This window comes from Diabrotica virgifera, chromosome 3 (assembly GCF_917563875.1).
Source record: "Diabrotica virgifera virgifera chromosome 3, PGI_DIABVI_V3a".
Classification (NCBI taxonomy): domain Eukaryota; kingdom Metazoa; phylum Arthropoda; class Insecta; order Coleoptera; family Chrysomelidae; genus Diabrotica; species Diabrotica virgifera.
In genome coordinates this window covers 136672363-136816541 of record NC_065445.1, presented here as the reverse complement: position 1 = coordinate 136816541, position 144179 = coordinate 136672363, and the positions used below count along the sequence as shown (strand labels likewise).

Here is a 144179-nt window from a genome sequence, read left to right as displayed (position 1 = left end):
AAAATCTTTTAATATAGTTATTTAAATACATTGGAGTTCATTGGTCACACAATTTTAACATTAATGGTCAAGTAGAAAAATAAACTAAATATATTTCTTTTATAAACATTTTGTTATATTTTATTCTGCAAATACCTATATTGGATTTTTTATTAATGCATATTAATAATAATTGCTGTTCTCTTAATTGTCCCAGAGCTAATTAGATGATAACTGACATTTTTCAACTTTAATTAGACATACATTATATGGTATATAGACGGAGAATTTTAATATTGTTAAAATATCTTTTTTAAGCAAAAATATTTGCAGAATGTATATTTTAAAAAAAAATTAAATTATACAATATTTTCTTGAAAGGAATCTGCTTTTAAAATATTTACCATTAGTTAGTATAATAATAGTTATCCCTATATTTATTGCAGTTTCTTCGAAAATTTAAATACAAAATTCTATAAATCACATAATAATGTTATTAACATTTCCTCGAAAACTAAATTACCTGTTAATTCCAAATGACATTATCATGTATCAATTAGTTGTTGATTTCAAAAATTACATTATAATGTCATTAACGAGAGATGCAAGTTATTTGTTGATTTTAAATATTCGAAAACTAAATTAGTTGTTGATTTCAAAAATTACATTATAATGTCATTAACGAGAGATGCAAGTAATTTGTTGATTTTTAATCTTAAGGGAAATTTTAAGTAGGTACCTACCTATTATTGATTTGATTGGTTGGATTATTGAGGGTACAGCTATATAAACAGAGATCAGTTTAAGAGTTTATGTAGTGTCTTATAATATTTCATAGTAGTATTTATACGATATACAGACGAAGAATTTTTAAGCTATGGAACGAAAAATTTTATCGACCAGAGGAAGAGAGAAATTTACCACTGATGGTTTCATGTATGTTTTTGACGCTGTTAGTAAAAGCGATGAATCCCTAAAATTTTGGAGGTGTGAGAGGAAACAAACGTGCAAAGCAAGAATACATACAAGAGATGGTGAAGTCATCAAGAAAGTAAATGTTCACACTCACGACTCCTCGGCGATGGACGTGGAAGTAGCACAAGTTGTTACAAAAATGAAAAAGCCTGCTACAGAAACAAACGAAGGGACAATAGTGGTAATCAATGAGTGCCTGAGAAATACAAGTCAAGCTTGTCATGGTCGGCTCCCAAACACTGGCGCGATGAGAAAATTCATCAGACGAAAACGTAACGAAGTTCATGCAGCCCCATCAAATCCGACAACTGTTGAAGAGTTAGTAATTCCCGAGTCTTATCGTGTTTACACGTTACAAGATGGTGTAGAAGAAAATTTTTTATTAGCAGATGATGGAGAAGGATTGCAAAGAATTTTGATTTTCGGGAGAGAATCGTGGCTGCAACATCTACAGACCTCAGATGTGTGGTATGGTGACGGTACATTTGCTATAGCACCATCTCTATTTTTACAAGTATACACAGTTATGGCCACAAAATATAATGGAGTCCATCCAATATTTTATGCCATGCTGCCGAATAAAACAAGATCCACATATACCCGTATGTTTGAATTGATCAGACAAATTGTACCAAATTTGCAACCCAGAGCAATCCATTGCGATTTCGAACAGGCGGCATTTAAGGCAATGGAAGATTGTTTTCCAGGCGTCGACATCAATGGATGTTTTTTCCATTTGGCACAAAATATGAAGAAACAAGTGGCTGCTATGGGATATACGAGAGAGTATAATGCTGATCCACAATTCGCTTTAAATTGCAGAATGTTGACAGCATTAGCATTTGTTCCTATCGAACATTTAGATGATGCCTTTGCCGTTCTAGCGGAAGCTCTACCTGCTGAACACCAACCACTTGTAGACTGGTTTGAAGACTACTATATTGGACGTATGAACAGAAGAGGAAATGGCAGAAGACCAAGTTTATTTCCCCAAAGGATGTGGAACCTCTACCAGAGAACTCTGGATGGAGAAGACCGGACAAATAATCACGCTGAGGCCGCCCATAGAAGACTCAAGATGGAATTGGGAGCAGATCATCCAACCATATGGAAATTTATAGATGGCCTGCGTCAGGTGCAGAAAGGTCGAGATGTCTATTTCGAGCAACTTGTGGCAGGTAATCTCCCACCATTGAAATTAAGAAAATACAGAGACGCAGATGATCGCATTTCACGGCTTGTGGGAAATTTTGATGCAAACGGGGATGTTTTAGAATTTTTAAGAGGACTAGCACATAATTATAATATGTAAGTAGGTACTTTATTTTAATTAATATTTCGTGAATAAGTTTTGTAGGTTAAATATAAATGTCTTGTATGTAAGTATAAATGTTTCAGAATTTTTAATTGGACTAGCACATATCTAATTATAACATGTAAATACTTTATTTTAATTAATATTTCGTGAATAAGTTTTGTAGGTTAAATATAAATGTTTTGTATGTAAATATAAATGTTTCAGGATTTTTAATTGGACTAGCACATATCTAATTATAACATGTAAATAATAACTAAAATAAAATATTCATTTTTCCAAAATCTTGTTTATTCATTTATTTATATATAATATCTACAGCTAGAAGCCAATTACAGATATTACATTAACTATGAGCTAAATAACAAGCACACACACATAAGTATAAAATTGACATATACAAATCTACCATTAATATTAAAATTTTGTGATCAATGGACTCCAATGTATCTATTTAAATAACTATATTAAAAGATTTTTTTCAAAATAATGTCTTACTAATAGACTCCAATGTAGGTATTTAGTCAACTAAAATAAAATCTCTGACGCCGAAATGGCCGACGCCGAAACGGCCTACGCCGAAACGGCTCTACGCCCAAACGGCCACGCCGAAATAGCCACGCCGAAACGGCGACGCCGAAATGTCCTAGACCCTAAAAAAAGTAATGCAAAGTGATATATTATAAAAAATGGATAAGAACGCAAAACAAGCACTAGTACTAGTACATAATGAGGAAAAATAAATAGAAAATTCGTAAAAGAAACAGTAATCTATAATCTATTAAATAGGTAAAAATAAGTCAACTAAAAACAAATGAGGGATAGCACAAGAAAAGCTAAGTACCTATTGAAAAACTCAGTTTTTGATTTTGAAACTAAAAATATTTTTACTTTACTCGTAGCCTTTTTATCTTCAAATACTTCTTGTAGTATTTACCTACAGATAAAAACATAACAAGAATAAAAAACCGATTAACGCCGTAAAAATGAGTGGCGCACAAAATATTCCAGCTACAAAAAAGCTGATATGAATATTACGTGGTGCAAAAATATATTTTCATTTTGATAGAAAATAAAATTATAGTTGAATTTTCAAAATTTTTCCTTACTTTCTAAATTGGAAGTAAAACGCGCCACAAAAGAGTAACTTTGATAGTTTGTATTTTGAAGCTCTTTTGTGACGTATTTTACTCCCAATTTAACAAATATTATGGAAAAATCTTTCAAAATAAAACTATAATTTTATTTTCCATCAAAATTAAAATACATACGTTTTTGGGCCACGTAATATTCATATCAGCTGTTTTGTAGCTGCAATATTTTGTGCGCCACTCATTTTTACGGCGTTTAGCGGTATTTTATTCTTGTTTCTCGATTAATGTTTCTCGATTACACCTTAAGCGTTATAAATGGTCGCCTTTGTTACATTATCGTCCAAATAATTTAGTGGTTACAACACTAAACTTGTGATAGGGCAATCCGAGTTCATATCCCAGCCATCACAATACTTTTTTTTTCAATATACAAAGAGAGTGTAATTTGGAATAAATTCAATATCTCAAATACTAATAGTTTTTTGAAAAATGTTCAGACCCGTCGATTAGTATTTCAAATTGCCCTTTTTGACATACAATAATAATGTATACAGGGTGTCCCCATTTTGAGATATGACGTCATCGTTGATTTTCTTAAATGGCAACACTGTCATTTTGATAACTATTTTGATAGGGTGTGTAAAGTTATACACAAATGCAAAATATCAAATTTTTATTCTCTACCATTTATAAGATAATATAAAATAACGAAGTTATGTCTGTAATTTGGAATAAATTCAATAATTATAATACTAATTGTCTTTTTAAAAAATGCTCAGACCCATCGATAAGTATTTCAAATTATCATTTTTGACATACAATTATAATGTATACATGGTGTCCCAATTTACAGATATGACGTCATCGTTGATTTTCTTAAATGGCAACACTTTCATTTTGATAGCTTTTTTGATAGGGTGTGTAAAGTTATACACGACTGCAGAATTTCAAATATTTATTTCCTACCATTTACAAGATAATAAAAAATAAATATTTAAATAAAAAAAGAATTTAATTATTTCAAATAAGCAAATGCTCATAACGTTGCCCATTGACAATTTGACAATAATTGAGGGCAACGTTATGAGTATTTGCTTAATTGAAAAAATTAAGTTCAATTATTATTTGATTACTTGTTTTTCATAACATTGTTATTTTTTTAAATATTCAAGTATTCAAATATTCAAGTATTACACAATTATTCTTGTAAATGGTAGGGAATAAAAATTTGAAATTTTGTAGTTGTGGATAACTTTACACGCCCTATCAAAATAGTTATCAAAATGACAGTGTTGTCAGTTAAGAAAATCAACGATGACGTCATATCTTTAAATTGGGACACCCTGTATACATTATTATTGTATGTCAAAAATGACAATTAAAAATACTAATCGAAGGGTCTAAGCATTTTTCAAAAAACAATTACTATTTTAATTATTGAATTTATTCCAAATTACAGACATAAATTTGTAATTTTCTAGTTAAACTACTTCGCCTTGTTATTTTCTATTATCTTGTAAATGGTAGAGAATAAAAATGTGATATTTTGCAGTTGTGTATAACTTTACACACCATATCAAAATAGCTATCAAAATGAAAGTGTTACCATTTAAGAAAATCAACGATGACGTCATATCTCTACATTGGAACATCCTGTATACATTATTATTGTATATCAAAAAGGACAATTTGAAATACTAATCGACGGGTCTGAGCATTATTCAAAAAAACAATTAGTATTTGAGATATTGAATTTATTCCAAATTACAAACTCTCTCTGTATGTAATTCATTGTGTACATCGAATATACACTAATTTTTTTTCTATTCGAAATATATTGTGAAGGCTGTCAAATAAACTGATAATGGTTCAATGGATTATACTTTGGAGCTCGATAACTTCTATATGGCTTAACCGATTTTGATCACTAAACATGAGTTCGAAAGGAATCAACAAGTAGTGTCTGATGCATCTAAGGTAAAATATGATAACTGAAGGTATTATAGGATTTAGTGAGCTTGAAAAACTTTAAAAATTAAATTTTCCCAGATATGAGGTATACACCGTTAGACACGTCTTAAGTCCTCCTTCTAACTCTCAGTTACTGGCACAATTCGTAGGTGGAAATTTTGAGCAATTGCCGAAAAACCAAAATTTTTAAAGTTCAATTTTTTAGTTTTTCGGCTATACTCAGCAGTGTATACGTCCGATCTTGACCACTTAGACACCATCTGAAAACAACTCCAGCGCTATTAATTTGATGTATTTGCAGGTTTCCTGTCTCTCTTTGAACCTAAAATACATACCCCCAAAAAATATGCCGTGTTGTACTTACCCAGTCCTAGAGCTGGCTTATGGGTGATTAGAAATCATAAACTACACCGGTTCTGAATCGGCCCGACCCCCTCTTGAAAGACAGAAAAAAAAATTCAGATCGGTGTAACTTTTTCACACACATACCCACATATACATACCCACAAACATTTTTTCCTTTTTTAAATAGAAATTGAGTCAAATTTCTGAGCTCAGTAACTTTTGAATGGTATAACCGATTTTCACAATTAGACATGCATTGGAAAGGTAATGATCAGTACTATCAGAAGCCTCGAGGTCTGACTTAAATTTTTGCACTTTTTGGGAGTTTTAGGGACGAGAACGAAAAACGGACCCTAAATGGGAAGGGCCGTATAATCCACACCATTGGATCAAAATTGATGGTTGACATATTATGGATGTGCGAATCTTATTTTAACTTTAAGATAGGATTTGGTCAATTTGTTAATTCAGTCAGATTTAGAAAATCCAAAATTTTGTGTATATATAGTGTCGCATGTAGGGAGGTTGTGCGCCACTGGCAAGAACTACCGTTCTCTGGGATATCTGAGAGACAAAAGACGTATGTGAAAAGTATTATTGCAAAAAATATTGAAAACATACAAAATATCGAAAAAATACAACGAAAACGAAAGGAAAACTGTGTTGTCAATGTCAATGATTAATATACTTTAAAATAATTACTGTATGGTTTGTTTTATCCAACACGATCTAAAGATCGATTATTTAAAAGAAAGTTCATTGGATATATTTATTATGCTATGTGGGTGGTGTCAGCCCTGCTAAAGTTCCCAAAATCATGCCAGAATAGCTCCAAATCATTCACATTTATATCAGAGTAAAACGTGGTGACAGCTAAGCTATTTTTAGTATTTACTTAATATTCCTATTTAGATGTTACATGCTGCTACATTATAAATGGCCCATTATCCCCCACAACGTTTAACGCGTTTATTTCTATTTCTAGAGACAATCTTTTATAGATACTTGATACATAGGTTTAAAGGTCACAAAATCTACTAAAAGATGACTAGGCAAACTATTAAAAGTTTCTCTTAACATCTTGATGGAAATAACTGATGTTGATGTTGATGTAGACAAAAAAAAATAGCTAAATTAAAGATAAGGTTTTGATTAGTTATAAATTATGATGTAAGAATATCATGTACCAAAACAGATTGTAATTAATATAGATTTATTAGGTTAATAAAAATACTAGTCTAGTACATAAAATCTAACTATTTGTCAAAGGACTCTGCAAACATCTTATGGAAAATACCATGTCATTAAAATGCAATAAAATTTACATGAATACAATCATTTCATATCATTGCGCAAACTCTGAATTTTGAATAATAACGGCGTAAATTGTAATTAAAGTGTATCAAAATCACATTTTTGAAGTCCATAAAACTGTCATTCATAAATACTATTAGTCTAGTGGCTATTGAAAACAGCTTAACCCAGCGTGAGCTAAGCCGATTAGAGGAACTATATACTTTTGTACGACTGACCAAATTATACTTACTCTATTATTTATAAGATAAGAGTAAACCTGTGCCTTAATACCTTAAGAAAGATTTATGAACTGGCTATTCAGAAAATCTCTTTTCTCTCTTTAACTCACGTAGGTATATTACCATCTGTGATTTTAGATTTATTTATATCAATTTATGCCAATCAATTTTAATTTATTTATCAAAATACATACAGGAACTTTTTGATGATACTAGATCCGAACAACCTCCATCCTACATATGTGATGACCACTTACCAATCACATCAGGTGAAGTGGAAAGAGCAATATCACAACTAAAAGATGGCAAAGCTCCTGGACCTGACAATGCATATGATGAACTCATAAAACTATCTGACACCGACGGTACTCAACGCCTAACCAAAATATTTAACGACATATATTTAAGCGGAGTAATACCAAAAGCATGGTTGAAGTCGACGTTTGTTGCTTTACCAAAGAAAACAAAGTCCGTATCCTGCAGTGATTTCCGAACCATCAGCTTAATGAGCCATATTTTAAAGCTATTTCTAAAAATTATACATCAAAGGATATATAGACTGTGCGAAGAAAAAATCAGCCGAACACAGTTTGGTTTTCGAAATGCAGTGGGTACAAGAGAGGCTCTATTTAGTATACAAGTGCTATTTCAACGATGTAGAGACGTGAATTGCGATATTTATGCATGTTTCATTGATTATCATAAAGCGTTCGATACAGTAAAGCACGACAAGCTGATGGAGATATTAACCAATATTGGAATAAACACCTGTGATTTAAGGATTATCAGCAATCTGTACTGGAATCAAACATCATCTATCCGGACAGAGGCAGGAGAATCCGACGATATCAAAATCAAACGTGGGATCCGTCAGGTATGTATACTATCCCCACTGCTGTTTAACATCTACTCTGAGGAAATCTTTCAAGAAGCATTGGATGATGTTGAAGCCGAAATTAGAATTAACGGAGAATGTATCAATAACATAAGATACGCAGACGACACTGTGGTATTCGCTGACAGTTCTGAAGCCCTACAGGAGTTAATGAGCAGAATCGCGGAAGTCAGTCAGAGATACGGACTTTCACTAAACACTAAGAAAACCAAATGTATGATGATCTCTAAGAATGAACAGCAATTTGGACGAATCAGTGTGAATGGTCAACAAATAGAAAGAGTAAGGGCATACACCTACCTTGGTACGAACGTCAATGAAAATTGGGACCATTCTGTGGAAATCAAATGTAGGATAGAGAAAGCAAGATCTGCATTTCAAAGAATGGCAAAGTTCAAATGTCATGATTTGTCGATACCCATAAAAGTCAGATTACTATGATGTTATATATTTCCTATACTGTTGTACGGAGTTGAGTCGTGGACTCTCACAGACGCCACCTGCAAGAAAATTGAGGCTTTTGAGATGTGGCTTTATCGTCGAATCCTGAAGATATCTTATACCGACCACATTACGAATGAGGGTGTTTTGCTGAGAATGAAAAAAGAAAAAGAGCTGTTAATCAAAATAAAAACAGCCAAAATCGAATGCCTCGGTCACATCATGAGGAACAGTGAGAGATATGGACTGCTGCAACTGGTCTTGCAGGGAAAAGTAGAGGGAAAGCGAGGACCAGGAAGGCGAAGGATTTCCTGGCTGAGAAATCTACGAACGTGGTTCAACACAACCACTACAAATATTTTCAGAGCAGCAGTGTGCAAAGTACAGATTGCCATGATGGTCGCCAACATCCGAAACGGATAGGCACTACAAGAAGAAGAATTTACGCCGTTATTAATCAGAATTCAGAGTTGGCAAATGATATTAAATTATTGTAATTTCGAGAGGAATTTGTTCATGTAATTTTTTTTACATTTGAATGAGAATATATTTTCCATAAGATGTGTGCAGTGTCCTTTGCTTCACGAAGAACAATTATTTTATGGGACCTAGACCAGTGCTCCCAACCCTGTGGAGTGGGATTATTATGCCAGGGTCATAAAATTATAGTAAATTTGAAAAAAAAATATAGTAGATAAGAGAAAAAATCGCCAAATTCGATTTAATCGCATTAAATAATGGATATTGGTTAATTATTAATTGTTTTTATGAAACTATGACTGAAGTCTACAATTTCAACGACGCGACGTCGTTATTTCATTATTTTTTCTTTGGAATTTGAGTTCGCTTCTTGCGTTCAATCAACAGAATATAAAAAGTACTATACATACTTCATACTGTAAAATAGGACAATAAAAAAGAATATAGTTTTCTGACTACGATTACCTGGCAACGCTGATCTTACAGAAATATACCTATGAAACGAATTGGTTTGGTGGCCCAACCTCCTAATATAGCTATATCGTTTTAAATATGTTTCTCCCAGTTCCTGCCGTTAAAAACGCATACGTACGTTTAATTCTTTCCGTTACTGTATGCAAATACTAAAATCAAATGATACTAAATATACTAAACACTAAATTTTACGATTGTATTAAAACTTGGGACATAAATAGTTACAAGCTACTTCTTTAAATACCAGTTCAAATTGTTCAAATTAACCTGGCTAGCTAGTAATTGGTAAGATCAACGGAAACGGCTAAATGGAAGACTTAAAGCCATCGTTATTAAAGATCAAGTGCCTTTAAACTTATTAAGAGGATCGGAACGTATTTTCGGCTGCAATGCTATTCAAATGGGGATTCATTTTTTTCAAATCCTGAGAAAACTAATAAGTATTTTGGAAAAATTTAAACGCAGAATGAAAGATTACGTTATTAGCGAGGGCCGAAAGTCCCTGAGAACTTCTACAATGTTTATTTTAATAAGTTACAGGGGTGAAAAAACTAAGAGAAAATTTAGTGTGATTTTTAAATTCAAATATCTCATTCAAAATAAACTTTTTATTTATTCTCAGGGACTTTCGGCCCTCGGTAATAATTTAGTCTTTCATTCTGCGTTTAAATGTTTCAAAAATATTTATTGGTTTTTTCAGGATTTGAAAAAAATGAACACAATGCCGTGGTAATATTTTCCAAATCTGTCTTTGTCTTACAACGCACTCAACCGAATATAATATTGTCAGCATATATTGTCAGTCAGACACTGACAATCAGTGACAATTTTAAATATTTGACGTTGCATCGGGAATATTTTGAGAAATTGATTAAATATTATTGATATATAGTGTATTTGATAAATAATTGATTTAAGACGTGAACTTAATAAAAAGTTATTTATTGTGTATTATTTGTGAAAGATCCAAGCAGAGAATACATCAGATATATCCTGTGATCCAAGTATTTTGTTGTTAGAGATGTTCAAAATTGTAAGCGTTCCAAAATAACAACATATTATTAAAAAATCACTTTAACACTTTTCCTCTTTTCTCGATTGATTATTAGTTTTTGTTGTACAAATAAATTATTACAATCACTGAAAACATAGTTAGTGAAAAAATTATCACATTTATTAACTGAATTAATAATTTGCAATTATAAAAATAACAGTTATCCAAGAACATTCAAAAGCCATCTCTTTAAATTAATTATGACATTTTCAAGTAGAATGACATTCTAGTAATGTTTACATATCCACACCAGTGTGAATTTTACTACACGTAATTTGCCGTGTAAAGACAGAAAAAGTAGGGATACACGTAAAATATTTGCGAATTATGTACCCATAGCCTTAAACACAACCAGTTATCAGACTCGCGCATGTCGTACTAGCAGACGTAAAGAAATCTATGATGGAGTAAAATAGAAAACCCCTATTATTGCCTACTGTTCTTGCTTAATCAATTAATTTTAACGTTTTAAAGAAGGTGGACACAATTTAAACTTAATAATATATTTTGCATTACAGGCCACCATTTGAATACATTAAAGTTTGTCTAAAAATAGTCGGGCAGCAAACGACAGCTTAGCACAATTTTACGGCTTTTTGATTTGCTAAGACTAGTATCTATGTGATGAAAAGTTGATATTATACAGGGTGTAACAAAAATACAGGTCATAAATTTAATCACATATTCTGGGACCAAAAATAATTCGATTGAACCTAACTTACCTTAGTACAAATATGCACATAAAAAAAGTTACAGCCCTTTGAAGTTACAAAATTAAAATCGATTTTTTCCAATACATATATCGAAAACTGTTAGAGATTTTTTATTTAAAATGGACATGTGGTATTCTTATGGCAGTAGTATGTTAATAAAAAATTATAGTGCAATTTGGACACCCCATAAAAATTTTATGGGGGTTTTGTTCCCTTAAACCCCCCAAACTTTTGTGTACGTTCCAATTAAATTATTTTTTTGGTACCACTAGTTGAACTAAATATTTTTAAAACTTTTTTGTCTCCTATTATTTTTTCGATAAGGCGGTTTTTATCGAGTTGCAACTTATTTTTTAATATGTTTACATAAAAAAGTTATTCGGGTTTTGTTCCTTTAAACCCCCCAAATGTTTGTGTACGTTCCAATTAAACTATTGCTGCGATACCATTAGTTAAACACAGTGTTTTTAAAACTTTTTTGCCTCTTTGTATTTTTTTGATAAGGCATCTTTTATCGAGATGTGGATCCTTTTTAATATGGTTCAAAATATACCTAAAAATGTAAATCAAAAATAAATGTTCCATATTATTACCGTTTCCATAATCGTACTTAACCATATACAAATATGTGGTGGATTTGAAAAATATTCAAAATATCTCGATATAAACTGATTTTTCGAAAAAGTACTGAGAGGCAAAAAATTTTTTAAAACATTGTGTTTAACTAATGGTACTACAATATTAATTAAATTGGAACGTACACAAAAGTTTGGGGGGATTTAAAGAACAACACCCCCATAAAATTTTTATGGGGTGTCCAAATTTAACTATAATTTTTTCTTAAGATACTACTGCCATAAGAATACCACATGTCCATTTTCAATAAAAAATCTCTAATAGTTTTCGACATTTGGAAAAAATTGATTTTCATTTTGTAACTTCAAAGGGCTGTAACTTTTTTTAAGTGCATATTTGTACTAAGGTAAGTTAGGTTCAATTGAATTATTTTTGCTCCCAGAATATGTGATTAAATTTATGACCTGTATTTTTGTTACACCCTGTATAGTCAAGCCCTAATACTTTAGACAATTTGATGTAGATTAGTAAGATTCGTTCGCGATTGCAGATGGTTAATTATAAAATTAAAAAGCGAAACTGTGCTTTTTTATATTCGTGATGCTTTTCTTCAAAAGTATCACATATAAAGTATGTGCCCCCTAGTGGTGGAATGGGGCTAGTATTATTAAAAATACTGTTAGATAAAAACTAGTTCACGAAAAGGATGTCAAAAAGCATCGGAAAAGATTCTTTGGCTGTTTATTAAATGCAGAATTTGACAAAAACCCAGTTGAGCTAAGGGAGATCGTAACAGAAATGGTCATCAAAATAACAAAACAGAACCATCTGTTAACAGTAAAAATAGTGATTGAAAAGTCCAACGAATATCAAATCCCATTATACATGACATTCACAGACTCCCGAAAGGCGTTTGACAACATTGAATATTGCGCCATCAAAAATTCACTACAGGACGGCAGAATGCATTACAGATACACGGACTTAATAATAGGTCTGGATCCCGCGTATGAAAAAAAAGTTGATTAATAGCAAGCTGAAAATTTGTTAATAGCTTAAGGGTGTCTAGTCGGATAAACTTTGATATATGGGAACACTGTAACAGGGGCAGTTTTAATAATTGTGGAACAGGTTAAAAATTTGGAACGGTCAGAACACGAAAATGGCACATTTATTTTGTCCGACAGAACAGACATAAACTCTCCGAACAGAGATTAAACTCTCATGCAAAAATCAGACGGCTATTTATCACCTGTCATAATTCCTGTCATTTGACATATTCTACATGTTCCACTCATTAAAACGCCAAGTTGGTGATAAATAGCAGTCTGATTTTTGCATCAGAATTTAAGCTCTGTTCGGAGAGTTTAAGTCTGTTCTGTCGGACAAAATACATGTGCCGTTTTCGTGGTCTGACCGTTCCAAATTTTTAACCTGTTCCACAGTTAAAACTTCCCCTGTTCCAGTGTTCCCATATATCAATGTTTGTCAGACTAGACACCCTTAAGCTAATAACAAATTTTCAGCTTGCTATTAATCAACTTTTTTTTCATACGCGGGATCCAGTCCTATAGCAAACATACACAAAAACGCGAGTACCACAATAACATTGACGGACGAACAAGCTACAGAACCAATAAAATTGGAAAGGGGAGTCAGGGAAGGAGGCACAATATCGCTAAAATTGTTCAATCAGGCTATGTGGAAGACATATTATTTAAAAAATTATAATGGGAAACATATACAATAAATTAATAATATAAATGGAGTGCTCTTGAACCACTTGCAGAAGATATAGTCCTGATAACAGATAAGATGGAAGATTTACAGAAGATGGTTGAGGAACAAAATAAGGCAAAATTCTATTGGTGAAGAAAATATGGGAAGGCAGGATACAAAAGAAAAGAATAGAGGAAAACCTAGAGACGATTGGGATACAGTATTCGCGAAAATCATTCAAAGGAAGGAAAAAATAGCAGAAGTAAGCGGATTAACATATACAAGAAAGAATGGTCAATAAAAGTAAAAGGGACCCAAAAAATCATTCAAAGGAAGGGAAAAACAATAGCAGAAGCAAGCAGATTAACATATAAAAAAAAGAATGGTCAAGAAAAATAAAAGGGGCCTAAAAACTATATCGCACGTTTGCGGAAACACTGATGGAAGTGCACATTTTTCACAAATTAAGTTATCAACATTACGATATTCCTAATAGTCGTATTTGCCTGTCTGGGGAAACAAAGTCACAATTGGAACTCCTCCCAATTTCACTAGATGTCGTGTATGTCGTTCTTGAATTTCCGGTTTTTACCTGCTCTCTTGGTGCAACAAAGTGATATTGTCTGTTGTGCGTGATACAATATTAGTAGGTACAGGGTTATTCACTATATTTTGACCCCCCTGTAATCTGCTTTATTTACAGAATTAGAAAAAAATATTACATGCAAAAGTTATTCGATTTTTAAATTATGATTTTTTGACATATATATCATACTAGTGACGTCATCCATCTGGGCGTGATGACGTAATCGACTATTTTTTTAAATGAGAATAGGGGTCGTGTGGTAGCTCATTTGAAAGGGTATTAAATTCTCTGTTCAGTAATATAAACATTAAGTTAATTATTTATACAGGGTGTCAAAAAATTTTTTTTTTATTTAAATTAATTGACACAAAAAGAAGAACGTACCTATGTAATTTATTTATTTCAAAATATCTTCTAGTGCTGTTAGAAAACAGAAATAGTTTATTGCACAAATAAACATTGCTTTTTCTTAAATTCAATGTTTCAACTGCCAAGAGGCAGATGGGTGGCAGCTTGAACATTGAATTTAAGTGAAAAGTAATGTTTATTTGTTCAATTAACATTTATTTCTGTTTTCTAACAGCAGTAGAAGATATTTTGAAATAAATAAATTACATACATTCTTCTTTTTGTGTCAATAATTTTAATAAAAAAAATTTTTTTTGACACCCTGTATAAATAATTATTTTAATGTTTATATTACTGAATAGAGAATTGAATAACCTTTCAAATGAGCTAGCACACGACCCCCATTCTCATTTAAAAAAAATAGTCGATTACGTCATCACGCTCAGATGGAGGACGTCACTACTATGATATATATGTCAAAAAATCATAATTTAAAAATCGAATAACTTTTGTATTTAACATTTTTTTCTAATTCTGTAAATGAAGCAGTTTACAGGGGGTCAAAATATAGTGAATAACCCTGTACATAGTCAATGATAAAATTATGAAATTTTTTTGAGAAACAATGACATATTTGCTAATTTTTCTACCCTTTCAGGCGGCTTTAAGAGGGAATGTTTAAGAAAAATCCTAAAAAAATATATTATAGTAGGTATAGGATAATAATTAAAACCGTGGACAATAAATTTCTACTTTCTCTTGTAATTTGCATCTAATTTTTGGCCGTAGCTAAAAACTAACTTTTAAAACTTTAAATGCGTTTTCTCGACAATTAAAAAATTTGCACTTACGTCAATGTTTCCCCAGAGGTGCGATAATATATACTATCCACATTTATCTGTTACTTGTTTAAGAAAATCTATAGGTACAATAAAACATTAAAAAGTGCTATAATAATTGAAATGCGATATAAATACTTCCCACAGAAACTGCCTTCAGCTGCTGCACTATAAAACTTTCTGAAACTAACAGTGTAAAAAGAAGTTTAGAGCAGCTTATAATTGATTTTTCATTATATATCCTTCAGATTAGACATTAACAACATTTACACGGCGTGTTTTACAAAGGCTGGGTACACAGTAAGCCGTAAATTTATAAACTATTTATTGCCTTGCAGAAGGTCGTATCTACCTTTTAAGAAACTGACACCCATGCCAACAGTTTGTAAACTGTTCAGGTGTTGATTATCATGTGAGATATTTAATTAATTATCAGTAACCAGACGGGAGTCAGCAACGGGGAGGCGGAAATAGAGACAGAAATGCGAAAGCAATTTCCAGATAATAAAATAGAAATATGCTTTATTGTCACTGAAAATTTTTACAATTTTATGGACAAAGCTTACATAAAATCAAAAAATAATATCAATAACAAATAACAAATACAATTCACTAAAATTAGATAAATCGCCAATATACAGCATATTAAGATAAAAAAGCAAAGACGAAAACAATTTATTGCAAAATTTATAAAAATTGCAAAACGAACATACAACAAATAAAATACAACATTTAATTAGGAACCAATAAGTTTAAGCTGCTGCATATGAAACCCAATTTTCTTAGTTATTCATTAAGAAATTCTTCTATTCAATAATATGGTCTTTTTAGATAGGCTTTTGTCATTTTACAGAACTTTGGGAACGATGTTACACATTTAAGTTGTAAAGGGGGATGGTTGTATAGTTTTTTTTGTATTAGATGGTTGTATAGTTTAGTATAGAACGTATTACCGGTTCTGACATATGGAACTGAAACATATGCTTTTATCAATAGCATAATTCAAGAACTTCAAGTGATTCAGAGAGCTATGAAAGTAAAGGTTATGTCTTGAAGAGCTATGATTTACTATGGAAAAATAACACATACGATCCAGAAAATTGCTATGTTAAAATGGAACTGAGTAGGACACAAAGGAAGAATAATGTAAGTCAACCGTTGGACGAAGCGAATTTCAATGGGTACCAAGGGCAAGTAAGAGATGTAGAGGCACGCCTCAAACAAGATGGATTGATGACATCAAGCGAATGGCTGGCCACGATGGTGTGCAAAAACAGCAAATATAAATGAATGGACACACTTAAGGGAGGTTTACATACGACGATGGATAGAAGATGGAATAGCTGTTGATGAGGATGAAGAAAATTCTATTCGTTATTGACAGTATTGTTTATTGTGAGTAAATAGATAATAGATTCGTTTCCAGTGTTGGCGATCATCATAGACATTTGTATCTGGTTGACGGCTGCACGAAGTACATCCTTCGCAGGTCTGTTAAGCCATAGTATAGCTAGATCCTAACTCGGCGACAAAATACTTATAAAATACACTAAATTGTCTGGAAGATTGGCGCAAACTAAGTACATAATTTTGGTTAACGTAGAAATAAACATTCCAATTATGAACCGTTGGAAAGCTGATTAGAAGACCTTTCAAATGAGTTGTCATGTGACCTTATGAAAACTTACGTGTTTTAAAATTGTTTTCTAAACTAGTCTGTTTCTGAAACAATGAATTTAGTTCATACTTTTGCATCATATTGCATATTATATATACCTACGCCTGTTAAGTTAGTAAACCTTTAACAATTAAAAAATTATTACGGAAATCTAATATTCTGAACAAGTTTTTTATTAGTACATACTTGCTTTTCCATTAGTCCTTACTAATCATACGTAATCCTGAAAGCAGTTTAAATAAACAATTTAATTTATAGATTCTGCCGCATACAAATATCAAAGATTTTATCTGATAATATGTTCAGCCATTTCGCAGATTACTACAGTGGCTGTGGTCTGCGTCTCATATAAAGAAAGAACAGAATCCAATGCCGGCAATGCGTTTGTAGAAAGTACGCTGGCATTTAAATTAAATCTTAATTGTTTCTGGGTAGGTAATTCGAGAGACCAATCAAGTTTGTAAAGCCCTATCTCGTTTTCTGGATCTGTAGAAAAACTATATCATAAATTTCGAGATGGGAAGAATGCCGTTTGATGAGAATATTCTCGTCTCTCCGCATTATCTAAACGAGATACAGCAATGAGAAGTAAGTCGTCGCTTATGTTAATATATGTATATTTTGAAGAGGCAAATGGTCAAGGATGAGCTTCAGAGTCTTCGCTTTAACTTTTTCTTTTATATACCAGGTGTAAATCAGTAATGTTTGGTAACTTGTCTATGGAGCTTTCATATGTAATATACAGATTTTGGAGGATTTATTGGAGCTAATTATGAAGAATTTAACAAATATATTCAAACTTGTTTTTATGGATCTGAAATTGATTACTTTCTTAAAAACTTTGGTCTATTATACCCAATAATTAGTTATTTTACAGAAATGGGTAAAATTTCAACTCGTTCAAAGATCAACACGTTAGCTAGACAATCACTAAAAGAGTAATAAATATCTCTGGTCTAGAAAAAGATTATTGGCAAATATATCTACAAATAATAACCACTAAAATTACTGCATATACTTTTAAACGCTTTTTTCAGTGGCCCAAAGATGTAAAAATCGCAAGACGATAAATCGGGACTGTAGGGGGATATAGGTAAATTTTCTTTTACTACTTGGCCAACATGAACCACCCATTAGGAACCCAAGCATCGTGCAGAAGAATGACACCACGTAAGAGCTTCCCTGGATGTTTTCGTCTTATTGCTTGATGAAGCTTGTTCAAAGCTTCATTATATAGGTTTGTGTTGGTATAGTCGGTTCCCTAAGCTCAGACACAACTGGCTAGTGATTTTAGTAAGTAATTTTGTCAATTTGGTAAAATTGGCAAAAAAATAATTACTAAATAGTCAGTAATTTTGCCAATCTTCGTAAAATTGGCAAAAAACAAAAAAATTACCTACTAAAATCACTAGCCAGTTGTATCTGCGTTTAGCGAACCGACTATACCAGTGGCGGCTCGTGGCTTTAGGGACAGGGTCGGCAAGGTTTTGTCTCAGTTAGGTATGCCATCTAATTAAAAGGCTTCAATTTCATAGAAGATTTTTGGTTTATGTTTTTTTTATTTTTTTTTGTTTCTTTTTATTTTTTTATATTTTTGTTTTTTTTTTGTTTTTCCTATAAATTTAGAACCTAAACCTGTTTATAAATTAAGTCTATTTAGTCTATGTTGTTTCGAAGTATTGAAGTTATCAAATTGACTTGCTACAATTCAAACTTTTTTTTGTAAACGTAGTCAATAAATTTTTTGAATCTTTGAAAGCAGCAAAATGGGTTATAACGTCATTGTAAAATTTATTATTGCTTTGGGGAGATTTTAAAAGTTTTTTTTCTATTGACATTTGAAATTTGAGATAAGTTTGACATTCTCTCTTGTTTCATGGTGTTTCGACAATACGTTTTGACTCTTTTGAGACAACAGAGATCCCGTTCATTTGAGGCAGAATTTGCCCACATTTGAGCACAATTATTTATTAATTTCGGGAACAGTTTGTTGTACCTAATGAATTGCAGTATATAAAATTATACATATTTTGTAACTTATCCCACCTTCCGATAATATTTGGATCAGCATATAAACCTGTTAATCAATCCATTTTCTTATTTTATTTGATTAAAGAATGATGGATGATTTTTAATGAACTTGTTTGTCTAATAGATATTTTGAAAATTCTTTGGCGTAACTTTTAAATTTTGAATCGTCAAAAAAGTCAATGACTTATAACAGTGAGTAAATAATAGTTTTACCTGGTGCAATAGTTTTAACTTTTGCCTGGAGACCACACAGTTCACCGGACATCAAGGCAGCGCCGTCATAAATTTGCCTTACCAATTTATTTTTGATGTCAAAAAATTTTCATATGTCCTTTAAAACACCAAAAATATATTCTTTCTTATGGCTTCTACTCACGTCTGAAAACCTAAAAACCTCTCATAAATATTAGACGTGACGCGTATCGAAGAACAATTGATACTTGTGCATGACATGTTACCTATCAGTAGTCTCGTCTCCTTACCACCGAAAAGCATCAAAATGTAACTACTAATCGATTCTTTCATTCTGTGCTGTTTTAGGTACGCCGCTAAATGTCTTCGAGTCAGAAAGTAAATTAGAAAATTTGTCAAAACAATTTTATTTGTTCTCTATAATTAACTTGATGTAACGAATCCTCCGATTCATCCTGTCACCTTAATGGTAATTCCTAACAACTTAAAAAAATTAAAATATCAATCATTAAACGACGGAAAACTACCTACTTACCTATTTCATAATTTTATCCCGGACGCGATAGCAAGGTAAGTACGTGGCTGTACGTGCTTTGCTACAGTTTGCAGATCACCGCTCGGCAGATTGGTTTCTGCCGTACTTGCCATTAAAATAGTACGAGAAATGTATAGCCTATTGGCTAATATTCCATAGCTTCTCATTACAAGCAAATCTTCAATCTGGGGACGGCTTGCCGAGCCGGGCTTTATAATAAGAATTCACACAATCGCAATCGGGTGCATGGCTATAGGATCCTTTTTGAAAAGTCTCTTGCGCACAGCGCACAGGGATTACTTAACGTATGGGATCGATCGAATTCTTTTAAAAACAATTAATAAAATTTAGTCTGTATTATCTCACAGATATTTTTTTTATTTCACAGAAACGAATATCATCAACTCTGATTAAATTAAATATTTAAAAAAATCTATAATGTGTCCATAAATGTGTGGGTCGGCACTGCCGACCCTGACCAGCCGCCACTGGTTGGTACGCACTCCAGGTTCTGTTAACTCTAAGAGAAAGGGTCGTTCATGGCCAAAAGAAAAAATAATGTTAAAGACTTGGTCTCGGTCAAAAGAAAATGTTCACGACCTTAGCTGCAAAAGGTTGAACTTTAAACCTCTTTGTTGGCGGAGAATTTGCGTGTCTCCGCTATATCGATGACACCTTCCTGAAAGGTTCAAAAATAGATACACCAAGATTCGTCGCCAGCAAATATTGACGAAATAAATGCATCACCGTTTTTCCTAACTACTTTCACTTATAAAAATGATGCAAGCCGTCCCCGCAATTCGGAGTGCAGGTAGAGCCGTGAAAATGATACAAGCCGTCCCCTTGGCTTAGTGTGCATCGACAAAAAGATGCCATCGATAATATTATTATACCGTAATGCCTGTATTTCGTGAGATCTTGCAAAGATAAACCCGTTGGAAACCTTTTTTGATCCTGTGACAAAAAGCGAGGAATCCATTGCGCAAACTCTTTGCTGCAGCCCAGTTTGTGTAAGATACTATGAAGGGAGTCTATAGGTACTCACCAACAATTGCTCTGATTCTCTTCTTAAATTGTCGACATCATTCCTTGACAGTTAGATATGCAAAACCTGCGCTTTCATACGTGCGTCGCTTGCTTTGCGTATGCATTTGCAATGGTTTCAAACCTTCAGCACACAAAAATTGAATGACCACACGATGCCATATTTGACGGATTTTTAACAAGACACGTATTTTTTAAGTCACAATAGTTAAAATCGCAGTCAAATAGAAATGATGAGAATTGATCAGTGTGACGTTTACAAACATAACTAACATTGCAGAACGTCAGTTAACTGCTAACTGTTTTGATTTTGGGATGTTAGTTATGTTTGGCAAAAATTTTGTCACATACATATGTTATTAGGAGACATATAAGTTAGAATAAGCTTACCATTTAACTGACGAAGATGTGGGTTCACTTGTTGAATAAATCTGTAAAAAAATATTTCATTACTGTTTATTGTATGCAGTGCAATTTTTGGTCATAATTATTTTGATAATAAATAGTAGTGTTGCCCAAAATCAGTCTTGGTCTTGCAGTCTTGGTCTTGTTCTTGCGTTTTCGCAAGACCAAGACCAAGACCGCCTAATTTTAGCAAGACCAAGACCAAGACTTACCGTGCAAGACTTGAGCAAGAACAAGACTAAGTCTGCGAGACTCTTGCGACTTGCAGTTAGAACTGAGGGTCGTTTGATGGAGTATATAAGTTCGGCTATATTCTTAGATACTCTATGAGAAACAAACAAAAATTGTAACAACAATTTTGAAAATTTGACTTTACGAATAATACCATAAACATATATAGCGAATCAAAATATCTATTAAAAGAACACTCGACACATTTGACATGTACTCAAAGGTCATTATTATAATGTAAAAATAAAATTTTTTAGTACATGCTTTCTCAGCAGCCAACTTCTTTGCTCTGAAATTAATTGTCCTGGTTTTGAGAATAGTCGTCTTCTAATCATATTCATATAACACAACATTCCTGCGTTGCGACGCCTACTAGGTCTGGATCCCGCATATGAAAAAAAAGTTGATTAATAGCAAGCTGAAAATTTGTTAATAGCTTAAGGGTGTCTAGTCGGACAAACTTTGATATATAGGAACACTGGAACAGGGGAAGTTTTAATTGTGGAACAGGTTAAAAATTTGGAACGGTCAGACCACGAAAACGTCACATGCATTTTGTCCAACAGAACTTCCAATTGATTTGTTACCTTTTCGTTAAACTCTCATGCAAAAATCAGGCTGCTATTTATCACCAAATAGGAATTATAATGAGTTGAACACGTAGAATATGTCAAATGACAGGAATTATGACAGGTGATAAATAGCAGTCTCATTTTTGCATGAGAGTTTAATGAAAGGGTAACAAATCAATTGGAAATTCTGTCGGACAAAATACATGTGACGTTTTCGTGGTCTGACCGTTCCAAATTTTTAACCTGTTCCACAATTAAAACTTCCCCTGTTCCAGTGTTTCCATATATCAAAGTTTGTCCGACTAGACACCCTTAAGCTATTAACAAATTTTCAGCTTGCTATTAATCAATTTTTTTTTCATACGCGGGATCCAGACCTATACAGTAATATCGAATATCGTATCCAAATTTTTTAAAAATATGTCATATTAGCACTTACATCAATTTACATAAATAATTTTTTTCATTATTAGTTTTCTAGGAATCTAACCAGAAATCTTAGTCAGCACAGTCAGCAGAAACAATACATAATAGTCTTACTATAATAATGTATACTGGATGTGTCCTATGTTATGAGGTCACTCGGCTAAACAAAATTTGCCGAAACAGCGCGACTATTATTTGTAAGTATCATAGCCAGACAAAAGTATAGAGATAATGCCGGATATCGTGTAAACATAATACCGAAATATTATTTTAAAGATATAGGTACACTTCTCCAAGAAATTAACGCAACACCTTAAAAAACGGGCCATTTTAATGTCTCAAATTTTTTAAACCTGTTGTCCAATTTAAATGATTTTTTTTAATATATTGTCTTATTCTTTATAAATATCGCAGTAATATATAATAGCTATTGTTGCTAGACAGGTTAATTATTGTCAGTGTATACCGGGTGTACCAATCAAACTGTGTTTTTTCTCACTCTGTGGAATATTGTAGCATTATGCTAACATTCTAGCATGCAATAGCATACTGAAATGAAAGCTCAACTATAGCTTCATATTTTCTTAACATTATGTTTCTTTATTCATTCACTTACATTGGATAATACAAAAGCTAGGTACTTTTTTAACTAGCCATGTTTTTCATCAATACAGAATGTTTTTAAATAAGTATGGCAAACTTTAATGGGTAATTCTGCACGAAAAAGTAATGACAGTTTGCTTCATAAACGTTTACTTTATAAATGCTTTGTTTACCAAATAGGGGGGTTGAAGTTTTTCTTACAAACTGACGATTTATTTATTGCTCTAAAACCGGTTGAGATATGCAAATGAAATTTTGTGGGTTTTAAGACGGAGTTTTAACTTTAGTTAGTTAGAACATAGGCAGGGATCACTTAGATCGTGGGTTCAAACCCCACCCGGTGTCAGTTGTTTCGATATATATTAATTTGGCTATTCTTTACTATGGCTATGATATTCAATATCTTAAAATGTATCTCTTTGTTTCGTTGTTCTAAGATATGCAATAGGCTAATGGGCAACTGCGAGACTTGCAAGACTCTTGCTGCAAGACCAAGACCAAGACCAAGACCAAGACCGGGAGCGCAATATCAAGACCAAGACCAGGTGTACTGGAGCAAAACCAAGACCAAGACTGTCTAAGTCTCGTCTTGGTCTTGCATTTGGGCAACACTAATAAATAGTTTCAACAAAATTTTTTTCACTGATCCGCAATTAGTGATATTTCGTTAAGTTTTTTTTGTAAAACAGGAAATTTGTGTGTGCGTGACTTTATTCACCTAAGCATAAATTTTGATTTATTACTTCAATGATTAATTTTTTTTAAGTTTTTAAATGGGGGTTTAAAATATATCGTTTAAAATTTTGAAATTTTCGATTTTTTATTATTTTACATGAAATTACATAACTTCAGGAATACTCTCTGGAAATTTCAGGTTGATGGGGGCAAAATTACCGGAAATACAGCATGTTAAATATACCTACCTTCGACTCACTTTGTAGCAGCGCAGCGTCGCGCAGTAAGAAACGTTCAACAGCTGTTCCCCTTCTCTTTTGTAAATTACTCCGCGATTTAAAAACATATTCCGGTGCATTACTTTACGATTTAACAGACAAAAAGAAATTAAAAATAAAAGTTGCCAAAAAAACCAGTTTTGTCTGAAGCAGTCTGAAATTTTACACATATTTTCTGTCGACATTCGTGAGGTAACGCTGTCGAGATATTTTTTGTTTTAAGCTTATTTTTGGACCAATAAAAAATATTGACTTTTATCCTTTTTTCACAAAAAATTTCGTTATTTTCAACGACAAGTTCTGATATCCACCGCAAAAAATGTATATAGTGTCTGGAAAAATTTGTCACCGTTGGCTTATTTTTCAATATTTTGCCTGTCGATATTTTTCTACCATAGTTTCAAAAAAATTCACAAAAATGTGCTTGAGATGTTTATTTTAAACCATACCCCCCTCCATAATCTTAACCGTATGTGTGAACAGTGGCAGGATAGGTATATATTATTATCACACCGACTAAATGCAAGGATTGCACCATTGTTTTCACAGTTAAAATACACAATTATTAACACCGACGTGTCTTTTGATGTTACAACACTGACAAAATATATATGAAACTCTATTTCTTTTGACATATATGTATAGCTAGACCTTTTTATAAATTTCAGTCACACGTTTTTGTCGTGTCAACTGGAAGTCGTAGAGGAAAAGGCATGACATACAATAGTCATGTGTGTCACACGAGAAGTCGCGCGATTTAGCAATTTCTACATCGATATACATGAGACCAACAAACATGACCGTTGCGACACTTTCCGCACGATTTTCGTTACCGTTTGTAAACTTTGTAAAGACAGCCGGCATGAGCGTCGAGGTCGTGCTGATTCGGTATCAATATCTTGTGAAACATCAAAGAACAAATGCATACACGCTTTTACAATGAAATGTGCCCTTATTTACCATAACAATAATTGGACGAAAAAATATTAAATATAAGGCATAATTTAATATTTTTTGTTGTTTAGTAAATAAATAAACTGCGACAACTGCGTTGATATTTAACGAATAATAATAATATTTTGGGATAATAATTTGGGATTAGGATCATCTCACCGCGTACTTCATATTCTATATCATTCTCAAGGGCGTGGATTATTTTTAGGGGTGTAAACTACCCCATATTGTCAAAAATTATATAAAAACATTGCAAACATTAATATGGCTAAAATTTGGTTTTGGTTGGCTAAAAATAATGATTGTTTTATGCTTTAGGATAATATAATATCATAATATTTCAACCCTTAAAAACCACCCTTAAGAACATTACAATTTTTATAAGTAGATAATCTATAGATCTATACAGAGAAAAAAGTAGAATTAAAGAATTACAAAAACATTTATTTACACAAAAATACGAATTTACAAATATGTAGAAGTATAAATACAAATAGTTTTTAAGTCATCTTCCAGTATACGAACCAGTTCTGTGGTATTATACATGCATTGAAAATGTTCCATAAGCGGAATATTCGAATATTTCGAAAAAAAAAATTGTTTTATAAACATAGCTCCTTAATTTTCGGCGATAGAAATTTTTTTTCCAAAAAAGGTTTTGTAGGATTTTTGAAGAGCTATAAGACTGTGTAAATTAAATTTCGTAAGATCCCTTAGGTTTTAATTGGGGTGGGTTTAAAGGGCTCGAATAAGGGGGTGTTTGCTCGTAAATTGAGGTTTTAAACAGCTCTATCTCGCTAACTGTTCAATGTAATGAAAATCTATGAACAATTTAGTTATTAAAAAAGCTACAATTTACTGATCTATAATTTTTTTCGTATCTTCAGTAATTTCGGAGATATTTTGAAGTAAAAGGTGAAAAACAAGAAATTGCAAAAAATCAATTCCTTATTTGAAGTCCAATTTTTCTAAAACTAGGCCTTTTAAATAGGTCCAACTTCTTGGGTGTATCGACAATACAAATTTAAAAGGAATTACAGAAAGGTGAAGACCAAGTTTTAATTAGGAGGGTAGTTAGGGGGTTATATTCACTGATTTTTTCGTAGAGAAAAGCAGGTACCGACCTTTTTTTGATCATAAGTCGCTCTATTTTCATGCTAGAAATTTTTTATTATTATTCTTTGAAAGGTTTAATTTTAATTGTATGCTAGAAAAAAGATAATTGAAGTTTTCCTCAAAAAAATGCAAAATTTTCCCGTTATTTGGCATTGAATATTTCAAATTATGCATTTGACGAGAATAGCTAACCTTTAACATGCCGTATCTCGCTTTGTATTGGTCTTAAAAATATTATAGAAAAATAATTTGGTTTGTGTTACTAAATGATACAATTTTGTTATTTGCAGTTTTTTTGATTAAGTGCATATTATTCGAGGTATTCTGAAAAACCCTCTAAAAAGTCAATTTTTTCGCCGAAAAACTGTTACTTTCAAGCGCGAATAACTTGAGTTTTACGAAGAAAATATAAAAACATTTTTTTTATATGGCTAAAATGTAATTAAAAATTCCCACCCCCCGAGATGGGGTGGCAACCACCCCCAAGGTTTCAGCGTACAGCGGCATGATATAGAAAATGATCCTTGGACTATTCCCTACCTTCTGTGAAAATTTCCACCCCCAAGGTTTCAGCGTACAGCGGCATGATATAGAAAATGATCCTTGGACTATTCCCTACCTTCTGTGAAAATTTCAAGTAAATTCATGCTGGACGAAAAAATTGCGAGCCAAAATGCTTCATTTCCTCGACTATTATACCAATAAATAAAAAGTATTCATACCTATGCAACAAAATCATAAAAGGAGATTTTTTTCAGAAATGTATTTTTTAATGTTGTTCTGAAGCTATTTTCTTGTGGCATTTTTACAATTTTAACTATTTATAATGGGAAATAAGCCACAATATTATTAAAAAATGATTTTTTATTAACGTATTTTAATGTATTTTTTAATCTAATTTTGTTTTAGTGTTATCTTGTATTTTCATATACATTCTCTAATTATTTACACACAAATTATTTTGTTGAGTACATTAGATACTGCATTAAAAACTAGTATTTTTCTTATTCAATCCTCAGGATATCAATTCCTTCAAATTCTAATTTATTTCATGTTGTCACAATTTAAGTTCCACAGAGATTTAATTTTTTTTCCTTCTCCCAAGTCAAGCACCTTGGCCAACATGCTTGATATACTGACAGTTCTTTCAGAGACTGGTTTTTATTAAACATAGCAATAATTAAAAGCCAGTTGAGTTGGAAGACAGAATAAATCCACATATGGCTTTGCGGTATTAAACTGTTGACAAATCAAAGAATGCAAAAAGCAGACTTGAAGCGTATAAATGTTTAATAACAAGAAAAAAAAATGAAAATAGTTTTATGAATATTCTTTTCCACAAATTATCAATTTTAATAATTGATCAACTGTCAAACTTAATTCAGTATTTTCAAGGAACACAATAATTTTGTATTCTAACAATACAAAAGAACAAATTCTACCAAGTAAATTTTGTATCTATCAAGAACTATAATACAAAAAAAGTTAAAAAAGCTCCCCGGAAGCATAAAAGAAATCTATTTAATGGATAACTAATACAGTATTAAGACAAGAAAAAATAATATTTTTAAACGCGGAGTTTTTCAAATTTTATTCATGTTGGCTTTTTTTTTCTTAAGACATAAGTCATTTAAATGAGTGAAAAATAATTTCGACCACGTCCAAGTAATCTGTTAACCGAGATACACTAGTACCAAGCGGCGCCGATAGGAGAACACTCCAATAATGAATCGCAGATTACTTATATGAAACGTGGTGATTTTGTACTCTAAAACCGAGTAAGGTATGACAAAAAGAAAATAATCGTTTTGTTTTGATTCAATTCGAGTCTCTTGCCATAGTTGCCATCCTCTGACACAGGGCCGTCTTAACCCGGGGGTGCAAGGGGTGCGAGGCACCCGGGCGCCAAGTCCAAGGGGCGCAAGCTGAAAACTTGTTAGGCTCAAACTTGCGCTTTTTGTCCTTAAAAAAACTACAAATAACAAAAACATACAAGTGCACTTTCGATATTTTTTACAAAGGCTATTAATGCTTACTACACCTACGATATGGAAATGAAATATGAAACCCATTTAGATTATTCCGACAATAATTTCAAAAAGGTGACGCGTACACTATTTTGACCAATATTGAATGTCGAGTGACAATGAATCACCGTCTTGTAAGATTTGAAATGTTGAGGTAACATAATTATAATTTTTCTTTCATGGAAAGTATATTGTTTTGGAGAAACTCCGAAGAAAACCTAAAAAACAACACAATGTTTAAATTTACAAAAAAAAACTAGCGCTTGGAAGTAGATCTGATATAGATGGTGAAAATCTATTCCGTGAGTTAGAATAATTGTTACCAATATTTTAACTCATTATTTACTTTCCGTTTTCCCAAATATTTCTACATTCTAAGAATATATTTAACAATTCCAGATAAATAGCTGAAGGAGAAAGATTTTTTCTAAACTTAAATTGATCAAAAATAATTGGCTTTAATAAGTACCTATAAAAAAGCAAGTAAAAATAGATATCACCGAAGCAATAAAAACTTTTGCCAACTTAAAAGCTAGAAAAGTTGACTTTGGTATATGTACTTTGAAAAAATATGGTATAGTTTATAAGATTGAGCTTTTTTGAATACTGAAACGCTGAAACCATGTTTTTTAATATACAAGGTGGGGCAAAGAAAACAGTCCACCTCGATATTTGGCAGTGCAGTAGTTATTAGATTTTAAGGAAATGCAGAAACATTTCGATTTTTATTTTTATATTACAATTTTTTGGCATATACTTCATACTGGTGACTTCATCCATCTGAGCGTGATGACGTAATCGATCATTTTTTTTAATGGGAATAGAGGTTGTGCGTAGCTCATTTGAAAGAGTGTTCAATTCCCTATTCAGTAATATAAACATTAATATCATTATTTATACAGGGTGGCCAAAAAAATAATTTTTGAATTAAATTAATTGACGCAAAAAGAAGAATATATGGAATTTATTTAACTCAAAATACATGTCATACACTTATACTGCTGTCAAAAAAAAAATGTTTATTTCACAAAGAAACATTACTTTTCGCTTAAATGAAATCACAAACAGCTTCCCACATACCTTTTGGCAGTTTAAACATTTAATTTATGCAAAAAGCAATGTTTATTTTGCCAAATAAACATGATTTTCTATTTTCTGACAGCAATAGAATGTATTTCAAGTTAAATAAATTACATACATTCTTCTTTTTCTGCCAATTAATTTAATTCAAAAATTATTTTTTTGTCCAACCCTGTATAAATAAAGATATTAATGTTTTATTGCTGAATAGAGAATTGAACATCCTTTCAAATGAGCTACCACACATGACCCCTATTCCGATTTAAAAAATCATCGATTACGTCATCACGCCGAGATGGATGACGTCACTAGTATGAAATGTATATCAAAAAATTGTAATTTAAAAATAGAAATTGACCTATTTGGGCATTTCCTTAAAATCTAATAACTACTGTCAAATATCGAGGTGGACTGTTTTATTTGGCCCACCCTGTATAAATAAAGAAAGCAAACATAATTAGCTTTAATTTTAGCGTACCTATAACCTATAATATAACCTTCTGACAAAAGGGGGCGCAAAGATGAGTCTTGCACCCCGGCGCCGCGTATGGTTAAGACGGCCCTGCGTGACATCTGATGTTTCGGAATCTATTCCTTGTCAAAGAGGCTTTACAAGAAGACTAACTTGAACCATAACGAAACGAAGTGGAAGTGCAAATATTAAAATATTTGCACCGGAGCAAGGTTAGACTGTCCTCTAACGGGCAATGATGAAATTAGTGAAAATTAATTTCGACCACGTCCAAGTAATCTGTTATAACCCGGTCTATATAGACATTTCAAATAACAAAAATTGCCGGAGACCCCAATTTTGGTGGAGAGCTAGAGTATACCATAACAAATAAAGTTTAAAAAGTCCCCATCGATCCCATGTGTGCGTCAAAAGTTATTCGGGGTCAAAGGTCAAAATTTGAGATTTCTTGGATTTTTTTCGAAAACGGTAAGTTTTATCAAAAAAAAAAACCTTAAACCAAAGTTGTAGATCTTAAAATTCTCTACAAAAATGGTCTTACTATTTTTTTCCTAAGAGTTGCCATTCCTGAGATATCGCGATTCAAAGAGTCACATTATACATGATATGCACACGTTTCCACACCACCTACTGTGAGGTAGTGTACTCGGCGCGATTTTTTTACCGTGGTTTCCCCTGTAGGCCTACTCCACTAACTGTTTTGACAATTTTAGGATAATTTAAGGAAACAATATCGGTCAAGTTCTAGATATTACCTTATTATTGATATTGATTATTGATATTGCTATTGATTATTAGGTTAACTATTGTTTTGATTTCTTTAGATATTTTAATCAGATTCATATTCTTGAAAGTCTACTTCAACAGTCAAGTCTTCTTCGATTTCATCTTCTTCCTCTTCCTCTTGCTGGATGTTCAAAAATTGTTCAAATGTGACTGAGTCATTGGTCTCTTCATTAAAATCACAGGAGTCTTCCTCTGTTGTACTAAACTAGACATTTGAGCAAGACTGACCTTGGCAGTTGGTACACACTAGAGAACACAGCAACCCGACTTTTTTACATCCACATTTGGCACTACAACCTTTATTGCAATTGCAAAAAATAGTGTTAAGGAGTTTTTCTGGAGCAGGTGGGAGTAAGGTTTTAATCGGTTCCAGAGTATTATCTATTAATTTCCAACCCCAGTCTTCTGGACTCAGTTCATTGCCTAGCCCTGTTTGAACTTGATAATATACTCGATACAAATGTTGAAAAGCAGATGCTGATGTTGGAGGAAGACATGATAGTTGTACTTGTTTCTTGTTTTGCGTATTTTTTACAAAAGTTAAGTATCGGTATATATCAAGACAAATAATTTTTTTTGGAGCTCCATAAACCGCAAGAAGAAAGCGAATTCCTTCCGTAATTATTGTTTGCGGTGTAGAATCAAGTTCTGTAAAAACTTTACAGCAGTCAGTCAAATCTTTTTTTTTTTCGAATAATTTAAGTACTGACGTTTTGCCCCTTGGCAATAAAATGTACTTTAGGCATTTGGGATAAGCCGATAAACTATTCGAAGAATATATCTCTGTTCGCTGTTGAGCCCTTCCATGTTTCAGAAAATAAATAACTTTATCTACTGGAGTCCTTGCAGTAATCAGTACCAACAAATCAACATCTTCACCAACTACAATTGTTGTGTTTGTTGCCTTAAATTTTTCAATTGCTGTCTCAATTATAAGGACATCTGCGTCATTTTTAGCTTGTTTCACTTCAATATTCGCAGCTGTTAATTTGTCAGTTAACATGGAAATGAAACGAGATTTATTATTAATGTTGGCGAAAAATTGTTGTTGATTCGCTGGAACTGTGATATTGTCATCAAAGATAATCTCGGAACCCGATGATGTTTTTGTAGTTCCACGATCAACCACAACTGTTTTAGTTTCACTTAAAAGTTAATTGCAAATAAAGCAAAACTGAGACATTTTTAAAACTATAAAATTGTACAAATAACGGTAACGGTACTAAATGGTAGACGCTTGTAATAAGTACTTATATTCACTTGAACTGAACCTTTAGCACTAAAAGAAACAGATAATATTATGAACCAGACCTACGGACAATACTGTAGCCATTGCCTATAATAGACAATCTGTTCTTTTTTAAACAATGGTATAGCCAAATGTTTTTCAAGGCCACGTGGATAGAGGAAATTCAGTTTGGGACTGATTACCTTTTGAAGAAATATTTTCAGAATAGTATATACTATATAAAAGAGACACAAATAGGCATTTATACTTGTCTTAAGGGCCACATAATATGTATAATATACGTGGCTTATATGTGCATATAATGTATAAAGTAACTTTTAAAATCGCGATATCTCAGGAATGGTAACTCTTAGGAAAAAAACTGTAAGGACAATTTTTGTAGAGAATGTTAAGATCTACAACTTTGGTTTGAGGTTTTTTTTTGATAAAACTTACCGTTTTCGAAAAAATCCAAAAAATCTCAAATTTTGACCTTTGACCCCGAATAACTTTTGACGCACACATGGGATCGATGGGGACTTTTTACACTTTATTTGTTATGGTATACCCTAGCTCTCCGCCAAAATTTGGCTCTCCGGCAATTTTTGTTATTTGCCAAGCATTTTGATCTCTAAGTTGACCGGATTAGTTAACCGAGATGCACTAGTACCAAGCGGCGCTTGGTACAAAGTCATTTGTGTTAAATATTGTATTTATATGCGATTAAACCACAATTGATGGCAATGAAAACTACATGCATGCAGGATAAACGAACATAAATCATATATCAAAAACAGAGACTTTGATAGATCCCTGATATATAAACATGGTTGAACCTGTGAGCACGGAGTACATACAATGGAAAGATGCATCAATAGTCAAAAAAGAAACAGAACATAAAGAAAGAAAAAAACAAAGAAGTCCACATTTTGCTAAATGAAGAAAAACGTGCAGCAAATGTGTGCAGAAAAATGTGTAAAATGTAATTTACATTACAATAAATTGTGGTGTAATCTAATACAAATAAAAAAAGAATCCCATATTCTTTAGAAGTAATTTATATTATATTCAATATTCTGTTAATAGTTAATAATATAATACAATAAGAAAACATTAAAAAATTAAATATACCTAAGATACCAAACTGTTACCTCTAAAAAACAAACTGTCCGGAAATCAAATATTACATACTCGTACCTATATAAAAAGCTGTGAACCGATTACATTACCACACAATAATATCGTCAAATTGTGGTATATATAACATGTTGACACCTCATTTATCGATATTGGGGTGTATTTTGTTGATGTGTGTCGATTGCATGATGAACGATACATTTTGTATAAATTACCCACGAGCGCAACATTTGTTCTGTCTTTGAAACCAACTGTTTGTCCCTTACAGCTCTGTTGTAACGTATCATTTTAGATTTTGCTTTTCTTCCGACAACGCTGACATTTGAATATAAATATCTAAAATGTAAGTACATTGTAGTAAAATTACGGCAATCATTAGTGTCCAAACCAGTTTTACTTCAGTTCAAATGTCGTATCCCTTCCACAGCATTAGCCGTTCTGGGTCTTACAATGATATTTGGAAATTATTAGTGCTTTTAGCAGTAAAATGAAGCGCGAAAATAGGTCCCACGGTGAGTGTAGTGGATGGCCAGATTGAGCTGTAAAATATCGCGCAGGAACATTGCAAATTGTCGCTTGTCTGGACATAGCCTTAGCGTTAATCCTAATTTAAAAATTTTAAAATCAATAGGAAAATTTTTCTTTTTGCTGATGATACCAGTAGCACCTGGTCTGACTCTAATTTACTCTCTTTTAACGTAGATAAAACAGTAGCATTATCCTATAAAGGAGCTCTTCAACCTTTGCCTCTTAATAACAGCCAGATCAGTACCGTTGATTCTGTAAAACTTATCGTTATTTTTTTAGACAACAACCTCAAATGGTCCCTTCATATCGATTCGTTATGAAGGGACTCGTACCGGGAAACTCACCCCTAGGGCAAAAGCACACATCACTTTTTTTTGACATGTTAGCTATGCGTATGCTAAATTTCATGTCAATCCAAGCGGTTCTTTAAAATCTACAGCAAAAACCGTGAAAGAATGTACTATAAAGATCCAATAAGGTGGAAAGCTGGAAGTGGACAGTAAAATAATCTAGCACGAAAGAAGTAGCAGCTACCTGGGAGTATTAATGCACAGTTATGGAGATACAGAAGCGAAAGTTGCCCAACAAATAAACAAAGCCCACAGAATAGCAGGATAAATTAAAGACACTATCTGGCGCAACACATATCTACGGACAGAAACAAAGGCCAATATTTATAGAACAGTAGTTAGGTCAATTATGACTTACACTGCGAAAACAAGACCTGACACCATAAGGACAAAGACTGATGGAAACGCGTGAAATGAAAATAGTCAGAGATATCACAGGAAAATCATTATGGGACAGACAACGTAGCACATACCTCAGGCAAAGCTGTAATATAGAGAACATAAATGACTGGACACTGAAAAAGAAAAAAGTATAGTCATAAAAGCAGAATGGGAGAAGAAAGACTGGTAAATATAACACGAGACAGATCACCAAATGGCCAAAGGAGTATAAGAAGGCCAAGAAAGAGATATAGTGACAACCTGGATATCTGATGAGGAGGCGTCCGAAGATGGAACAGGCGCAAGCCTACTAATGAAGCAGGAAGAAGAAGAAGATTATAGAACATTGAAAGAGGCTGATGTACGTAATATGTTAATGAAGACCTAAACAATGCTACTATTTAGTAAATTGCAAAAATTATAGCTATAGATAATCGTAACATGGAACACGCTCATCGACACTTTACCAACATTGGATGCTAACAATCTGTATAGATGTCAGTAAACATCCATAAATTACGTCGTAAAAATCCCCCTTCGTCGTAAAGCATCGTTTACAGTCGAGACCCCTCATGAAGACATCATAATTCCAACTCTGGCCCCCTATTTCAGTTAGTTTTTAAAAAATTCAATATTATTTTTGGATTTCTATATAAAACTTGACTATCTAATCTTATAAAATCTTAATGCGACGAGTCACGCAGTGAGTCAGGTACGGTTTCGATATATGTAAACATTGAATGACGTTTAATAAACGCCATTTCATTTTGTTATATATCTTTTTTTAAAAGCTCCAGAATGACTGGATCGAATTAGCTAATTTCGATTTCAAAATCGAAATAATCTAATTTCTACGACGTAGTTTATGGACGTTTCCTAGTCCGCTCCTGAGCAATGTTGAAAAATCGTTGAACTGTTCATTTTATTTTTAAAGGAGCTAGATATTAACTACAATTCCAACTGTTAAACCGTTTTATTATTACGGGTAGATGATTAATAGCTAAATTAATTTTGTGTTTACACTTCAGATTACAACTACAATATAGAGTATAGAGTATTACAAATTGATGACTACCACTAATTGAAAATTATATCGGTATGTCGGTCGGGGCGTGAGCTAGAGCAATTATGGAATAAACTGCTTTAAAATAAAAAGTAGGGTGTCAGTGGCAGCTATATTTACCAAAATCGGAAATATGTTGCAGGAATAAAAATAATATGTATCTAAAAATTGGCGCGCAATGGTGAATACAAAATTCTTAATTGTATATCAAAAAATGCACAATAACTACCTCTTAAAACTCACCAAAACTCGCCGGTTGAGATGCATATCTCAACCGGATTTGGAGCAATAAATAAATCGTCACTTTGTAAGAAAAGTTTCAACCCGTATCTCGGAAACAAAGCATTTGCGGTCATAAGTTTATAAAGCAAACTGTCATTTATTTTTTATGTAGAATTACTCTATAAAATTTGTCGCACACCATGTATTGATGAAAAACATGGCTAGTTGTTTAAGTACCTAACTTTTTTTATTATCCAACATAAGCGATTTAATTATAAAACAGAATGTTAAGAAAATCTGAGGCTATAGTTGGGTTTTAATTTCAGTATTTTATAAATGCTAGAATAGTCCGAAGGGTGTGGTGAAGTTTGAGAAAAAAGACAGTTTGATTTGTACACCAGGTATACAATGACAATTTATTTGTCTAGCCAAAAGATTATTACAGTGATATTATTAAAGAATAAGGAATAAAAAATAATAACATATTAAAAAATAACTTTCGGAAGACAGGTTTAGGAAATTCGAGACATAAAAAAGACCCATTTTTAAGAGGGTGCATTAATTTCTTGGAATAGTGTATATACAGCTGCTAACCTCAAATAGTAGGTGAGAAAATGTTAATTATAGGATACTGAAATGGACTGACAAAAGCTATAATTTTAGTTAGTTTGAGTTAAATATTATTAGCCTCTAAAACCAGTTTTAAGTTATTCAAATTTCTTGAAAGGGCTGTTGAAAAATCGAAATACTTTGTGTTTTTTAATTCCAATGTACAATTCCTCTCATATAAGTTGACCAATAAAATTTAATTTGTGTCACAACCCAACCATTTTAATAAATAAACCACTACGTAACCTGTGTTTCTTTCTTCAGAACCATTTACAGTGACGTCAACTGTTTTTCTAGTCCATTAACATCAGTTAGTGTGTTCCTCGGCAGTAATAAACTTTTAAAAACCTAATAAAAATAGATCACGTTAACTGGTCTGGTACATTTGTAAAAAAAAACCGTTTTTATAATGTATTAAGTAACTTGTCAGACCTCTTGAAAATATAGTGGTAATTTATTGTATAATTAACTGTTGACCGTCGAGATGTTAATGTTGGCCGATGCAGCAACTTGCAACTCTTGCTGTTTTAATTTTGGAGCTGTTGGTTGTAGAATGTGTGTCATAAATTCGATAGAAATTTTATACTTAAGTTATGAATCAACTATTACCTATAAAGGATCGATCCATAACATCAATTCCTACAATACAACACTCATTGACAAAAATATGGAATATTTATGTTTTGATACCATACTCAACTTAAAATAAGTTCAAAATATCTTGCTAAACTTATTTCCAAAGATGATTCAGTTGTAACTTCATACAGAGCGTTAGCTTTGGTGTTAGTGGTATCATTCTATGAGGCGGTTTAGCTTGGGAAGAACATACCAAACTTCTGGAGCTGATTGGACGAATGACCGTTGACATGTACATTGAAGACGTTTTAGAAGATCATGTTCTGCCATTTGCCGACCATATTGAATGACAGAATCCTGCTAGGGAACGATAACGAACATCCTCATCTAGAATAGTGAATGCTTACTTTGATGAGGTTTAATTTGAAATATTTCTTTGGCCACCTTATAGCCCGGATTTAAATTCAATCGAGCATATGTGGGACACTTTAAAACGTCATATCCGGAAAAGAAAACCCGTTCTTATGACACTGGGAGAGCTAAGGATTGCAGCACAAGCAGAATGGAATGCAATTGGTCAAGCATGTAAGATTTAATTCAGAGTATTCCAAGACGGTTACAAGCAGTGGTCAAACTTCCAGGAGGGAAGATTCACTATTAATTTTATTGTTTTTCTAAACAAAACGCTTAAATATGACGTCTTAAATAATACTTAGTTTTTCGTCTTCTTCCTTCTTGTATGTAGGCTTTAAATTAAAGCCTGTTTCTTCTTCAATATTAGCCTCCTATCTTGTTAAGTTATCGTACCATCTTTTTCTTGGTCTGCCAATACTTCTTCGTCCATTTGGTGACTTATCTCGTGCTATTCGTACTATCCTATTCTCTGCCATTCTACTAATTTGTTCGTTCCACTCCTTTTTCCGTTTTGTCACCCATCCATTTATGTCTTCTACATGGCATGATCTTCTTATGTTTTCGCTTCTCTCCCTATCCAACAGACTTTTCCCTAATATTCCTCGGAGTATTTTCATCTTTGTTGTTTCTAGTAGTCGTCTCGTTTTAGATGTGTCAGGTCTTGTCTCCGCCGTGTATGTGACTATGTAAGCAGCTAATTGCTGCTTTATAGATTCTTGCCTTTGTGTCTTGTCTTAGGTGTTTGTTCTTTCAGATTGTGTTATTAAGAGATCCCGCCACTTTACTTGCTTTTAAGCTTTGTTGTCGTACTTCCTCTTCAACATCTCCGTAACTGGTTATATATATTCCCAGATATCTAAACCTTGCTTCCTGCTTTATTATTTTCCCAAATAATACTTAGTTTTCATGGCACAGTTTTAAGTGAATATTTAAAAAAAATTTAACATTGAAATTTCTAGGATGAAAACAAAAAATAGCTTAAAACTAATAATACTCATGAAAAAAAAACTACAACTGTAATAAAAAATATTTTATATTTGGTGTTTTGATTTATAACAAAGAAAAAATAGTTTTTTTTGTAAGTTTTAATTGTAATTGTAATTTGTAATTTTAAAAAATAGTTTTTCAAAATTAATTGTATTTTCAAAATAATTTGCAAATTGGAAAGTTATCATAACAATTGAAATTTAGACGTTGGAAATATAGTAGTAATACAAAATAACCACAAGAAAATAGTTTGAGAGTATTATTGCTGATTCCATGCAAACTGTCTTAAACATAGTAGGTACCTACCTACCTAACTATCTGGTGTTCCAAAGGACTTTCAGTAGATCTTAATAAAACTGCACATGCTTAGTTTACTACTAGGGTGATAAAATATTTCTTGACAACACATCCACCAACAATACTTAAATTATCTTTAAACATAAGATGGTTTTGAACAAATCACTATTTTCCTTACGGAGTTATACTGGTAACAGCAGTTATCCTGTATACTAATAATTATCTTGCATATTTCCTATGGTGAAAAAACCTGTTCCAATAAAAAGTCGCTGGTGAACATCCTTTAAAATTCATAATATATAAAACTGGTACCTATAATATAAAATTTATTAATCGGAAACATGTTAAGTCTGTATAACAGAATTGGTATATTTTTTTAATGTAGCTAGTTAAAATTTAATTTTTATATTTATACAGTGATGAGCGCTCTAATAACCTGCAAAATAATGCAAAAATAAAAACATAATACGTTGTGGAATAAAAAGATAAGAAACTAGTAGAGTTGGGAAATTTTCTATAGAAACCTATAAAAATCTACATTATTTTGATAGTTTCCCACCTTATAGGTATCGGAGGAGTTTGGGAACTGCCAGTATGACAGGAGAATTTTATAAAATTCTCCATACACTGTTTGACTCCGATACGTCTAAAGGTGGGAAACTCTCAATATAATGTAAATTTATAGGTTTCTATTGATAATTTTCCACCTCGACTAGTTTGATCTCTTTTTATTTCACAACGCATTATGTTTTCCGTCTTTTCCGGTTATTAGCGCACTCATCACTGTATACATAAACGAATAGTTTAGATGGAAAAGGGCATGGAAGGTTATAAGAAAGAATGGTGTTCCCTTAGGACACTATTTATACAGGGTATTTCATTCTTCTTCTTTACGTGCGAAAGAGTTCAGATGAGCTGCATCCAAACCATTCTCTGAGATTTCTCAGCCAGGACATTTTTCTCCTACCTATGCTGCACCTTCCTTGAATCTTTCTCTGCATAATTAATTTTAGGAGTTCATATCTGTCACCACGTGTTATATGACCCAAGTATTGAAGTTTTCTTATTTTTGTGTTTCATTAAGAATGTCCAATCTCTGAGTTGTAGATTCTAGACCTCAGAAATCAGATAAATAAAATGTGGCTCCTTACTAACTTAGGGTGTTTTATTTAAAAATTTAAAAATTATTTTTTCCCAGTACTTTAAAACTATTTGACATATCCTTATCATACTTGGCAGAGAGTGTGGCTACTATATACCCTACTAAATTATGATAAATAAACGTTTCTAGCTACTACCAGAGGCGTACGAAAGGGGGTAAGTGAATGGTTGATCCTTCTCAAATTCCTTGCCACTGGGGGAATTACTATTATAGCGTAATTTTTCGATTCTCTAATACTTTCTAAGTAAATAATATACTTTTCATTGGTAACGATAAAGTCATTGGTTTTCGAGATATTTGAAGTAAAAAATGAAACGGCCCAGTTGCCGCATCACTGTATTTATCATTTGTACGTGTTGCTGTCATAGACATAATTAGAGTAGACTAGATAAGGATAAGGTATGGGTCGCTCTGTGAATAAAGGTGTAACGCCAATAGCATCCCCTCATTGGCCAATATTCACTTTAAGTGGTCTAGCCATCTTTTTCTATCACATGCGCGGGATCGCTCGGTAAAAAGAGATAGATAGACCACCGAACCCAAGCGTTACAATATTTTGCTCAGTATGCCTTGTCTATTCTTATTATGTCTATGGTTGCTGTACGCTACAGCTATCCACGATGATTTGGTAAAACATACTTAATAAATGACAGCTTATTTGACAGATATTGCTTCAACAATATGGATGGTACCAACTGACAAACTTCGGAAGTCTTTCTGTTATAAATAAAAATGAAAATTTAAGTTGTCTCAGTTGTCTGCCTGCTTTGTTGTGAATGGTTGAAGCACAGTCCGTTTCATACTAGAGAAATATGCTTAAATCTTTGAAATGAAAATTTAATTGTTGTTTGTAATTGTGGTTATAATATCAAATAATGTTTTTTGTAGACTTTCTAAAAACAGTTGGTACCTATTACCTATATTAATACTATGCTTTGAACATTTTCAAGGAGATAAAAACAGATCTAAAAAGTGAGAAATAACTCCTCTCGTCAGGAATTAGTTTTGTTACTTGTATTTTCTATATAATCTGATAAAAATAATTTAGATTATAAGACCTTCTTAGTTCCCTTTTAAAAAGAATTATGTATTTCAAATAACACTTTATCTTTGTTTTTAAGAGCTAATCAACAAAGTAGATTAGAGCATAAAAAGTAATATGTATAACCGAAAGTCCCTAAAACTGGTACAATCACTTGTGAACATAGGTATATACTAATAACAACTCTCGATGAGCAAAAAAACTGGTCTGCAAAAAGATGAAGATATGTCTGTAACAGTTATACGTATCTGTTGTTGCCCTTGATATTAGAAATAACCGTAACCGTGGTACAAACTCCCTGGCTTTTTTTATAAGCAGAACACTTTTGTTATTATTGATGATTTAATTAAATAATTTCTAATATCTTTGGTGAAGTTAAACTTAGCCCAGTACTAGGATCAAAACTTTAAATGCAAGACGATAACATAACGTAAGTTTGTTGAGGATTGTATTTGAAAAATATGCTAATATGTATTTATAATAAGATGTTTACGAGACATTAAAAAATATATCACCAAATTGTAAATATTTTTTCTCTGAAAATCAGTTACAAATATGCAGTTAGATTTCTGCCTACAACAGGTCACACATATGTACATATAAGTAAAAGAAGATCGCGATTGTATGTGAAACATTTTTGATGTCCAAATAAAATTTTATTGGTTACAAGATTCTTCTTCTCCTAAGGTACTTCAAGGGTATTTTGCCATCTATTTTATACAGTAACAACTCAAGCTGTGATTAATATGATGGAGTTTTCATTATGGGGATTACTTCTGGAACATACTTCAATTTGGTTAGAAGGTTTTACCAAAAGACATATTTCTGGGTACCATTTTGTACAAAAATCTCTAGCATCTTAAATGAAACACATAATAAGCAAATGTTGAACAATTACCTAAATGCATATGAATTCTGGAATAACTTATGCACAAACGTATCTATGGATAAATGCTGATCTGATCCCATTTTGTGTATTGATTATACGAGTACCTTATTTGGATAAAAAAGGGTTTTATTTTGTTGTGCAAGTGTATTCAACGTTAGTGTCAAAATAGAAATGGATACAATTTTTGCATTTCTTCGTATATGGATAGGTACCGATGTTAAAATTTGCTTTTTGAATTATATAATTTGTAATATTTTACTAATATTTTTTGTTTTTATTTAATTTGACAACGTACTTACTATTAGCCTTAACCCTCCATAGTTGCGCGCGGACTCTCACTCAATGAAAAATTATTTTTATATTTTAATCGTTTCGTCCCAGATTAGTTAGTCTAAGTACCTTCTGGCATTGGTACTGTCTTGCTTTAGTGCCGTTATATAGTCCAAATTTTAAACTAAAAATTATTTAGGTAATATGGCAGATTAGTAAAGGGGACAAAAACTGCTTAGTCGGTTAATGGAAGAATGTTAGGCTGGTAGCCAAAATCTGGTGGCAGGTGGGATAAAACTTGGAATTGTTGAAGTTTTTTTGCATTAAGTCAGAAAATATTCCTCAAGTAAACCATAGGAATCCGTGGAAAATGTAGCAGGTGCGACGGAAAAAAATTTAAAACTAAAAAAAATTCAAAAAATGTCAAGTTTTATCTCGGAATTATAATAATATATTTTGATGATTGGAAAATTCCACAATAATTTGTAAAGTTGCTACGAAGATGGTTTAGTAGTGTAATAAAAAAACTTTTTTAAGTGTAACTAAATTTTCCTAAAAAGTTATTGTCTTATTATGTTAACGTGATTATTACTTTTAAGTTAAAAGGTAAGTAAGTAAGGTATGCTTTATTGTCATAAGATTTTACCAATTTGTGGACAAGGCTTATACAAAATAAAAAAATACAATAAAAAACAAAAAATAATAAAAACTACAAACAAAACAAAAACAGAAACAGACACCAAGTAAATGGCGTGAGTTATACTACTTAATATAATTTTACAGTTATTAAGTACACATTAAAAAATTAAAAATTTTGCAAACAATATGTATACAACGTCAGAGCAAAAAGAAGGCGAACAAGGAAAAGGGAAAGTAAATCAAAAGTTCTATGCCGCTGCAAATATGTACAAAAGTACTCGAAAGTAATAATCCTGCAAGTCAATTTGCTGAATTCAAATCGTTTATAAAAAAGTCATTCACTGTATAAAAAGCTCTCTCTAGCAAATAAGCTTTCAAGGCCTTGCGAAAAGCGGGAAATGCTGTAATAGATTTGATGTTAGATGGCAGGTGATTGTGCATTTTTCTCGAATTGTATAGTATAGAGCACTTAACCAGCTCAGACCGTGGTGTTGGCAGATAAAGATATGCTCCACGTTTCTAAGGGGATAGTTGTGAGTGGGTCTCTCTGGACCTTCTGATGCATGTTTGCGGATTAAACAAATGGATTCAAAAACAAACAAAGAAGGAAGAGTTAATATTTTAAATTTTTTAAAGAATTCTTGGCAATGAACTCTGCTATTGAGTCTCAGGGAGTAACGAAGAGCTCTCTTCTGTAGTTTAAAAATACGCTCAAATTGAGTCGCACAACACGTACCCCAGAATGGAAGGGCGTACCGAAGATGAGACTCAAAAAGGGCATAATAAACGGTCCTAGATGTTGACAAATTCATTTCCGTAGCAACTGATCTTAGCGCAAAACAAGCAGAACTTAATTTTTTGTGTAAGGCATCAATGTGCAAGTTCCATTTTAGAGACTTATCCACAATAAGCCCTAAGAACTTCACCGATTCAACTACCTCTAGACTGTTGTTATTAAGTACTAAAGGTTGCATCATACTGTTGTAAGGTAGGACTTTGGTTTTAGAAACGTTAAATAACAGGAGATTCGAATCGCACCACGATTTAATGGTGACTAGGTCTGTAGCTATGGTATTGCGAAGATCCATAATATCCGTGTTACTCCAAGTAATACTAGTATCATCTGCAAAGAGACATATTTTACCTTTAATGTTCAGACTAGAGATATCATTTATGTATATCAGAAACAAAAAAGGAATAATTGACTATCCGATTGGTGTCTGCTACATAAAACTGAGTAAGTTTGAAAAATAAATCATAAATATATTATATTTCTTGCGTTTTTTTTGCTATCTTCAATGATGTAGTGACTAGATAAATAGGAATACATTCCATGTCAATACGACTCTACATAACACTCAATAATTCATAAATTGCTTCACTGGTTATCGCAGTTTTTCTTACTAATAAATTACATTTAGAAAATATGTTCAGCTAGAAATTATTGTAAATTATGAAGAAGTATGTGTATATTCCCTACACACGTATTTCTGTTAAAGGATTCCGATAAAAAACTTGTTCGATCAATAATAATACCGCAGAAGTCCTCCCAGAAACGCCAAGGTGAATGCGGATACCAGAAATAAAAATCCTGAATCACAGAAAAAAAGGTAATTTGAAAAGAAAATGACATGATAAAATGAAGGAGTTGACACTGAATGGAAAAAAGGATATTGGTACGGAATAACTACAAGTTTTGGCGACATAAAGAAATATGAAGTAATAATCTTAAATTGGAGTGTTATGTTTGGTCGTAACTACTATATGGGGTAGGAGCTTGGACTCTGAAAGCATAATCCAAAAAAAAATTGGAGGCATTCCAAGTGGCCTGCTACACTCCATCATGTTAGGAAGAGCAGAGAGAATAAAAGACTTGGGAAGAAAGAAGAAATCTTGGCGGAGGAATATCAGAGATTGTACATTTTACCTCAGTATTGAACAGATATTTCCCGTTGCAAAAGATAGGAAAGCGTTTAAGAAGTGATCGCCAATCTTGGTTAGAATAGAATACGGCACAATAAGAAGAATCTTAAATTGGTCGCATAGGTGGCTCGGAGGGCTAGCACACTCACTTCCATGCTTGTAGTTTAGCGCGGACGTGGTTCAAGCCGCTCTGTAGCCGAAAAAATAAAAATTGAAACGTATTAGTATAAAATGCAAAATGTATCTACGCTTGTAAATTGAAAGTTTAATTTTTTTACTATCCGTTTCTTTAAATTGATTCACCTTTCCATTTTGATATTTAAGATCTTTCAAATTTTCTGTTTTTGATGTAATATCGTGATTCGTGGTTATTTACGCTAACATTTGCGATCTTGAAGTTTTACATAAAACATTGTGACAATAAAAGTTGTCACATTCACAAGGTAAAGATAATTTTGTTTGATCTTGTTCATTGCTGAATTTAGTTTTACTTAAAGTAGATCTCAGTGGTTGTTTTAGAACCATATATTTGAAGTAGAATTGGCGAGCTTATAGAGACATCCGATGCATGAGTAGTTGAGTACAAAGAAACAACAATATTAAAAATATTCCTTAAAAAAATTAGGATTTCACGATCGTGAACATAAAATTTATCCGAAAATATTTAACTTGCAGAAATCGCAAAAAAAAATAAATATTAAAATCATTAAAATTTTGGACATTTCAAAATATACCTATATAGTGTCCCCAGTGGCGCACCTATAATTTTCTTCTGGGGGGGTTTGGTTTCCTCTGGAGGGGGGTTTGGCTTGGGGTTTGCCCTGGGAGGGGTTTTAACCCCCAAACCCCCCGGGTGCGCCACTGAGTGTCCCTAGTGACATAAATATGAAAGTTAGGTACACGACTGCGACTGAATAGTTGTTAGGTACACGACTGTCGGATAAAAAAGAGGAACGACTAGGTAAGATCAAAAACAAAAGTCGAGGATATAACAACAAAAATTCCCATACTCAAATAGAGCTTCGCAGGCCATACTGCTAAACAAAAAGACCAACGTTGAAATGCCACAATACAAAACACAAGAGACCTTACAAATGTAAACGACCAAGAGGAAAACCATAGATGAGATGGGTAGATGACGTAAAAACGATAGCCGGAACAAATTGAAAATATGTTGTTCAGGATAGAGCTCGATGGAAAGAGTTGGGAGAGGAATTTGTCCAAACATGCACGAAAGAAGCAGTAAGCTCATATCGCCTGGTGAGAACAATAGTGACGAAACTTCAAAATAAACATTTAGAGATACATAATCGTATTTGAAGTTTTGATGAAACTGCTAAACAGTATAACTGACTAATAGGTAATCATTTTGCAGAATTTTTCTAATACATAATATGCTTCTAGTCTAGACATTTAAACCAATTAATAGAAGTAATTTTATTTGAGAAAAGATGGACATTGTATTTATTTTTGATTTTTTTTCTGCGTTACGCCATTATTGCATTATCGAGGATGTTTAATTTGATGTTTCGCCACTATACTTTACTACTACTATACTACAACAGTTTAGTTTCTGTTTTAAATAATTAAAAAATTTACTTTTAAAAATAAATTAAACGCATCAAATAAAATATTTTATTGTACACACCAGTTATTCGCAAAATGAAACTAAAGTACAATATAAAAATAATAAAATAAGATCTTAATTAATAATTATTAACATTATGTCTGTTAACAAGGAAACGATAAACATGATAAAAGATAAAAAGTAAGCAAAAGAACTATATGAATAGTAAAACTAAATTCATTATTTCACTCACGTATGTTTCGTATTTCAAACTACTAAAGAAATTATTGTGGGTAGAAGGAATTGATTTATTTTGTAAGACTTCTTTTTAGAAATGAATATTGGTTCTCGACAGTGTGGAATTAAACAATACTGATCCAAAGTGGATAGACGCTTTCTTGGTTTGCTATTTCTAAGTACATAAGTACGTTTGAAACTGAGTTTCTCTGTAAAGTTTTATAAAAAAAACACAAAAGCAAAAACGACCACACAGACGAAAGTGCTCATTCGCCACTATTGCACATTGTACTACACTATCTTTAATAAAATATCTAATATTTCAAATACATGCAGGCACGGCGTAATTACAGATTCGCCAGTGTTGATATACAGTTTGGTGTGCTTTCGTCGTTAATGCATCAAAATATTTGACAAATTCACAATACCATAAAGACTTATAGGCGCCCTCTAGTAATAAGGAAATTAAATAATTGTTAGCCGATATTGCACATAAAAGAGGGCATATTTAGATGTCAGTTGATGGACTTAACCCAAAAACGTTGATTTTCGTGTTTCGCCACTATTGTTCTCACTAAGCGATATCTTAGTTATCTAATACAAAACTATTAGACTAGAAATTGTAAGTGACAATATTTAGGCAACAGTCCAAAAAGTAGAATGAAACAAAAAAAATCAAAAACGGAAAATTGGGTTATTTATAACTCCAATGTACTGTACGTGTGCAACTCACATACTCTAAAAAGCATTGAGAGTAATGTATGCAAAGCTAAACGAAAAAAGTTTAATAATAAATACATATTAAAAATGTACCTATAGCATTCGCACTATTAACAATAACTATAACACTATTTACGACAAGTAAGAAAGAACTAAAAAGATTAATAAACAATATAGATAATAGAAGAGGCAAAAAAGAAAATAATCGTTTCGTTTTGATTCAATTCGAGTCTCTCGCCATCCTCTGACACCTGATGTTTCGGAATCTATTCCTTGTTAAAGAGGTTTTGCAAGTAGACTTATTATTTTTCACTCATTTCATAAAAAAAATTGTGCTTGTTTCAAAAAAGAAAAAAAATACATGATAATGGGAGATAAAGAAAAAGAAGACAATTTTTTCACATTGGAGATAGACTGAGAAAATACATGCATGTTCAAGAGTTTCAGAATTTACTTACCTGTGTGCAAAATTAGATGAAAAGGGACATAGGGGACGGGAGATAAAGGCAAGAATAGCAAAAGAAAACAAAAAGTATGGAGCATTGAGATCATGAATGAAATCAAATACAGTCGGAAAAATGAAAGAATATCCATGAACGATCACATCAATCACTTATTTTGTATTTGCTGTCTTTTTCTATAAATAACAAACGTTTGTTATAGAAAAAGACAGTAAAAACAAAATAAGTGATTGATGTGATCGTTCATGGGTATTTTTTCATTTTTCCGACTGTATGTCCCATAAATGTACAAAACAGTTATCAGTGCTACAGCTATATAAGCATGCGAAACATGGCTGCTTATAAAAAAATCAGAAATAGACCTTTTCGGAAACATAAGAGGCGAAAATATAAACAATATATGGAGGTGTGAAAATAAATGGTCAATTTTGTATAATACAGAACTTGAAAAACCATAATAGTGAACCAAAAATAACGACGACAATGTCGACAATCAAACCACAGAGAATACGATATTAAGGACGACAAATTGAAAGAATGGGAAAGGAAAGAATGCCGAAAATGGTACGAAAAATGGAGGGGCAGTGTATATGAACATTTACATAAAAAGTAATATTGAGAATTGAAAAGAAAAAGCATTGGACAGAAAACAATGGACGGAAGTGCTTAAGAAATGTATGGAAAGACTATAAGAAATAATATTAAATCTTTTTGTAAATGGAAATAGTAATAATTTTAGCTCTTTTCAGCCCTACGCCTTCAAGGCTTGTTGAGTTTTATAAATAAATAAACATTAAAATAAAAATCAAGTAAGGGATGTAGTGAAAAACAATTTTTTGAATCTCAACCGTTACTTATTTAGAACTCATCTCTCTTGAATCAAAGTTTTTCTAGAAACCTGTAGTAAAAAGTATTTTCAAGATGCTATTACAGAATTGATATCAACCAAATTAAGACAAATAAATTGTATTACTACACTACCTATTATGTTATTTATTTATTATGACAAGTCACATAAAATTTGGAAGTTATAATTAAAAATAAAAATTCAATATCGTAAAAAGTGTAAAAATATATTTTTCTATATCTTTTCTTGATAAAAACAGTATTTTTATAACTAAATTTGTTTAATTTACTTGTCTAAAGATTAGTATTATTTGTTGTCATGATATTGGGCTTTTTATTAACAAAAATAAACAGCATGCAATGTTTTGATAAATTTGCGGCAAAAAATCAACTCTGTTTTGAAAATTACATCACAGGCAAAATAGAATCAGTAACAGACAGAGAATGGTATTAATATTTTTTAATTACTTAGCTAATCTAAATTAAAAAAAACAACACCAATCAAAAGTGAATACTCACCAGTATATTTCACCAAACTGCTTAATCAGCAACATTATTAATTATTAAAACAGTCAATGTAAGCACAACTCAAGTTCACTACACTACACAGTTTATCGTTTATGCCACAAAGATAATCGCAGGAATATTGTGCAAGAGATAAGCATGTTGAAAAGTCCATTTTTCTCAAGTCTCGTGGTGCCAGGCGTTGCAGGAATTTGCTGGTTGGTTATCATCCAATATCTATGCTGCAAATGCACTGTGCGTCGAAGAGCTGACTCGAACTCGAGGATTCTTCTGTCCCTCCACTAGCAGCAGCGTTTGCGTGTTGTGGGTCGCGTTGGTTGAGTTGGAGGGGCGAAAAAACGTAGTCGTCGTCTTGCGTTGCGTTCACATGAGTTGCATTTGACTGGAAAGAAAAGTGTGTTAGGAAAAATTATAATAAAAATGTTATAAAACACACGCTACGTGAAATAACACTTCTATCAGTTTTCATATCGGAGAGGTACACAGTATTTAGTTTGTTAAAATACTTTTCTAGTTTTATGTTGGGATTGCTTTTATCGGGTTTATCTTTATTCATTAGCAGTATTTCTAGCAGGAAAATGTCCACGCAGTTGTTTATACATTTATACAGTTTGTGTTGCTAATAAATTTCCGTTAAATATGAAAATAATGTTGATTTCCATTCATGGAAATTTAATTTCATCTAATTTCATGATATTATGTATTTACAAATTTTTTGACGTTTCTGGCAAAATTGTACATTATGTTTTCTTTTGAGAAAAGTTTATTTTCTTGTTTGTTTTAATCCATTAAGCAAAATAATTTATGTATTGTTTTAGTTTTATCCCTACTTTTCCCTAAATTTGCAAAAAGGGCTTTATGATGTCACAAACAAAAACTAAAATTTTTATTCAAATTATTATTAAGAATAAGGTTAACTAACTTGTAGAAAAATAAAGTCTAAGGAAAAATACACAAGAGAAATTAGTAGGAAAGTAAATTTTTAAAATAAAAAAAAATGTTTAGATAAATGCACAGAAAAAAGTAATTCGAGATTTCGTAAAACAACAAATTTCACACGGAACCAACAAAAGCAATAGATACTTGCAAAATGGTGGACTATCCAAGACAAAATGTGTTTTGTGTGTGTTTTTGTGTGTTTTTTGTGTTTTTTTTTCAGAAAAATGGCCTTGGCATAGGCCATGTGTGGAAATTAAAAAAGTGTTTTTTGTTTTAATGCCTACTGATCATAATTTTCATCAAATAACCGTGAACGATTGAAAATGATAGTAAAAATATGATGAATTAAAGCGGTAAGTCGCATGAAATTATAATTTTCTAGTCAGGTAGGTAAGTACAATGACAAATTTTTTCCTGCAATATAGAATATAGACACTTCTACCGCTTGTTCCATAATTAGTTAGACAATATCTAACAGGTGATACGTGACATCGAAATAATAAAATGATTTAGTTAAACATTGTTGGTTTTCATTCTACAAGATGTTGCATTATATCGTCTTCTATAATTTTTACTCAAAAAAAAGGGATTATTTAAAATGAAAAAAATTCCACCATTACCGAAATAAAGTTAGGTATGTACCTACAGCGTATTTCAGACATGCGATTCAGTGTATGGAGGATAGGGCCAAGGCAAACTAACGCTTTGGCCACACGGGCGATTTTTTACGGCGCCCATTGGTTTGACTACCTCCTCCACCAATTTTAGATGAAATCATTTAATCTAAAATTGGTGGAGGAGTAGTCCAACCAATGGGCGCCGTAAATTATCGCGCCGCAAAAAATCGCCCATGTGGCAAAAGCCTTAATGAGAATTTTCTTGACAACGTTGTCGCTCTTCACGGCAGCGACCGTGAAAGGTATTATTAGGCTAAGCAGGTTATTGTAGAGGATTATCGCTGTTAACTGCTGTGGAGGTTTTACATATTTAATTTTGATAATTCACAGAATGACAAACCAGCTTGCAAAATACAACGATAATACTGATTCTAACACGTTTGAAACGCAGTGTAGGTGGGTACCAGAAAAGAGACTAAAGCTCAGGACGATAGACAGGATCATACACGATGCCGTGAAGATTGGTGCTGCTAACTAAAAAGTTCAAACACAAGAGAACAATAGTGCTCAGGAAACGTAAGAAAGTTGAAGTTATCGAAAAGTTGTACCACCGATGATAACTATTAGTCACGCAAAATCTTGAATATATTCATGTAAAAGCATCTAGCATATCATCATCAGTGTTCTATACAGTGCTATACGAATTTTTTGAGACATACAGTCCTATACTTTGATAAACCATTACAATACCTGTTTGCAATTGTGGTTCGCCTTTTTATATCCCCTGGTGTGTATTATTATAATAATAATAATACAAGGATGGGCAGCATACGGAGCTCTTAGGAACATTTTTAAGAGTGACATTCCAACTAACATGAAGAAAAAAGTTTTCGACCAATGCGTGCTACCGGTGATGACCTATGGTGCAGAAACATTATCGCTCACAAAGAAAAACGCACAAAAACTAAGAGTAGCGCAGAGAGAATGGAGCGATCAATGATAGGGGCCACTCTGCGAGGCAGGATTAGAAACGAAGATCTACGAGCTAAGACCAAAGTCATAGACGTCATTGAAAGAAGCAGTAACTTAAAGTGGAAATGGGCTGGACACGTTGCCAGAATGAAGGACGGAAGATGGACTCGCAAACTAGTTGAATGGTGACCAAGAGCCGATAAACGTAGCAGAGGACGACCACTAACACGATGGCAAGACGACTTACGAAAGACAACAAAAACTGGATGTAGAAAGCACAACATAAAACACTTTGGAGACAAACAGGGGAGGCCTATGTCCAGCAGTGGATTGAGAGAGGCTGATGATGATGTGTATTATTGGGGTTAACCGATGTACCTAGATATATGAACTCTTTGACGGCTTCGAATTTTTGGTCATTGACAATTAGATCTGTGTTCTCATTTCCAGCTCTCGTGTTTGTCTTAGTCTAGTTGTCATGAATTTGTTTTTATTTTGATTTATATGTAATCAAATTCATTCTGCTGCTACTACTAGTAGGGATGGACTCGAGCCGAGCCCAACCGAGCTTTTGACAAGCTTGAGCTCGGCTCAAAATTTCAAGCCGGGCTCGAGATAGAAGCTTCGATTCGAATTTATAACATACTTTACGGACACACTGTATATTATAAATACATATTTGTAACTTAAATTACTTATTCTTAAACAAAAGTATCTGTCGTAGAAGAAATAAGTGAATTAGAAAAAGTATTAGAGTATTGGCCAAAATATTGACAAGCTCTCTAAGGAAAGTTCGGCTCGTTTCGAAGTCAACTTTTCTCGGCTCGAAAAAAATTTGATTCTGCTCGCAAGAAACAAACCGGCTTGAGCTCGAAGCTCGAGCTTGAGACCATCCCTAACTAGCTCGGTTAGGATTTCCGTACTCTTCGCCCTGGTTCTTTGTTATAATGACCCAGCACATGCTAGAATTTGGACTAAACTAAGTATTCAATTAATATAGTTCCCATGATATCATAACAAGCGTCTCGTATGAATTTTTTAAGGCTATGTTCTGACACGTCAGCGCGCCTCCCTGCCTTAACTCCCTATGTATTTCAAATGGGGTTGACGAGCCATTCTGATTTTATACTGACTGCTAATAGCGTCTTAACTATTGTCACTTTTAACATGCATATGAGTTTTTTTTAATTCCGAACTCATTCACAGCGTTGTAAAGACTTCTTAGTCAGTCTTATGACAATGTGGTAGGTATATCATCATCCAGCCTTCTGCATGCAAAGTTGAACATGGGCCTCCCCTAATTTCTTCCAGTTTTGTCGGTCTTGGGCTTCCTGCAACCAATTCCCAGCAATCGTTTTGACGTCATCTGTCCAGCGTGTAGGTGGTCTACCTCTTCTTCTTCTCCGTGTTGGTCACCACACTGTAATTTTTTGGTCAATCTCCCATCCTTCATTCTAGCTACATGGCCCACCTAATTTCACTTTAGCCACGCTAATCGCTCTATGACATCTGTGACGGCTGTCGTTCTTCTGATTTCCTCGTTTCTAACATTGTCTCTGAGAGTCAGTCCAAGTATTGACCTTTCCATTCTTCTTTTGGGCAGTTTGGTAGGTACATATCTATATTAAACTCTTGCGCTATTTCGAGAATTTGTCGTAGTGTGAAGATCTGGTCAATATATGAACGTCCGGCAGCTATTAGTACGTATAAGTTAAAAATTTTTATCTAAACCCTTTTTTCTTTTGTCCTCTAGTAATTTCATATAAAAAAGTCAACATGCACAAATACGTCCATAAGACATTTGTCGAGTAGGTGCAGAAATAATTAACAAACTGTGTTGCAAGAATAAATTTTAGATTACCATTGGCCGTTGTTCCATTAACATTTCTATTTCCGTATCCTTAGGCGAATACAATAACAAACATTTCTAAATAAATATATAATAAATGACTCGAACAATAATCCTTTCACTACTTACAAACTTTGCTGAAAAAAACTGTATAACCATATTTTGCTCAGCTCTTAATTACAGTTGTGTTCTTGTAAACTTTTTTATCGTTGATAATGGTACAGACAGTTTTGATTAATGAAGCTGTAGTTGACGGATAACCATTAAATGCAGAACGATTAATCATTATCGATGGCCGTATTACAACCGAGTCGGTTATATAGGTGCCTAGATACACGGACAATCTGGAAAGACACAAATTTTGGCTTGACTATTATTAATATCCTTAAAAATTTTTACATTGTCAATAACTGTTATTTTATATTCATAAACAGTTATGAGTATGAAAAACACGAAGAAACGATAACGCTTCATGTGGAGATTGTAGAAGAAGGATGTAAGACAAAATCAGATAAGCTTAGGACTTTTTTTTGTAGACAGCACATCTCTATTGGTTATTCTGCATTTTAAAGAATAATGTAAAATCCATCGGAAGGTCACATGCCTATAGAATTTAGAGTTTCTGAAAGAATTAACTCTACATTATACTATTATAGTGCAGGAGAGCAACTAACGATCTAATATTGCTAAGTTGTACTTTAAGTATACTTTCTCATTTTCCATTCATAATGTTATCCTTTTTCTTCACCCCACTCATCCACGTAAGCATTCTTATTTCTGCTACATGCATTCATTGTTCCTCTTTCGAAGCAGGAGTCGGAAACATGGGGCTGAGCTTAGCTTGGGAATAAACTTAGTATCTTATACATTTGCATTTTTTATGTCATCAGATTGTTTACGACAGTTGCAACCCTATGAATCAATTGCAATTGTTCGCAAACTTAACTTTTTTAGGCCAGTTATGACTTACACGGCCGAAACAAGGCCAGATACAAGCAAAACACAAAGACATGTGGAGACCAACGAAGTGATGATCTTAAAAAGGATTGCTGGAAAAGGATTACAGGACAGGTTAAGAAGTGAGGAAATCAGACACATATGTGGGGTAGACAATATGTATATATATATATATATATATATATATATACACCTATGGGTAAAGAACAGAAAAGAAGAGTGGAAACAATATATAAGTAGGATGTCCGAATCAAGGATAGTAAGAATAGCCAGGGACAAGTCACCGTTAGGCAGAAGACGTATAGGACGCCCAAGGAAAAGATGGAATGACAACTTAGGGATAGAATTGAATACCCATTGAAGAAAAACAGGCAGTATTGCCTATATAAAAGAAAAAGAAGAAGAACTTTTTTAGAACGGACACTTCGATGACATCAGTATTTTCGTTTATATAAGGGCAATAAAGAATAATACCTACTCAGAATAAGTAACGCATGTTACTAATTTTACTGATGTTATTGATTCCTTACATATGGTTTCTGCAAGACACCTGTTACTTATTATGCAAGACAAAATCCGAGGAAAGCGAAATGTGGGAAGACGAAGAACATCCTGGCTTAAGAACTTAAGGGAATGGTTCGAATACAGTAGTGCAGTGCTATTTAGAGCGGCGGTCAACAGGGTCCGCATTGCTATGATGCTTTCCAACCTTCCATAGAAGATGGAACTTAAAGAAGATACCTGTTGATGTAGCAAGTTAGAACAAATGAACTTTCTCCTATAAATACAATTATACTTTTATACAATTATACAATAATACTTTTCTAATTATACGCATATCAACCTTTTTGACCATTGTATTTCGATTTTTTGGTTCAAACTATTAAAACACCTCGGTTTACAAATATAGCGAAGCTTAGTGTAGCTTACCATAAATTATTTTTACTATCAACATAATATGTACTAATCTTGTCATCGTGTATATTTGTTCAAAAACCACTGCAAAAATTTTATAATTGAGCAATTAGCAATTGACAGGATTAATTTATGATGTTTATACTTCGACTGGCAACGTCGCATTAGAAAAGTTAGCAGGTTGAGATATGGATGACAAATTAATACCAAAATAATTATTTTATGCATCTGGTATTTCTAGTATGAACATATGGGAAATTACCGCACAAAAAAGAAGAATTATGGTAAAAGTGTAAACGGAAAATTTTCCAGCACAAAAAATTAAATGAATATTAAGGTAGCCTAAGAGAACATATTAATCACATACAAAATGTGTTGTAGACATATAGGCCTGGATCCCGCGTACCAAAAAAAAGTTTATTAACAGCAAGCTGAAAATTTGTAAACAGCTTAACGGTGTCTAGTAGGACAAACTTTGATGTATGGAAACACTGGAACAGGGGTAGTTTAAATTGTGGAACGAGTTATCCTGACAAGTTTATGATTGTGAAAACTTTCAGGTTGTTTGTAAGTTTATTTAATAGCAAACTTTATAAATATAATATTATGAAAAAGTGTTTCAATCATCAAGGGTATCAAATCAATTGGAAGTTCTGTCCGACAGAATACATGACACGTTTTCGTAGCCTGACGTTCTAAACCTGTAATCTGTTCCACAATTAAAACTTCCCCTGTTCCAGTGTTCTCGTATATCAAAGCTATTAATAGGTTTGTTTTAGCATCAGTTTCAAACGGTTTGAAACCATCAGCGAATAGTGGATCAGCGCGAGTAGAGGGGATAGCACTGGTGACTGTATTATGTTCTCTCATTGACCAACTGTTTGCTGACGGTTTCTGACTAGTTTGACTGTTTGCTAGAACAAACCTAATAAACTTTTTTTTGATACGCGGGATCCAGGCCTAATACACATTTAACCATTTAAACGTAAATTATAAAGTTATGGTAACTAAATCAGGCGATTTATTTGAATACACCTTCGATCTTTATCCCAAAGTCGATAAATCATCCTGGATTAAAATGTTTTCTGAAACAGAATATATTTTACATATTTTAACATTTCCTTAGAAACGTTTAAAAAATACCTCGTACATTTCAAATCGATGGTTTAATGTTCACATCAGATTGTTCTACTCAGAGAAAGAAGCCTTCAACTTTACACATACGTTTATGGGAGTGGCAATTTAGTTTGTAAAAATAATTCAGTTAAACAGAGACGTAGTGAAGGGGAGAAGAAGTGTGTACGGACGAGAAGTTCCTGGATACTGGGTAGGTAACTAAATAAAATTTTAACTGAATGTGATAGGTGGTAAGTACTTCCAAACAAACACAATACAAGCTGCATATCAGTATAAGATTATTATGTGATCGCATGTGCTCCAAAATTAAATATCATCTTCACTTAAACTGTGCTATATAATATAATCAGTACAAATCAATCGTACTCTTGGCTTTGTCTTCAAAATGACCAAAGTAAAATGGAAAAATTCATAAAATTTGAGGAGGATTTAATTTCAGAAACAGAGTAATGCACACATAACGTAGCTAACACTATCGTAGCTAATTCTCATGCAGCAACCCTTCATTAGTTAATACGTAGGCAATTATTTAGTGATGATTTAGATTTTATGTATGCTTTAGATTAGATAACTTTGTTTTAACCTTTGATATAACAACAACAGCTTCTCTTCTTACGGAAACACTACACAACATCATAAAGTTTGTTTCTCTTTGGATATGATTTCTCTTAAGAACTGCAGAGCTACTCGATCCATCCTACAATTACCCCAGACCAATAATGACATTACGCGGCAGAAACAGGACCTGATACAGAGAGGACTAAAATATTGCTCGAAACAGCGGAGGTAAGCAATGGTAAGACACTATGAGACAGAGCTGGAAGTGCAGATATAGGATGGGGATGCAAGGTGGAGAACATTAAGATATGGGTAAGAAACACAAGTAGTACAGAAACAGAAGAATTATGGGAACGCAAAATCCTGAGAGTTATGGTCCTTGTAGGGACATTGTGACAAATGAATAGAGGAGCAGATACAACAATGAATTAGAGACTCTTTTCGGGCAGGGAAATATCGTGAGATAGTTACTGGTAGGTAGTACAGAAACAGAAGGATTATGGGAGCGCAAAATCCTGAGCGTTATATATGGTCCTTGTAGGGACAGTGTAGAGTTGCACAAGTTTGACTTGAATGTTTGAACTTGACTTGAGTTTGACTTAATTTCAAGTCAAACTCAAGTCAATCCTTCTGACAAATAATTCAAGTCAAGTCAAACTGGTCAATCGTACAGGTTTGAAAATTCAAACTGTTTGTCAAACTAGTTTGAAAGAGTTTGAAAAATAATTTATTTAGTAGATATACTTTTTTGTCGAGATAGGATATGTTAGTTGCCAATTAAGATAAGAAAATTAATAATACAATGAGTGCCATATCAAAGTAACGTGATACAAGAAGCGATTATAGTTTATCGAATTATCGAAAACTAGTTCTGTGATGTAGCCCTTTATAGGGATTTTAAAAAATATAGGTACCTTTTATAAAGGATTTTAGTCGTTTTTTTGTAATATATGGTATACAGCCAACTACAGGAAAATTTTTCATCGTGGATATGGTATATACTCGACTTATCAAGTTTATTTGAGCATTTATATAATTATATAGTAGCACTATGGTTATGGTTAAAATGTCTGGTTACTCGTGTGTGTTTCGCGGATGTTCATTTGCGACAGGAAGAGGAATAAGTTGATTTAGATTTCCTAAGAATAATAACAGGTAATTGTTATTGCTTTGTAATTGTTGCACATTAGCTATTAGGTATATAATAGTCTTAATTTGACTTAATTATTGACTTAATTAATATTATTGATAATTAATTATGACGAAAGTGATTCATTTCTTTGTATACATTACCCCTACATAATGCATAAAAAACTAAACATCGCTCTGCCAAGCAAGGGATATTTCAAAAATATTAAATTTGGTGTCAGTGTATGTATTTCATTAACAGACGCAAGTCTCGGAAGGGCCAGCCAGGTCAAAAAATCAACAGATGTTGTCCGGGTGTCATCGCACTCAAAGATATCCTATTTTTACGAAATTAAAATATGTAGGTAAAGAGTTATATTTATACACGAGAATTTCTGATTTAAACGACACAAACAAAATAATATTCAAATTAAAAATTGTTGGAGGTTACTAGATTAACAAAGAATTCGTTGGATGGTTTTTTTATCACACAAAATGTAATTATTTAATCTACTTTAACGAAAATTTATGAAGGAACAACAAAATATTATACCTATTTTGATAGAGTAGGTTTAATGAATTTTTTGCGACTTTGCAATGTCGTTTTAAAGAATTAGTTCACATTAGTTCAAATAAATCAGTATATTTATATTTCTTAATTAATTCTGCTTCGACTACAGATTTCTTTCTCTTACAGAGTACAGATTAGCAGAGTACAGATTCAGACCTATCCAAATAAGTCAAAACAAAAGTCGGTAATTGGAAATAAACACGTTGCGCAATATGATATTCAAACTTGAAACTGTTTGAAGAAGTTTGATTTTAAGTCAAACCTAAAGATATCGAAATCAAGTCAAGTCAAACTTGTTTACAAAAAAAGTTTGGTTTTCAACTCAAGTCAAGCTTGTTGAATAAAATCAAACTAGTTTGACTTGATGCATCTCTAGGACAGTGTGACAAACTGACAAATGAATGGAGGAGCAGATACAACAATGAATTAGAGACTCTCTTCGAGCAGGGAAACATCGTGAGATAGTTACTGGTAGGTAGTACAGAAACAGAAGGATTATGGGAGCGCAAAATCCTGAGCGTTATATATGGTCCTTGTAGGGACAGTGTGACAAATGAATGGAGGAGCAGATACAACAATGAATTAGAGACTCTCTTCGGGCAGGGAAACATCGTGAGATAGATAGAAGCAAATAGACTAAGATAAGTAGGCCACGTGGTACGTAGTGACGACGACAGACTGATTAGCAATGTGTTTCAGACCAGACGGTAGAAGACCGGCAGGACGGCCTAGAAAAAGGTGAAAAGATGCAGCCATAGAGGACCTGGAGAAGATGGAAGTGAGATCATGAGAAATAGCAGCACAGAACCGGAACCAAGACCACGAAAACGATAGAGCGACAACTTATTGGAGGCACATTGAAAAAACAGACAGAATCATGTCCACACAAAGAAAAGAAGACTCTTATAGTTATCCTTCGTGAAAACATACCACCAAGCATTAATCAAATCTCTGAAATATTCTGGATATATTGGATTATTTCCATTAATGAAAACACTGACAGATCTCAATAAATACGAATCAGAATCGAACAGGCCAGAAGCACATTTACAAGAATGGAGAGGCTTCTCTGCTGTTGGGACTTAAACCTTGAGTTTAAAATACGACTGCTGAAGTGCCATGTGCTATCCATATTATACTACCGGATGGAAGCGTGGACATTGAAGAAAATTGACGTGAGTAGACTGGAGGCATTCGAGATGTGGATGTAGCGAAGAGTACTGAAGATGTAATGGGTAGATAGAATAAGCAACATAGAGGCAATGAGAGGAATGCATAAAGAAAGTGAAGGACTTCTAACAATTAAGAGAAGAAAACTGAGATATATGGGACGTGTGATGAGAGGAGATAAATATCTAATAGGTACTCCAGGTCATTATGAAAGGAAAAATCCAGGGAAAAATATCCATAGGAAGGAGACGTAACTCATGGCCGAAGAACCTTAGGGAATGGTTTGGATGTAGTAACAACGAATTTTTTAGAGCTTCGATCTCAAAAGTAAAAATTGCTCTGATGATTGCCCACCTTCTAAGCGGAGATGGCATCTCGGAGATGGCGGAGAAGAAGGATTATTTCCATATTACAACACAGGCTTCGATTGGTCTTTCGTATATTTTTCTTCTTTCCCACAGAGGTGTAACCAGGATGATCCTAGGGGGGGGGGGCTTACATGTACTTGAAGGTCTCTGGGGGGTAAGGAATAATAATGGTGTTAAGCGTATAGAGCTCAAAGTACATCCAAAAGGGGGTTGTAATCCCCAAAAATACCCCTGGTTACGCCTATGTTTTATAGTAAGATTATTAACAATAACCCATAGAGATTACCGAAAAAAGGCTATAGATTTGACATAGTATTCAGTTAAATATATTTTTCATTTCAGTTAAGAAATAACAGCGAAAGAATAAAAGAAAATCAAGAGGCCGGAGAATAGATGTTCCCACGAAACAACAGCAGCCATATAAAGCTGCCATCTAAGCCTGCCATGTAAAGCCTACCTAAGCTGTGATCCCATGGAACGTGACATGGCACGCCAGAAAAATAGAAAATATGTTATATGAAAAGATAAAAACTAAAGACGGGAATCAACGCAATGTGAAATAGGGAGGTTAAATTCGAAGGAAATACAATGGGAAACATGGGACCTCGTCTTAAGAGATCTCGGATCCCGTTATTCACAGAATACGCCTCTGATAGGGAACACCTAGAATAAATTTGTTATAAAGTTGTTTTTGTAGTATTCATAATTTTTTACTCAATGTATACTTTATTTTTTCCAGTTACACCTAACTGTTTAATCACTACGTTAGACATTTCCCAGCCTGCGCCTCTGCTCTTAAAAAAACATGCTCCATCTTCACTGACTATTAGCGTTCGTGACGTTAAGTCTGTTACGAAATTCTGTTTATAACTGTTCAAAAGAAAGTTTTATTGACATCTTTAGAAGCCAGTCACATAAGTTACGCATATGTATATCATTAAGTTTATTTTTTTAATAGTTGGTAACAATATGCGTAGGTTTTAAATACAACAAAAAATTTGAGGCTATAAACATTTTAGTTTGCATGTCACTTCTTTTTATTACTATTAATTTCTATTTATTAACTAAAATAATTTTATATCCCTGAGAAGAGAAAATCTAGAATAAAAGACAGTGTTAATGTTCAGAGTTCCATGCATTACAATTACGAAAATAGAACTGATAAAGAAATTTAAATATCGGGCATTCGAAATAAAGATTACATGGGGCAATCACATAAAATTACAAAAAAATAATATTACTTGTAAGATATTGCTTACATAGGCCTGGGTCCCTTGCATGAGAGTTTAATGAAAGGCTAACAGATCAATTGGAAGTTCTGTCCGACAAAATACATGGGACGTTTTCGTAGTTTGACGTTCGAAACCTGTAACCTGTTCCACAATTAAAACTTCCCCTGTCCCAGTGTTCCCGTACATCAAGGTTTGTCTGACTAGACACCGTTAAGCTATTAACAAATTTTCAGCTTTCTATTAATGAACTTTTTTTGGTACGCGGGATCCAGGCCTACAAGATAACAGGAAAAACTATAGTCTCTTATCTCAACCTTTTAGAAATATTATGAATGTGTTTAAAACCAATCACCCTAAAATTTTTTATTTCGGTATCTTTGTTAAGTTTGGTCAATATACGAAAAAATGTGCTCTTTATCTACGTACATTCCACAGATTCTATAGGTGCCGGTGGGGGACGGCGTCTGTGCGCAGTATTATAATCGATGCATGAGAGAGAATGTATTTGAAACAATGAAATACTTAAAAAATAATATAAAATTAGTTATTTTATTATTTTAAATACTTTCTCTGTGTCATATACCGACTATAACACTGTGCATAGACGCCATCCCCCACCGGGACCTTTAGAATCTGCGCACTATAGCTGTAAGTAAAATTTATCTCCTAAAACTTAAGAACTTAAGTAGCGTTCAAGTATTTAAATTCTAAATGGCGCCAAGTAGGTTTAATTTTATTAGTTTTTATTTCAAAAATAAATAACCATTTTCAATTTCGTTGAAACACGAAACTACAGCCGCATCATTATTCCAGTTCAATCAGAGAGTGCAGCAAGCACCTCTACCGGTTTCGAAACTTAGTCTCTCATCAGGAGGCACATATGCTGCTCTCTCTGACCCAACTAGGACAAATCCCGGCGTGCAGTCACGGATTGCAACGAACGAACTTAGTCTTTAGTTTTTATTTTTTTATAGGTTCTTCATTTTGTTTTATTTACAAAACCAGCTCCGTAACCAGGATGATACTAAGGGGGAGTTACAACTACTGGATGGTGTCTGAGGGGTATGGAATACACATAGATAAGAGCGTAATAGAGCCCAAAGTACATTCTAATGGGGGGTTATAGCCCCTAAAACCCCCCTGGTTACGCCACTGTACAAAACGAAAGTAATCTTGTCATGAAGAAATAAATGCTTGCCAAGACTGGAGAAAAAAAAAGAAAATTTAACATCTATGAGATTATGGTCAAGAACAGTCCATTATATGGTAAACGTATTAGAATAGTAAGTAACAGAGAAAAACAAAAAAAAATGTGAAAGTAGTGAAGATGCAATAAAAAATACGAAGATCATTACAGATATACAAAAGGGATATAATAAGAAATAAAGATGGTAAAGCCACATGGGCATGCAATGAACAATTATGAACGATATAGAAAGAAAACAGTTGATCTGTAAAGTTGACACGTAAATTGAATGAATAAGAGGTTCCCAAAACAATGTCTGGATTGCGAACCTCCTGAACAAAGGAAGCGAGAAAGGCCGAAAGCTAGTTGGATGACCGGCATCCGCAAGGTGTTAAGCGCAAGAGACTTCACGATGACCTGCGGCAGAACGGGAAGAAATAAATAGAGTTTAAGAAAGAAAGAAGAAACACGAAAGTTATTATCATTTTTCCAACTTTCGAACAGTTACTGACTTTCAATTTGAGACTAAAAAGATTTAATTACACTAATACTATAACTATTTAAGCAAAAGTAGAATGCTTAACAATTTCGCAAGGGCGTATTTCTCTGATGAAACAGTTGCGTATGAACAGATTCATGCGCGACTATTTTGTCACATTAGAAAAATTTTAACGAGCAGTCAGTGCACTGGTATTCATTAATTACATATCTCTCCTCAAAAAGCTAAGAATTTCTTTAATTAATTTTACTACAGGTGATTATAAAGCAGCAGGAAACAATTGCTAAAACATCGTGTGATTGGCTTTTTTATTAACTTGCTTATTTAGTATTTTGAAATTGCAAAAACCTAACCGTGTTTTTGTAGATGATTTGAAATCATAAACATGTCACAAATTTTCCTTAATTAACAAGTTTCTAGATATCCTGCAGTGTTCTGTTGCATGAATAATATTTGTTTTGTGAGTATACGAGGTTTGTTCAATCGAAACCCATCGTTGATGACAAAAAAAAATTATTGGCAAATATATCTCGAGAATAATTACTACTAAACATAATTACTCCTACAATAATAATTAGTTTGGCCAAATGATGTGGACCAAATCAGAAATGTGGAAATCGCAAGACGATAAATCGGGATTATAGGGTGGATGGTACATTTGTGTGGTTTTCTTTATTTTTTTCGTTGTATATTTTCTTTCACAACTTTGGTAACGTAAGGAAGGTCGAGCATTCTCATGTAGAAGAATGCCACCATGCGAAAGCTTCCCTGGACGTTTGCTTCTTATTGCTCGATGGAGCTTTTTCAAAGTTGGATTATTTAGGTTTGCGTTGAAGCTCTACATTCTGTAATCTCTATACTTAAGCAAGGGTCTTTCATGCTTCTTAATTTCCAAGCTTACTGGATGACTCACAATAATGACAAGATTCGACGATTAGAGGACGATTTAAAATATTGTAGTTAGAACATGGAGAAGAATGGCTAAAAACAGAGGTGAATGAGGGATTGCTCTGAAGAAGGCTTTAATTCATAACGAGCTATAATGCTACTGACGATGATGAAGGTTGGCCGCCAGTAATTATTGACAAAAGTACAAAAGAAAGTCATTATAGTTTTGTCTGTCTGTTGATGTAGTACTCAATGCAGCTGGTCGCGGTTTATCATTCTTATTCTCTCTTCCGTTTTTAAATTTTGAATGTAATTCCTTGACAATTGGATACGCAAAACGTACACTTCTTGTTCTTCAATGGTTGCAAACCAGTGCACAGCTTCAGCTTCAGCGCACAAAAATTAACTGACCTCACTCTGATGATATTTGGACGGATACAAAATAATCTTAACAACAAAAAGTCAAAATACTTAAGATCGCAGTCAAATACAAATGACAGGAACTGTGGGACCTTTTTAAACATAAGTAACATTGCAGAACGTCAGTTTATTGATTAAAATCGTTTACGTCTAACCTGACCAAACATGGGTTTCAACTGAATAAAACTCATTGAAATTAAAAAAAAACATTTGTAAGAAGAACTAGACAAAGATAAAGACGACTTTAAGTATTTCTTGCAATGGGTCGAAGATGACATTTTGTTATGCATAATGCATAACAACCGCATACATAATTAAATGCATGCAAACATCTAATTGACTATTGAAGATACTGTAACTATTGAGAGTGTGGATAACTACAAATACTTCATGGATAAGATCAAATGTAGACCAAACCAAAGAAATTAAGGCACGTATTGAAATAGCACGTGCATCATTCATTAAATTTAAAAAGTTTCTTTGTTGTCGGGATATAAGGTTAGAACTACGCCTAAGGATGCTTCGGTGTTACGTGTTCTCTACTCTTCTTTATGGCTTGGAAGCGTGGACATTAAAACAAGTCCATATGAATAAAATGGCCGCCTTTGAATTTTGATGTTACAGAAGAATCCTACGATTCAAAAAATGTCAAACGTGCAAGTAACTAGAAGGATAGGAAATTAAGCAGAAAAACTATGTATTAACTATCAAGAGACGAAAATTTGAGTACTTAGGATATGTGCTGAAATGGAAAAAATACTCATTATTACAACTTATTATGCAAGGCAAAATCCGAGGAAAGCGAAATGTGGGACGACGAAGAACATCCTGGCTTAAGAACTTACGGGAATGGTTCGAATGCAGTAGTAGAGACCTATTTAGAGCGGAAGTCAACAGGATCCGCACTGCCATGATGATTTCCAACCTACGATACAAGATGAAGACTTAATAAAGAGGAAAGTTTAATATACCAATTTTAAGTGAGTTTTTGAATTACCCGCAAAGATTACTTGGACATTGGCAAATCTTTTGTATACAAAAATCTGCCTACCTATACGTACCCCATTTTGCCACTTAAATAAAGTAAGTTTAGGTTGTTCCCAATATAAGATGTTGCAAAACTCTTTTCAATGTGGCATAGATGTTTAAAAAACACAAAAATCATTAGTTTTATTTTAATCCACTTTGCTCTTCGACTATTTTATACACTATCTCCGTATTTGTATACCTAATACCTACTCCATTTTAGTCTGTGTGTGTGTGTGAGTGTTTGTGTTTTATTGGCACTGGTTTAAGCAACCAACTGGCCAGTCAATGTGTTTTTAATTCTCTTTTACAAAATATATGCTTAGTATCTACATTTAAAACTATTACTACTACTAAGTTTTTTACTCTGTTGTTTTATTATTTATTTTATTAAATTTTTTAACAATTTTTTTTTATTATGTTTTTATTTAGTTTTTTTTGTTATTTTTTCTTTTGTTTTTTTGTATATTTTTTGTATATATTTTTTACTACGCTAAGACCTAAACCCGATTTAACACCTCGGAGGTTTAGAACTTCTTAGTAACTTTTTATTTTATTATTATTTTTTTATATTTTTTTTTATCAGAGCTTCAATTTTAAACAATTAACATGGTTTTAAAAAATTTTATAAACATCTAGATTGTTTGATTGTAAAAGGTATATAAAATTAAAAGGAAATTGTACATTAACTTAAATTAACGTTCCATTAAAGGAACTAGATTGGTATAGAAATTTGATATTTCAATAAAATGTAAAGGACATTCTAACAGCATAATATGTTGTAGATCAGCTAGCTCTCCACATAAACATTCATGATTATCTACAAGTCCTATTTCTATTTTGTAGACTGGAGTCAGACAGTGATTGCTTCTTATTCGACAAATAGTTTTGATAAAGCCTCTGTTGGAAACTTGATCAAACCATGTCTTGATGGGAAGTGTAGGCTGAATTTTTTTGTAATAATTTCCTTTGTCTGAATTGTTGTATTGTTCCTGCCATTTTAGTCTAAAAACTCAAACAAAAAATACACCTTGCTTTATAAACGAATGTACTAGACAGGTCTAGTGTAAAGATATAAATGTAGGTAACAAAACCTACCATATAATGATAGGGTTAAAAAGCCAGACCTTTTCATTAAAGCTTCCAGTATGTTTATACATTAATGATGATATGACATGGTCTATCTTTTGTGTTTGTAGAATAGTTTAAATTTATATACATACAACGTACCTATATATATTATAATCTTGCATTTTATACCAAAATTTGGACGTCTGTAAAATGCGTTTATAATAAACTATTGGGGGAGAGTGGTGGTTTATTTCAAAACGAAAGGACACCACACACATCTTATGGAAAATATAATATTCAAATAAAATAAGAGTTACATGAATAGATTCTTTTCTAAATTAGGTACATTCATTTCATCAGTGACAACTCGTGGCTTTAGGGACAGGGTCGGCAAGGTTTTGTGTGTCATCTAATTAAAAGGCTTCAATTTCATAGGAGATTTCTGGTTTTTGTTAAATTTAGAACCTAAATCTGTTTATAAATTAACTCTAGTCGATGTTGTTTCGAAGTAGCAAAATGGGTTATAACGTCATTGTAAAATTTATTATTGTTTTGGAGAGATTTTAAAAGTTTTTTTCTATTGACATTAGAGACAAGCTAGACATTATCTCTTGTTTCATGATGTTTCGACAATACGTTTTGACTCTTTTGATACAAGAGAAATCCCGTTCGTTTGAGGCAGAATTTGCCCACATTTAAGAACAATAATATATTAATTTTGGGAACAGTTTGTTGTACCTAATGAATTGCAGTATATAAAATTATACATATTTTGTAACTTATCCCACCTTCCGAAAATAGTTGAATCAGCATATAAAATTTAATTTTCTTATTTTATTTGATTAAAGAATGATGGATAATTTTTAATGAATTTGTCTAATAGATATTTTGAAAATTCTTTGACGTAACTTTTAAATTTTGAATCGTCAAAGAGGTAAATGAATTATGACAGTGAGTAAATAAAGCGGGGGTGTAATAGTTTTAACTTTTGCCTGGAAACCATACAATTCACCGGACATCAAGGCAGCGCCGTCATAAGTTTGCCTTACCAATTTATTTTTGATATCAAAATATTTTAATCTGTCCTTTAAAACACCAAAAATATATTCTGTCTTATGGCTTCTACTCACGTCTGAAAACCTAAAGACCTCTCATAAATATTAGACGTAACGCGTATCGAAGAACAATTGATAATTGTGAATGACATGTTACCTCTATCAGTAGTTTCGTCTACTTCTACCGAAAAGGATCAAAATGTAACTACTAATTGATTCTTTCATTCTGTGTTTTTTAGGTACGGTACGCCGCTAAATCTCTTCGAGACAGAAAGTAAATTAGAAAATTCCAGATCGTATTTGTTAAAACAATTTTATTTGTTCTCTATAATTAACTTGATTTAACGAATGCTCCGATTCATCCTGTCCCCTAAATGGCAATTTCTGGCAACTTAAAAAACTACAATATCAATAAATAAACGACGTAAAACTACTTCATTTCATAGTTTCACCCCGGTCGCGATAGCAAGGTACGTGACTTGCTGCCATTTGCAGATCACCGATCGGCAGATTGGTATCTGCCGGACTTGTCATTCAAATGAATACGGGGAATGTATAATTGGTTGCCTATCGGCTAATATTCCATAGCTTCTTATTACAAGCAAATCGTCAATCTGGGGACGGCTTGCCGAAGCGGGCCTATCGTAATCGGGTGCATGGCTATAGGATCATTAATTTGAAAAGTCTCTTACGCACAGCGCACAGGGATCACTTAACGTATCAGATCGATCGAATTCTTTTAAAAACAAAGAATAAAATTTAGTCTGTATTATCTCACAGATATTTTTTTATTTCACAGAAACGAATATCGTCAACTCTGATTAAATTAAATATTTAAAAAATGTATAATGTGTCCATAAATGTGTGCCGACCCTGACTAGCCGCCACTGATTTTCATACCGTTGCGCCAAATCTAAATTTTGATTAATAACGACGTAAATTGATATAAATTAATCTAAAATCAAATGGATATGTCAGCGAGTTAGAGAGAAAAAAGAAATTTTGTGAACTCGCATTTCATTAATCTTTCTGCAATAGGTATTAATACAGAGGCTTACTGTTATCTTATATTATAGATAATAAAGTAGGTATAATTTGGTCGGTCGTACCAAAGTATACAATTCCGCTAATCGGCTTAGCTCACGCTGGGTTAGCTGTTTTCAACAGCGACTGAACTAATAGTATTTATGAATAACAATTTTATAAACTTTTAAAATGTGATTTCCATAAACTTAAATTACAATTTACGCCATTATTAATAAAAATTCGGAGTTGGCACAAGGATACAAAATGATTCTAATTCTGAGACGAATTTGTTCATGTAAATTTTATTGCATTTGAGTGACATTATATTTTCCATAGGATGTGTACGCTATCCACAGAACACAATATTGTATCTATGTAACATACAACAGTAGACTCACAATATTTTTCAGCATGTTTTATTTAGTTTGTAAGTTATATTTCGATGACGATTCCTCCTAATGACTTTTATAGGCAGAAGAACCAATTAGCAATTAAACAATAAGTTGATTGATGTTATTACTTTGCATTTCTATTATTTATTTGCTCTTACGTCATAGATTAATAGGCATATTCTTCCGCTCCCCTTGGAGAAAACTTACATAAATCCTCCGTTTCCTTTCCAATCTGATTGTAAAAATATAGATAATTTAAACTCTAAGAATATATCTTTTACATCACGGGTGAAGGAACGAGCATTAGCAATAACACCTAACGATAAAATACAAAACACATATTCTTCCATTTTAAAACCCGAGTTAATAATATTGAAAGTAAATAGACCTCCTAAAGATTGTGCAAAAACACACCTATCATTTCCCAACTAAAATATGCTCGAGTAACCCTATAGCCGATGTGTGTTTGGAATTGCAGTCCATAGATAGCGAGAGGCACACCTATGATTGTACAAACAATCGCTAGGGGCAATTCCAAATAAGTGCCGGGTAGACATTATGGGAAAATGACCAATACAATATGTCATACCAAAAAAAATAATAAGCTAAATGTGAAAAAACTGAGGACGAAGTACTATACTCACAATTTTTTAATTGTAATTTTAATTGCAGACTTAGGCCTGGATGCGTACCAAAAAAGGTTGATTAATAGCAAGCTGAAAATTTGTTAATAGCTTAACGATGTCTAGTCGGACAAACTTTGATGTATGGGAACACTGGAGCAGGGGAATTTTTAATTGTGGAACGTGTCATCCTTACAAGTTTATGATTATAAGTGAAAACTAGCAGGTTATTTTTAAGTTCACTCCGTTCACAGCAGTGAGAGTAGAGAATAATACCACTGAATAAATTGAAATAAAGCGAGGTGTGAGACAAGGGTGTATACTGTCACCAACCCTGTTTAATCTCTATTCCGAAGACGTAATAAATAGAACACTCTCTGAGCAATCCATAGGTATTAAAATAAATGGTGTTAGATTAAATAATCTGAGATTTGCCGACGACACCGTTCTGATCGCAGAAACACTTGAAGAGCTACAGACATTGGTGAATAAGATAGCAGACTGCAGCGAAGAATATGGACTATCTTTGAACATAAAGAAAACTAAATTTATGGTGATATCGAAATCAACACGAAATGTCCAAAATCTATATTTACACAATGAAATTATCGATCGAGTTAGCAAATACAAATATTTAGGCACTTTTGTAAATGAAGACAACGATAGCTCAGCAGAAATCAAAATAAGAATGGAAAAAGCCAGATCCATATTCACTAAAATGAAGAGAGTGTTCCGTGGAAGAGATTTGAGCCTTGAAATGAAACTTCGCCTGATGAGATGTTACGTACTTTCTGTGCTGTTCTACGGAATGGAGTCATGGATGCTGAAAAAGATTGATATCAAAAAATTGGAGGCATTTGAACTGTGGATGTATCGCAGAATCTTGAGAATATCATGGACGGAGAGAGTCACAAACGTCGAGGTCTTGAGAAGAATGAATAAAGAAAAGGAAGTCATATTTACGATCAAAAAACGAAAACTGCAATATTTGGGACACATTACAAGAGGCGAAAGATATGAACTGCTTCGAATAATTATGCAGGGGAAGATAGCAGGAAAAAGGTCCATAGGAAGAAGACGAAACTCCTGGCTAAAGAATCTAAGGGAATGGTATAGCTGTAGCAACAACGAATTGTTTCGGTCAGCAGTTTCGAAAATACGTATAGCCCTGATGATCGCCAACCTTCGGAACGAAGATGGCACTTGAAGAAGAAGAGGAAGTTCACTGCAGAAGTAAAAACTTCGTTTGTACAATGGTATAAAAAGTTTATTAAAAAACTAATAAAAAGTCATCCAAATGGATTGCAAAACGATTTCGATCTAGATCATATCATCTTCAGTGCGTTCTGCCTAGTACATGAAACTAGCAAACTTATAAAATTGGTAACATCTAGATATATTATTTACATGTTAATAATGTGATAATTCTAGCGACTTCAAGTCGATGTTAAAAGATTAAATTTGTTAAGAGTGCTCAAAGGGCAACATGGTTCCCTGCTCGATAAGAACGTGTGGTTCTTGCCAGTTTAATGCTTGAAGGCTTGCCTGCTCGACAAGAACACAGGTTCTTATCGAGCAGGGAACCATGTTGCCCTTTGAGCACTTGTAACAAATATAATTTTTTAACTTGTGCGACTTGGAGTCGCACAATTATCACATTATTAACATGTAAATCATATATCTCGATGGTACCAATTTTATGTGCTAGCTGTGTGCACTACCAAAGTGTGCTAGTTTCATCTACTAAGCAGAACGCACTGAAGATGATCTGATCTAAATCGAAAACGTTTTTCAATCCATTTGGATGACTTTTTAATAGTTTTTTAATAAACTTTTCATACCATTGTACAAACGAAGTTTTTACTTCTGTACGATTTTTTAATTAAGGTATACAGCCAGCTACTGGGATTTTCCCATTGGTTTTGTTTGATATTAAAAAATGTTTGTCCGACAAATATGTTGGGCATTTTAATAAATCTGACACGTAGAACATGTCAAATGACAGAAATTATATTGGTGATAAATAGCAGTCTGATTTTTGCATGAGAGTTTAATGAAAGGGTAACAAATCAATTGGAAGTTCTGTCCGACAAAATACATGGGACGTTTTCGTAGTCTGACGTTCAAAACCTATAATCTGTTCCACAATTAAAACTTCCCCTATTCCAGTGTTACCGTACGTCAAAGTTTGTCCGACTAGACACCATTTTTATTAACAAATTTTCAGCTTGCTATTAATAAACTTTTTTTGGTACGCGGGATCCATGTCTAATTATTTTATTTCTCAAGCAGAAATCTTTTATATGTAGAATAGATTTCAAGTAGTGACGATGTGAAGTCATTGTTTAAAAAAGAAAGTTTCTTTTTTAAACAATGGTAAGGGTGTATAGAATAAAAAATATACTTTTGTATTAAAATGGTTTTAATAATTTTCATAATAAACGTTTAATGAAGTTTTTAAAGAGCATTCCAAACTAACGAAATTAAAAAAATCAGTTTTTAATTCTTACAACACCCCCTCTGTGGCTCAGTGGTAAGAGCGCCTACCTTTGGATCGAAAGGTCCGAATGGTCGTGAATTCGAATCTCACCAGGGTAGAGAATTATTCGTTTATTATAAATTAATAAATTAAAATAGTTTCTATCCTTGCGGGATCGGTACTCACCGGAGGGACCGCAGACGTTCGGATACAACTAGCGCCTCTTTGCAAAGACAATAACGTCGACTTTGCGAAGTAACAAGACACTTACTCAACACACACACTACACATTACACTAGGTACCTAATTGGAAAAATGCACTTTTCCATCACCATGCCAATGGCCATTAGTTGTCGAGGCATTAGCTAAATAAAAAAAATTATTACAACTTTTGGTATACTTTTTTATTAATTATTTAATTAATTTGTTATTAATTATATCGTATAGAGGTGTATATTTATTGTTTTATTGTACTACATATTTTTACAGTATGTATAAAGGAATATTGAAATTGTATAATACATAAGCTAACAAAATAACTAAAGAAGCTAATATTTCAGCTATCTACATTCCACAATAAATTCATCACTATTCTTGTATAACAATCATCCAAATTAATTAAATTATGAAACACAAAAAAGGACAGTAACAGAAAAATACTAACAAGCCGAGACTCAAGGGGAAAGGACCAAAATGCAAAATTTTGACGCCTGTCAACATTTTCAATGTGTTTTAAATGTATTCATCTTTTTCAAATCCAGAGAAAACTAATAAGTATTTTTGAAAAATTTAAACGGAGAATGAAAGATTACTTTATTACCGAGGGCCGAAAATCCCTTAGAATAAATAAAAAGTTTCTTTTGAATGAGATATTTGAAATTAAATATCACACTAAATTTTCTCTTAGTTTTTCACCCCTATAACTTATTAAAATAAACATTATAGAAATTTTCAGGGACTTTTGGCCCTCTGTAATAACGTAATCTTTCATTCTGCGTTTAAATTTTTTAAAAATACTTATTAGTTTTCTCAGGATTCGAAAAAAATGAATCCAATTTAAATAGCAGTGAAGCCGAAAGTTTGTACCGATCCCGAATAGCATAGAACATACCAGAGGTGTCCAGCAAAATTTTGGACGTGTACGAACTCATCACTTTATAGCCCCACATAAAATTATTAGACCCTCCAAGATAGAAAACTAGTCTCCAGCATCCTCTGGATACCCGTCAACGGACCATCGCTTATATACAGCTCCCGGAGCGAACCATAGCCGATGATAGACGCTCTCGTCGGTCGTACACCCACTTGATCTTTACAGCGACAGGGTTTCTCTCATACTCATCGGCCATAGTTCGCTCCGGGAGCTGTACTGCTGTACATAGGTAAACTGGTCACCGTGCAGATATATAAAGGTAAACTTATCATCAGCATTTTGCTCCAAGGCGCTGGTTTCTAATGCGGAAGATTGCCTGTTATACACTTCTTGTTTACGTGGTAATCTATTACAATCAGAAATTATTTTAAGCTAATTGCTTTAAAATTAAACTGATCATATTCATATCGAAAGGCTCACGATGAGTGGACTATTCTATAGTATCTGCATGCCAATCTAAACGGACTTGAGACCTGAAACTTAAACTGCATGGGTTTTCGATAGTGATCTTTTTAATGAAACTGTTTGTGATTGTATGCTATTTTCCGTTATATAGGACATATTCTCAAACTTTGTTATTTTGATTTGCATTGCATTTTTCAATTTCTCATTAAATTCTAGAGGTGCTTTATTTCATTCTTTACCTACCACCGGATACAGACAGGCCAGTGATCAGTGTGTAATGCCTGGTTGCACCAACAGATCTTAAAGCTTAAGTTCTGCCTTAAGCTCAGCTTACGAAGTATACGTGTTGCAACATTGAGTCTTAAATCAATTTCCAGCTTGCCACAATGCATTGCCTAATGGATTGCATCTTAAACTTCGTCTCAGTTAAGTTGTGCTTAGATAAGAATTGAAAATTATGGTGCAAAGTAAGTGAGAATTAAGGCGGCCCTATCTATAAGCTGAGCCAGGCTGACAGCTGGAGCTTAAGATTTGTTGGTGCAACCAGGCATGAATGTTTTTACGATTAAAAATAAAATAAAAATTCCATTTTTATTCAGTTGCAATGCGAAGGCAAAACCGTATTATTTTTCACTTAGAATAGGAAGCGCAGACCAACACTCTAAATCGACGATTTTCGACTCTATTTGGAGTCATCATCAGAGAGACGTAGACCTGCTGCTCTCTGTCCGAATTGACAAAATCACGAAAGCTTATCCCCGCATTGCAACTGACGTTTATGGAGTAGGTGACTACTTTGCCTCTTTAGGAATATTTTAAAATCCTGGTTTTATTGCGGTGATGTGTTTGTACTATCTACAAGTGAATTTATGCAAATTGGTGATGATATTACGTGTACCCAAAAAGTTATACTCAATATATTCACCTGTACTCGTAAGGGACGATATTCAACCGAATGGAACCAGTTGTATAATAGATTTATATCTAGGATGAAGAGATTGGAGACCTAAACAGATGTAACTCAGAAGATAGAACACTGTTATATGTAGTCATTTATAATTTGAACAACTTGACGGAATTGTATTTCCGGAGGAAGAAAAATATTATGGGCTCTACACTGAAACACGTGATGTAATAACTGATGTACTACAGTACATATTATCTGCTTTCACAAATTTTTCAGTATAGCATAATAAAAAAAACGTACATGTAGGATAAGCAGTGGGAAAAAAGAGAAAAACACTAAATGTGGACCAAGAAAAAGATTTATCTGGTCCAGAGCAATCATTTTGTTTCCAAAATCATCAAATTAGTTTCAAAATCTAGCATAAGTTTAAGTCTAAAGTACGCCGCGAAAAAAATATTTTTTTCGACAAATTTTTTTAAGGAATGAGAGCTGTTCGAATGATTAATAGTCAAATGCAATTTAATAAAAAATGATGTGATGAAACAAAACTTTGTATGTACCTACTACCTACATGTAATTTGTATTATCAGTAGTAATTGCACAAGAACTCTAAAATTCTATATTAATTTTAGAGATCGAGTGTAATTTGTTGCGATTATTTCATGAATAAAACTGTTCAAAACCAAAATTTTATTGTAATTTATTTATGTAAGTACAAATTAGTACAATTAAACACAGAGTTGTTATAAATATTTTAAGGTTGAAAGTCATCACTTTTATAATTTTTAAAACATTGTCATTAATGTCACTGAATGTATTTTTCCATAGCAACGAAGGGCATCTGACGTAATATACTTGACGACGGGAAATTATCAAAAATTATCAGTCTAATTTAGATTTCTGTAGCTTTCTATTGGTCAGAATCTCCTATGAATGAAATAATCAGTATTATTGCCGATTTAGAATGCGTCGTACGTCATGACAGGCGTTTACAACCGTCTTTATACAGGCATATTCAAAGCAGAAAAAATAAAAGCAAATATAGCTTTTAATCCCCCGGATTTAAATTATTAATAAATATAATATGACCCCTCCCCCCCAACAAACTTCTAACACAATAGGTAGAACAAAATACGAATGTACTGCATCAAAAAAACTTCGCTATCAATAATTTTCAAACAGAGCATAGATACCTACACATACACAATGGATAGGTATATGTGTGATAAGTGATAATACATTTTTGAATTTATATTTTTATTGCTCCTCATGATTTTCGTTATCGTATTAATGCCCAGTTTAATATTTATATTTTAAAAATAACTTTAATGTTTATAAAAATCTAATTTTTAGCAACAGCGTAAACAATAAAAACCCAAAATCTTGCTATAAATCTTAACACAGAACGTAATACATACATCTCTAGAAGTGAAAAAATAATAAGAAACAAGAGTTAGCAAAAATTTTAAAATATATCACATTTTCAATTTGTTTTTTATGAATATTTTTGTTTAATTTTAACTACTTATAGCTGTGCAATCTTTTAGTCAAATTAAAAGATTATTCTTGGGATAAACATCAAGATCATAACAAATTATATTTATAAAACACAAATGGAGTACATATTTCATTTTTTTTTTAAATATTTTTAATTATCAAGTATTCTAAAAGAAATCCAAGGCATGCTAGGCTGTAGGATAATCATGTTTAGTTCGTGTAGGTATACCTAAATTTAAATGTACCACTGCCTGAATTTTAGCAAAAAAATTTAAAATTTAACACACTTCCAATTTGCTTTTTGAATATTTATTTCATATTAACTTATATAGCTGTGCAATCTTTTAGTCCAATTAATTTTTACTCTGTACAAACGTCAAGATTATAACAAGTTATAATCATTAAACACAAATGGAGTATTTAAAAAACATGATTTTTTAATTTTTTCATGTAGGTATCAAGTATTTAAAGAAAACCAAAGCATAATATGCTACTCTGTAGGATGATCATGTTTGATTCGTATAAGAACCTATAAGTACCTACCTAAATTTAAATGCTTTTTGTGACATTTGTAATTAATAAAATACTTTACTTAGGGCAAACATCCAAATTCCACAAAATCGAACTACCAAACATAAAAGTGTCACTAAACTTATTTGGACAAGAAACGTTTGCATATTTTTAAAAATTATCTAAGTAATATATTTAACTAGATGATTTCCAGATGTAGGTACATTATACTGTACGAGTATTGTAAATAATCTAATAATGAGACATCCTTATCCTTACAACATAAAACTTTCTATTTTTTTCACGATAACATGTAGATACAATATACTTGGATCCCTTTCTGGTTTATAAAATAAACGCAACACACTGCATACTTTTTATCTTAGGGATTGCCGTAGCATTCATAAGCTTTTTAACAAACTAGAAATACCGGTTCCTCGTTCGTTACTCAAAACAAAGTGCGTAGAAAAACCAAAACAAAATGCGTAGAAAAACGCGATTAACACCAGAAGCCATTTTATCTCATTGTGTCAAAATCACAATCGAAGACGATTTTCTGCAAATACTTCAGATTAAGCGGGAAACAACAACAAGACAAAAAGTAACCGCTACAACGTGGTAAATATTTACCTGTCGCTTTGAAGCAGTGGTCCTTCAACGGCGCACCTGCACAGCATTGCACTTGGTCAATTGTTTCTAAGACTCGGTTTCGCAGTTAACAAACAAGGTGGTGTTAATTTCGCGGTAGTCGGAGTGAAACTACGTAAGCGCGGCGCGCGTCCCACGGCGTCAGCGCGTTACCGGCGATTTCCGGTGCGGGACCCCGCCCCGCTCGTACTCGAACCGCCACCATATTTTTAAAACTCCGCCTTGTTGCGGGAGATCCCTCTGCCCGGAAAAAAATAACAATTATTTACCGACCACGCCTATATTTCCCTTAGCAGAGGGGAAGAACGAAAAAAGTGGGGTGGTTTTTCGAGCGTGCAAGGTGGTTAAAGCAATGCTCGCGCCATCTGTCGCTGAATAGTCGAAATTCCAGGTTAGCCCTTTTACAGGAATATTCAGGCGCGCGAGTTCGGTGGTTTGAGCTTCTGCTAAATCACTCACTGACAGCTACCGCCACCCGTAGTCGGAAAAGTGAAAGTTCAAAGGTCCTTTGGGAAGCATTTCGGTTGTACAGGGTGGCACACCTAGAACAAAAAAATGGGTTAAAATAACTTACATATTGTTACCACTGTTAGTATTTTTTAAATAAAAATAAAAACTAGAAATATAAAATAAATAAATTTTGAAAGTTGATTATACTGGGGAATAATTAAAAAAAAAATAGGCCGTGTTTGATTTTTAAGCTGTTTTAAAGGCATTAATGGCTAAGTCATGCTGGTCTCAAAATCGTAGTTAGTTTTTCTCTAGCACTAAGATCTTTTCTCTACCTCAAAGCACTATTAGTACTCCAGGGTAATAAGCTAGAAATAGACCATGTTCGGGGCATTCAAAGATAAAAAAGTAGCTGACTACTTTGTTAGTTATTGTAGACATAGGTATACTTATATAGGAAGAAAACCTACCTGTTTCCTGCCTAGAGTTCGCGTTCGTTTTTTAATTATTAACAATTTAGTGCAAAAATCGCGATTTTTTTCGATTTTTTGCACCCCATTCGGGACCGTCCCACTATTACGTAACGCTGGTGGGGGGTGTCAAAAATGTTCAAAAATTGCGTTACGTAATATAGTTAAACGCCCATTACACTGCGTTACGTAGGGGGGAGGGGGGGTCAAAAATCTTCAAAAATCGCGTTACGTAATACTTGAACGCTCCCTTCGAAAGCTAAATAGTTGACATAAAATTACAAAAGTTCATTTTTTAGAACATTACAAAACCTTCAAAATGCCGATTTTTGAAAGTTAAAAATCTAATTTGTTGCTTCGCAAACTGCAAAATAAGTGAAAATCGTTATTTGTTAATAACTTTTACTAAAACTACCTTAGAACTTTAGTGTTTCACCTAAAGTTGGGTATTGGGGTACTTAACAAACCCTCAAAATTTGAGACCGATCCATTAATTAGTTTAAGAGTTATTCTAATTGATTTTCCCAAAGACCTTTATTTTGCAATAACATAAGACAGAAAATAATGAAAATAGGGCAATTCTGCGTATGCCAAATGAAAGTAGAAAGCTGATGCTATCAAAATGTACTAAAGAAAGATAAAAAAATTATCTAATATAGTCAAAAAACCTAATGCCAAATTTGTGAAGTTTTGTAGTTTATAAACATTTAGAATAACTTTAAAAATGTTATCCGTAGAAAAAATCATTTTACATATTAGAAAAGCTGGTATCTTACAGGAATTTTTAAAAATGTAGTTCAATTGGTGACTAGTCGTAGTAAGTGAAGGGGGAGCTGGGAGCCGACAAATTCACGAGTTCAAAAATTAAAAAAGGCAACTTAAAACTACTATCACTTTCTAAATCTCGGGATTTACTGAATATATTTTGATCGTTCTTTTTTTAATTTATATGTAATTTTTCTGTACATTACAAATATGCAATTTGTCTAGACATTTATTAATTAATAAAAAGTTTAATTTGTTTAAACAATTTTTGAAAAAATATTTTTTCCCAAAAATCCATGATTTTAATTATACTATCGCTATTAATCATAGAAAAGGTTAAGGTATACTTTAATAAATAAATTATCTTCAATAAATAATTATCTAATAAAAATCATTTATTTATTAAAGTGTACTTTAACTTTTTCTATGATCATTAATGATACTATGATTAAAAAAATAGATTTTTGTAAAAAATTATTTTTTTAAGAATTGTTTAAACAAATTAGACTGTTTATTAATTAATAAATTTATAAACAAATTGCATATTTGTAATGTATGTAGAATGTATGTTGATTACATACAAATTATAAAAAGAAAGATCAAAATCCATTGAGTTGATCCGGAAATACAGAAAATTATATTCGTTTGAAATTGCTTTTTCGGTATTTTAACTCGGTGGATTTGTAGGTTCCCCCTAGTAATGGGGAAACAATGTTTGTACAATAATAAGGTACAATGTTTGTGCAAATTTTTTAAGAAAGAATACAAATCCCATTCTTTAAAATGGCATTAATGAGATTCCCTAATTTTTGTAAACAAATTAGCTGTGAATTAAAAAAAAACATATGACTAAATTTGTCCCAAATGAACACAGGCTAAATTTTTTTCTTTGAAAATTCGTGTTAAAATACTATCTTTTCGAATATATAAAAAGATTGTTTTTACGGACATTTTTGAAGTTATTCTAATGTTTATAAACTACAAAATTTCAATAACTTTGGCATTATGATTTTTGACTATATTAATTATTTTTTTATCATTTTTTATTACATTTTGATACTATCACTCTACTACTTTCATTTGACATACTCAGAATTGCCCTATCTACATTATTTTCTGTCTTATTGCAAAATAAAGGTCTCTTGGAAAAACAAATTGAATAACTCTTAAACTAATTAATATATCGGTCTCAAATTTTAAAAGTTTGTTAAGTACGCCAATACCCAACTTAGGGTGAAAGACTAAAGTTCTAAGGCAGTTTTAGTAAAAGTTATTAACAAATACCGATTTTCACTTATTTTGCAGTTTGCGTAGCAACAAATTAACTTTTTAACTTTCAAAAATCGTCATTTTGAAGTTCATTCAATGTTCTAAAAAACTTAATTTTGTAATTGTATGTCAACTATTTAGCTTTTGAATTGAGTGCAATAAATCGAAAACATCGCGATTTTCGCACTAAATTAATAATATTTAAAAAACAGACGTGAACTCTAGGCAGGAAACAGGTAGGTTTTCTTCCTATAGGTCTACAATAACTAAAAAAGTAGTCAGCTACCTGGATCTTTGAGTGTCCCGAGAAAATCCTTATTACTCTGGACTGTAGGTAGTACTCTCCTGTTGGCTGACACCAACCTTCTCTGATAGATGGAATTTGATGAGCAAGACTTGAAAGGTGTCTGTTTCTTTCATGGTTATTGATGCAACTTTCCATTGTAGGTACTCTGTGCTTCTTGACCCAGGAATGTTTGCATATCTGGAATTTCTCGCAGTCTCTGTATTGATGTATGTTTCATAATCGTTTACCGTGACACTTGGCGGTCTTGCAGTTGTTCCCACGTAGAAATTGTTGTATAAGGGTAAGCACAGAACAAGTAAGTCGCGGTGGAGCTGTAGCTGTCGGTCGCGGTCGATGTCGACATCCATGTAAAACAAACACATTGTACTGAATGAAAGAGAACAGAGCAAGTAAGTCGCGGTGGAGGTTTAGCGCGATGCCATCTAGGAGGTTTACATCGATGCTTTTGAAAATAAAATGAGTTTGTTTTACATGGATGTCTACTGCGCGGCCTACAAGGATGCTTTTCTGTGATTGGTCCGTTCGAAGCCAAGTTGTCATTAACTGCGCTATCTGAGTTGATACTTTTTATAATATAATCCCTTTTTTGCATTCAGTTTATTTTTGAATTTCTAAAGTAATTAAATTCAGTAAATTTTTGAAATATGAAGGAGGATCTGATTATTTACAGCTGACATTTCGTCACTATCATCACTTGACTGACACCACGGTTATTAGACTTTATTACGGTTGTCTTGTCCGACGGTGGTGGGGAGACTTATATTTTTGACTTTACGTCACAAGAGTTTACATTCCCATATTTTTAAATTATTTTCGATGATTGAATGTGTGTTATTGTGTATATATGTGTATTATTTGTGTTATTATGAAATAATAAGACAAATAGTACACATTTTATCTTATACCGGGTGGCGAATCGTAAAAAAGGGCCATAGGAAATCAATGTAAAGTTCTGAATTGTTGAATTCCTGCTTCCCTAATTATTCTACATCAAAAGTCATGAGAGAATACTTGTAGAGAATTAAAATCTGTATTAAAATCAAAAGTTAAAATTGTTCTACGATTTAAATGCATTCCAAAATTTTAAAAAATATGATACATTTGCCACAATAGGTATGCGTGTAAAAGTAAGGCCACACGTTACTATTTAACTGACAGTGCTCACACCATTGACTGAATAAAAAAATCTTTATTATTAATCCTTTCTACGCAACTGAGGGTATCTTATCAACTGTATTGTTTTTAAACAATAGATGATAAAATAAAAATATTAACAGTTCAAAAATGTGAACATTATTGCATTGTGTGTGGCCTAAGTTTGGGCTGAAAACTAAAATGTATTACATTTTTACAAAATAGTTATTAAACAGTTATTTCCAATACAGATTTAAATCCTCTTCAAATAGTTTCTAATGTCTTTTGATGTAAAATATTTATTAGGGAAGCTGGAATTCAACAGTTCAGAATTTTACATTGAGTTAATGCAAAACTTTGACGCATGTCAAAATTCTCAATGTGTTTTAATTGTATTCATTTTTTTCGAATCCTGAGAAAACTAATAAATATTTTTGAAAAATTTAAACTCAGAATGAAAGACTACATTATTACCGAGGGCTGAAAGTCCCTGAAAACTTCTATAATGTTTATTTTAATAAGTTACAGGGCTGAAAATAAAAGAGAAGTGTGATATTTAATTTCAAATATTTCATTCAATAGAATCTGCTTGTTTATTCTAAGGGGCTTTCCGCCCTCGGTAATAATGTAATCTTGCATCCTGCGTTTAAATTTTTCTAAAATACTTAGTTTTCTCAGGATTTGAAAAAAATCATATTACGATTCAAATGACAGTAAACTCTCGTGACGTAATCTCACCCTTAATGTTCATTGGTTAGTCGATTTAGGCAACCGTAGTAATGTCTAAGAACCGTGGACTGACACAACATTGCAAAAGCACAGTCTTTTTGTCATTCAAATTTCATTAAACTACTTCACTTGATAGTGGTTCTAGCTCGACTGACAGCGCAGGTGACCTCCTTGCTATGTGCTGTCGACATCGTCCGCGACTTAACTAGTGGCATCTACCGCGACCTACACATCCACCTCGACTTACTTGTTATGTTCTTACCCTAAGTATACCTATTCACAGGATATTTTGTAGGTGCAATTTTTGAATCTTTCTTGTGTGTATTATGGGTTTGGTTTGGACAGAATGGATCTCAGAGTATTAGTTATTTTCAACGTTGTTGTGAGGTTGCACTTGTTTCCAATTCTTTTCAATTTGTCTGATAAACCCTTTACATATGGTGTTGTCGTCATTTTCAAATCCCTTCTTGTGAGTGTCCCTATAGAGTGCTTGTGCTGTTTTATGGTTTCTTTTCTTCAATCTTGTGTAAATCCTTGTTTATTAATGACAACAGGTAGGCATGTTTTCAAAATCTTTATTAGCAGTTAGTTCTTATTTCTTACTGGCATGGAGCACATTTTCCTTGGAGTAGGTGCTTTGGGCTCTATCACAAGGGATTTGAGAATTCCGTTCTTGATGTTTATGTTGCGGTTGGAGTGGAAATTTAAATACCTGTTAATGTGTATTGGTTTTCTGTAGACTTTGATTGTATATCCTGTATCTTCTCTTGTGATTACAACATCCAGAAAGGAAAAGATGTACCAATAATCATCAAAGAAACAGACATTGAAAAGAGAAACATCAATGAAGCAGCCCTCATCCTACTTAACGAAGAAAAAGTTATAGCAAACTCATCAGCGTTGGTAATATGTAGTCCAAAATCCAAAATAATGTTCTGTGAAGATGACTTCTGTCATATGCCATGTACATGTATAATATGAGGTTATGATACAATAAAGTATGGTTAATTACTGAACTCTAACAAGAGCACATGATGTTTTACTTTTTTCTAAATTCCCAGTAAGATATACACTGTGTTGATACTTTAAACAACAATCAGCAGAATGCAGTAGGCTTTGGTTGCCAATATTAAAAGAAGAAATTAAAACCAAGAACATACCAGTAAACAGGGGCGTCACTTGACAGGTTCAGGGGGGGGGGCATTTGCACCCCCCTGACCCTGAAAATTACTGAAATATACAAAAAATACATCAATTTTATTACTATCCCCCCAATCAAAATTTCAAATGACGCCCCTGCAGTAAAAGCGGAATAAAACTAAGTTAAAGAACAAACCATTGAATATCTCATACACAATAGGTAGATACGGGTCTACCCTAAAATCCCGACAGCCAAAATCCCGACAGCCAAAATCCCGACAGCCAAAATCCCGACAGCCAAAATCCCGACGGCCAAAATACCGACACGCCAGAATCCCCACAGGCCAAAATCCCGACACGCCAGAATCCCGACATGTTTGATAAGTTCTTTTTAACATATAATTGCATTTATTTCTGCCTTTTTGTTTATGGCCATCTGATTTTTATTTTTTGTAACTAAACAAAAGTATTTACCATTTAATATGAACTAATTTTAACATGGGTATATTGGGTATATAAATTAAATTATTTTTTTTGCCAATATATAGTCCAATAATATATTATCTATGTATAATCAAATCCTGAATTCAAGCTTACTTTCATGTACCTAATAGGTATTATCATGTCACTTACAACCTTCCATTTCAGTAAGTATAGCTTTTATATTATCAAATGAAGGGTTTAATGATGTTTTCTTTTAAAATACATAATAATTAGTACCCGTACTTATTAGTATCGAAGCATGGGCATTAAAAATATCCACCATTAATCGTTTGGAGGCCTTTGAAATGTGGCTGCACAGACGTACACTGAAAATACCATGGACGGCTATGCTGACAAAAGTGGCAGTCCAGAGAGCAAATGCTGCCCGCGAGCTGCTTGATAACATCAAATATAGAAGGATGGCCTATTTTGGACACGTAGTATGGGGAGACCGGTATAATATTCTTCAACTTATTATGATGGGTAAAATCGAAGGACGCAGAGGAATTGGTAGAAAGCAGGCCGCTTGATTGAAGAATATCCGGGAGTGGACAGGAATAAAGAAAGCAGAACAACTATTTAGAATAGGTCGAGACAGAGACAGTTTCGCCATGTTAATCGCCAACGTCAAGGGGACTTGATAGGGCACGTTAAGAAGAAGAACTTATTAGTAAGTAATTAATTTTTCAATTTCATTAATGTATCTGTATAATAATGATTTGGTATTGCATTTGAAAAGGAAACAATAAATATTCAAAATGTAGTGGTCGAGATTTTTGCTTATGCGAGGATTATTGCATGCCGGGATTTTGGCTGTCGGGATTCTGGCGTGTCGGGATTCTGACGTGTCGGTGTTTTGGCCGTCGGGATTTTGGCTGTCGGGATTTTGGCTCTCGGGATTTTGGGCGCCACCGGATAGATACATATGCAACACACAATACAACCATACAAAAATAAATTTGAATTTAATTGAATTAATTAATTTAAGGATTTAATTTAAAAATTTGATAATGGAATTTGATTTAATTTAGTTTAATTTTTTCAACAATAACACGTATGATACAGATTACACAAACAAACTAACACAAAAATAACACATACAACAGTTACAATTTGATACTCTTAGGGCAGTAACATCATTTCAAAAAAAATTTTTTTTAACCACATATTGGTATAGTCCACAAGATCGAGACCAAAATTTGATTTGAACAGATACACAAAACCTAAAATATTAGGTTGTAAAACCTTCCCAGAATTTTTTAGGTTATTTTTCGATTTGAAAACAATTTCCGGACAGGAGTGGAAACCGAAACGTACATTAGTTAATTAAAAATGTAATTTTTATTGCACCAATAATTTATTGTGGCTTGTAATATCATGAAAAAACCACCTTTACCAACCCTTTCAATGCCACCTCTATTTGTGACTGAGAATTTTAAAAATATTTAATATTAATACCCTTGTAGATCTTGTAAAAACCTACAAAATTATTTTTTAACGACTTTCTAAGATAAAAAATAAAAAGTTACGGTTAAAAAATCCATATATTTTTTTGAAAAAAAAAAAGGAGAAATTCAATTGGAAGCATAATAATGTAAGTTAGCGGTGTTTTTAGTCATTGGCCTTCTTTATTCTTCTTTATTTATGTATTGCTAATAGATTCTAAAAGTTTAACTGGTTTAGAATGATTAGTTTTTAAAAAACTGAAGTTTAAAGCGAATAACGAATGTTTGCAATTTGGTAAAAAATGCCATTTTCTTCAGAATAAAAAGATTAGCATCAGAGATACGAAAAAATGTTTAAATATGAAATTGTAGATACTTTAATTTCCAAAAACTTGGTTTGATAAAATTTGTTCTACGGCAAAAATTGAGTGAATCGTAAATGATTATACCATCGAAAAACATTGATTTTTAGATATAAAACTGACACTTTCGAAAGCGAATAAATCAAAATCTATTAATTTTATCAAAAAAATGTATAACACATTTTTTGCTTAGAATGAATGTTTTTATTAACTTTTGCGGTCAAAATATAATAAAAAATTTCCATCCCCGAGATGGGGTGGCAACCACCCCCATGGTAAAAGCGCCTGTCGCATCATATAGATTTTGATCCATGGACTATCCACTACTTATTCTCAAATATTCAAGCAAATTGATCCATTCTGTAAAAATTGCGAGGTGAAAAGCTTTGGTTTCTGGACTAGTAATCTACGTTAAACACATATTATACAAACAAATAATACGATATAATACAAAAAACACCATCCTCTAGATTTTTTTTCAATTAAAAGACCATTGCCTTGAAGATTGAGGCCAAGTTGGTCAACGATCAATTTTTGGAAGACATAGCCTCGTTATTAGACATAAATCGTAATTCTTTTAAATACTCATGAAAACGGTTTCCTCAATGGAAATCAAAACATTATTATCTAAAATGTAATTTGTATTATAAAGAATTATGGCTCAATCCCATATAAACAAAACATTATTTAACAGACATGTCACAAGAAAACAATTTCAGAACCTTTTGGTATGCTTATTATTATTATGTCACTTAAATTTTTTCAATTACCTCACTTCAATAATTTTTCTTTCTAAAACTGTTTACTAACTGTTGTACTACTTCACTTAAGAAATGTGTTCACGAAACTGATTTCGAGAATTGATAATACATTAAACTCTAATTTGATAAATAATAATTTTTATCATTTTAAGTATGACGTAGAAAAGAAAAAGAAAAGAAAAATAATAGAAGTAGTAGAAATGGATAATGTAAGGAGAGTGTGGTATATCCAAAAAAAAAAACGTCACGAATGAAGTTATTAGAAGGAGGACAAATAAATACTGTATATTCCAGTGTAGACAAGAATAAAAAACCTCTGAACGCCGTAAAAATCAGTGGTGCATACAATATTCCAGCTACAAAAGATCTGATATGAATATTACGTGGCACGAAAATGTATTTTCATTTAGGGAATAATCGTTAATTGGATTATACTTTTGTAGTTTAATAACTTCTAAACGGCTTAACCGATTTTGTTCACTAAACATGAGTTTGAAACGTATTGACAAGTAGTATCTTATGCATCTAAGGTCAAGTATGATAATTGAAGCTATTACAGGAATTATTGAGCTTGAAAAACCGTTTTGCCCATAAGAAATAGATTTGATCATACTTATGAAGCCTATAACTTAAAAATTCGAATTTTTCCGAATATAAAGTATACACCGTTAGATTCGTCTAGAGTCCTTCTACAAACGCTCAGTTATTGGCGTAATTCTTAGGTTGAAATTTTGAGTAATTGTCGAAAAACCAAAATTTTCAAAGTTTAGTTTTTCAGTTTTTCGGCTATACTGAGCCGTGTGTATGTCTAATCCTGACAGCTTAAACACCATTTGAAAGCTTAACTCAACATTATTGATTTGGTGTATTCACTGTTCTCCTCTCTCTTCTTAAACCGAAGATATATGCCGCCAAAACATATGCCGTTTTGTACTTACCAAGTCCTATAACTGGCTTATGGGTAGTCCAAACTCACAAACTACACCGGCTCTGAATCGGCCCTCACCCCCTCTTCAAACACAGAAAAAAAATTCAAATCGGTTTAACTTTTCCACACACATACATACATACATACATACATACATACATACATACATACATACATACAATGTTTGTACATATCCACAAACATTTTACCTTTTTTAAATAAAAATTGACTCATATTTCTAAGCTCGGTAACTTTTTAACGGTCGCTTCTATTAGAATCCGCAAAGGTTGGAGTTAAATTTTCGAAGTTTTTGGGAGTTTTGGAGACGAGAACGAAAAATCCATACCCTTGGACCAAAATGGATGGTTGACATATGACTGGGTGAGTCTTTTTGTGAACTTTAAGATGGGAGTTAGCCCAATTTTCAATTCCGTCAGATTTAGAAAATCGAAAATTTCGTGTATAATAATATAGTGTCGCGTGTAGGGGGTGTAGGCAGGCGCGGATCTAGAAATTCATAATAGGGGGGTCAGATGTATCGCAAATATTTTATTGTCCAGATTTAGCCATACGACTCACACTTACTCAAGGATAAAATTCAGTCATCTCAGATACTTATGGTATCAAAAGAATTGAACTCTGGTTGACAGAAAAAAATAATAAATAATAAAAACAATAATTATAGACTAAATACAATAGGGGGTCCATGGACCCCTTGCCCCCCTCTGTATCCGCGCCTGGGTGTAGGTGTGCGCCACTGGCGAGAACTGCCGTTCTCTGGTAATATAATTGAAACGAGACAACTAGTGTGGTATGGTCACTTGAAACGAATGAATGAAGATAGATGGCCAAAGAAAGCTTTAAATTACACACCTCAACAAAGAAGAAGAAGGGGAAGGCCTTTAGTTGCCTGGGAAGAAAATGTATGGCACATCATGAGAGATAGAGTCATCAAGGAAGACGAATGGATGGACAGAAAACGATGGCGGTCGAAATGCGAGAAGCGGCAGAGGCTGTAGGAACCTAGCTTATAGATAGATAGACATATGACGTGAATTTTCATTAAGGTTAGTGTGTTTCATATACATAATGTATTCCCGTCTCCTTACAAATCTTGAGAATATCTCTTTCACACCGGATTCAATTAAACATCATTTGTCGAAACTACGCAATAATTCATCAACTGGATTAGACGGATTAACTCCCTTTTTCTTTAAACATTAAGCAGAATCTGTAGCCATTCTTATATTCCTTATAATGAATGCTTCTTTTAATCAGGGTTCTCTTCGCTCGTCCTGGAAATTGGCTTCGGTTAGTGTTACTCCTATATTCAAGAAAGGAAATAAACTTGATTGCAATAATAATTATTTTCCAATCAGCCTGGTTCCTATTGTCGGCAAGGTCATGGAATCCATTATTTCTGAAGCCATCTCTGAATTTCTCCTTCAAGAAAATGTCATCCCTCACCAACAGCATGGCTTTATCAACGGTCGTTCAACGATCACAAACTTACTTCATTGTACTCGTATAAATGATTGGTCATCTTTAAACAATCGACATCCTGTCATCCTGTTGATGTCTATTTAGACCTCCCCAAAGCTTTCGACCGTGTTCCCAAACGTCGATTACTAGCTAAATTGGATCACTAGGGTATCCGCGTAAAGTTAAACATTTGGATTCAAAATTTTCTATCCGACAGGTACTTCCGGGTTCGTGTTGGGGAAGCTTATTCACTAGATGAACCAGTCAAGAGCGGAGTCCCACAAGGATCAGTACTTGGACTACTACTCTTTTGTATCTACACTAGTGATCTTCCTCTCGTTGTATCCAGTAAGGTTTCCATTTACGCTGATGATACTAAATTATATGTGAATCCAATTATTGACCAACATGTTCTTCAAACCAACATTGACGCAATATTCAAATGGTCCTCAGAGTGGTTACTTCCACTGAACATTGAAAAATGCATCGTACTTTATATTGGTAAATTACTACCGTACTTTATTACTGGACATCCCATAGAGTCAGTAACCTCCCACAAAGATCTTGGAGTGATCATTAACAGTGGATTAATTTGGTCTGATCACATAGTATCGGTGTGTAAACGTGCAAACTCCAAACTGTTTCTAATCCGTAAATGTTTTACACGAATGTATCTAGCATCGATTACTAAAGTTTACTCCATATACATCAGACGTATTCTTGAGTTTGCCGGGCCAATGTGGAGTCCAGATCTTAGTTGTGATAAAACCTTACTTGAAAATGTTACAAGATAAAACCACAAGATTGGCATTTAGTCGTGTAAAAACTAATTATGAAGATAGACTCTCCATGACAAATCTAACAACATTTGAGTATCTACATCTTCGAGTTGACCTATCATGTCTTTCCGTATATTAAAATATAATTTTGAAAACCTAAATACCATAATTACTTTAAATCAAGACGAACAATTAAGAGGCCATCGTTACCAAATTAAAGAGGGAACAGACAACGGCAAGATCCGGTATGGACTTTTTACCAAACAGAATATTTAATATCTTCAATAACTTGGATCAAATCAAGACACTATATAGGCAACTAACGTTAACATTTTCCAAAATCGACTTAATTGTTCTTTATTTTCTTTACAGGACTGAATTAGTTTAGGACGGCATTATTTTGTTTCAGAATTTTGTTTGATGTTTTTTTAATTGTAATCTTTATAATTTTTATTAGTTTTGTAACGATATTCTTTTGCTTTGTTTTGGTCATAATAGGAGCTTTATAAGACTGAATTGTTTTAGGGCGGCATTATTTATTGTTTCAGTATTTTTTTCATGTTTTTTAATTGTAACTTAATTTGTGTAAGTTGTATAATAATACTTTTCTTTGTTTTTGGGCATAATAGGAGCTCGCTCCACTGCCCTTATTTGTTTTATAATAATAATAATAATACTGTAATTAAAAATATAATACATACTATTTAAAATTTATTTATTTTAAAGTTTTTTTATAAACAGTATATTTTCTTCATTAAAATTATATTTAAGTTTCTCTTTCGAAACACATGTGACCCATATGCTTAACCCATTCACAGGAACTAATAGGTTTGAAGAAATTAACAATTAGTAATCTTCGCCACTGAATCATCGAAACCCTAACATATGTCATAAATCCATTTATTACAAAAAGGTCATATCCGTAACATCTACGAAATAAAAGAAATATATCAACGATTTTGTGTTAACCCTTCTAGTAGACTGATATGAAAGAAATAATTAGTTTTTTTTGTCAGGTTAAACATTTGGACATGGTGGTGTTATAAACGGAGCTAGGACAGGTGGTAAATGGTCCCATCTCAATAGGTGGTCATCGTGCGTTCCGTTGGATACATTTAACATCGCCTTGTACTTTTTAGTCCAGGCTGTATCGTCGACCCTCGTAAATTATTCCGATTAGATTTTTTTGCACAAACTTACTAAAAAAGAGGTCCTTATAACAAATCCATAGGGTGCCAGGCGGCAAAGTGGTCGAAAAATAATAATTGTTTAAACAATTTTTTTTAAACAAATTCACATAAACAATTTTTTTTAAATTATTTGGGTTATTCGGAGTAAAAAAAGTCTCTTGTGATTTTCTCTCAAATTGATTGTTGTCGAGTTGTACGCGATTTAAAATTTGAAAAATGCGAAAATGACCATTTTAAAATTATTATTATGAATGTTGTTCTGAAGCTATTTCCTTGTGGCATTTTTATGATTAACTATTTAGATGGGAAATAAGCCACAATTAAATTGAAAAAATAATTTTATTAACGTTTCGACGCCCAAATCGGGTGCCGTTGTCAAAATACAAAATACTACTAAATTAAACAAAAATGTTGTTGCTAAGTAAGAAAATTCTTCTAATAATTTATTTAATCTGACTCATTTATATTGGTAATTCAGACGTATATTATACATTTGGGCGTCGAAACGTTAATAAAATTATTTTTTCTATTTAATTGTGTCTTATTTCCCATCTAAATTATTATGAAAGTCAGAAAGTAACCAAATCAAAGTTTAAAGTCCCTTACAAGATACTGAAGAAATTTTTGTCATGATTGTATTACTAAGCTGTTATTTTTAATTATTAACAATGAGCCGTCATTTTTAATTATTAACATCCAGTCCGTCCAATGGTGTATCTCTTTCGCACTCACCATTGACAGCCGCCTAATACGCGCTTAGCACTCATTGGTAATAATTAAAAATAATCGCTTAGTAATACAATAATGACACAAATTTCTTCATGATCTTGTGGGGGGACTTTAAACTTTGATTTGGTCATTTCCTGACTTTCATAATCATAAATTTTAACTGAGTCATTCAGTCCCGAATTAAGAATCTTGAGGCCCCTAGGCAATCCAAGCCATGAGGCCCCATAAGAAACATCCCCCTTCTCCCTCCAAAACCTCGGATAACCATCTTTGAGTGGTATTCTTTAGATATATTAGTGGACATTTTGTATAGATTTAAACTTAATTTGTGTTTCAATTTGTAACAAACTTAATAATTTTCATTTTTAAATAAACCGTTCACCTGTTGCATTTATTGTAGTCATTAGCGTAAGATAAATCTTACATTTCTAAGCCTCGATTCGAAATTGTTCTCATAAATATCCCAAAATTACTGTAAAGCAAGAATAAATTATTTTCCCTGCAAGTCTTGAAGCTGGACTATAAAATATTTGGACTACACTAGTTAATTTGCAATTTCAGGTTCAATATCATCAGAATAGTTTTCATGTAATTTTGGGACACACTTCTTTTTTTGAGTATCACTCACTTTTGGAAAACCACACAAAACACCAAATACTGAGTTCACTTACTGGTATGATGGCAACCGACGACCCAGTTCAGTAATTAGCTTATCCGAAATTGGTAGACACGTTTCTACTTTTACCGTTTCTTCGCCCTATAAAAAAACTTCATTGGAATTTATCAACTTCCATCATCACGATGTATGTAGTTTTGTTTCTCGCTTTCGGTTACCCTCATCGGAATATTCAGAGCATTGCAGAACGCAGGCCTTCTGCCGATAGTAAGCAAAATTATCTCTTTGGGATTTTAAGAACTCCAAAAGTGAATTTAGAAGCTGAACTCTAGTTTGAAATTCTATCTCTTCTCTCTGTAATGATTTACTGACAGCGTTGATCCGTTCTAAAATTGATGCCAAAAACTCATTTATTATGAATGTTTTTTTGTCATTTCTTTCAACAAACATGTAGCCTTATGTTTAGACTTTCTGAATAGTGTTTTCAGCAATAATATGAAGAGCAGATTTGAAGGCGTTGTAATCTTTAGACAAAACTCTTGTTGCATCAGCTCTTGCACTCCATCTAGTACTGCTTGTTCTTTTAAGGACTGGCGAATAGGATCGCTTAGTGGAGATTCATTTAAGAATTTGGTCATAACATTCCAACTGTGGCTAGAGGCTAAAAAAAATTGTACACGGACTGAACAAACACAAAATACGATATTGCTTCAAAGCAACTTTCAGCAGCACTGACTCCAATTAATTAATCGAGTGTGCGGCACAAGGAATGTAAATTCTGTGCTCTGTGCGTAAAGCGAGTTAAGTCCAAAAATGGTCGAAATTATAAAAAAATGCACTATCTGTATGTTAGAATTTGATATCTACATGTGTGTATAATTTGTCAAGTCCACTTCCATTTCTAAACTGAGATATTAATGAAAAACAATATGTGGAAAGCGTGTTAAGTCCTGAACTTAGACGCATGATTATTTAAGAAACAGGAAGACTCAGTGTGTTAAATCCCAAAATTTTGGGACTTAACACACTGTACACTAATGAGTTATTAAGTGCGCCATGGGACGTTGCAAAACGGTGTTTTAGGACTAAACTCTCTTTACGCACAGAGCACAGAATTGCAAGTTTGTTAATATTACATAAATGAGCATGGAGACTAGTATATTTACCTGATATGTTCGCTTCATTGTCCTATGATTATCCCCTCATGTTGTTTACATGAAAGCCACAGTCGTTTAAAAAGATTAAAACAGCAGAAGAAAGACTTTCTTTAGTACTACTTCAGTAGGTATGGGTATGAAGGCGAGAAAACGCTCATACACTTTACCATCAGATGAACTAAGGTATTATCCTAATATAATAGTCAACTGGTCAATATGAGACAAATCTGGTGTTGAATCAACATTCGACACTTTTAAGAAGTAGTATTTGACTTCCTTAATTTTTTTTAACAATTATTGTATTCAAAACATATTTTCCAATTACTCCTTTACAGATTTTTGAAGATAAGTAAGAATGTTCTCCAGTGCCCTTATTGGCATACTTAGCTAAATGATAGCTTAAAAAAGGATCGTACTCTGCAAGTATTTTTGCAAGAATTTGCAATTCGATCATGAAGACACTGCCTCTCGATAAGTATTTTCACACATGATCGGTGAGCTTTTACATTCATGTCACTTCATTCATGAGAAGCCTTTTTCCAATCCGAATATCCTGTTGTGAAGTTTGTGTCATGTTCGCCAAAAAGAATATATAGGAAAAGCAGTAAACATTTCCATTTTCACGTTAGACAATTTATTTAATTTTTGTTCCACTGATATGTTTCACATAGATCGTGTAAAAAATATTGTAATTCCTTCAAAATTTCTTTTTGATGCTGAAAAACTTCCAAAAACATTTTTACATTCTGAATAACCCTTCTCAATCCAAAATTTCTGTACTTCTTTAGTTATGGTCTTCCATAATTCTATGTCGTTTCCGAATTCATGACCCAATTTATTTTAAATATTTGAATTTTTTAATATAATAAAATATGATTTAAGTATAGTTTTTATTTAATTCTAATTATTATTTTTTTTATTTTGGTCCCTACGAGGCCCCCTTTGGGGCCGAGGCCTCGAGGCCCCTAGGCAACTGCCTACTTTGCCTAATGGTTAATCCGGCACTGGAGTCATTAAGCCTTGAAAATGGCTATTTTCGCGTTTTTCAAATTTTAAATCGCGTATAATTCGACAGCAATCAATTTTAGAGAAAAATCACAAAAGATCTTTTTTGCTTAGATTGACCCAAATGATCTAAAAAAAAGGTTCGAGGTGAAAAATTTATTTTTGTGAAATTGTTTAAAAAATAATTATTTAAACAATTTTTCGACCACTGTACGGCACCCTGTGGATTTGTTATATGGTCATCTTTATGAGTAAGTTTGTGCAACAAAATCGAATCGGAATAATTTACCTAACGGGAGCGACAATACAGTCTGGACTATTTGTAGTATTTATGATGGATGGATATAATTACCGGAAGGATAATTTTAACTTGTACTAGTAGTAGTTGTCGTAATATTCACGGGTGGAAAATACAAAACATTTTGCAAAGTAACCACAAGGCTCTTCGTATATGCAAAAATGCAAATAATCTGTAACGATGAAGAAAATTACAATGATTTATAGTTTCCTTATCTTGCATGGTAATATTACGGTTGAAATTAAAACATTTAACACATACGACATGTCGACCAAAGGAAACTAAAAATGCAAAACTATTTCTGACGTTCACGCATTTTATACATACATCAAATCTGCTTGATGGCTAACTTAAGACTTGAATTTATCTGCAACATTGCAAAATGAATGATATATAGCACTATAATAAATTTTTCTTTATTTATATACATAATATATACATATTTCAACATTTTATTACGAGACACAGGTACTAAAATAATCGTGTAAATTCCATGTCATAAACATTCCTTAATTAACAAAAAATTAAACATACAAATTAAACATACAATTGACAACCAAAAATACCTATCAACTAATTGGGTATGATGAAAACGGTAACATGGAAAAAAAATCCACAGAAAACGCACATGTCTGTCTATAATGACTACATAATAACTTCATTAACATGATTATTGAAAATATAAGCTGTTCGTGAGTTTGAGAATAAAGAGAACTGGTGATGGTCAAATGAAGTTCAAGAAAAAATAAAAGAAAAGAGAAAATTATACAAGAATAAATAACCCAATAACCGCTAAACGCCATATAAATGAGTGGCGCACACAATATTCCAGCTACAAAAGAGCTGATATGAATATTACGTGGCGTCAAAAATGTATTTTCATTTTGATGGAAAATAAAATTCTAGTGTTATTTTGAAAGATTTTTCCATAGCATTTACTAAATTTGAAGTAAAATCCGCCACAAAAGTTTGCAACCTTTGATAAAGTATGCAATTTGAGGCGCGCTTTACTTCAAATTTAGCAAATGTCATCGAAATATCTTTCAAAATAAAACTAGAATTTTATTTTCCATCAAAATGAAAATACATTTTTGCGCCACGCAATATTCATATCGTTTTTTTTTGTAGCTGGAATATTGTGTGCACCACTCATTTTTACGGCGTTTAGCGGTTTTTTATTCTTGTATCAGGAGTTTTTCAAAGTTTTTTTTATAAATTAAATGTATGAACTTGAATGTAATGTTTCTCGATTACACGTTAAGCGATATACATAAATGTTCGCCTTTGTCGTATTATTGCCCAAATGATCTAGTGGTTACGGCACTAAACTTGTGATAGGGTAACCCGAGTTCATATCACAGCCATCCCAATACTTTTTTTTTCAATATAATTCTTTGTGTGCATCGAATATACCAGGTGTCCCAATAAGAATGGCTCTCGGCCATATCTCAGGAACCGTTTATAGTACAGCTTTGAGAAAAAAATATTTATAACTAAAGTCGCCTCGGGAAAAGCCTGGAAATTATTTTCATAATTGTAGGTTCACCGCCAGAGGGCGTAATTGAATATTAAAAATTAAAAAATCAAAATTTTTCAAAATTTACCTAATGAAAGAGCACTGGAAATCCAATCATCGTATTCTTCATAAAATTCTGCGCATATTTGATTTCACAAGTTTAAGTCTACTTTTGCAAATAAGAGGTGGGGTGAGTGGGAACCTTCTTATGAAAAAATGGCTGTAAGTCCGGTTCTGCTAAATCGAATTTTGCATACTTGGTCTTGTTGAAAACAGCTCTTTTTCGTCAATGTAAGAGTCTTATTTTCGAAATAGCCTAATGAGTAATATCCCAGCTAGTAGGCGCTATTTATTTATTTTCGGAAATCTAGTTTTCTTTGGAGAATATTAAATACAAGTATGCATTTTTAATCCCTTATTACAAAATTAGACCAAATGAGCAACATAATACCGAAAACCGCATGTCGATACCTTTTTTCTATCTCGAGATATCTTAAGAAACGTGTAAATTTTAAACAACTGTTAATGTCACTGGTAAACGAAGTTAAGGAAAAGTAGTGTGCTATGGAAAATCAAAGAAACATTTTCCAGATGTAAACGCATATAATTAATTAAAACAACAATAAGACAAACAACACTATAAAATATAACAAAGAAATAAAAGCAACTACTTACTTAGTGACGACCTAAATGTTCAAATTGTTGCTCATCATTTTCGATTCAAGCATTTACACTTTCAATAGTAGATTGAACAGCAGTCTCAATTTCTGCTTTTGCAATGCTTTGAATGGTGTTTCGTATTCTCTAGTAGACTCTAGATTCTAGATCATGTTTTCTCGCGTAGTGGGCCTAGCGGCAAAAACAAGGTCTTTAATCCGTCCCCATAAATAAAAGTCTAAAACAGTTAAATATGTTGCTATCCAATCTACTCTTTAAAGAGTAAATGCTTGCATCGAAAATGATGGGCAACAATTTGAACATTTAGGCAGTCACTAAGACTAAGTAAGTAGTTGCATTTATTTCTTTGTTATATTTTATAGTGTCGTTTGTCTTATTATTGTTTTAATTAATTATATACGTTTACATCTGGAAAATGTTTATTTGTTTTTTCCATAGCACACTACTTTTCCTTAACCTCGTTTACCGGTGACAGTAACAGTTATGTTTAAAATTTACACATTTCTTAAGATATCTCGACATAGAAAAAATGCATAATTGTATTTAATATTTTCCAAAAAAAATAGATTTCTGAAAATAATGGAATAACGCCTCCTAGCTTGCATATTACTTATTAGGCTATTTCGAAAATAAGACACTTACATTGACGAAAAGAGCTGTTTTCAACAAGACCAAGTATGCAAAATTCGATTTAGCAGAACCGGACTTACAGCCATTTTTTCATAAGAAGGTTCCCACTCACCCCCACCTCTTATTTGCAAAGGTAGACTTAAACTTGTGTAATCATATGCGCAGAATTTTATGAAGAATACGATGATTGGATTTCCAGTGCCCTTTCATCAGGTAAATTTTGTAAAATTTTGATTTTTTAATTTTTGATATTCAATTACGCCCTCTAGTGATTTCCAGGCTTTTCCCGAGGCAACTTTTGTTATAAATATTTTTTTCTCAAAGCTGTACTAAGTATAAACGGTTCCTGAGATATGGCCGAGAGCCATTCTTATTGGGACACCCGGTACACGAAATTATTTTCCTATTCGGGATAGACTGAAAAAAATTGGGATGGCTAAAAATAATCAACTCGAATTGCTCGATCAAATTTAGCGTCGTAGCCACTACAACTAGACCATTTCGGCGATAATGGTTAAATGGATTATACTTTTGGAGCTCGATAACTTCTATACGGCTTAACCGATATTGACCACTAAATATGAGTTCGAAAGGTATTGACAAGTAGTGTATGATTCAATTAAGGTCAAATATGATGAACGTATTATAGGATTTAGTGAGCTTGAAAAACCGTTTTTCCCATAGGACGTGGATTTGATCATACTTATGAGGGCTATAACTTAAAAATTCGAATTTTATCAGATATGAGGTATACACCGTTAGAGACGTCTAAAGTCCTCCTACAAACGGTCAGTTATTGGCGCAATTCGTAGGTTTACATTTTGAGTAATTGTCGAAAAACCAAAATTTTCAAAGTTAAATTTTTCAATTTTTCGGCTGTATTGATCCGCGTGTATATCCGATGCTGACCAATTAGGCACCATTTGAAAGCTTAACTAAAGCGCTATTAATTTTGTGTATTTTCGGTTTTCCTGTCTCTCTTTGAACCTAAGATACATACCCCAAAAATATGATGTGTTGTATCTACCAGTCCTATAGCTGGCTTATGGGTGGTCAAAAGTCACAAACTACACCGGTTCTGATTCGGTCCTGACCCACACTTGAAACATAGAAAAAAAATTCAGATCGGTGTAACTTTTCCACACACATACTGAAATTATTCTGAGGTCTTTATTATCCAAGTCTGCTTCTTTTAAAATGTCAATCATCTTTTGATGTTGAACTCTTTCAAATGCCTTTTCATGATCGATTAAGCACGCGTATACGTCGCAGTCAACGTCCCTGCATCTTTGAATTAGGACCTGTACTCCGAAAAGTGCCTTTCTGCTACCCATTGCATCAATGAAACTGAACTGTCTGTCCGATATTTGTTGATAATGAACTTCATATTCTATATAAATTTGACACCGTCGTACTCCTTTTTCCGATATATAATTATATTTATCTATAATGCATTCCTTTCTGCAACAATTACTGAAATATTTGAAGAAATGTCATGCAATATTTGAGAACATTATCAACTATCAGCTAATAACCTTACAAGATTTATGTGGATTAAAATGCTAACATATTCATACTCAAGTGTCGAGTCAATGCAACGAAAATTTTTGAAATATTTGCATTTTAGGAATACCCAACCCGATAAAATAAAGTTCTTCTGGTGAAAAGCAATTTCCATATCCTGTAGATAAAACTTACATACGATACGACCACTGTAATAAACATAGTACGATGAAAGTCACTTCTTATCTAATATCTAACAAAAATTATAAAACTCTCAGCCGGTCCTGCAGACGTAAACAGGAAATTGTTTCATTTTATGGTTAACACATGAAATGTCAACGCACCACTCATGTGCCATGTCTATCCTATAAATTGTCCACCAAATAATTGATATTCTGTGTAGACATAGGCATTCTTCCTGTACAAGTACTTCAGTAACGGTGAAATATTTATTCTTGAATTACAATTGACCAAGAAGTGGATTGTTCATCGAATATCGATGACTTAAGTGCATTCCTTTGAGTTTTTCTTAAAGAATACCGATTGATTCTTTTTGTATACTTAGGAGTTAAGATTTGGGTGCGAAAAACAAATCGGATATAGATGTTTGGACTAACAAAAAAACACCAGTGTAGCTTTATGGGTGGTAATTATTTAAAATTTATTACGTTATTTTATTACAGTAAACTCTTTCTTAACGGACAACTCTCTTCGCCGGACACCTCCTATATACGGACGATTTTTGAACTAAAAATCATTCGGCGATATATTATGAACCTGTGCCCTATAACTCCCTTCGATGGACACTCTAAAACTCTAAACAATGGACGAAGTCAGTAAATGACGTATAAATGACGTGTAAATGAAAAAAATAAACATTGTTCCAAATATCTTACAATATAAAACTACATTATTATTTCAAATCAATACAGATCTCCACGAGTGAAATTTGATAGGTATAAGTATATAACTGTTTACGTTATCTGCACTAAGTAATAAAAATCTGTTTTTTACAAGTTTGATGTTTCTAGTACATTTTTTACCTTAGCAAAGCAAGCACAATAAAAAATTGCATTTATGTGTTGGCCGGTCGATGAAAGAAATGTGACACCAGGAACATTTTGAACATGAACATTACTCTGATTATTTCATTCATACATATTCTGACCAATAGACAGCTACAGAAATAAAAATTAGGTACAGCGATAATTTTTGATAATTTCCCATCGTCAAGTATTGGGTACGTCAGATGCCCTTCGTTGCTACGAAAAAATTATCATTCAGTGACATTAATGACAATTATTCATGTTTTACAACTTGTCAACGAGAACAACAGGAACAGGTTTAGCATATATGCAGGCGAAGATATCAATAAAATATTAGTTAAAATGATCTAAAAAATCAGTTTTATTCATTAAATAATCTTATCAAATTAGACTGGAACTCTTAAAAATTATCGATTTGATTTGCCCTCGTGACACTTTGACATAAGTAAAACTGTCCCCCTTCGGGTCGTGAAATTAAAAGTGTCAAAGTGTCACTCGGGATACAAATTGATAATTTTAGAGCTCTCGTGCAATTACTACTGATAATAATATTGAAATTGTGTTTTGACTGAAATAAGAATTTTAATGGAAATGTCTGATTAAGCATATTCAATAGACGTCTTTGTATTTTTATGAGCCTTTTCAGTCTATCTGAACATCTACCTATGTGAATAGGTAATATGGCGTCCGCCAAAAGGAAGTTTTTAAGTTTGAAAGAAAAAGTCAATATGGTTCATTATGCGGAGACGCATAAGTTACGTATTAGACAGTTAGCAGAAACATTTGGAATAGGAAAAACTCAAGCCAGTGAAATTTTGAAACATAAGGGGGATTTAATAATCAGTTTTTTGAGAGTGGAGACCTGAATGCGAAAAGAAAATTTTTGAAAATCAAGGGTGCTGCACTAGACCTAATTGTTTTCAATTATTTTGTAAAGTGCGGTCTAAAAATATTAATGTTTCTGGTAAAATTGTTCAAGAAAAGGCATTAGAAGTTGCAAGGGAACTAATTATTGATATGAAAGCTTCTGGTGGATGGCTCGAGAAATTTTGTAAGCGACGCAATATTTCCTTTAAATCTGTATGTTGCGAGGCAGCTATTGTAGATTTATTAGTGGTTTCTAACTTTAAAAGGAAAAACTGCTCACTTTAATGAAAGTCTACTCTCTGCGAGACATTTTTAACGCAAATGAGATGGGATTATATCTTGGGAGTTTGGCGCATTACTAAACAAAACTTATGCCCTAAAAGAAGAAAGGTGTACTAGAGGCAAGGCTTCTAAAGATAGGATCACAATTCTATTTTGCACCAATATGATAGGATTGATAGGGGACAAAGAAAGGCCACTGGTAATCGGAAAAAGTAAAAACTCTCGTTGGTTCAAAGGTTCACACGCAGACAATTACCTATCGAATGGTACAGCAATAAGAAGTCGTGAATGATAAGTGAAATCATGATAGACTGGGTAAATAAATTTGATAGAAAAATATAGAGAGAAAATCGAAAAGTTCTTTTATTCCTAGACAATGCTTCGTCTCATACACAACTTGTGTTATGTAATGTTAAACTAATATTTCTATTTACATATGCATATATACACTTATTTTAAAAAAATTTAAGGTAACATATTTTTCTTTCTCTGCAACAGACACCTCTCTTAAACGGACAATTTATGCGGAACGCCTATTGTCTGTTCAAGGGAGAGTTCACTGTATATTGTTATGTGGAAAATACATAATATTATGGGAAGTATCTAATAAAAGAACCTAGTACTAAAGTAGTCAGTAAGAGTGAAATATTAAATACATGGCTTTAGGTTAACCAACAACCAATTGACAGGGTGGACAGCTACACATACCTTGGTACCAACAGATATAGCCAATGGGACCCCTCTACTCAAATAAAATAACGCATAGAAAAAGCAGAAGTCCTCTCTTCAGAAGTCATGATTTACCACTTGGTAGCAAATCTCTATCATCAGATGCCATATACAGGGTGTTTCAAAAAAAGGTAACCCCGTCTCTAGGGTAGGTAAAAAACTGGAAAATAATTGGGGTTTGCTTAGTAAACAATTTTTGTAACGCCATCCGTTTTCAAGATACAGGGCGTTGAAGAAAAAAAAATTTACGCATTTTTGAAAATTGAAAAATTGAAACAAGGTTTAAAAACTCTAATTATTGTTGATTTATCGTCATAACAATCAATAACTGTCAGATTTCCATGGCACACTTGGAGAAAATAGAGGTATACCTATTAGAACTTAATCATTACTAGCAGCATCAATTATTACTTCATAATTTTCAAATCAAAATATTCCGAAAACGGTACACAGTATCGAATTTTACCAAGAGTACCTTTTTCGTGTAAAATTGAATGATGTTTAAGTTTACTTGAAATTTTGATTAATAATAATTATTATTATACTCTTAAAAAAGTTATATTGACTAATACTTAGTACGGTCCGTGTAACTAGCGCCCTCTATGAGAATCAGATATAAAAACAAATTCATGGGATGTCTTCTAACGAGAAGAACTAACAAATAAGAAGAAAACTGAGATATATGGGACATGTGATGAGAGATGTATATCTAATACTCCAGATCATTAAGCAACAAAAAGATCTATAGTAAGGAGACGTAACTCATGGCTGAAGAACCTTAGGAACTGGTTTGGATGTAATAACAATGAATTATTTAGAGCCGCGGTTTCAGAAATAAAGATCGCTCTGATGACTGCCAACTTTTGAAGCAGAGACAGCACTTAGAGAAGGAGATAAAAACACAATTAATGGATAGTTTTGTGTCATTTTTTAATGTTTCCATATTTATAAATTTAATTAACAATATTGTTTACTTTTTAATTTTATTCCCCTTTATAAAAAATACCTACATGTTAACATATTGTGTAAAAATCAAATATACTAAATTACTAATTAGTTTAATTCCACCAGCTTTTCACCAATGGCTAAGTACGATTCTAGCATCTGTCAGATTCGTCAATAATTACATGAAATAAGTCTCGACACACCCAATACAGTATATGACGTCATAATTAATGACGCACTGAAAAATGATCATGAGAACAAGAATATCAGCTTCCAAAACATATTCGTATAAAATTTCATTACAATGTTGCCACTAGTTTCGACAAAATCGTAAAAAATGCGTAAATTTTTTTTTCTTCAACGCCCTGTATCTTGAAAACGGATGGCGTTACAAAAATTTTTTACTAAGCAAACCCCAATTATTTTTCAGTTTTTTACCTACCCTAGAGACGGGGTTACCTTTTTTGAAACACCCTGTACATTTTCTATGTTATTAGACGGAGTAGAGGCTTAGACACTTTCTGAAGCTTCTTTAAGAAAACTCGAGGCTTCTGAGATGTGGTATTACAGACGCATTTTAAGAATTTCATGGGTTGATCTTGGGACTATTGTTGAGTTCATACATAGAATGAGGAAGGAATATGAGATTATTAACACAACCAAAGAGCGCAAATTAGAATACCTTGGTCATGTTATGAGGAATCAACAGAGATGTGGCTTGTTGCAACTTACTCTTCAGGGCAAGGTATTTGGAAAGATAGGACCAGGGAAAATAAGAATCTTCTTCTTTAGATGCCGTGTCTGTATTCAGACGTAGGCCGTCATCATGTTTACAATTTTCTGAAACCTCTCTCTATCGGCTGCTGCGCGAAATAATTTTTCAACTGTGCAACTACACCATTCTCTAATATTACGCAGCCATGAAAGTTTCTTTCGACCAATCCATCTCTTTTCCTCCACTTTTCCTTGTATTATAAAGCGAAATAGATGGTATTTAGGTCTTTTAATTATATGGCTGAAGTATTCTGTTTTTCTCCTCTTTATGATGCTTATGAGCAGACGTTCTGAATTCATCATTTGAAGAACATCTTCATTGGAAGTGTGCGAAACCCACGATATCTTTAAGATTCGTCGATAGCACCACAATTCGAATGCTTCTATTTTGTTTAGCATTGTGGTTTTTAACGTCCATGTCTCACAACCATACAATAAGATAGACCACACATAACACTTCAGAATGAGAATATCTTAGCTTAAAACCTAAGAAAGTGGTTCAATATAATATATACAACCGGACTATTCCTAATAGCAGCAACCAAAGTTGGGATAACTATGCTGATCGCTAATATCCGGAACATAAGAAGCTGAAGAATCAAATAAAATATAAAGTAGAAATAAAAATGGTTTGTTGGTAAAAAATAATGGAAATACATCACAATAACTCAAAATTATGTTAAAAAGAGCGATCATAATACCAGAAATTGAAACGTATAAAAATATAAAAATTAAGAGAGATATAAACCAAATGGTGTAATTTACCTGTTATTTAAGACATTTATGTTTATTTATTATTGTATTAAGTGTTTAATATAAATGATATTCAACACTTGATGAGAAACCAGCAGGTAATCTCGTAAATGATGCTGCGAAAACATTATTCATATCTCTGACAAATTGTCTTTGTGGCCGATAACCTTAAAGACCTACTTACATACATAACGATTCAAAAATAAGGGAAACATATGAAATGTATGGTGCATATAAAGCGGTTTGACAAGCAATGAATTATTGCATAATAAAATAAAAGTATTGGGAAGGCAATCTAAAATTTAAATCGTTCTTCATACTGTTAAAACGGTCATTATTAACAAAAAAGATTTTTGATTGCTATGGCAAAAGTTGTAATGAAAATTTTTATCTTAATGATGTCTTGAGTTTTAATCCTGACGTGGCAGCCTATAATTTTTAGGTCTAGTGATGCGTCTAACGTCTGCTTACGAAATGGTTTCTCACATTTTTCTATCTGCTATTGTTGGTATATTCTTGTTGCCCACTTGCTCTTTAGTATTCATATCCAAAGCCTGCTGCATTTTGCTGATGAGTTTGCTGTTTGCAGTCACACACAATTGCATGTACCATGGGGGCAAAGTTTGGTGGGGTTTAAGGGAACAAAACCCCATGAGATTTTTATGGGGCGCACAAATTTCACTTGAATTTTTTTTAAGATGTTGCTGCCATAAAAATGCCACATGTCCATTTTCAATAAAAAAATCTCTGAGAGTTTTCGATATATTATGAAAAAAAATCGATTTTCATTTTGTAACTTCAAAGGGCTGTAACTTTTTTGTGTGCACTATTTTATATAGGTAAGTGAGGTTCAATCAATCTATTTTTGACCCCAGAATCTGTGGTATAATTTATGACCAATCTTTTCGGGACACCCTGTATATAAATAAAGCAGAAGCACACAGAATAATCAGAATTTGATGTACCATGGGACATAAAACATCCATCACATCCATCATATCATAAAACCATCATATCTTTTGAGCCAAAGCATGATTGTTTTTAACAAAATTTATTTAACAATAATCGTTTTTGAAAAGGATTTCCGGGGTGGAAATCTAAACGTCAAATTTTTTGCAAGGTTCTGAAAGTGTTTTCTTGCGGCATGTTTAATTTAGTATTCTATTTGTATGGGATTGACCCACAATTGTTGGTGTAATGAAAGTACTCAACGAAGACAAATATGTAGCAAATTCATCAGTAGAATGCAGCAGGATTTGGTTACCAAAAAGAAGAACCCAAGAACAAAAAAATACCAACAACAGCCGAATGAAGAACACAGACAGCATCGAAAGCTTCATACCCAATACATATGCAACACACAACACAACTGAACAAAAGATTGAATTTTAAATTTATAAAACCAATTATATATCATTGTTAAATTTAAAAATTTGATATTGGAATTTAATTTAATTTTAAATTTGATTTTTTTCAACAATCACATCTGCTATATAGATTATAGGCCTGGATCCCGCGTACCAAAAAAATTTGATTAATATCAAGCTGAAAATTTATTAATAGCTTAACGGTGTCTAGTCGGATAAACTTTGATGCAAGGGAACACTGGAACAGGGGAAGTTTTAATCGTGGAACGTGTCATCCTGATAAGTTTATGATTGTGAAAACTAGCAGGTTGTTTTTAAGTTTATTTAATAACAAACTTTATCTAATATATGAAAAAATGTTTGTCCGCCAAATATGTTGGGCAATAATAAGTCCGACACGTAGAACATGCCAAATGACAGGATTTATATTGATGGTAAATACAGTCTGATTTTTGCATGAGAGTTTATTGAAATGATCATTGGGAACGTTTTTCGAAAGAAATGGAACATGATTTTTATGGTCTCCAAAAGGGAATATGGAGCTTTATAAGAGGTCAAAGAATGGAGGTAAAGGAACTAATAGAACCAAAACACAAAGAAAAGGATACATGGACTGACTATCTAAAAAAGCTCTATGCAGAGGAAGAACAAATGTTGCTAGAAATGGAAACTCCAGTAATTACCACAAATGAAGATGTTAATATAAGTGAACAGGAAGTACGAAAAATACTCGAAAAGCTGAAGAACAGAAAAACTGCAGGTAAGGATGGAATACCAAACGAATTACTGAAATATTGGGGAGCTGCAATGACAGAACAATTAACAACATTAATTAACAAAATCATAAAACACAATAAAATACCGGAAGAATGGAGAACGAGCGAACTAATTCTACTATTCAAAAAAGGAGATAAAAGGCAGCCAGAAAACTACAGAGGTATCAACTTGTTAATTACTATCCTAAAACTTACAACTAAAATCTTACAAGACATAATGAATGAGAGGATAAGTTTAGCAGATGAACAACAGGGTTTTCGTACTGGAAGATCGTCTACAGATGCAATATTCGTCATAAAGCACATTATTGAGAAATCACTAGAGTATAATAGACCAGCATTTCTATGTCTGATTGACTTAAAGAAAGCAATTGACAGAGTAGACTCAAAGATGTAATTCATCTTCTGTATAATAGAGAAGTCCCTCTAGATATCATAAAAACTATTGAGAACATCTACCAAAACAACAAAATGGAAGTCAGAATAGATGGAGAACTTACAGAACCTATAGATATAGGCAGCGGAATAAGACAGGGAGACTCATTGAGTCCTATGCTTTTCAATTTAATCATGGATGAAATCATCAAAAACGTCAACAAAGGAAGAGGATATAGAATGGGAAGCAAAGAAGTAAAAATACTCTGCTACGCAGACGACGCAATATTGATAGCCCGAGATGAAGATAATCTGCAAAGATTAGTCCACAGATTTAACATAAGAGCAAAAGAATTCAATATGACAATTTCATCTCAGAAAACCAAAACAACAGTAATCAGTAAAGAACCAATCAGATGCAAAATAGAAATTGATGGTATCAGTATTGAACAAGTAATGGAAGTAAAATGCCTTGGAATTACATTGTCAAGTTACGGAGACCTAGACAAAGAAGTGAGAAATCAAGTACAAAAACCAGATTGATTGGCAGGATGCCTTAATAACACTATATGGCGAAACCGACATATTAACACTGAGATGAAGTCAAGAATTTATAAAGCCAGTGTAGGACCAATAATGACATATGCATCAGAAACAAGACCCGATACAGCCACAACACAAAGGCTACTGGAAACGGCAGAGATGAGAGTAATGAGAAGAATTACAGGAAATACACTGAGAGATCGAAAGAGGAGCGAAGATATTAGAAGACAATGTAACTTGCAGTGTATAAAGAAATGGACACTAAATAGAAAAAAGAATGGAACAACCACATAAACAGAATGGGGGAGACACGCAGGGCCGCCGAGAGGAATAAGCGGGCACCGGCAAGAAGTGGCGAACGGGCCCCCGACAAAAAGTGAAGAGCGAAAAAAATTGTTCAACTTCTATAGAAATAAAATTATCAATAGTAAAAATATGTAATAAGAAACATTTCAAATATAAATTTTATTAAATTTTGATTATATTTATAATAGTGAAAATATTTGTAATACAGGTGCTTTTCGAGTATTCTGATTGGAAAAGATGTCTATAACATTCGAAAAATCGCATGATTTTACCAACTCATTCTCAATGCACAAAGTTTATAGGCGAGTTAACCAATCCTGTTTCATTGTAGATATCACAGCATTCTTTATGCGGGAAAGAAAACTATATAAAAAGGATCTTTTGGCTTCTGCGACTGTCACCGCCACTGTGTAAAATATTCTTAACGCAATAACGACGCGACGCTACGTTAGGAAATAATGAATCTAATTTGAGATGTTTAATTTTATTAAATAAATCTATTGGAAAAATTGCAGGGAAAGATTCAAGGAAGGAGGAAGGCGCAGCATAGGTAGAAGAAAAATGTCCTGGCAGAGAAATCTCAGAGAATGGTTTGGATCCAGCTCAACTGAACTCTTTCGGGCTGTAGTGTCAAATGTTAGAATAGCAATGATGATTGCCAACCTTCGTCGCGGAGATGGCACGTAAAGAAGAAGATTGGAGAAGCTTGAGATTTACCAATATTATCCTTGTATATCGCTCTTAAATGAAAAATTTCATCTATCAATTCTTCACTGATGTCTTCTTTATAAATATCGCGCCATATATCAATTTTTTTCTTAATATTCTCGTCATTGTCATGTCGGAATGTCCAGAAAATGTTAAATAGCGAATGAATTTCATTTGTCGCATTAAATATTCTGGTTAAATTGCTTATTATTTCACAATATTAAATAGTTCACAGCAAAATATTGCGTCGGGCTCAAAATTATCAGTCTTATCACTACTGGGTCCAGGCAATTATAAAAAAATCTCACTGGCTTCTTGCGCCATTTTTCTTTATTTTATGTAAATTCTGGATTTACTCCATAATTGCTGGTAACTAATTTAGATTCTTCAACAATGGAAGACCTGATCCCTGTAGATTCTGACCTTTTATATTCTTCAATCAATTTTTGATTTTTTGTAAATCTTCTAGAAGCTCTGGTATATTTTTGATCTCGATATCCATAGTTATCTGACTGCACTGCAGCATTTGACTTCTGTGATTTATTGCTGTTAAAATTTTACAGCAAATCAACTAAAGGTCATGTTAAATATGGCCGACGATTAATTAAACGTATTATGGACATTAAGTGAAGAGCAAAAAAACGGGAAAAATTACGTCTTTGGTCTGGTCGACGCCGGGCCCCTTACATCGCCGGGCCCCGGTAAAATGTACCGGCTGTACCGCCCTCTCGGCGGCCCTGGAGACACATGTGGTCAAAATAGCACGAGATAAATCACCAATCGGTGGAAGAAGTATCGGCCGACCGCGCAAACGATGGAGTGACAACCTGCCATAGAGGTATCAATCCGCCAATGAACAAACAGGATTGCTTATAAAGAGGAAGAAGAAGAAGAAGAAGAAGTTATTGAAAGGGTAACAAATCAATTGAAAGTTCTGTCCGACAACATACATGGGACGTTTTCGTAGTCTGACGTTCGAAACCTGTAAACTGTTCCACAATTAAAACTTCCCCTGTTCCAGTGTTCCCGTACATCAAAGTTTGTCCGACTAGACTCCGTTAAGCTATTAACAAATTTTCAGCTTGTTATTAATAAAATTTTTTTGGTACGCGGGATCCAAGCCTATCACACAAGCAAACTAACACAAAAAAAATAAATCACATAAACAGTCAGAATTTGATACCCCTGCTGGCAATAACATTATTTCAAACAATGTATTTCAAACACAGATTGCTAGGGTCCATAAGATGGAGACCAAAATGTCATTTGTATGGAAAGTACACATAACCTAAAAAGACCAGGTTATGAAAAGTTTCCCAAAATTTTTAAACCTAATTTTCTGAGGACGATATCCGGATTGGAAATAGAAACGTCAAACAATAGTTAATTAAAAAATGTAATTTTCATTACAGCCACCAATCCCATACAAAAATAATAGGTAGGTACTAAAAAGTCAAATTTTTTAGGTTAAAATTTAATTGTTATTACAATTAACTGTTGCTAAACCCATATAAACAGTTAAACACAGTATTTAATTTACACATGCCACAAGAACACAGTTTCAGAACCTTATTACCATCCTCGTTAAATTTTTAATAAAACAAGATATAACCTATAATAATTGTTAACCGGGCTTTTCATGACTTTTAAAATTAAAGCTTTCAAGGTGTATTTTGTGAATATCGTGTGAGAAATTTCCCACAAAAATGATCGAATAAAAGCAATTACCGACAATTATAACCAGTTACAGAGTTGATAAAATATGCGCGTTCAGTAATTCAATGTCAGTGTTAATAAATCCAAATATAAAAATGCTTTCGTGCAGGAAATTATGGCTTATTACCTTAATTTCGCTTTTCGAATGCAATATCACTTTTAATTGGGTTATTTCAGAAGTTGTTAAGTAGCCATTGCGAGAATATGTACACAGTCATTGTTTAAATGGTGACGGGCAGCAGCTGAAACTCGTACAGTATGTCTCGTGGTAGTTAATTAATCACATCGTTACAGTTAATGAGGAGTATGAGATGATACAGTTCTTCCAACTCAAATTAACCAAACGTCATCCCGTACGAGGACTGTTTAGGTAAATTCGTTTATTGAAAAAATTTGTTCTAGTACCGCCCGCGTCATGATCACTGATGTGTCGTGGTAAATTAAATACTTTAAATATTATGTTTATATGGGATTAAGTCACAAGTACTGGTGTAATGAAAATTACATCTTTAATTAATGTTTGCCGTTTCGATATCCCCCGGAAATCGATCTCACAAAAGATTATTTCAAACATTCTGGGAAGACGTATGACCAGCCACCCAGCCCTCCCCACCCGCACGAGCATTGCACCAGACCGGTCGGTGAAGCGACCGTCCGGTGTAACCCATGAGTGGGCGAGACGACCGGGGTGCCCCCCCCCCCCCCACGATGGAACTAGCAAAACAGAACCAGTTGGTAATTACGAGTAACGCAATCATTCTTACTCTCATCAATTCATACACACTCTCGTATCCACTTACTTTTAGTTAAAAGAAAAGAAAAAAAAAAGGAAAAAAAGGGGCAGTTGGCAAGATTGGATGTAAAAAGTCCTCCCCGCCAACTACCCCAGAACGTAGCGAACAAAGTATTTACAAAAGAAACATGAATATAACATAACGGAGACAATACACAAAGCACATGATCTCCTACTGACTATGTCCTAAGCGTGCACCACATTTAATACAAAAGAAAACGATGGACTTGGAAAATAAAATTAAATAAATAAGTACGCGATAAATTATGAAAATAAATAAAATAAAATAAAATAAAAATAAAATAAAAAAAAGAATGTGTGTGTACTTTGTACGCACGTAAGAAGATATTTTTCTATTATATAATAGAATTTAAACGAAGTAAATATACTTAAAAGGTTATTTGTACTTATTTTATTTAAAAATCAAACTAACTTTCGTATCTACCACTTTCAAAAAAGAAGAATATCATCAAAAATTATATAATAATATACTTGCAATCATAAAATCTATAAAAAAAAAATAAAAAAATAATAACTTGCTTGGGGCTTGAACCCACTTCACGTCTACCGCGCCGTACGAAAGTTGACGCCATTTCAAACTGCACCAAACTCTCGTATACGTCATGTGGGAATATACACAAACTAAACGTTTACACCATAAATTTATATGAATTTAATAAAATTATTAGTTTGATTTTTGTCGAAATAAAATACAACAAAATATAGAGTAAGAAAACGATATATGAGATGAAGATTTGTAGAAAGTTTGTTCGTAATCAGATTATGTAAATTAAAGCACTGCCTACTAATAGGTAACTATATTATTTTGTTTACATTTTCCAAATAGATAGGTATTAAAACTATTAGGTATTTCCAACTGAAACATTTAGAATTACGTACCTGCGGCTTTTCAAAACTATTTAAAAAGTCACTATACTTATAAATTTGATTTTATTTCTGTCCACACATCCATAAAAACTAATATTATACAATATTTTTGTTTACCGATAACCTCCATATTGAACAATTATTGACAGATCATTTCAAAATTTCAACACCCAATCAGAGCCCGTATAACAACTAATACCATACTGTCGGTGTGCGAATGCGCGCGGATCAATCAAATTTTACCCTCAATCGATTCGCCGCTAAAGAAGAATATCTTCAATAAAAAGGCAGTCAGCGTGGTTTGGGTGTAAAAGGTCCTCCCCTCGCTGAGTGCCTATGACAGCCGAAACATATAAATAAATAAAATAAATAAATAAATTAGAGACGGTCATCCCGCTTGCAGCCGCCTCTCCTCTTCCTCCTTATGCTTTATTGTCTTTGTGACAAAGGCAATGATCAGATCGAAGTCTCGCTTGCTGTCGATAGCTCTGTCGATTAGCTCGTGAGGCTCGCCCAGAGGAGCTCCCAGGCCCAGCTGCAGCTCGGTACGCCCCGCGTGGTATGCGGGGCATACGAACACGACATGCTGCGCGTCATCCACAACCCCACACTCTGGACATAGATCGTCCTCGGATTTACCAATACGGTGGGTATATTTCCTGAACGATCCATGCTCCGTCAAGAACTGTGTGAAATAGTAGTTGACGCGCCGATGCCGACACCCGTACCACCTCACTACATCCGGAATCAGGGATCTCGTCCAGGCCGCCTTTCCGACTTCGGCTGCCCATTCCCTCTGCCACATCTCTAGACTTCTGACTCTTACCTGTGGTCCTGAACCTATTGCTCCGTTGCCCCTATTGTACATCCGGACCCTTTCCCCGGCCAGGATGTGCACCGGTACAGAACCAGCCACCACCTGTAAGGCAATGGTAGATACAGTTCTGTAGGCATTGCACACCCTGATCAGGGGTTTTCTTTGAGCCCTAAGAAGCATGTCCTTATACTTCTTCATCCGGAGGACCTCATACCACACTGGGGCCCCGTATAATAGAATGGATATTATAGATTGTAGCATAACTGCCCTCTTCTGCGATCCGGGCCCCCCGATATTTGGCATTAGCTTATTTAGTGTTGAAGTCCTCCCCTCCGCCTTCCGACATGCTTCTTGTATGTGTTGTCCGAAGCTAAGTCTATTGTCATAGGTAATTCCTAGGTACCTGACTGTCCTTTGGGGTCTTATTTCGGAGCCTTGATATTCGAATACTATGTCTTCTCTTTTTCTTGGTCCCCTCAAGATAATTATTTCTGTCTTCTCTACTGCTAATTTTAAATCATTTTTCTCAATCCACGCCGCGGTCGTCCTGATTGCTCTATTTACTTTATCTTTTATACCCCAGTTCATATCATCTTCGACCAATAAGGCTAGATCGTCCGCGTGTGCAATCGCTCTCACTCCTCTGTTCTTGTGAATTTCTAGTACCCCGTTGTATAATATATTCCAAAGTAAGGGTCCCAGGACTGACCCCTGAGGTACTCCCGCGGTCATTTCTTTCTTTTTCTTCTTCGATATGCATACGGATCTTTCGGATAAGTAGTCCTTTATTATGTTGGACATGTATTCTGGAGCCCCAAATTCGACGATTCGGTCTATTATGAGGCCCCAATTTGCTGAGTTGAAAGCATTTTTTATGTCCAACAAAACAAGGACCACCCATATTTTCTTACTTGCCTTAGCCGCGTCCCTTATCCAGGTTACGGCATCGACAGTCGATCTACCTTTTCTAAACCCTTATTGTTGATTTGACAGAACTCTCTCATCTTCCAAAATGCCTTCTAGTCTCTTCTTGATAAGTCTCTCATAAAACTTACCAAGGCAGTCCAGGAGGCATATTGGCCGATAAGAAGTTGGTGAATCTGGGGGTTTCCCAGGCTTTAGGAGTAGAACCAAGTTCGCTTCCTTTAAGTCCCTGGGAAACTCTTGCCTGTGCAGTAGATCATTACATATTCTTCTGATCAAACCTGGTTTCTCTGTCGCTATAATCTTTATCGCCTCTGGTGGCAGCCCGTCAGGGCCGGGAGCTTTCCCTGTCTTCATTTCCTGACCAGCGGTTTTTATTTCTTCTTCTGTGAACTCCTCGACCATCGTTGGAAATATCTTGGTGAAATTTTGAATTTCCCTGGTGGGAAATTCCTCTGGTGGGAAGAGGAGTTTAGCTGATTTCATCCGCTGGTCTTCATCCAGTCTATATGGGGCGAGTATCTTCAACGCCTTCATTGTGATCTTATACGCATCGCCCCATATATCTTCATCTAGTGCTTTTATAAGGGTCTGCCACCTTTCTTTTTTCTCTTGTTTTATTTTCTTGTTCAGTGTTCTCTTCAAATCTTTGTATATTTCTTTGAGCACGAGGTTGTCCTGGCTTCTGGTGTAATTCCTTCGAGCTCTGAGGTATCTCTCCCGGAGACCTTCTATCTCATCCGTCCACCAGTAGGGGGATTTTTTATTATTTTTCTTCTTCACGGTGGCCAAACTTGCCGCGTTTTGGAGAGCTCTTCTCAGTTGGCCAAGGTCAGGAATCTCTTCTTCGTTTATTTTCCTGACCTCCGATAGGTACTTGTTTTTATTAAAGTATGATTCTGTATGACCTATCGGCCGCTTTATTCCTCCTTTTGTTTTTACCTCATACTGTATGTAGCGGTGATAGGTAAATAATTGATCGTCGAGGACATCCCACCCCTGTACTTTCCTGGATAGCCCTTCGCTTGTGAAAGTAACGTCGATGTGTGATTGTCTGACCCCCCTTATGAATGTTGGTTTATCATTATTTAGTACTTGGAGGCCAGGCTGGGCTATCCACTCGTTCCAGAGTTCCCCCTTTTTGTCGTTTATAGGGGAACCCCATAATCTTAATTTGGCGTTGATATCCCCGGCGATCAATATCTCTTTTTCATTTATGGCGGCACTCATTATTTCGTCAACGATAGCTTCGTATCTAATCATAGGGATGTTCGGAGATACATAGCATGCCAGGAGGCTGAAATCCCTCAGCTTAATGAGGATATGATTTCCTCCCCTGACAATGCCCTGCACTCCTACATCCCTATTTCTAATGAGTACCGCCACGTTCTTTCCATTATCTTGGACCCATCTACCGCCTGCCGTGATCTTAATATTTGGTTCGGGGACGATGAGCAGGTCCGTTTCTAGCTTGAAGGCTTTTGCGTGGACAAGATCGTGCGCTCGGCGCGCTCTGCCCACGTTCACCTGCAATATCCTTATACCAGGCTGACCCTTGGGGTACAATTAGGTTCAGTTCCCTTAGGTCGAGTCTATCTGCTATGTTAAAATTCCTACAAACTAAGATAAATAAATAAATAAATAAATAAGTATACCTATATAAAATAGATAAAATTAATAAAAATATAATTATTTAATTAATAAAATATATAAGTAGAGAGATAAAATGAATAAGACACAATAAATAAAATATATAGAATAAATAAATAGAATATATAAATAAAATTTTTATAAATAAAATACTTTGGTGCTTGATTTCTGGTGTAACCTATTTTCCATGAAACTCCTTGAGAACCGGCCTCCTGTTTCACCAGTGGGCTGTATAGGGGCCCACTCACGTTCTCCAGGAGGCCACCTCTCATCATTTCACTGCTATATTTCTCCTTATACACTTTTTGGGGTTCCCTTCCCCTCCCCTGCCGTACACCCACGCACGGTAGGCTGGGCATTGCATCCGGTCCATCCGGTGCCCCTCCTCCTTGCAAGTAAGACAGTACGCAGTGTTGTTACACTGTACCGCTGTAAGTCCTGTCTTTAAGCAGTTGTAGCAACAAGCTACCCTGCTCTCACCCTTACACTCATAGGTGCTATGTCCGTAGTGTAAGCACTTATAGCACCTCGTGGGGGTGTACCTCTCTGAGATGGGGCACCACACCCAGCCTATCACGATTGTATTATATTTTCGGAGTTCTTCAGCATTTGTGGGGCGCACGGCTATGGTGGCGCTTTGCTCCCCATTTCGGTTGGTTCTGAGAATCTTTATATCCACTTCATCTTTCGGAATCCCGGTGTATGCATTTATAGCGTTTTGTAACTTCTCCTCTGTGACCCCGGGATCCATGCCGGTTATGGTAAAGTGGTTTACTTTCCGTCTAACAGCCATGTTTAAGCCGGACATCCTCGTGTCCAGCTCTTTCCTTAATTTGTCGGCAGCTCCTTTCCCCTTTAATTTCACGAGGATGTCCCCGCCTTCCGTTTTCTTTAATCTATCTACTTTCACCCCTATCTTCCCGATGTTTATCTTTTCGTTCATTTCTTTTAGAACATCTTCCCCCCTGTTTTAATCAGGAGGGCTTCCTCCTGTTCATGCCTGGCTCCCCTGTCCATTTCTTTTCCTCGAATAACTAATTCCCATATTATATTTTCCCCTCTACCCACGAATTCCAAAGCTTTCCGCACCTCTTCTTTATTGATTTCATTATTTATTATCACTCGTATTGTCTGCGGCGGCGTTTCCCTTTCCTTAATTTGCTTTATGGCCCTCTCGGCCATTTCGTAAATACCGTGCTTCTTTATTTTTACAACATCCGTGAACCATTCCCTCCTTTCGCTTGCCATGGAACTTTTCTTGACATTCTCTATGTATTCCACGTTCTCTTCTTTACATCCCTCAATGATTTCATATACGTCTTCCCGGATGGTACGTATGACACTTTCTACCCCTCCTTCTTTAATGTCGCTCTTTGTTACAATTAAGCATTCTTTTTTGGTTATTGTCTCTTGTAGACCCCCTGTTCATATTTCGTTTTTTCAAATACCTTCTCCTCCCATTTCTTTTTGTATATCTGGCTAAAATTATTTATGTCCCCCCCATTGTTTAACGCTTTTATTATTTTCTCCGTTTCTTTCTTTTGTCTTTCTTGTTCCATTTTTATTTTGCACTGCTCGCATTTCAAGTGACCCTCCTCTTGCACCGTTTGATTTTGATTCTGACTCGTTTTATTTTGGATAGAGGTTATTTTTCCAATTAACTTTCTTGCTTTAGCCTTATTCTCCCCCTCTATAGGTCCTTTACCATTTAGGATCTCTAATACCTCTTTCAATTTTCTTTGGACTCTTTCGTTTTCCGTCTCCTCTGAGTATTTTTTGCTTTCTTCTCTCTTTTGTCGTTTAAATTTTTCGTTCATTTCTAGGCTATCGCCTTTCCTTTTTTTGTTTTGCTGTATTTCTTCCCTGTCCGCTTCGTCGAACAGTAGAAAGCTGTTAGGACGCTCTCTTCTATATCTTGCCAGTATGACTCACCTTGCTCTTCTTCTCTCCGTTCTACTTCCTTATCCCCCACTTCCACAATTTCCACTGAGGGGTCTTCCTCCACTTTGTCTCCTTCTTTTTCCTCTTCTTTGTTAATTTCCTTTAACAGGTCATCCCCTACTAGAGTCGAGTGCTTTGGAGGACCCGACCTGTTCATCTTTGGCTGTTTTTCGTGCCATTCTAACATTTCCTTTTCGAACTTTCGTTGTTCTTCCTCTTCTGTTCTGCCGTCTTGAGGCCGCTCTTCCCCATTCTCATTGGTTTTCCCGTCTTCTTTATTCTTTTGCCTATAGTCGTCGTCGTTATTCCCTGTATCTTTGTTTGTATTTGTTTGATCCATGTGATTCCCACGAGTAGGGACGTACTACACGTCCGGCGCGGCAGTGCGCCCTTACCGCGCTAAGGCTAGGCTACTTCGGAAGGTCGCCAGGTATCCCGAAGGGATCGTTTGTGATGCTCTAACCCTCGCATCTTTCATACCTTTGACACGATACCTTCCACCGTGATAGTGGGGATTATTTTTTGAGGTTTACTCCTCTAGGCTTTTTATCACGGTTGCCTCCGGACGCAGTAGCAGTCTGTATTCGCAGGCTACCTGGAGTTTCCGCATAACTGCTGCCTCCCCTGTTACGCGGGATTTGGAAAGGATGTGTGGTGGGAAGGGTACTTTGGTGGGGTAAGACATGGCGGCTACTCGCAGTGGGTATGTCGAAAAAGTTTTTCGAAATAGAGATTTGTGATCGGAGTCCGATTGATTACGAGAAACCTAGAAAACATACAAAACATCTTAACGGAAAAGGAATCGGCACTGTCCACATAACACGGGATGGTCACTGCAAAACTGGAGGGTGAAAAAATTGAGAAGGTGGAAAGAAAAGAGGACAAGAAAGTAAAGGTAAGCAAAACTCAAGAGAGAAAGTGTGGACATGGAAGAAACATGGAATACTTATATTAAGTGCATAAAACAGCAACTGAAGTGTGTGAAATAAAAAAAAAATGTAATAAGCAATTGAAAAGGACAAGATGATGGAATCAAGAAATGAAGGCAGAAATAAAATAGAAGAAAATAGCATGGAATAAATACATCATGAAGCTACAGCAAATAAGTAGGAAGGGGTAATAGACGGAATATCAAATATAAAAGTAGACAAGGAAGATGATGATGAAATTGAAACGGAAATGGTAAATGCGAGTAGAATGAATAAACTGGCTATGGAAAATATGTAAAGAGGCACAGGGAAAACAAACAATCCCTAAAGACTATCAGGACAACATAACCGTGCCAATATACAAAAAATGAAACCATGTAAACTGCGATAACTATAGAGCTGTCATGGGTATGCGTTAAAATATATACGAAAATTATAGAGAAGAGATTAAGACAAGAAGTAAGTAGAGATATAATTGGGAGAAGAACAAGCGGTATTTATACTAGGAAGACAGACAACTGACAACTTATATATCATTCGGAACCTAATGAAAATAAGCATAAACATGGGGGAATTAGCATTCATAGACCTAAGAGCAGCATTTTACACGATAGAAAGACAAATATAGGAAAATGCTTGAGTAAAATAAATGTACCAAATACAAAAGTACTTACAAAGAGGAAAAAGGGTACAAATAACAGGGGAAAGATCACAAAGGATTTAATTAAAAGAGAGGTATTAAACAAGGAGGTAGTCTCAGCCCATTGCTATTCATAATAGTAATGGACGGAATGATAAGAACTATTAGGGTAAGAACCAACCAATTACAGAAAATAATAGGATACCATAGATTACGATCGGTAACAATTAACAATAGAGTTCTTAATGTATGTGGACGACATAGTACTAATTGCAGATTCCGAGAATAAAATGCAGAAACTTATGGATATATGGGTAGAGCAAAGAAGCAATAAAAATGGAAGTAAACGAGAAAAAAAGTAAGATAATGTTAATCAACGGCGAAGAAGATAAGGAAGATAATGAAATAAAGATAAAATGTAAAAACTCAAAATTGGAAATCGTTACATCTTACGAATACTTGGGAAGTAAAGTTACTTACTAACGACACATAACGACGGAAAAATAGTCTGGGAAATAAAAAAAGAGTTAAGAAATCAAACAAGTTATACTATGCGTTAGCCCCAATACTGATAAAAAGAATCCGTATCTCTTACAAAAGAGACAAGGATAAAAATATATAACACAATAGTGATACCGATTGTGTTCTATGGAAGTGAAAACTGGACAATTCTGAAATTATTGTAATGGAGATGAGACACCTGAGAAGGATAGTTGGACAGTCAAAATCGGATATTTATGAAGACTGATATGCTTTTGTACACACTTATGACAACGGAATGACTAGGAAAATAAAAGTATTTTAAAAGAATGTACCATTTATTAATTTCTAGCTGAGCGCTTTCGGCTTACAAAGCCATCTTCGGAGCTATGGTCAAAAATGTTAAAGTCTCACTATAAAGAGAGGCCTCTCATTTTTTGTATTGAAAAAATCTTTGAAAAATTCCTTATGTAGTTATTAGCACAACTTGGTTAAAGGTTGAATTGTTATGTAAAAATTGTAAAAAACATCAAGAACAGCACATAGTATGATACAATTTATCAAAAAAATGGCATAACCCAGACATCCAAAGGGAAAGTTATCCTCCAACACCAAATGGTTCTATATGGTCCACGTAATGTTCAAAAAAAAGTCACACCATTTTGAGCGTCGGGTTTGGGGAAAGAGGGGGGAGAAATCGGTAAATTCGTAGTTTTTTACGTTTTTCGTCAATATTTCTAAAACTATGCGGTTTGGCATGAACAACCTTCAATACAAAAATGTTCTACATTAAATTTTAAATAAAAATGGTTTTATACATCATCATCATTCTCTTTGCCTTGTCCCTATGCGGGATCAGCTTCCCTAATTGCATTTCACCACACAATTATATCCTGGGTCATATCAATATTAATCCCCTTTACCAACATGTCCTGCCTAATCGTCTCCCCCCACGTTTTCTTTGGTCTTCCTTTCCTACTCCTTCCAGGAATCTGTACTTCAGCTACTCTTCGTATTGGATGATTAACGTCTCGACGTTGAACATGACCAAACCATCTCAACCTATGCTCTCTCATTTGGAATCAATTGGTGCCACACCTAGACTTCCCCTAATATACTCATTTTTAATTTTACCCTTTCTTGTCACTCCACTCATCCATCTAAGCATTCTCATCTCCGCCACATGCACTCGTTGTTCCTCTTTATTTTTCACTGCCCAACATTCAGTTCCGTACATCATAGCCGGTCTTATGGCTGTTTTATAGAATTTTCCTTTCAGCTTCATTGGAACTTTTCTGTCACACAACACACCACTCGCTTCCTTTAACTTCATCCATCCAGCCCTAATTCTACTGCATGCATCTCCATCTATTTCTCCATTACTCTGTAATACCGATCCCAGGTACTTAAAACTATTGCTTTTTACAATCAGTTCACTATCCAAAGATACCATTTTATTTGTAGTAACTCCATTTTTAAATGAACATTCCAAATACTCTGTCTTTGTCCTACTAAGTTTTAAACCTTTTTCCTCCAGAGCTCGTGTCCACTGTTCCAGTTTTTGTTCTAAGTCTCTTTCACTATTTCCCACTAACACGACATCATCAGCATACATTAAGCACCATGGAATGTTACCCTGTAGTTTCGCTGTTATCTGGTCCAAAATTGATGAGAATAAATACGGACTAAGCACCGAGCCTTGGTGCACTCATACTTTCACATGAAATTTATCAGTCTCTCCCACACCTGTCCTAACACTAGTCGTTACTCCCTCATACATATCACTCACAATCTTTACAGATGCACCAGGGACTCCTTTCTTATTGAGTGCCCACCACAGAATCTCTCGAGGAACTCTATCATATGTTTTCTTATGATCAATGAATACCATATGAGCGTTTGTTTCTTTACTCCTGTATTTTTCCATCAACTGCCTTATAATGAAAATTGCGTCTGTTGTTGATCTGCCCTGCATAAAGCCAAATTGATTCTCGGATATGTCGGTCTCTTCACGTATCCGTCTATCAATTACTCTCTCCCATATTTTCATGGTGTGGCTGAGCAGTTTTATAGCCCTGTAGTTTGTACACTGCTGTATATCTCCCTTGTTTTTGTAGACAGGTACTAGTATACTGCTTCTCCATTCGTCTGGCATTTGTCCAACTTCCATAATTCTATTAAATAAACCTGCTAGCCACCTTGTTCCTGTCTCTCCCAATACTTTCCATACTTCCACAGGAATATCATCTGGTCCTACCGCTTTTCCTTTCTTTATTTTTTGAAGCACTTGAGCCACTTCCTCGTTTGTTATTTTGGTGACCATTGCTGCTACTGTCTCCGTTGACTCCACAGGCTGTCTGTCAAATTCTTCATTTAATAAGCTGTCAAAGTACTTTCTCCATCTATTTTTGACATCCTTTTCGTGAACTAGTATTTTATTATTTTCATCTCGGATACATCTAATCTGATTGAAATCTTTTGCTTTCTTTGCACTCTGTTTGGCTATTTTATATATCTTCGTTTCGCCTTCCCTGGGATCAAGTTGATCGTATAGGTTTGAATTTGAATAATTTGGTGTTGGAGGATAACTTTCACTTTGGATGTCTGGGTTTGGGTCTAGTTATACCATACTAACATGGGATTTTCACAAAAACACATTAAAATTTTTGATCAGGGTAGGGTTCAAAAACCCACCAACTTGAGTAGACAACTGGCAGCATTGCCTTCAGCGATTATCTTTATTACTTTACCATTATTTTTAAGATGTCATTAGGATAATGAACACAATATATTTGTGAACCTTCTTTAAATAAACTAATATATTTAAACTAAATTATCAAACAAAACAAATTGAATACCTTGTTATATTTTTACACTTGGCACAACAAATTTACATACTGTACATCTATTATATTACTTACATTGTACCCACTTGAGGCAGCGGAAGAGTTTGCAAGTGTTATGTAATGAATGGTCGTTGCAGCATATTTTGAATTTTGTTCAATGACGAATTGTTTACTTCGTATGCATACTTTTATGCTTGAATGTTAATTATAACGTCCCTGACATCTGTTTGTATTTCTGCCTGTACGTTTTGAGGGAATTAAAAGTCGTGTGTATAGACATTTATGTCTGTACCTACCTGTTCATTAAGGGTAATTCATTTTTAACCATTTTTAACTAGTAAAAATTTTTTGGCTTCGCTCTTTTATCGAATGCGTTTTATGTTTAGTCGAGTAGTGCATTTCGTAGGTATATACATATTTACACTACTTTAGATAGACAGTAGTATTATGGTAGGGGAGCCCAAGCGAAGATTTTTGCAGTTACTCGAGAGCGTCAGATTATAATATGGGGAGAAACCTGGTACTCTGCAGATGTACCTCTACCATATATTGGCTCTTAACACAGGGAAGTTCGTTAAGGGGGGCCAGAAAAAAAATCTACCCTTAAAAATACTCGAAATTGTCAGACTAAGTTAAGGTAAGTTAAGTACATGAAAAAGAGTGTATATTTCAAAAATCTGACAATTTGAGCGGGGCGTAAGGAAATGGGTGAGTCAAAAAGTTTCACAAAAAAGCGAATATTTCGCGAAATGAACGTCAGATCGAAAAACTAAAAAATACGTCTTCAAAATTTTTCAAAAATCTATCGAATGGTACTAAACATGACTCCCCATGCAGAGGGGTGGGGGGTATAATTAAAATTTTAAATACAAACCCGAGATATTTCGCAAAATGAACATCAGATCGAAAAACTGCAAAATACACTTTCAAAATGTTTTTGAAAAATCTATCGAATGGTACTAAACACGAGCCCCCATGGAGGTGGGGTGGGGGATACTTTAAAATCTTAAATGGGGCCCCCAAATTTTTATTGCAGATTTGGATTCTTTACGTAAAAATAAGCAACTTTTAATCGAGACTTTTTTCGAATTATGGATAGATGGCGCTATAATCGGAAAAAACGATTGTTGGAAATGGAAAACTAAATTAAAAAATGGAAAGTCCCCACTAAAATGGAAAATTTTACTTAACTTTTTTTGGTTTGTGGACCTAATAATCACAACCCAATAGGTCCCCATAACGCTCGAGTGCCCCATAACGCTCGAGTGACTGCAAATTTAGCATACTTTGCTCCCCTATAAAAATTTTCAGGGGGGCAGACGTGGAGATGTTGCACATTATATTTTATATATTTTGGATAACCATATATAGTTTACAGCACCCGAAATGCTAGAAGAGGAGGGGGCACGGCCCCCCTGGCTGGGTATTGGCGCCCATGCATGTGTCTACTAGCGTGGCGCTTACTGTATAATGGAATTTATGGTGAGCTACATAAAAAAAATGCAGGAATTATACTCAAAGTAAATAATTTACTTACAGTTACCTACAACTATTGTCAATATCGATATACATATGTCATACTCATATATTATTAGATTAACATTATATATATAACAGTGCAAGTTTATGCTCCAATTGCGGACAAACCAGAGAGCGCCATATTAAAATGTCTTTCTACGAAGACAGACAATGTTTTAAAATCCAATTAGAACGTAGGAGGTTACAATTATGATGGAAGATTTTAACGCAAACGTTGGTCTGGGAAACAGAAAAAAAAGGCTTATTGAATTTTTCCAAAACAATAATTTGGTTATAGTGAATGAATTGTTTAAACTGCCAAAGAGAAGAAGATCCATGTGGAAGTTACCAGCAGATCAAAAAGAGAGAATTGTAAGAAACCAAAAGAACTCTGTATTAGACAAAATACAGGAAGGTAATTGTATCAGTAAAATATATTTGAGTGCAGCCTACATAGATCACAATCCAGTAGTGAGCAAAATTCACAACCCTGTAGTGACTAAGATACACACATCGATACAAGTAAATTAAGGAACGCACTGCTAAAGGTGCGTACAGACTAGAGCATCTTCTTCCGAATGAACCAAATGAACCGAACGAGCCGAGCGCGCACAAACAAGTAAATGCTCAGGTTACTCGAAGCGTTTTTTCTTTTCACCACGTTCCCATGTTTTGCTCATTTTATTTCAGTGTTCGTCCGACCATGGTAGCAGAGAATCTGGTTATAGCTACTGGAGCTTTTTTTGTTATTCAATTCATTACCAAAACTAAAAAAGGATACCAAATTGGAGAAAAACAACCTAAAATTATCTGCTATGCAGACGCAATACTAATCTCCCAAAGTGATTTCAAACGTATGCTGCGCCAATTTAATATAACCGCCAGAAAATTTAACATGTTAATTTCCCCAAAAAATACAAAAGCATACAAATAACAGCAAACCTACTTAGATGCAAATTAGAGTTAGAGGGACAGGTAATAGAACAAGTGATGGAGTTTCAATAACTAGGCATCACATTATCTAGCTACAGAAAACTCGAAGCCGAAGTGGAAGATTGGTGGAACAGTCATCAGACCAATAATGACATACGCAGCAGAAAATCGACCTTACTTAGAGGAAATAAAAATAATGCTAGAAATAGAAGAGATGAAAATCCTTAACACACATAGCTTAAAGTAAAGATATACAATGGAGATGCAAGGTGAAGAACATAAAGAACTGGATAAAAAAAACAGTAGAATGGAACGATCACATAAGCTGGATAAGAGCAAACAGAGTACTAAAGACGGTGAGGGATAGGGATGGTTCCCCAATAGGAAGACAATCAGTGGAAAGACCACGAAAACGTTGTAACAACGTATTGGAAATACATTGAAATAACAGACATAGCCATGAAATCATGTCTACATAAAAAGAAGAAGATGGGAAAATGATTACAAAATTTAGTTTTAAGTGGTATTTAGTATTAGAAATTACGAATTATTAAGTAATAACGAAATATATGGAACATAATTAAAACGAGCTTGGTAAACTGGAACAAATCGACAGATGTCCCTTGTCAGAGAAAAGGCTAATAAAACTGAGAAATTATCGAATATTACCATTAAATCAACTATGAAATACGGTACTTAGACTGAAGAATGAATTAAAAAATATATAAAGTGAATATGTCATCGAGAAGTCAAAATTAATTCCACTTGGCTGTCTTTTAAGTAACCTTATCCATTACATAAACGCCACCAACCGACTAGAACGATAATTATTCATTCTTAATCGTATATCAGCATATAATCTGTTAACCACATTAATAAAAAATAGAAAATCAATTTTCAATCGTAAATTTTCGTTTTATGTGTTTGCCTCGAATTCTAAGTAGCAACTTTAATAGTTATCTGTTGACTTGCATTAAGGCGTATTAGATATATACATTTAAATATTCTTTATTATTTCAACTAAAGTAATTGTTGATTTGAATACAAGATGCTAACATTGAGCTTTCTATGTTAATATTTTGTTATAAATTCTTTAGTAAATATAGTTTCTGTCATTATTCTGAAGGTCATTTCTAGGATCAGAAAGCCAACAGTTACAGTTAGCTACTATGTATTATTATGTCTAAATAATCTTCCAATATCAGTTATACCATCTAAGTGCGAAGTCGTAAATGCTTACTCAAGTTACACGTAACATTAAAATAGCTTGCGATACCCTTCTAAAACCAGAAGCAACAAAGAAACATATATAATGGATGACTAATGATATACAAAAAAAAATTTACATACTTTGTTGTACTCTGCATTCTAAAGAATTGAAGCATGGCTAAAATACAACAGCATTTTCAAAAGTGTTCGGAATTTAAAAATATCAATGAATGAATAAAATCAAAGAAAACTGGGTAATTTTTGGGATGTTGTAGGAAAGCAACATCTTTGAAACATGATGGAAAGCTACTTTTGGATCCGGAAGAGTTATGCAACTTATGAAAAACTATGCTCAATTGCTATTTGAAAACCAGAAATGAACTAGGCAACCTGTGAACTGGGAAGAATGGTCTGGCTCAGAAATTCTTGAATCTGAGGTTCAACGGGCTCTGAGAGCAATGAAGAATCAAAAGATGGATGACGGAAGTCTGGATTATGATAATAGTATGGTATAACTAGACCCAAACCCAGACATCCAAAGTGAAAGTTATCCTTCAGCACCAAATTGTTCTATATGGTCGAAATATGGTTCAGAAAAAAGTTACACCATTTTGAGTTTCGGGTTTGGGGGGAGATGGGGGTGAAGTCGGTAAATTAGGAGTTTTTTAGTTTTTTCGTCAATATTTCTAAAACTATGCGGTGTAACGTGAACAATGTTCTCTATAAAAATGTTTTTCATTATATTTAAAAAAAAGGTTCTATGCATAATCCTTCTAAAACGAACGGTTCCAAAGTTACGGAGGTAGTAGGTATAGTATAATTGGTACAGAAAAAGACCTAACCCCGTCATCCAAAATAAAAGTTTTCCTTCAACACCAAACTGTTCTATATATGGTCCATATATTATTCAGTAAAAAGTTACACCATTTTGAGCATCGTGTTTGGGGGAAGGAGGAGGGAAGAAGTCAGCAAATTAGTCATTTTTTACGTTTTTCGTCATAATTTCTAAACTTAAGCGGTTTAGCGTGAAAAATATTCTATACAAAAATGTTCTACATGTAATTTGAAACGAAAATTTTACTGTTTGGAAAGATATTCATGCGACATTGTCCATAGAAATTTCAGATTGGTTTGAGATTTATATGGCCTAGGCATGTAGAAGCCTCTTGGTGAGATTGACGTTCCTTCAGGGCTTATCAGTAACATACCACCGGCCATTGAAATAGCAAATCATATTTAGAAAACACAATCCTCTTAAGAAAATTAGTTTCTTCAGTAATAATATTATAATTTGTCCAAACAATATAAAAAATATGGAAAACCTCCACTTTAACCCTCCGTAACTCCGAAACCGTTGCTTTTAGAACAATTATGCATAAGACCTTTTTCGTTTCAAATTATTTTATGTAGAACATTTTTGTGTGGAATATTGTTCACACTAAACCAGTTAGGTTTAGAAATAATGACGAAAACCGTAAGAAACTACTAATTTACCAATTTTTCCCTCCCCGAACCCTACGCTCAAAATGGTGTAACTTTTTACTGAATAATATGTGGACCATATAGAACAATTTGGTGTTAAAGGATAACTTTCACTTTGGATGTCTGGGTTATGTCTTTTTTTTGATTAACTGTATCATACTTTATAATGTAGGTTACATGCCAAATTCTTAAAACATTTGACCCTAAACATTTTACGTGTTTGTTCAACTAAATATATGATTCAGGAGAAAACTCTGATGTGGTTAAAATTAACTTTTGTAATGATTCCGAAAAGGTACGTTCTGAGCATTCTGAGGACTGCAGTGACTATCGAATCATCATAAGTCTCATAAGTCTTATTCATGCTATGTAAGTTTTTCAGAAGAACAGCAGAAAATGAGGACGGCTTACAAAGATTTTTTGTTCATAAATCTAACATAGCAAAGAAGATAAACCGGTCATTTCAGCTTAAAAAAAGATAGTCATCAGCAAACAACCGACCAGTAGAACAGATGCAAAATAGAAATTGACGGAATCAACATTAAACAGATTATGTGAATCAACTACTTAGGCATCACACTATCCAGTTACGGTGTGTATAAGCAGAGGTAAAAAAACAATTACAGAAATCCAATAGAACAGCAGGATGTTTAAATAATACAATATGGAGGAACAAACACATTATGATAGAAACTAAGACAAGAAATTACAAAACAGCTATATGAGAAATAATGATACACGGCTGAAGATCTTATACAAATTGGATGTAGAGGACAGGGCCGTAACTACGATGTTGGGGGCCCCGGGGCAAACGTGATATGGGGGCCCCCTTACGGGGGGCCTGGGGAGTTTACCCCCCAGCGGAAGGCAGGGGATCCGGAAAAATATTTGACATTAATCCCTTGAAAACGCATTTTAATGCATTCCGTGACTGAAGATTCTTGTACCTACATATTGCTATTTTAATTGACCAACACAAAAAAAATTGAAATCACCTTATTTTAAGCTAAATAATTTTGCCAGTACCATCAATATAACATCTTTTCTGTTTTCATGAAAAATATGCTATAATGTTAATTACAATGTTCGGCTAAAATGTAGGTTTATAATCGCGTTATGTTGCCTCTACAGGCAGTATAAAGCGATACCAACTTACAGTGAAGCCGAACAATGTAAAAGGCAATATGCCTTTTTACAAATATGTTGTTATTATTATTATGTTCGTCTCTTTCATTTCTTTTGTTACTTGTCAGAACTAGACTTGAAAGGCACTTCAAAACATCGCAAAATCGTATTTCAATGCATTGACTGCATCAAATTTTCCAGCCCAGAATGTTGGATTGAGAGGATTTACAGTCACTTTCGAAGAACATCTTTCAGATTGGTATGAGAACTTCAGTGCCTCCTAACGAATGACACTGTGGCCAAAAAAACAAACACTTTGAACAGTTTAAAAAAACTGACAGATGTCTGTATCGTCTACAGCATCTTTCAACACAACATTCAAATTATGCGACGCGTAATGAACAAAAAAAAATGTGGTGCTTTATGAGGTCTGGACTAAATTGGCTAAGACAAAGTAGCTGGGAAAGGGGACCCTATTCCGTTTGCATTTTAGTTTTTTTTTTTCGCCAAAATAACTAATTTCCTCAGTAACAATTTATATCTTTACGAAAAGTCTCGGGGCACCGGGCTCCCTCTTCCAATAGCATCTTAGGTTTTATTACGCTGAAATAACTAATGTCCCAAGTAATAATTTAATTTTTTTATATTAAGGTGCCGGGGGCCCCAGCTTAGCTCAGGCCTTAGGTACCCGTGTTCTGTTCCAATAGACTAATTTCACCAGTGAAAAATGAAAAATTTCTGTTGAGGTTTACGGTGCCCCTGTAAGATCTTTTTAAGATTATGTCATTTGAAAATATTTCGTTGGGATCGACTTTTAAAATACATCCTCGTTAAAATCTACGCACTGCAAACCAAACGGGGGCCCCGGGGCACTGCTTCGGTTGCCCCAATGGTAGTTACGGCCCTGGTAGAGGATGGAAATACACTGAGGGATAAAAAAAGAAGTGAAGAAATCAGTAGGCAAGCTGGGAAAAATAGGCGACTGGATACTGAGTGCTCTGTACAAGAGATTTGAAGTTCTAAGGTCTAATAATATCTAAGAGTTAGGTTGGCTGCTACGTTTTTTCGACTTTATTTTATGGAATAGACACGTGTACCTTGAATGAGGCATCAATTAAAAATGGAATTATTAGCGTTTTGGGGGTATAGAGAATTATAGAAATATCGTGGAGAGAATAAGAGAAAGAGAGAATCACAAACAGAGATGTTCTAGGAAAGATGAATAAACAAAATGTAAATCTTAAATATAATAAAAACAAGGGAATTGAAATATTTCGGACATATTACACGTGGAGAGAGATACACTCTAACTGATTATGCAGAGAAATACTCAAGGAAAAAGAAGCATAGATAGAGTATCATGGCTGCGCAACCTGAGAGATTGGTATGCATGTAGATCAAATGAACTTTTCAGAGAAGCTGCCTCTAAGGTAGGAATGGCGGTTTTTGACAAAACACCGGTTTTCGGTTATACCGTTTTTTTTTGCTTACGGTTTAACCAGGCGGTTATAACCGGCCAAAAAAAAAACGGTTTTTGGAAAAACCGATCTTCGGTTTTTTTAATCCAATAGGTTACAAAGTTACATTTACAATACAATTTAGTTTGCGATACTCCATTCGACTCGATATCAATATGATCAAAATTAGAACTAAAAGAACATGTATTACTTTTAACACGTTTGTATATTTGTAGAATAGGTACATTTTAACTCATTTAATACTTCCTGTATCAGTGTATCGTTTTGAAAACCTAGCGAAATTCTTGGAGATTCGTATTCGTAATCAGTAATTCGATATTCATAGTCAGAGCATTATTTTTGGTAATCAGAAAAAGTAATTCACCCACTTTCAATGTCAAGAGTTAAGTGTGAAAAATAGATGATTTTTGCATCTAATTCAACCAGATCACTTCTTATGTAAATATTATGATTACAAATACCTTTTCAAGGAAATATTGTAATAAAACTTAATAATTGTTTCTGGCTGATGTGAGATTACACTTTCAGTTTGCTTCTGTATTTTATTAAATAAAATAAAATTTGAATTATGGTTTTGTTTGGAATAATTACTTGAGAATAATAATTAGGATTGGGATCCGAAATAATACCTAACCTAATCCTAATCACCGTAAAAACCTAATAACCGGTTTTTACTTTAAAAAGAAAAAACCGGTTATAACCGGGACAAAAAAAACAACCGGTAAAACCGGTTATTGCGAAGTAAAAAAACCGGTTTTAGGTTTAAACCAGTAGGTTTTTCCCATCCCTGCTCTAAGGTCCGAATATATATGAATAGCCGACCTCAGTCGCGGAGATGGCGCTTGAAGAAGAAAAAGAAGAATGAATATGAACAAAATGGAACAATCATATCAGTAGAATGACAGAAGGTAAGGTATTCAAGATAACAAGAGACAAATCATCGTCTGGTAGAAGAAGTCTGAGCCGACTACGTAAAAGGTAGAGTGACAATATATCATGAAGTCATAATCCAAAGAAACAAAAAAAGCAGAATTGTCTAAGAAAAATACATTATCAGCAAGCTTTTGATAACTTCTTCTCCTCTTTCTCGAAACTTCTTATGCCCCTCAGAGGCGTCGGAGGTTTTATTCATCCTCTACTCATATCTTCAAATTTCTTGCGGCCCTTTGCTAAAGGCTGTATGACACTATGCATTTTCTTGTATCATTTCTAATATCGTTTCTGATATGTCAAAAAAATGTATAGTGTCATACACAGATACAAGAAACGATATCAGAAACGATACAAGAATTTGTGTCAGGCACAGATTCTTGTACAATAACTGCGCCAATTTCTGCACAAAGAGCAAAAACGTAAAACCTGCTGGTAAAACTTCTAAATGTCATAATGGCGGCTGAAAATGAGATCATATGATTTATGTCTTGATGAATTTATTTGTGTTTTGTAGGTATTATTTATAAATATTTTATTGATACTTAATATACCGTTTGGTATGGACTACTGTTCTACTAATAACCATATATTTAGAATAACTTTGGGTTTCATATTGCATAATTTTTTAATAGAGGAAAATAAAATAATTCCAATTTGGATCAAACTGAAGATAATTATAATGCAAATATTTTAGCACAAATATCAAAACAAAATAAAAAACACAAATAATCAACAGTCAACGTAAAAATTCTAGTTATTATAACATTAAAATATTTGTTTTTAAAAGTTTATAAATTTTATAAAATCCTTAAAATCAGCTGTAGACGCAGTACTACCATACCAATGTAACGTGACAGGGCGACAAACAAAATTTCGACCAATCACGTGCCGAATTTCATACAGTTTTCGATACAAGAACTTGCATAGTGTCATACAGGGCACAAATGTACGTACAAGAAATGATACAAGAAAATGTATACAAGAAACGATATCAGAAACGATATTAGAAATGATACAAGAAAATGCATAGTGTCATACAGCCTTAACTCTTTCATTTGTTGATGTGTTTTCCCTTTTTCCTGTCCAATTTATATAATCTGATCGATCCGTCTTTTCCTTGGCTTCCCTTTCCTTCTTTTACCATATCTTTTTGATTCCATCACCTGCTTTGGTAGTCTTCCCTGGTCCATTCTGTTAATGTGTCCATACCATTTAATTTTCTTTTTTGGATCTTGGTTTATTATCGATTCCTGTTTCAGTCTTTGTCTAATATCTTCATTTGTTATTCTGTCCAATTTCGTTTTTCCTGCTATTTTTCTCAGCTGCTGCATCTCCGCTGCGTTTATTGTACTGTCTAGTTTTGCATTGTTTACCCATGTCTCACTTGCATATATTAAAGTTGGTACAGATATTGCATTGTATACCTTCAGTTTTATTTCTTTATCTATTTCCTCCTTTTCAAATATTGTTTTATTTACTGCATAGTAGATCTTATTTGCTTTTTTCGTCATGTATGAGATTTCTTGATTTAGCTTTCCATCCTTTGATATTATTACTCCCAGGTATTCAAACGTCGAGACTGTTTCTATTATTTCGTTTTGCACTTAAATATCGATTGTTTTATTTCTTCCATTTTCTTTTGGGTTACTATCATGGTCTTCGTTTTCTTTACATTTACCTCCATTTTAAAATTTTCTATTTCTTCCACCCAGATATCGATTAATTTTTGCATTTTCTCTTTATCGTCTGCTATTATTACTAGGTCATCTGTATATAGTAATCCCTCCATTCCACTGATACTAATTTCCGATACCTTATTGTTGACTGTAATTTCCTTGACCTTCTTTTAGCGCTCTTCATTTCTCTATCCATTACTAATATAAATAAAACTGGGCTGAGACTGTCTCCTTTTTTACTCCTCTCCTTAGGTTTATTATTGGCAATCTGTTTCCGTTTATTTGTACTTTAGCGAGTACGTTTCTATATGTACTTTTTACCACGCATAATATCTTTTGCGGGATTTTCAGGTCTTCCATTACTGACCATATTACTTCTCTATTTATAGAATCAAAAGCAGCTTTAATGTCTATAAACCTAATATATAAGTATCCACAAGGAATAACTTCCTGTAGTTGGCTGTATACCATTAATTACAAGTGAAATTTAATAAAAAATTTTCTTATTGGTAAAAGGTATATTAGTTTAAAAAGCCCTAAAGGGCTACAAACATATGAACAAAACGTTTTCTCTCTGTAACAAGAGCATCATCAGTGTTACCTAAAATAAGTATAACCACATTAATTAAGCAAATGTTAAAGTTAAAATGATGACCAAGCTAAAAGAAAAGTTTGGTTATACTTACAAGAACATGGTGAGCCAACCAAAAAATACAAAGGTCAAAGCCTTTCAAAAAACAGACAAAAGTCTTATATAAATGAAAACATCGAAAAATCCAAAGGATGGATAAAATGCCTAAGGATACGGCCCTAGGGCAACATATGACTCCCACACGTTGTAAGTTCAACACCTCATTGATGATTTTGGAATCTCAAATTCGCCCATTATTTTATAAATCTTAGATAATTTATTCGCACTAAGTTCTTGTAATTTTATAATTCCAACACACTGATGTTAGCTGTTATCACTGCTTGTACCATAAATAACTTTAAATTTAGTAGCTGCGTAACCAAAATTTCATAAAACTTCAATCATTGACAATTGTCGTCCTGACATCAGACAGATTCGCTTTTGAAGTCTCATCTATTAGTTGCCTGCCACCCCTTATAACAGAATGACCTAGTTACCTTTTGACCCACTTACAACGTGTGGGAGTCATATGTTGCCCTAGGGCCGTATCCTTAGGAATTTTATCCATCCTTTGGATTTTTCGATGTTTTTATTTATATAAGACTTTTGTCTGTTTTTTGAAAGGCTTTGACCTTTGTATTTTTTGGTTGGCTCACCATGTTCTTGTAAGTATGTATAACCAAACTTTCATTTTAGCTTGGTCATCATTTTAACTTTAACATTTGCTTAATTAATGTAGTTATACCTATTTTAGGTAACACTGATGATGCTCTTGTTACAGAGCGAAAACGTTTTGTTCATATGTTTGTAGCCCTTTAGGGCTTTTTAAACTAATATGCCTTTTACCAAGATGAAATTTTTTTATTAAATTTCACTAATATATAACTCTCCTCATATTTCCTTTTTCCTTTCAATTATATTTCTCAATATGTATATATTATCTGTTGTTCCTCTTTCCTTCCTAAAAGCCGCTTGTTCTTCTTCTAGTTTTCCTTCCAGTTCTTTCCTGCGCTTCCGTTCTATTATCCCGGTGTAGACTATATGCCACTGATGATAAGCATACAGGGTGAGGCAGATAAAGGGCCTATTAGAAATATCTCGAGAACTAAAGGTAACAGACTCATGAGAATTGGCACGAAGGGGTTTTGAAGAGTGATCTATTTAATGAAAATATTTTTATCCATTTCCTACTTCCGGTTATACCGGAAGTTGCCTATAACTTCGTTTTTTAAATGGGACACCCTATATATTCTTACATTTTTGGATTCTACTCGAAGTCTTATTTCTTAAAATATAAGGTTTTGTATTGTTATACAGGGTAGTTTAAAAGATAATTACGTTCTTTTATTAATTTCGTAGCAACTTTCACACCCTGTAGAATTAAAGTAGTTTGACATCAAAAACTTTATTTATGTTCAAATGATTTTTAATATAGTCTACTATTGTCAGAAATTATTAGTATAGCTAATTGTTGAACTTTAGTATACAGGGTTGGTCGAAACTCGGAATGAGTATTTTCTGAGTTTTCTTAAACGGAACACCTTTATTTTAGTATTGTATTGAAATGATATTTTATGGTTCTTTTTTATTTCTTAAGCATTCCCTATACCTAACTGCTTTAATTTTTGCTTAATTGTTAATCGCACCAAGAATCTTAACTACGTTAAGTATTTTGATAGCTCAACCATTATTGGGAATTTTAACGATCAGTCTAGATAAATATGTATTTATTTCCGAAAAATTATTTGTGATTGAATATTTTCAAGGCCAACCTAATAAAATTTCACGTATTTTTTGTTGCAATTAATGTTTGGCTTGAATCACCAATAACTCAAAAATTAAAGCAGTTAGGTATAGGGAATGGTTATAAAATGAAAAAGTACCATAAAATATCATTTCATTACAATACTAAAATACAGGGTGTTCCATTTTAAGAAAACTCAGAAAATATTCATTCCGTGTTTTGACCAACCCTGTATACTAAAATTCAAAATATAGCTATACTAATAATGTTTAACAATAGTAGAATATATTAAAAATCATATGAACGTAAATAGAGTTTTTGATGTCAAAGTACTATAATTGCTACAGGGTGTGAAATCTGCTACGAAATTAATAAAAACACGTAATTATCTTTTAAACTACCCTGTATAATAATATAAAACCTTATATATTAAGAAAGGAGACATCGAGGAAAATCCAAAAATGTAAAAATATACAGGGTGTCCCATTAAAAAAAATTAAGTTATGAGCAACTTCCGGTATAACCGGAAGTAGAAAATAGATGAAAATATTTTCATTAAATAGATCACTCTTCAAAACCCCTTCATTCCAATTTTCATGATTCTGCTGCCTTTAGTTCTCGAGATATTTCTAATAGGCCCTTTATCTTCCTCACCCTATATAGCCCTATAGTTATCACATTCCGCTTCATCTCCTTTTTTGTGTATTGGTATCAATAAATTTTCTTCCCAGTCTTTCGGTATCGTTTCTGTTCTCCATGCTTCCCTCATTATTTCCAGTAGCCAAAGTTTGCCTTGTTCTCCCACGTACTTCATCATCTACGGATCTATGTCATCGGCACCTCCCGATTTTCCAATCTTTATTCTAGCCAATCGTTCTTCAATATCTTTGGTATGAATATGCTTTTGATAACGTTGAACGTAATTTCCTACTAAATAGGCATCTCTAGATATAAATAGACACAAAAGGCATCAGAGTCATGTAACAATTATAATCACATCAAGAAGAAGAAAGGTCCAGGAAGAAACCAACAGCACTTCTAAGAGCCGAACAGGACATTCCATAAATGGTTTGATGAGTATAGACAACCGTCAACGTACGGCCAAGCATATGGTATTCGAAGAAGAATATCGGTGAAAACCAAGTATACAATGTGGACTTGTTCTTAGTAAGGACGTGCTCAGTTACAGTAAGATGACACCTTGTATCTATCATGTTATAGATAAAAACTTTATTTTTTTAAGCATACAGTATCGTAGCATGTGAAAATCCAGTTCAAGAGTTAAAACCTTATATGCAAGAATTATCTACACATGTAGATACTATAATATTACCTTCGCTTACCCACGTACCTTTCGATTAACAGTTTTTTTCACTCCCCGTTTTTAATATTCTAAGTGATTACCACCTAGCTGCATATTTAAAAATCTATATGAGTGGAAATATCAATAATTCATACGATATTTCTATTGAACGTAATGAATATGAACGTTGTTGTGCAAATTAGGATAAATTACGTGAGGAAATTGCATATAGCAGTGATTGTAAAACGATTACAATAATTATTAAACTGATCACCAATGACAAACGATAAGTAATTTTAATTTGCGTATCTAATTATAATAATTTGGTATAATGCACTTTATCCGACATGCGACTTTGTCCATAGAAAGTTCAGATTGGATTTCTCCGTTCCAGAGATTTATATGGCCTAGGCCTGTAGAATGTAGAAGCCTCTTGGTGAGGTTGACGTTCCTTCAAGGGCTTATCCGTAACATACCACCGGCCATTAAAATAGCAAATTATATTTAGAAAACACAATCCTCTTAAGAAAATTAGCTTCTTCAGTAATACTATTATAATTTGTCCAAACAATATAAAAAACATGGAAAACCTCCACTTTAACCCTCCGTAATTCCGAAACCGTTGCTTTTAGAACAATTATGCATAAGACCTTTTTCGTTTCAAATTATTTTACGTAGAACATTTTTGTGTGGGATATTGTTCACACTAAACCAGTTAGGTTTAGAAATAATGACGAAAAACGTAAAAACTACTAATTTACCAATTTTTTCCTCCCCTCCCCCCAACCCGACGCTCAAAATGGTGTAACTTTTTACTGAATAATATGTGGACCATATAGAACAATTTGGTGTTAAAGGATAACTTTCACTTTGGATGCCTGGGTTATGCCTTTTTTGGATTAACTGTATCATACTTTATAATGTAGGTTACATGCCAAATTCTTAAAATATTTGACCCTAAACATTTTACGTGTTTGTTCAACTAAATATACGATTCAGGCAAAACTCTGATGTGGTTAAAATTAACTTTTGTAATAATTCCGAAAAGGTACGTTCTGAGCATTCTGAGGACTGTAGTGACTATCGAATCATAATAAGTCTTATAAGTCTTATTCATGCTATGTAAGTTTTTCAGAAGAACAGCAGGAAATGAGGACGACTTACAAAGATTTTTTGTTCATAAATCTAACATAGCAAAGAAGATAAACCGGTCATTTCAGCTTAAAAAAAGATAGTCATCAGCAAACAACCGACCAGTAGAACAGATGCAAAATAGAAACTTTATCCTATTCTTTATAGCATCTACAACGTACGATTCTGAAAATGTAGTTCAGTTATCTCCATTTTTCTTGAAAAAAATCTGTAGGTATGATTTATAGATTGAAATCTTAAATTTTTGTAAATTTATAACATTAAAATTTTTGCATAAAATTTTGCCTCTTTCATAAACATACTGACGTGTTTCATGGTTTATCAAAAAAACAATTTTTGTGGCCTTATTGCTAGATTGTAGTATTAAAGTAGTTTTCCACATTATGCTTTTTCATAAATCAAAATAAAACTAAACGGTTTCGTTTCAATTCAAATCGAGTCTCTTGCCATTCCCTGACACGTGTTTCTATGTTACCCGTTATCAAAAAGGCTTTGCAAGAAGACTGATTTGAACCAAAACGTACCGAGTGGTCGGTATAAATAATCAAATATTTATACCGGAGTATGGTTAAAATGACCTCTAACGGGGAATGATGAAATAAGTGTCAATAACGATTCAAGTAAACTGTTTACCTAGGTATGAAAATACCAAACGGAGGACGCTTAGGAAAATATTCCACCAACGCATCTCAGTTTAGCCATCTGAATCGTCATCATTGTGATCAACAAAATTTGTTCTATTTGCCATTAATTGTCAATTTAGCATCATGTTTGACGTTTCCGTCTTGGTTGTTTTTCTTGTTTTACCAGGATACAATTTTAATTGAGCAGTATCTCCAATCCCCCAAGTTTGGACAGAATAACTATCAGTTTCCAAAATCATTATATTATAAATTTCGTTAATGTCTTTAGCATGCACTTTTTTTTTTAAATGTAAAGACTGAAAAAGTTTTGTACACACTTATGACAACAGGTGAACAGGGAAAGTGTACTTTTGAAGTGTGTAAAACAAATAATTCCTAGCTGAGCGCTTTCGGCTTATAAAGCCATCTTCGGAGCTATGCTACAATAGAAAGGTCGCTAATGAATAATTGATCTTAGAATTCAAAAGTTTAACTTACGTCAAAAGGTTCAAAATACCACTATGAAGAGAGATGGATCCCATGCAGGCGCGGATACAGAGGGGGTCAAGGGGTCCATGGACCCCCTATTGTAGTGGACACCCACCCTTGACCCCACGGACTATTTCCGTGTTTCATCCGTAACAGGGAAAGAGTCCCACCAGAGCTCAATCCTTTTGATACCGTAGGTATTTGGGATGAGCCAATTTTATGGCTAAATCTTAATAATATAGTATTTGTGGTACGTCTGTATTATGAATACCTATGACCCCCTATTATGAATTTCTAGATCCGCGCCTGATCCCATGTACGATATACAAAAAAATACTTTTATTACTTGTGCAGTTTTTTTAATGATGGAAAAAATATAGAAAAAAACCTTGTCTGTCTGTTGAAAAAAGGTGGTCAATTCTTGCTGTTCTTAGTCGGAAAAGTTGAAAAAACATGTATATTACAAGCACAAAGGACTTTCACGAAGAACTACATTACATATAACAAAAATTTGATCATGGTAAGGTCGAGAGACCTTACCATCTGATGTGTGCTGTGTCAATATGAAGAATGGCCGAATGGCGGCATGTAGTCTGGTGGATTTTAATGACAGCTGACATAGATAGTGTGTGCTGATAAAGGTACTTTCACCTTTTCTCATAACAAGTGACAGTTGACATATGACATTTTAGCAATCGAATTAAACAACTTTTCAACATGGTCTGTAGTTACATAAATCTAGTATTTTAAATTATAATGAAATACATATTATTGAAAAAGAAGACTTAAGGTCCAAAATAACAACTTAAGGTCCAAAATAATAATAACTTTTTTTTTAAATTTTGAATTTTGGGAATACTATTAAAAATAAATTATACTTTTATATTTTGTACTTTTTTGTATAACACTTCAAATAACGCAATATTGAGACAACATCCATATTGATTATGCGGGTCCATTCCAAGGTTTTTATTTTTTGTTGTGGTTGACGCTAAATCACGATGGGCTGAAAGCAAAGTTCTTAAGGATGCGCCAACATCAGAAAAAACCATTGATCCTCTGTTAGAGATGTGTTCTGCTCATGGATATCCTCAAGTTATGGTATCAGACAACACTACAATTTTTGGAAGTGATCAATTTAAAAATCAAAAATCCATGGTAATATTCAAAACTTTATTGCTCCTGGTCATCCTGCTACAAATGGTTTAGCTGAACGAAACGGTCAAACCCTAAAAATAAGACTAAAAGCTATGTCTACTCAACGTATACCCATGAGTATCAAAGTTCAAGAAATTCTTTTAACATATAGAGTGACACCACTTTCCTGTGGAAAATCACCAGCGGAAATGTACTTGAAGAGAAGTTTAAAAATCAAGCTCGACGCACTACGTCTACCAAAACTTATCAGATCAGAAAATCAACCCCCTGGTGTAAGACAGTTAAATGTGAGATAGAGAGTACAAGTAAGGTATTACTAAGGAAACCAGGAACTATGGAAAGTACCCCGCAGAAACCTTATGGTAGGTCCCAGTGGATTTAGTTCATACTCTGGGAAAATACTCTCTGAAGCATTGTGATGAAAAGTTCTCATAGGCACATCTAGATCGTATGGAGGATTTTCAAGATATAGAGGCACAAACTCGGAAAATTATAAGATTTGCCGGGTATTCGAATTCCCTAAGTTACTGGTTATCTGGGAACATGTAGAAGTTTGGATCAAAGAAAAGTACTAGTAGTCTAGGATTTTTTCCTGGCTATCCAATGGCGACCTTTACTTTGACTTTGACCTTCAACGGACGTCATTTTCTAGAGTTTCGAGGGTTTTCGGCATTAAATTGATATAATCAGATTACTTATGGGTTGTTGGGATCGCTAAACACGAATATGCCACCATAATTGACCTCCGGAACACGTGGTGGCCAGGGCCACTGCAAGGGACGTCATCTTCTGGAATTTCGATGGTTTTCGGCATTTAATTGATGCAAATGATTGAGGTCGCTAAACACGAATATACCATCAGTACCGACTCCCGGAGCACCTGGTTTCCAAGGTCAATAAAAGGGGCTCCTGGAGTTTCGAGGGTCTTCGGTACTACATTAATGCAAACGGATTAGTTATAGGCTTTTGAGGTTGCTGAACACGAATACTTTATCAGCACAGACACAGGTTATCTTCTGGAGTTCGAGAGTTTTCGGTACTAAATTGATGCAAATAGATTACTCTTAGGTTTTTGGGGTTGCTGAACATGCATATACTAGATATCAGATCCGACCCACGAATCACATTGTGTATACGGCACGTCATTTTGGTATCTAGGTATATTCAGAGCTTCCCTGATCATGTGGTTTTGGATGGTTTGTATTTTTTTCTTGTTGGTTTTACACGTGTGCCCCCATGCGGCTGAGGCGTATGTTAGTGTTGACAAAATTATACAATTTGCCATCCTAATATTTGTCTTAAATCTCAGTTTACTCTTTTGACCTATTAGCGATGACAGTTGACCCCTAAGGGCTTTATCTTTGTTGATCGTTTGTTTTACGTGTTCTGTAAAGGTCAGCCTTTTGTCCAACATTACGTCTAGGTATTTGGCTTGATTTCACCATTCAATTTGGGTATCAAATAGGGATAGTACCTCATTTGGCCTGCCTCTACTTTTTTGGTACATGTCGGCCTGTGTTTTGTCGGGATTGACAGCTATTTTCCACTGCACACACCATTCTTGTAGTTCGTCAAGAGCTCTTTGTAGATGTCTTGTTGCAAAATCTGGGTGGGTACTGCTAAATGCTATCGCTGTATCATCTGGGTATTATAGACTTAGCAACGATCTGGGTTCAGTTGGGGTGTCTGCCGTATATATGGTATATAGATATGGCGACAACACTGCCCCCTGTGGCACACCAGCCTTCATGGTCCCAACTTCGGACAGGGTTGGCCCTATCCGAACTCTGAACCTCCTGTTGGCTAGGTATGACGAGAGAAGACACGTCATCGCCTCTTCTTCTTCTTCTTCTTCTTCTTCAGCCTGTGTTCGTCCACTGCTGGACATACGCCTCTTCCATTTGCTTCCATCGATTTCTACTCTTGGCAATTCTCATCCACTGTTTGCCCGCGACTTGTTTGATATCATCTGCCCACCTCTTCTGCGGTCTGCCTACTCCTGGCCTGTTCTCTCTTGGTCTCCAGTTTGTTAGTCTCTGTGTCCATTTTTCGGGATTATCTCGGGCAACATGTCCGACCCATTGCCACTTGAGCCTTGCTATACGTTCTGCGACATCAGTAATCTTTGTTCTTTCACGAATGTCGATATTTCGAATTTTGTCTCTCAAACTAATCCCTAGCATGGCCCTCTCCATCGCTCTTTGAGTTGTACTGAGCTGCTCTAAGGTTTTCTTTGTAAAGGCCATGGTCTCCAGTCCACATGTAGTTACAGGCAAGATACATTTGTCATAAACTCTACGTTTTAGACACATTGGTATATCTCTATTCTTCAAGATAAAGCTTAACTTGCCGAAAGCTACCCAAGACAATTGTATGCGTCTTTTTATTTCGGCTATTTGGTTTTCTTTGCCGATTTTAATGGTATGTCCAAGATATATATAGTGGTCTACATTTTCAAGACTGACGTTGTCAATAACAAGATTAGTTTGTACATTACTCATTATTTTTGTTTTCTGAAGATTCACTTTGAGACCTATTTTATTTGACTGCTGGTTTAGTTCCTTCATAATTTGCTCCAGTTCCTTGATATCTGTACTGAATAATACTATGTCGTCCGCAAACCTCAAATGACTCAAACGTACACCATCAATGTTTAGACCTTATTCCTCCCAGTCGAGCTGTTTGAATACATTTTCCAATGCTAAGGTAAAAAGTTTTGGTGAAATAGTATCACCTTGCCTAATGCCTTTACCAAGGCGTATTTTTTCGGTTTTTTGGTCTTTATTGATTTTGATGTGGAATATGGCCTGTTCATAAATATTTTTAATGAGTGTAGTGTACCGTGACTCTATTCGAGCATCCCTGAGGGCTGACAAAAAGGACCAGGTTTCAATGCTATCGAAAGCCTTGTGAAAGTCAATAAATGCCATATGTAAGGGTACAATATATTCTGTGGTTTTTTCTACCAGTGTTCTGATGGTTTGTAAGTGATCGTTAGTACCAAACCCTTTTCGAAATCCCGCCTGTTCAACCGGTTGATATAAATCAAGTTTTTGTGTTATGCGGTTGGTTATTATTCTTGTTAGCAATTTGTATAAATGTGACAACAAACTTATAGGCCTGTAGTTTTCAATATTAGTAGTGTCTCCTTTCTTGTGTAAAAGTATTATTTCGGCGTTTTCCCACAGATTGGGTATTCTTTTCTCTATTAAACACCTATTCAGCAAGACTTCCACAACCTCTACAACGGTGTTGCCACCCATTTTTAACATTTCAGACGTTATATGATCCTCGCCAGGAGCTTTTTTATTCTTCATTTGCTGTAAGGCATGTCTAATTTCCGAAGAAGTTATTTTAGGGAGAGTTTCCGAGCCGACGTTTAGAATTGTTCTATGGTCTGTTCCGGGGTTCTGTATAGTGGATGTATAAAGATTCATGTAGAACGTTTGTATTTCCTTGATTATTTGAGTTTTTTCCGTCACCGTATTCCCCTGTTGGTTTTTGATTTTAGTTATCTTCGATTTTCCTTTAGTTAAATTTGATTTCAATACTCTCATGTTTCTATTGTCTTCGATGGTTTGCAATATTTGTTTTGTTTTATAAGCCCGCAAGTCTGACCTTACGCTCTTTTCAACTTTATTGTTGATAGCCTTATATTCTGGTAATTCTTTAGATGTTCTTCTTCTTTCTTCCATTAAATCCAGTGTTGTTTGTCTAAGTTTCGTTTTTCTCGGATTTTTATTTTTACCACAGATCTTTTTTGTAGTTGATGTTATGTCATTCGTTAATTTTTGTGTTATTTCATTTATATCTTTCGTGCTGAATACTGGTAAAGGTCCTAGTTTCTTTTTTAGTTCACTTTGATATTCCTCCTGATTCATTTCGAGTGCTTCTATGTTTGGTAATTTATCCTGTGTTAATAATTTTCTTCTATCGAATTTCGTATTTATTTCTATTCGCACCCTAACTAATCGATGGTCACTACCAGTGTCGACAGAATTTAGTACAGTAACATCTTTAGCAATGTTTTTGAAGTTAGAGAGTATAAAGTCAATTTCATTTTTTACTTTGCCGTCTGGGCTGTGCCACGTCCATTTTCTCTGCATCTTTTTCTTATAGAATGTGTTTAAGCAGAATAGATTTTCTTTGCTGAGAAAATTTGCGAGCATATCTCCCCTGTGATTTCTACTTCCCAGTCCAAAATTTCCAATATATTCGTTGTCGTTGTTATTTTCGTTCTTTCCTATTTTAGCGTTGAAGTCTCCCGTAATTATTACGTAATATGTTTTCTCTAGGTTTCTGGCTCTTGTAATGTCTTCATAAAGTGGTTCTACCTCTTCATCATCTGCAGAAGAAGTTGGCGCATAACAATGGATTATTTGAATGCTGTATCTACAATTTAGTTTTATTACCAGATAGATAACTCTATTAGAAATCGCTTGGAATTTAGTTACGAAGTTTTCAATTCTTTTGTGTACCAAAAAGCCTACGCCTCCTATACCTTGGTTATTTCCTGAATTGTATTGGTACAAAGTGTGCCCTGATTTTAGTAGAGTCGTTTCTTCGCCTTTAAGCCTTGTCTCGCATAAGCCTACTACGTCCCATTTTATGGTCTTAAGTTCTTCTTGCAACTCTTCTAGGTTATCTTCTGTCCTCATCGTTCTGATGTTATATGTTCCGATGTGCATTTTGTGTGTACTGAGCGAATTCTTGCCTTCCCCAGATTCCATGAGGCAGACCCTTTTCTGGGTGTGGGACTTGGCATAACGTACCGTACCCACCTGGGGACCATATCCGTTCGTTTTAGTATTCGCCATTTCTATGTAGTTGGAAGGATGAGTAGCCTTAAAACACCACGCTGGCTAGACGGGTTGGTGAGTTTTATATCAGCCGCCCACTCTGGGTCAGACGCTGTTCGTAGCCGTCCATTCTGGATCAGACGCTACGGTTTTGATTCTATATTACCCCTATAATCGAGGGTTGCCACTTCCGCCATCCACACCGTACCGAAGCTCCGCTTCTCCGCCATGTCTGCCGTTGTGGACTTCATCCGTAACCCTGGACCAGGGACCCTAAACAGGTACTAGTT

The 144179-nt window shown here is 33.8% G+C and overlaps 2 protein-coding genes across 2 annotated transcripts; both read right to left on the bottom strand.

Annotated features, from left to right (window-relative positions):
- Nucleotides 1-115748: 115748 nt before the first annotated feature.
- On the bottom strand, nt 115749-116617 carry LOC126882567 (uncharacterized). The gene is made up of 2 exons (XM_050647539.1): nt 116249-116617; nt 115749-116171 (listed from the first exon to the last, which is right to left on the bottom strand). Exons 1-2 carry the CDS (start codon nt 116615-116617, stop codon nt 115749-115751), a joined length of 792 nt encoding a protein of 263 aa, XP_050503496.1.
- A 2-nt stretch (nt 116618-116619) lies between these two features.
- On the bottom strand, nt 116620-117081 carry LOC126882566 (high mobility group nucleosome-binding domain-containing protein 5-like). Its single transcript, XM_050647537.1, has one exon. It carries the CDS (start codon nt 117079-117081, stop codon nt 116620-116622), a length of 462 nt encoding a protein of 153 aa, XP_050503494.1.
- Nucleotides 117082-144179: the final 27098 nt, after the last annotated feature.

Excerpts from the sequence above, each read along its gene's own strand:
- LOC126882567 (XM_050647539.1), bottom strand. The coding sequence starts at position 116,617 with ATGAACGAAAAATTTAAACGACAAAAGAGAGAAGAAAGCAAAAAATAC. Across the intron at positions 116,172-116,248 it reads AAAAGAAATGGGAGGAGAAG|AGCGACATTAAAGAAGGAGG; the intron begins GTATTTGAAAAA and ends ATTGTAACAAAG.
- LOC126882566 (XM_050647537.1), bottom strand. The coding sequence starts at position 117,081 with ATGGATCAAACAAATACAAACAAAGATACAGGGAATAACGACGACGAC.